The following is a 144,179-nucleotide window of genomic DNA, read 5'->3' on the forward strand; positions in this document are numbered from 1 at the left end:
CTAGTCAAGCATCCCAAATCTCTAAGTTCTGATACCCTTGATAAGTGTAAGCATGGGCCTAGGAGATAAACCATTTACATGTTACCTGTGTCCATTAGATGGTTCCAAACCAGGGATGAATTTCTAGTTTCCCATTCAATTGTCCAACTTGTACTTGAATAGGGTTAGGGAATAACTCTGCTTCACAAGGATGGGGAGCCTGGTCCATAGACATGGTAGTCTCTGGGATACATACCTATTTCTCCATGAGGTCCTATTTATATCACAGGCAAGGTTTAAGTCTTTAGAATGGGTAATTCTGGTGCTGTTAGTTTTGTGCATATGCAGAAGATCCATCAGAGTGGAGTTTGACAATGCCCTGTATGCCAGGCATAGATTTTCCCTCAAAAGCCTGTAGAAGACAGAATATAGGGACAGGGCCTTGAGGCAGTCTGTACAGGACATTTTACTTATGCCCTGTATCCTTTTAGTGAGGAACCTCTGCGGATGTTCCAGTTGTTGGATATGCCTGGTTAGGTGCATACCAAAGGGGGTATTGTACTCAATGACAGTTCTGATGAATGCTGAATACAGCGGAACAATGACTTCCTTGGACCTAGATGCCATACCTTTGATTATACATTGCACAACATAGAATGATATCCTCACCACTGTAGACACATGATGGTCAAAAGGCTAGATTACTATCTATGTGTGTTCCTAAGACCCTGACTACTGGGTCAACTCTATGGGGTGTGTTGTGAATATGATAGTTACCAGGGATGGATGACTTCCCAAAGGATACTATTATACATTTCTTACCATTTAGTTTTAGTCCATGGCTCTGACTCCAGCTGTTTGCGTCAACCCCCCTGGAGAAAATTTGTGTCAAAGTGAGATTCAATGACTGCAGTCTGCAAATTTAGTCAGCAAGAAACCACTGACATTAAACTTGACTTCTGAGAAGTAAATGCCAAAAAGAAACAGTCCAAGGACTGATCCTTGAGGGACTCCACTTGTGACTGGCCTCTTTGTAGAGATGGACTCCCCAGTTCTAACCTCCTGGGTCCTATCTGTGAGCCAGTTGGCTATCCATTGGGTGACATATGGGTTTTTATCTAACCTCTTGAGTTTGTCAACAATGGCCTAGTGAGGTATTGTGTCAAATGCCTTGGCTACATCAAGGTAGGCAGTGTGAACGATTTTGCCCTTACCCATTGCTTTGGTGACCTTCTCAAAGGAGTCCATCAGGTTGAGTAGGCATGATCTGCCCTTGTCACAACCAAACTGGGTTGGGTCCAGTGTCTGGAGGTTTACTATATCTCTATTGATAATCTCCATGATAATTCTTTCCATGGTTTTACATATAAGACTAGTGAGACTTATGGGTCAGTAGTTTCCAAGGTCTGTAAATGGCCCACCTTTGTGCAGAGGGATGATTTTTGCCTTTCTCCATTTATGAGGCATGAAATCTGTTTGGAGGCTAACAGTTAAATAGTAATTTCAAAGGCCCTGACAGGTCATGTTTCATGCCATTTAGAAGGCATCATGACATATTGTTTGTACTCACCTAGAAGATAGCCATAAAATTAACCCTAAAAATGTTGGTCCTCCATATCCTCTCTCATCAGCCCAGGTACAAAAAAGAATCCCATCCCATACCAAGACATTCCCCCTCTTCAAAACGCTACCTGTTTCAATACATACTTCATAAGATGCATAGCCAACTTAACCTCAAACTCACCTGACACCCCCCTTCCACACAGCCAACTTTCCCTGCCTTAGATCCTACCACATTTCCTTCACAAAACTCACCTATCTGCAACCTCTACAATATACATGCTGACAGGTCCAACCACTTTACAAATAAAAACAGTTTCTATATATCTCCTCAGCTTACAACCTACCCTGGAATATTTAAATCTAGCTGTAGATGCAATAGCATATCCAATTAACATCCTTAATAGATCAATAACAGAATTCTGTCTCCCTAACTTGTGGAAAAAGGCACACATTGCACCTATACATAAATGAGGTAATTCCACTGACATTACAAATTTCCATCCGATAGCCATCCTGTTTCCCCTCTCTAAAATCTTTGAAAAAATATTTTCATCAACAATGCCTCCACTATCTATTACAAGCTAATTATCAATACGCAGCATGGATTTTGGCCAACCCACCTCTACTACATTACTATCATTTAGAGACACTGTCAATAAAGCTTGCAACTCTGATAAACTTGTATCTGCAGTATTTCTAAATCTGTCAAAAGCCTTTAATATGGTCTCAGTAAACTCCTCAAGCAATTTTCCACCCTGGGTCTAGCATCTCCATCTATTCAATGGTTCTCTAGCTACCTTGCAAACAGGTAACAAGCTGTAAAATGGCAATGATCCATCTCCACATACCTTCCAACTTCCACAAAAGTCTGACAAGGATCCATCCTTAGCCCTCTACTTTTTAATATTTTTATCAATAAGATACATTCAGCTTCTTGTGAAGGCACCTTTATTCAATATGCAGATGACTCTACCATCATCTGCTCCTCAAACACCTTAACTCACCTCCAAGAAGTCACTCAAAGAGCTGTCATCTCTATTGAAACCTGGCTTACATTGGCACAACTCCCTACTCAGCCCCCCCCCAAAAAAAAAATAAACAAACTCCTCCTCTTTACCCCAAAATCTCACACACTTAACAAAGCATCTTTCAAAATCTTTCTGGCAAATGGCACTGGCACTGAGTTAGTCTACCACACCAAACCATTAGGAGTCATAATAGATGATGAGCTTAAATTTGATCTCCACATCCAAAGCAATATCAAGAAAACCAGTCAAAAACTAGGCATGCAACACAGAAGCAATCATTTTCTGAGCACTCACACAAAAATACTCTAGCCAAAACATACCTTCTGCCCTCACTACTCTATGGAGCACCAGTTCTAACCAATTTACAATTATCTGTTAAAATAAAAAAAAAACTTGAAAGCTGCTACAACAAAATTGCCAAGTTTGCTACTAATTCATCCTCCTTTAAGAAACACTGCAAAGCTTTGCATACCCTTAGCTGGCTGAAACTCCTCGCCTACATTCAGCTTATAACAATACATAAAATCACACACAAACCATTAGTCTGCTCGGCTCTTACCCCTTTAATCAATATGTATTTTCCAAAAAGAACTCTTAGCTCAGAAGACAAACAACCTCTCACCATAAATCCCCTGGACAAAGCCTATACTCAGTAACAAAAATGGAACTCCCTACCTCTAACCTCCAGAATTATTTTTAACCTACTTGTCTTTAAATGCTCGCTAAAAGAACACCTTATAAAATATTGGACCTGTCCTGTGCCAATCCTGGCTGAACTTACTCAACTATACTTCACTTACCCCCCTCAACCTAGATCAGACTCACAATCCTCTCCAGCCTCCTACTACACTCCTTTTGTTTTTCCCACTGCCTTACCTTATTTAATTCATCTCTGCACACCTTTCCTCTACGTCTTTCCTCCCTACTCACCTAAGCTACCTGAAGACACCCTACCCTGCACTCTTTTTATAATCTGCTGCTCTTGATCCTTCTAACTTCTATAACCATAAAATGAACATATATCTCATACTAAGACATCACTTAGTTTCAACTCACTGTCTCTAATCATGTAATCTCTGATATCTCTTTAAATATCTTATTAAGGGTCCCTACAGTTGACCAGGTTTTCAGAAACTCGAACTCCATAGAGTCAAGACCATATGATCAAGTTTTTGAAAACTCAAAGCTTTTGAATGGAGATCATGGTACAGTGAGAATCAGGAAATTTACCCTTTTCCTCACTGTAATGCAATCTCCAAGTTGGTATATATAATTTGCAGGGGGTGAGGGGTGCAGGGGGGTTTTCACCCCTACAGAAACGTAATAAAGGTAGATTTTCCGTGTTTTTTTTAAATGTTCGAGTTATCAGAAACTTGATCATATGGTCTCTGATATTTCTTTCGAGTTTCTGAAAAGTCGATCATCTGACATAGACCTGTTATTAGAATTGTCTCAGATTTCATTTACCGTATACTAGTCTATGTAACAAATAACATGACCACTGAATTTTTTCTGACATATTCTCCAGCTCATGTTATTGGTTTTCATTGCAGTCTACTATGAAACATAGGTTATATATTTTTCTCATTGCAACTTTTTTTTCATTCGTATGTTTTGTAGTGTAACATGATACTTAGTGAATTAAAATTTTGTATTTGCCATTTTATAATGTAACATGATATTTTGTGACTGAAAATATCTGCACTTGATTTTTGAAATATTGTTAATGTGAAACTTTTCTCCCCGGGCCTCCAATGAAAATTGGCACTTTCTGGCCCAGCCGGACTTCCCTGGTACACAAATGTCAAATAAAATAAAATAATAAAATAAATGTAGCGAGTGAAAGGCAAAAAAATGACAGTGTGTTAAAATATATATTAAAATAATATATTAAAGATAGTCATATACTGTATTTTTAAATAAAGATTTTGTTGTGTTTATTTATTTATTTATATTTGTTGACTAGGAAATTCCAACTGGACACAGGTCCTTTTTCAGCTGAGGCCCGAGGAGAAAAGTCCCACAATATAGATGAATTTAAGTATATGATTACAAGAAGTAGATGTAGTTGCAAGTATAAAAGTAACAGTAACACAATCCTAGTTCATGATGAATAACATAATACATACAGTACTCAAATAACTGTGCCATCTAAGATGGCATGTGTTCTAATAATTAAATAGCAGATATTCACATTGTTACAGTAAATAATTACAGCAGTGATATAAATGGTAAGCTTTCAAGCATCAGAGTTGGCTGTAATCAAAGTAGTTAGTGGGGTGGAAGAGAGGTTGTGGGTGGGTGGAGTGGGTGATGCTAATGAGGAGTCTTACAAGGGCATAACCAGCATTTTTTAGGTGAGATTTAAGTACAGCTTTGAAGTGAGTTTTGTGTTATCCAAAGACAAGGAATCATTGTCAAATCTTTAATTGATTTACAAATGCGAAATTGTGGTACAAAAGGTACTGTCTATAAAACAATGCGCTCTTCATGTACATCGTTTTATATGTGCAACGCCATATGTACAGAGAGAAAAAGCATTCATGACCATTGTTATGAAATCCATAGAGGTAATTCTGCCAATGTGTTTTATAGGCATTCCACTAAATGTGCTTGGAAAGAATCAAACAGAATCCCGCTGGTGAATCATGGGAAACAACTACTGAGTACAAATTGTGGCAGCTTAAATTGAATGCCACAGTTTTCCCTGCTTTAAATGATTACATATCTGTTAAGCCAGTGTTAAAACACAGTACAGTGAACTACAGATTATACTATAGTTTTCTTTGTTTAGCAATTGAGACTATTTATTTTTGAAAATACAGTATATGCTTCAAATATATCTTTAATATACCCTTTTAATACACTGTCATTTTTTTCATTCTTTTCTAAGCTATGAGCTTACTAATTGTTTGATTTTTAAAGTATGTTTATTTAATAAAAACAGATTGCATTTGTGTGATTACATGGCATTTGTTAGATTACTATTTATTTACTTGTGAGCATTCAAACTCCAGTTCTGATGAAGCCCTTTTTACGGTACTAGGATGAAAGAATTTTGTTCAACATGGAGGTTTAGTGGCTCACATTCATGTTTCTGGGTTTGGTTTTGAGTTTTAATTAAAGAACACTTTTTGGATATCAGAGCCTCAGTGTGGTATTTTTGGGACCTTGTGGTCAGCTAGCTAGTACACTTCACCTTTGGCTATCTAGTCCATTACAGTACACCTACAGTTTTTATTGGTTTGTTAATGTTTCTTCATATGTTCATTGTCATCACTTGGACTTTTGTTTCATTCTGATGCTGGAGCATTGTGGCTTACAACAGAATTGTTCTATTGTTCTGAAAAAGGTGTGTGTGTGTGTGTGTGTGTGTCTGTGTGTGTGTGTGTGTGTGTGTGTGTGTGTGTGTGTGTGTGTGTGTGTGTGTGTGTGTGTGTGTGCTGTAAAGCACGCCATCTGCTCTTAATTTCACTTGACGGGTCTTGTTCAAAGATTCAGTATATGAGAGAAATGACTTTCTGTTTTGGTTTACTAGTAAGCTTCTTTTTTGTTGGCTCACCATTTGTCCCGGAAATACATTTACTATAGGTCATAGATTCAGACTTGGAAGAGTTAATACAGATCTAGGCCAAACGTGTATTTATACAGAATAGTTAGCATGAACAGCCCTAAGTAGGAAGAACACAACATTAAACACTACGAATACAGCAATGATTAAAACGCCATATGCATGTAGGTTAGTCACAGTTCATTGATACAATATCTCTGAGGCATGGATATAGCTTTATGAAAAAAGTGACAGTCTATGAACTTGGAAGAAGTATTCCAATTTTAGGAGAGTTGTACCATTCACCACCCAAATAAAAAATATTTATAATGTTCAGCAAATCCTTTAACTTGAAAATGTGATCTAATTGAGGAACAGACAAAGTCATATTACATAGATTAATTAAATATCAAAATAGTTGTGGAATTATCTGTTAGTAAGAAAGGTACACTGATCCACTCCAAACCTCTTTGAATTATGATCCAGACAAGTAGTTTCAGTGACTAAGAGAACTCTATGACGCTAGAAAAGTCATTTAATCACTGCTGTAATTTTTCATCTGAGGGATAGTACCTCATGAATACTAGAAACACGATGTTGCTTTTGAGGTGCAACATTAGGAGGGACTTGTGTGGGAACAGAACTCACAGCTTTCTAATGTTTGATATCATTGAAAACAATATTGTATTTTTTTCTGTTTCTTTTGAATGATAACATACTGTCTTATTGTATTTTAAAATTTCATGCAAAACTTTCTAAAAAAAAAGCAGACCACAATGCCTCTTGAATCACTATAAATGCTACTAGCAACCAGTTAACTGCTTACTTTTAGGAAATTTATATTGTCATACAGTTGCAGGGTTTGTAGAAATTTATCTACATTTGTTGACATAGTAAATCAGCTCTTTTATACTTGTAAACTGCAATTGACCTGGTAACCATATACATCTTTCAGATCAAGGCCATATGTTTCTGAATTACTTTGACCAACCTCCTAGACAAGAAATAATGTACTTAAAATGCGGGGGAAATGAGAAATTATACAATGACCCCCCCATTAATATTCCAAAACGTGCACGCTGATTGGTCAGCGTGCCCGTTGTAAATCAGACTTATACTAATGGAAAAAGGTTCGGTCGCCCAGACTTTTTCCATTAGTATAAGTCTTTACTTTTTTTTGTGTTAGGCAGCAAAGGAGAAGGGAAGAGCTCCGTTGCTGTAATCTCACTATAGATATCACTATAGATATCTTAAAAAAAGCAACAGAGATCTTCCTTTCTCCATTGCTTTTTTTAAAGATATCTCGCTATGTTAAACTCGTGTAACATAGCGGGACAACTTTAAAAAAGCAACGGAGATCTTCCTCTACACACAGCTCTGATGTATTGCGTAAGCATACACATGTGCAGTATATCAGAACTGCTCCAGGATACCGGACAGCTGCAGAAGGGCAGCACGAAGGCATTATACAATGCCATTATTTAAGAAAAGTAAGTATTTTTTTCTTAAATAATGTCATTGCATAATAGCAATAACCCACTTCTGGGTGTGGGTAATGCTGGATTTACCCACGGTTGTCTTTGTTTGGCCACTCGGGCTTCGCCCTCATGACCAAACCACACCAACTGTGGCTAAATCCAGCATTACCCACACCCAGGCGTGGGTTATTGCTTAAATAATTTGTTGTGTGGAAAGGTAAAATAAAATGTTAAGTTACAGCTGCAAAAATCATTGTTTCACTTTTCAAACAGAATATTCAGGAGCTATTTGGCTTAGATAAAATGTTTATGTAACGGCCATGTATTTACCAGAATGCTCCTACAAGGATGATGCTTCCAAATAAGTAAGATCATTTAACTATAAACTGAACAAAAAATGTAATGTGAAACTATCTGCCAAAAGGTAATATTATGAAAAAATAAGCCTTTCTTCTGGCCTTCATGTCCTTGTACTATGTGATATTTGGCTGCATTTATATTCACAAAAGCATTATAAATGTCTGCCTTCAGAACTATTCAGCCCCCTCGCTCCCCTCCAACTTTACCTTCTGCATAAACCCTACCAGTGTCTACTGATTGTCCACTACCTGCCTTCCTTTGTTCCTGAGAAGAGCTCCCCTTAGCAAGGCTTGATCCATCCTAGTAGTCAGAATATTCATCCATAATGTGGTTTTCCCATAATATCCCTAGAGCCACCCATCTATGTCCTACTTTTTGCAAATACAGAAGTACTACCACTGAATGCTCCAAAGCCCCTCCCTGTTCTACCCCAACTCTGCCTATCTTCTTTTTATTTCCGTAGCTGTGTTCGCATTCCTTCTGTCTTTAAAGTTCCATGGCAGAGAATTCTTATTTTGCTCTGCCAACAGCTCCCAAATTCCTTCTCATGGATTTTTTTCTGGATACATCGTGTTACTGACTTCCTTTCCAAGCTGCTTAAACGCACCACACACACACACATGCACACGCACACTCACATGCACACTCATGCACACACACACCCTTATGCACCTTCAATAAATCCATCTACCTACAACCCCTTTTTCCTGTTTCTACACTTGGGGTTGGGGTGTCACTTTAACAGTGACATTCATCTAGAGCCAAGGTTCACACCACTGGATGGCTAGCCCTACTGTGGCTGTTCTCCCATAGCACACATTTGCATGCACACTAACACCTATGGCCAATTTAGAGGGTCCACTCCACCAGACATGCAGAGTCCACACAGTAGGCACCCCAACTGAGAACTGAATCAGAGAACATCTTGCTGTGAGGTGACAATGATATCTGCTGTGCCACTGTTTGACACAATAAAACTGAAATCTCTTTTGAAATCTTTTAGTATGCCCTCTTTTGTCTTCCTCCTGTGATCTTCTACTCATTGGCCAATTTTCATATCTTAGCCATAGCCCCATCCTACCCACCTCCTGGCAGAAGTTCATCCTCTGTAGGTTGTACTTTAAAACAAAATCCACTATTTTACATGGTTTTCTTGTGCTTCTGAACTCCTTTATTTGTGCCTCATCCACTTCTGTTTGTTACTAATATTTTCCCTAGTTTTACTTTAACACATAATATCACATATTATTAATATATTAATATCATAATAACATAAGATAACAACCCCTCTCTTTGTCCCTCCCTGTCTTCTGCTTTTAAGATGCACCTACCTGATAGAGTCTTAAGGTCAAACAATCAAAACCTATTAGAAGTACATAAACCAACTCGTCCCCCAGGCAAAAACTTACTATCCTTTAACCTAGCTCGTCTTTGGAACTCACTCCCACCATCCATTCGCACCATCTCCAATCATTACATGTTCAAAAAATCTCTTCACATACATCTAAAGTCCCAATGGGAATGCTCTTGCTCCCACCCCTCATAAAAATATGGTAATCTTCATCTTCCATTCATTCTCAATGTCATTTGACTATACCTTATATAGCTAATGCTCCCTACATAATAACTACTCTGTATGACAAAGCAATATTACTTCTTCAAAGCCCAAACACCTCACATTTTTTTTCACAAGATTGTATTGTTTGAATGTATCTCAAATTCGAAATCAATGTTTATATTATTTTTTACATTTGTATAATTATCATTAGCAATCTATTGTATGTACCTAGTCTGTTTGTTTTTGGAGCTTTTCTATTGTATGTACCTAGTCTGTTTGTTTGTTTTTGGAGCTTTTCTCCCCAGGACTCCATTGAAAACGGGTTCTTTTAGGCCCAATGGACTATCCTGGTAAACCAACTTGCAAATAAATAAATAAATAAATAAATCACTGCGGTATGGTCTGACCAGATTCTTTACTTGATCTCCACTTCCTGCTCCAGATTATGCGTTGTCCATCTTCTTAAGAAACTGTAAAGTCTGCCTGTCTGAACTAAACTGCTTCTAGTGAACATGAATTATTATTTCTTCTTTTTCTTTCTCACCACCTTCAGGTGTTGATGTACCCTACCTCATTGATCTCTGTCTATAGCAAATGTTTTATCTTAGTATGATATCCCTTCTTTCCAAACAACGCATCCTTCTATGACCTGAGCATGTGCCTCATTATCCCAATCTTGCAATACCTCATAAAGGTAAATAAGTTGTTTCCATAACACTGTTACAGAGTATAGCTGTTACCTAGTTTCCATGCACCCCCGGCTCCCCCTCCCCATTTCTACACGGCTCCACAGTCCTTCTTTCATGCATGTTCTTCCTAACCTCCTCTGTGACCTGTTCCAATGCTTATTTAAATATGAATGCCACCAGTGTTCTACTCAATCAGCTTATGATCCATTTCCAGCTCCAAGTTCCTTGCATTTTAGGCAGTGAGCTGTGTCTCCTATAGCAATATAATGTCACCTTTTTGGTAATTTCTGAATTGTGTTCTTAAGCTTAACTGCATATATGCATCCTCTTATATTGCATATAACCTCTCTGATATCTTCCCTTCCCACTATTTTACAACTCCCTCCTCTACTACAGTGTCCCCTTTCCTTCTTAGCAGCAGAGGAAGAACTCCACCCTGTTCCACCTTAACCCTATTCTAACCACTGCTTACCTCTCCTTAACACTCTGAATTTTACTGTCTGTATTGCCCTCTCTTTGATGCCTTCCTTGTGATGGCAAAAAAAAAAATCCTCTTTCTTCATGTACCATGTACTCATTCTGCTGAACCCTCCCCACCTGTCAGATTTGTCTTATTCCTCAGAAAATCCTCTTATGCCTGTTTGATGAAGAGTAGCCAGAATTCCTCAATAAAGTCTGCCAGAAAGACAAGTGGATCCCAAACCCACCTTATTTAATCCTTAGTTTATCTTAGCCACTGCTACAGCCATCTATTATAGTGCTCTTCTACCAGTAGTGCACTTGCCTACACATTTTTTGTAAATATAATCTCCCCCATTAAATAATAAAAAGAAATGTATGTTACACATCGTGGCTACAGACACCATATGCATAACCAATAGCATTTAAAAAAGGAATCCAACATATCTGTCATCTGGTAGACATCCTTATTCTTATATGCATCATCAGAACATCTGCTTGGTCTGCTGTGTTGATGCCCAAATCTAGTTTATTGTATTTTCATTCTATAAACCCACAATGGTAGCTTTTTGCTGTGTGCCTCCATATTAGATACTCCCAGCAGTTAATTGTGGAGTAGTTAACTTTACACTATTTGAAATTTACATCTTTATCCAAGTATCATGACCCACCAGTCATCCCATCAATACACCAGTGCCAGCAGCAAATATGTCAAACTAAAAGTCGGCAAAGCAGAAAACATTATCTCCTGCTGGATAAGATTAACATTTAGACATTGCCAATTTCTGTTTTTCATCTGTCTCTGAAAATCATGCTCCTTTGTCAACTCTTTCTAAGATATTCCTATGTTGAAAGTTTTCTTCTTCCTGCTTTGTTTTCCATTCCTTTTCATGCCTTCTGGTCTCCATCAATCATCACATTCGCCTCACTGGAACTATGTAAGGAAGAAATGAGGTCCCACCATTTCCAACCACTAACTTAAAGACTTAAATTCTCACTTCTTACTTCTAAATCATGCAACAGTTGGACCAAAACTAGGAGATGAGAACCTGCAAAAATAAATTTCCAAGTCATCTCTTGCCATTGCTTTTACATATCAAGAAAAACAGAAAAGGACAATGGAGTTACTAAGTGTGTATGAAGCACAGTAAAACAATGTAAAGACACAAATTATTCAAGCAATGGCCAAAATCAGGCTGAATCGACAAATAGTTTTTGTCAAATTAGTACTGAGCAACCTCTATTTTTTCAGATACAGTACATAACTCTCTGACAACTTTATTAGATTTAGTGTATTGTCATTGGGGGGGGGGGGGGGCAGGAGAGTGTTACTAAAACACCTGCATTTATTTTTCAGCACAGAATACCTTATTTTATTTTATCTGTCTTCTCTACAAGGGATGAATGCTGCTATCATGCCCGCATTTGGTTTTCGTTATTATAAATATATATATATTTTTTTTTTTCTTAGTGTATCTCCCAGTCTAAAAGGGATAGCGTTGCTATCATACCTGTAGATGTTTTTCAGTAAAGAATTCTCTGACGCTCCCTAAGGCCCTTAAAACCTTTGCTCTTACTTAGTTGCAGTTTTTCCACCCTCCCCCTTTTTTTTTCTTCAACACTTTGTAGTTCAGCTGTAAAGACAGAAGACAAAAGTTTGGAGTTTGCTGGGGGACTGAGTACCTGGCTTTGTTACACACCAAGAATTACTACCAAAAATTATTTTGTGTGTCTTCAGTACAACTGGAAGAAATTGAGTGTGTCCTTGTACAAGTGTTGCCATGATAGCTATACTTTCTTTTCAAAACAAAACTTCCTGTCTACTTTATTTAATGTGCTCTACAAGGGAGGGAAGTCTTCTTACCAAACTTTTATATATATATATATATATATATATAGATATATACCCTCTTCAAAGTGCAAAGACTCCTATTTAGTGCTTTCTTCAAGGAGGGAGTGCGCACTTGTTTTTACTATTGACTTCCCTGATACAATTATGGCTTCACTGAAGGGAGAAGCATTGCTGTCATACCTGCATTTTTGGTATAGAATTTCCTATGCTTTTGTGTGTGTGTGTATACCTTCACTTTACAGGGGAATGATTTGCTAAATACCTGCACCTTTTTAATGCATAATTCCTTGGCACTCCTTAAGGGCTTTCAAATCCTTAATGAGCTGCATTTATTTTTGTTTACACTCCAATCTATGGTTTCGCTTTAGAAAGAGAAAACTGAGCTTGGTGTCCCGAGTGTTTCACTGCCTAGCTTCTTACTTAACAAGTGCTGTGTGGAAAGTTGTATTCAGTGTGCCCTCACTACAAGGTGAGGAAATGAGACCACAAGGAGGGGCAGGTTGCTAGTGTACCTGCATTCAGTTTCTAGTACAGAACTCCCTAATTATTATTTATTTTTTAATTTGATGTGTCTTCATTGCATGGAGGAAAGCGTTGCTAAAATATGTATAGGTGTTTATTCAGTACAGAATTCTTTGTATTGAATGATTGTGTACTTTCAGTACAAGCAGGGAAGTCTTGCATTTATAACTGCATTTTCACTCCCTATTTTTAATTAGTATCCCTTCAGGACAAGGGAGTGCTGCTGTTGCACCTTTACTCTTCTAGACCCGCCCCGCAAAACAATCTTATTACGTATTCCTTCATTACAAGGAGTGAAATGTTCCTTTTCCAGTGCAGAACTTCCTGATACTTTTTAAAAGTGTTAAATGTTGGGTCCTAAGCATGCTGTATTTTTGTACTTCATCTGTGTTTTAGCTGCAAAGAGAAAACTGAGGTTGCAGTTGTCTGCTAAGAGACTGATTACTTTGCTTATGGTACACCAAGTTCTGCTAAAAGTTATTTCTATTTAGTATTTATTCATTATAAAATGGTGGAAGAATGTTACTGTTAAATTTTCAGTATGTTAGTGTCGAACTATATTTTATTTAGTGTACCTTCGGAAAAAATTGAGGCTATATTATCATACCTTTTGGGTTAAGTAGAAAAACTGAAGCTGCCACACCAAGTCAACTAAGAACTACATAATCCATGGTGCAATGCACACCCAACAAGAAGTGACCATTTGATTCTATCCGAAAGAAATGGGGACCAATAGGCAAAAGAACTGCAGTGCAGGCATATAAACTAGAAAAATGGATTGAGTTCCAAAAAGTCATGTTTGTATGATTGCAGACACAAAAGATTGAGCAACCTAATATTGAACACTGTTCGTAAAGCTATACAGTAGGCACAACTGATATGTATTACAAAACTTCTGTTGACATCTGTTACTATTGTACCGCAGGCCAAAAAAACTGCTGAGTAGCAATAACCAGTAGGCAAAAAGAACTGTAATGCAGGCGATAGGCACCATTAAAGTGCATACAAAATACATATTGCATAATGACTTCCATTGGCATTGCTTACTGTTGTACAACAGATAGAAAGACTGAAGAATGACCAATAGGCAAACAACTTAATGAGAAAGGCCCAAATTACAGTGTTAAGTTAAATACCCAACAAAGGAGGTGAACCTCAGCTTTTTTATATAAAATTCTCTCCCTTTCACCCCCCACAAACATCTGAAGCGGCCCAAAAAGTCTTAAAATATTGATATTACAAGCTGTCTGGAACAGGCCACTAAAGTCTGAAAGAACAAATGGTTAAGTAGAAAGTCACAATGAGGCAAGAAAAAAGTCATGGAGCAAAACACAAGACATTCTCAAAAATTATTCTCCCTTTAATCACAAACCAGCCAAAATTCTGGAATGCAGTCACAATGGCAGGCACTGCATAACATGAACAACTTTTTCATACACCTACCCACTACCTCAGTCTTTTGGCACACAGTTCTGAACAAACCAAACTCATTGGTAGAATGAGACAGTAAAATCATGGACTTGCTAGAAAACCTCATTTGTGAGGGACATAACAGAAGAGCCAAACAATCATCGGGAGACACACATTCCTGCAATCCCCCATAGCAAAAGATCTCTGGACAAAAGCATAAAGCCAGGGAATGTACTATGTATTACGTGCAGGATATGAAATATGAGGTCCATTTTTCTAGTAGCTTAAGCCCTCAACATTGTGTCATTGTGAGTGAGGAACAGACTGAAAATATCAGGCAAACATTTTACAACATTCTCCCCATCCTCTCATCACAATAATTCTAGTAGACCAAGCCAAAAATAATGGCTGAACAAATGCATAACATCAAAGACAGTTTAAAACACTGATATGATAAACTTAGAAAAAATACTAGAATAACAGGGTTTGCATTAGCATGCATTAAAACACTACATTCTTCAGAATTCTCACAGCCCCCCACCCCATGTCTACACAAAGTAATAGCAGGCGAAGGAAACAAAACTATAAAAAAATTAGACAAGGACATACCATTAGGGATTTAAAACAATGTACTTGTGAACTAAAAGATGCTAGAACAGTTTTTGTAGGAACCTGCATTGCATGAACCTCATTTTTGATGAGAAGCAGACTAAAATTACCAGGCAACCATTTAAACATTGTTCAACATTCTAGAATTCTAGCAGCCCTAGCCCTCTCCTAACCTTTCAACTTAATTCCAGACAAAGCCAAAAATAACAACAGAATAAAGGTGGGAAATTAGAGAGAGTTTTAAATATTGTTATAATAAATCTGCATGAAGCAAAACCACCAAAACACAAAGACATTACATTAAGGATTTAAAATACTGGGCTTATGAACTAATAACAATGCTAAAATAAGATTTTGCAGTAGTATGTGTTGTATAATCCCATATTTTTGTGGAACAGCAGACCAAAAGTAATAAACATCTGGAACATTGTGCAACATTCTCACAGGTCCTACCAACCTCCTTACTTCTCAGCATAATTCCAGACACAGCCAAAATAACTTGCAGAACATCAGGTATAGTTGAAAACATTGCTGTGATAAACTTAGATTGCAAAAGATTGTTTGCCTTATCATGCATTAGGACATCAAAATATTATACAGAATTCTCACAGCGCCACCCCCCATGTCTCAGCACAGTAATTCTGGATGAGGTAAAAACAAAATAAGACAAAGGCATAACATTAACAATGTACTTATACATGTTTTCTTAAATGTGGGGTCATGCAAATAAAATATACCAGGCAAACTTAAACACTGCAACATTCTCACAGCCTATGACCACGTTCACAACATCTCATCACAATTTTTTGCTTTGACTTTAGTTATTATAGCACAGTTGTAGAATCTGGGATAGTTATAAACATTACTGGTATACACAATACTAGCATAACAGGGTTTGCATTAGTAGACATTAAAACATCTATGCATTCTGCAGCATTCTCACAGCCACTAACCTTCCTCGCAACATTGGGTATTTTAAACAATGTACTTTTGAATTAATAAAGATGGTAGAACAGATTTTGCAGTAGCATGCATTGCATGAACCAATATTTTTGATGAGGAACAGACCGAAAATACCAGACAAACATCTAATTGTATAACATTCTCAAAACCCCTAGCCATCTACTAACCTCTCAGCTTAACAATTCCAGACAAAGATAAAAATAACTGCAGAACAATGGAGTAACATCAGAGATGGTTTAAAACATTGCTGTGATAAACTTAGATAGCAGAACAGTGTTTGCATTAGCATGCATTAAGACATCTGTACATTCTACAGAGAGCTCACAGCCCCTAATCTCCAATGTTTCAGGACAATAATTCTGGATGAAGTGAAAAAATAAAAACAAGACAAAGGTAGAACATTAACAAAGCGTGATCTCATTTTTTGTTAAACAAAAAATACCAGGCAAACATTTGAACACTGTGCAACATTCTCACAGCCCCTAACCATTCTCCCAACCTCTCAACACAATAACTATTGGTAAGATCAGACCATAAATTGATTTCACTGGATATCCACATCCCGACCCCACCCCCAACCCAGAAAACCATAGTGAAAAACTTCTCAAAAGCGAACTTCTCACTTCTCAAAACTGAAGTGGAATCCTTCAAGGCCCCAGGGCCAGTGGAAACTACGGCCCAAACTGCAGAATACTATATAAACACATTCTACGGACATCTCCAGGAATGTATGGATCATGCTATCCCAAACAAAACCAAGACCCAATCATCCAAAGGCAGGCATCCAGTCTGGTGGACCCCAGCCATAAATAAACTGTACAACAGAAGGAGGAAGCTACTACATCATAGAGCAAAATCCCTAATAGGGAAGGCAGCTCTGATCAGTACTAGCAAAAAATTACGATCCCTCATAAAATTCTCCAAGGCCAGCTTTGAGAGAAAAATTGCACAGGACACTAAAGACAATCATAAGGCTTTTTTCAGTTATGTTAGGAACCTGGAATGCAACTCCCAGACTTGTTCTGAGTTGATTCTAAACGACAAAAAATATACTGAACCCACAGACATCGCCAGTATCCTGGCAGATAGGTTCAGTGCAAACTTCTCCACCCCTTCCCCCCCAAAAGAGCAAGTATCTATCCTAGCAGAGGGCTGCCTCCCAAACATCTCTGATGCTCAGGTGAAGGCTGCCCTCTCCAAAGCAAAAAACACTGCTTCCATGGGACCAGATGGCGTCCCGGGTTGCATCCTACATGAACTCCAAGAAGAACTAATCCCTCAAATAAAACAGCTGTACAATCTCAGCCTCACTACAGGATATGTGCCCACAGAATGGCGTACAGCAACAGTGGTCCCACTCCACAAAGGTGGAGCCTCTACGGACCCTGGAAACTATCGCCCCATAAGCCTGACTAGCCTAGTCTGCAAGGCTATGGAGAGGATCATCATGGAGCTCATAAACAAAGACATTGGGGACCTACAGACACTAGAGCCTACCCAATTTGGCTTTGTCAAGGGCAGATCCTGCCTTTTGAACCTGGTTGACGTCTTTGAAACAGTCACCAAAGCCAAAGATGAAGGGAAGGTAGTCCACACAGCCTATCTGGACCTAGCAAAGGCATTTGACACAATACCCCACTCGGGCATCATAGATAAGCTATCCAGCTTAAATATAAACCCCTGTGTCACAAGATGGGTCGCAAACTGGCTCAAAGACAGAACCCACAGAGTGAGAGTTGCTGGAGCCATGTCAGACTCGAAACCGGTTACACATGGCGTCCCACAAGGTTCTGTCCTGGGACCGCTCTTGTTCAGTATATACTTTTCCGAGGTACAGGCCAAAATGGGAGGACTATGGCTAACCAAGTTCGCAGATGACTGCAAACTTGGCACCATAATCGACTCTCCAGCTGACACAAACATCCTTCAAAAAGGTCTCACAGAGACGGATAACTGGTGCCAGAGCCATGGTCTAAAGCTAAATGCCAAAAAGTGTATAGTCATACCCTTTGGCAAAAACAATGTGCCCACAAATTACCACATAGGCGGTAACCCATTAAGTACAGAGAAAGTAATTAGGGATCTGGGGACCCAAGTTGATAGCAATCTCTCCTTTGACAACCACATTGCCAAAGTAGTTAGAAAGACCTACTACATAGCCCACCTCATCATGAAAGGATTGACATCTAGATCAAGAGAGGTAATCGTGCCCCTTTATTCATCCCTCATCAGGCCCATCATAGAATACAATGCCCCTTTTGGTATGTACCTTACCCGACACCTGCAGCAATTAGAAAGACCCCAAAAGTACCTCACCAAGAGGATCAAGGGACTCAAGCAGATGCCATATGCTGCTCGGCTAAAAAAACTCCAGCTCTACTCAGTTGCATACCGCCTACTTTGAGGCGATCTATGCCTGACATATAAAGCTATGTCCAATCCAGAATTAATAGACATGCTCCACCTCAGTAAATCTAAATCCCTTAGAGCCACACGCTCGAGGGACTTGAACCTCAGCACAGAAATAAATAGAACTTGCTGGAGGGACAGATTCATAACCCAGAGGCTCCCTTCACTCTGGAATAGAATTCCAATTCATGTTAGACAGAGCACCTCACTGAATCTCTTCAAGAAGAATCTTGATGAGTTGATGGGGGATCGTATGGTTGTCCCAGGGATTACTTCAGTGTCACTATTAGACAGAGGCACAGTAAACTAAACCTTAAAAAGGGCACAGTATACTCAAATCAAGGGGTGGCGTAAGCCTAACAAAATCGGGCTAGGCTTGTAATTGCCCCAGGGCAGATAGCCTAGTATGAACCTATGAACAACAAACAAAGCAAAAATTATCATTGAGCAAAGTCATAGCATCAGGAATAGTTCTAAACTTGTTGGTATACACAATACTAGCATAACAGGGTTTGCATCAGTATACATTCTGCAACATTCTCACAGCCACTAACCCTCCTCCCAACCTCTCAGCACAGTAATTCTGAACAAAGCATAAAGTTATAGAACAAAATTGCAGCTTTAGGTATAGTTGTAATCATCGCCGGTATACACAATGCAATACTAGCATACCAGGGTTTGTATTGGTATACATAAAAACAACATCTGTGCATTCTGTAGCATTCTCACAACCACTATCCCCCCACTACTAATCTTAAAGCACAATTGTAGATGAAGCAAACAATAAATTAATAAAAGACAGCATCCAATCTGGACATTAATTACAGACAAGCCTCCCTTTCTCAATATCTTAGCAGAAGAATTCTACACAAAAATAAAATAAAGCTGTTACAACCACAACCCCCCCCCCCCAAGTCCTCATAGAACAAGAACTCTGTAAAAAAAAAAAAAAAAGGTAATATAATCAACTCTATAGGTTACCTCATCCCCCCAAAAAATAAAGTTAACCCAAGAACTTACTTTTTATGCAGTTGATAAAGGTCTGATAGTAATCTGCTCCCTCTTCATAACTGTAGACTGTGATCTGCTGCTTTCTTCCCTCCACACAGACCAGACTGTTTAAGTCCTTAAATTGCCCTTAAAAGGGCAGCTTTTTCAGATCTTTTAGAAATTGCCTTTACAAGAGCAGTTGAAAACACCTTGGCTTGTGCCATGATTGCTTGTGGAAAGCTTGAATCCACTGTCAGTCCTCTGTCCTTAAGCTAGTAATCCAAAGTGCCCCCAATCTGCCACCAATACAATACAAAACAAAACTCCTCTTTTGAAAAAACAAGAAGACACAAGAAGTAATGTTTGCTACACATGTGCCTTTTTAAAGGCAGTTGACACAGAAAATGCTTTGCAAGGACCAATCAGGTTCTTGCTTCATCACTTCCCTGTAACAAAAAAAAGACAACTTACTTCCTTGTCTGCTGCAGTCAGTCAGATCCCTTGCTTCAGTGAAGTGGACCTGTTTAAGACAGCTTACAGACAAATTAAAAAAGAAAAAAGAAAAAAGTTTGCGATCGCTCTATGACATTGCACAGCCATAGGTTCATAGGTTTGTACTAGGCTATCGACCCTTGGGCCTGTGCAAGCCTAACCATAACAATTCCCTGGATATTTCTTCCCACAATATTCACTTCTCCAGGCCCCTGTCTAGCAGGGCGACTGACATGATCCCCAGGGTAAATTTCCTATCTCCCTTCCAATCATCAAGGTTCCTTTTGAAGAGGGCCAATGAGGCGCTCTGCTTGATATGTATGGGCAGTCTATTCCAGAGTATGGGGAGTCTCTGGGTCAGGAAACTATCCCTCCAGCATGTTTTGTTCATTGTGATGACAAGGTTTAGATCCCAGGAGCGTGTGACTCTGAGGGATTGGGATTTCTTTAAGTGGAGCATGTCCAACAGCTCAGGGTTTGACATGGCCTTGTATGTTAAGCAGAGATCACCTCTGAGTAGACGATATGCCACAGAGTATAGCTGAAGTTTTTTTAGACGGTCAGTATATGGCATCTGCTTTAGGTCTGGGATTCTTTTAGTGAGGTATTTCTGTGGCCTTTCCAGCTGTTGCAGATGTCTTGTGAGGTACATACCAAACGGGGCATTATACTCTATAATGGGTCTAATGAGGGATGAGTACAGTGGGACAATGACCTTTTTTCTGGATGAAAAGCCCTTAGTGATGAGATGTGCCACATAGAAGGATTTCCTGACTGTTGTGACAATGTGGTTATCGAAAGTGAGACCACTGTCCACCTGTGTCCCTACGTGTCTCGTCACACTTTCGATGTTTAGTGTCCTGCCACCTATGTGGTAATTCATGGGTACATGTTTTTTTCCAAAGGGGATAACTTTACATTTCTTGACATTAAGCTTGAGCCCTTGGCTCTGGCACCAGACATCTGTTTCTGTAAGGCCCTTTTGTAGAATATCCACATAATTTGGGGATTCAATAATGGCTCCCAGTTTGCAGTCATCTGCAAACTTTGTTAGCCAGAGTCCCTTAGTGTTGGCCTGTACTTCAGAGAAGTAGATGCCAAACAAGAGTGGTCCCAGGACTGAACCCTGAGGTACTCCACTTGTCACTTGTCTGGAGCTGGATTTGGAGTTGGCTACTTTTACCGTTTGGGTTCTGTCAGTCATCATGCAGACGTCCACAAGGTTCCAAGGAACGAAAGGAGGATGCTGCATGGGGGCCCTCATTTGTGGGGAGATAATCAGGGGCTCCCCATGGCCGTGGGTTCCAGAGGTGCCTCACACCAGCTATGAGCTTCAGCCCAGCTCTTTTAAGGTGCCATTAAATCCTTTCAGTAAGGGAGTACTCCATGTTTTTTCATAGGGGTCTTTTTTAAAGTTGTAGGCCCCTTGCAACTTGGTTATTTTCTAGATTGACTCATAAAAAGTTTTTCTCCCACTGGAGGTTCTTGAGTTTCTTGAGGGTATTTTCCAATATTCAGTAGGAGTTGATGTATTGTGGTCTGTGTCTTTGCTGTTTGCCACATGTATCACATGTTTTTAGACACTAAAATAAGGGCAAAGTTTTTATGAACATTTGAATGCTTTGCAACTACTGTCAAAGTGAAATATTTAAACAACATATTTATTATAATAGATAACATTGAAAAGAGAGATGCTATAAGAGCCTACCCATAGACATCTAAGCACACACCTTCCTTATTGATAAAGACAGCCTTAGACCACTAGTACACTCCTACCTAAACAGTAGAGGAGGTAACGTCACTCAGTCCTCTGAATTAATGATAAATAGCTGTTATCTGAAAAAAAGTACACTCAAGTCTTCTGAGTCTCTGTGGTCATCTGCCAAATAAAGGAATTTTGATCTTAAAAGAACTAACATTCTTCTTTTCCAGAGCTGAAGACAGAGCAGATAACCACCTTTATTTGCAGGACAGTGGAAAGCAATCATTAACAACAGCAAATGATAATGCAGAAACCACAAGGAACCACTCAAAGGCAGAAAAGCACTACCACCATCACCCCCAAGAAACATGAATCCTAAACGACCCTCGTGGTACAGCATCTATCAGGGAAGTTAACCACGATGTTAACTAGCCTTTTCCTCAACTCCCATCTTTAGGAAACTGAGAAACAATACTTGTCTGACCTGGACTAGGTAGCACTCTTGTCTTTTAAAATTAGATTAGAATCCTGAGATAGGATTTATTCTTTTTGCTCAGCGTAGATCTCAAACTATTTTTGTTTATGTGTTAGCAGGAATTTCATTTTTAAGCCCTTTCTTAAGGAGTCTTATACTGACTGAAGCCCTGTTCATGCATGCTGGTACATTTTTGTAAATATACATTTGGTTAAACTTACTTTAGATATGGATCTGACAAGCAGAAGTTGCATCTGTGTTCCCTAACATGTCTGTTTGCTCCTTAACTATCATTTGATCTTTAGAGATGGGTGATGTCTTTCCATCAGTAACTTGAAAGTGTATTTAGTAAGATGTGTGCCCTTGCTGGAACTTGTAGTATTTCCCCTTTCCTTAAAATGATGCAGTGGTGTTCTCTATTAGCTAAATGTATGAATCCAAGTATCCTGTTTTGTGTTTGTAATAAGGCAGTACTTTGAGATGACAGTAATGGAATTATTGGTAGCCCACATTCAGTCTTGAAACTGTTACATTGCAGTTGAGTGTCTTGCTTCAGTAAGTTAAACATTTGGTATGATATTCATAAGTACATAAGTATTTTGTCTGCTTGAGCTTCAATATGAGTAGGGGGAGAAAAGCCTGGTCTAGAGTGATTCCAAGTCATCTTTGAAGGTGTATGGGTGGGGGTAGAGTGCTAACAAGATGCACAGTGAATGTTTCCAACTACACTGAGCTTTTTGTTGGTGTTGAACAGCATAACAGCAGTCTAGTTTGTGTTTACAGTTTTTTGTTAGTTGCATACCAGGTTATCTTATTCCCTCCGATACAGCTCTGCAAGTTTTCAGTGTAACATCCAACGGGCAGGGCCTAAGCTTTTTGATAGAATCAAAGTGAGTCCTGATATTTCAACCAACTGTTCATATCTCTGGGACTATAGGGGCTACTAAAAAAACATAAATGGCACTCTAGCACAAACTGTTTTATGGTGGAGGTGGTATTCTTTAGGTTCTGGGTCTTAAACTGATTTTATAAGTCACAGTAAACATAGTAACTAAATTTGTAATATTTTATGAACAACTTACAATATTTAAGCAACCACTCAAATAACACATATGTGTGTATATATATATATATATATATATATATATATATATATATATATATATATATACACACACACACACACACACACACACACACACACACACACACACACACACACACTCACTCTTTGTTTACAGTATTTTGTTCGTCCAGCTGAGAGCTTTCATATTAGGCTAAGCAGTTCTGTCTGCTCTTTTTGGTTGTTGAGATGTTTAGAAAAAACATAATTTATGACTATACAAATATTATATGAACAACAATTAATATCTCTTTACCTGCTCTAAACAAAAGTCAACTGTCAATATAGTTGAGTTTGCCATTATGAAGCTCAGATGAAATATTTCAATAAGCATGGTTTTGGAATTATTAATGCAAATATGAACAATGTAGATCAGTGTGTATATTGTACCTAGTCAGCCACTGTAGTAAGAGAGCACATGCATATAAGTTACTGAGCACATGCAGGATCAGTGCCATTTTGTGTAGTCAGACAGTGGGAATGCAAGCTTGAATGGAGATACACAAGTGTGTGTTAGAAGTAATGAGTCAGTCAGTAAGAATATGAAGTTCAAAGTATATGTACAAATTACAGCTCTTAATGTGTTTGTGTAATAAACGACTTAAACACATTCTGTACCTTAGTTTCTCATTTGAATACATGAGACATGTGACATGGTGTCAGAATTGGATCCAAAGTTGAAGCAGCATGCAGTTAGAAGTGGAGCAATATCCAGAAGTGAACTCGCAAACAGGTCAACGGTTATTTGAAGGTACTTAAACTCATTTAAATGATTTTCAGTCGCCAAACATGTGTCATAGAATTCAGTTTAAAATTATTTTCTAGATGTTCAAAATGTCCAAAATAGTGACATAATGATTATGATTAAAGTGTTTGAAATGTCCAAAGTTTTTAAAATGTTTGAAAAGGCTATAATGTCCAAATTTTTTTGAAATGTATGACTTTTTTGCAGTAACTGAGACTTTTTAAAATGTCCGAAGTGTCCAGAGTATTTGAGATATCTGCACTGTTAAAATATTTTTTGAGATATTGTGCATTTGAGCAAAATTACAAGTACCAGGTCTATACTTGTGTTTAAAAGCAATTTGTTATGGCAGAGGTATTTCACAAACCTGAACCACTGGTGTTTGATAATAATAATGCTGAGAATTAGTGAGTGTTTAAGCAAGAATATATTTTCATACAGATAACATTTTCTGATAAAGGTACACATACAAAAGCATTTATACTTTTCAATTTAGCTGGCTAAGAGACCATTGAGCGAGAACTTTCATTTCTGTATGCACCAGCTGTGTACGCAGGGAAGGGGGAGAACTACCATTTTGCAATAGTGGCTGAAATGCGGGAAGACCCTGAGTGCTTAAAACATACATTTAGAGAAATGTGTAACCCTAGAATGAATATTGCAATGGAAAGACAATTAAATTATACATGAGAAATCAAAAGCCTGGTGAAACTGTTGCAGATATATTACTGACTTAAGAAATAAAACAAAAAACATGTAGATTTGGTGATCTAAGAGATGAATTGATAAAAGACCATCTTGTATGTGGTGTTAATAATGATGCATTGAGAGGTTTTGCTTCAGTATAGTGAATTAACATTAAGCAAAGCCATTGTGATTTGCCAAATATATGAGATGACAGAAAAAGCATACGAGTATGCACACGAATGATATCTGCTAGTACAAATGTTGATAGTGTACAGCAGAAAGTTAAGATGAAAAAGAAATATAAACTGAAGGGTGCCATAACCAACCTCATTGCTAACTGTCACAATTGTTGAGATAGTCATGAACCTAATTGGGAAAAGTGTTTAGCTTTTGGTCAGCAATATCACAAATGTAAAATGTGGAATCATTTAAAAAGGCTAATATCTAAAGAAGCAAGTAAATCCGATAGAGACTGTAGCAAACTTTCTGTGTTAATGGTGTCTATGCGATCGATGAAACAGTTAATACAGTAGACTATCAGTTGTCAGAAAAGAGAACCATTTTGTACTGTACAAATTAATAGGAAACCTGTAGAGCTTAAAGTGGACACTAGATCTAAGTGCAACATTATGTCAGCACAAATGTTTGCTAGAGTAAAAGCTGGTGAGAAACTTGATTCAGCAAAGTGTGCAAAACTAATTGCTTATGGTGGTGAAGAGATTCGCATTGATGGTGCAGTAGTCCTATAATGCCATTCTGCTGGAAACCACTATGACTTGCAGTTTTGCATAGTCAAAAGATGTGCAGTCACTGTTAGGCTTCAAAGACAGCCTGAGATTGGGACTGATTTCATTTAATAGAGGTTCACCATGTAAGTCTGAACCACGATAGTTTTACACCGAATATTTTTAGTGAATATGCTGATATTTTCGAAGATGAACTTGGAAAACTTCCAGTCACATATTCCATGAAGTAAGTTCAGTTGTCAGACTAGCACAGAAGACTCCAGTAACAATGCAGAGTAAAGTAAAAACAAAATTAGACAAAATGGTGCATTTAGGTGTCCTTACTCCAGTAGAAGAACCGACTGAATAGTTATCATCCATGGTCATAGCTCATAAGAAAAGCTCAGATGATATTGAAATATGTACTGATCCAAGCGACTTAGACAAAGCACTTAAGCATCCTCATCATCTGATGCATGCAGTAGAAAAGGTAGCTGCTCTCATGCCAAATTCCACTGTTTTTTTAGGCTTACATGCAAAAAGCTCCTTTTGGCAAAATTAGCTGGATCGTAAATCTTCATTGTTAACTGCATTCAGTACACCACTTGGCAGATACAGATTTTTGAGAATGCCATTTGGAATCAATTATGCCAGTGGGGTATTTCAACATGCCATGGAACAGTTTATTTCTTGTTATCCATGTGCTATTATAGTAGATGACATTATTGTTAGAGGCAATGGTGAAGACAAACATGATAGAAATCTTAGGAAAGTTCTAGACTGCACATGAAGTAAATCTTAAACTGAATCCTCAGTAATGTAAATTCAAACTGGAAGAAGTTACTTATGTGGGACATTTGTTTATCAGTGCTGGCTAACGACCAGCTCCGTCTAAGCCAACAGCAATTTTTGAGATGCCAGTTCCACAGAATGTTACATCTTTACAATGTTTTCTAGGTATGGTGAACTATTTAGGAAAGTTAATGTGAGACTTGAGTAAACTTTCTGTACCATTACGTAACTTGACATGCAAAAAATTTAAACTGGTCCTGGTTGGAACAACACCAAAGAGCATTTGATATTCTGAAGCAGAAAATTCAGTCCACCCACATTGAGATATAATGATGATCACAAACCTGTAGCTCTTTCTTGTGATGCTTCAATGTAGGGCCTTGGTGCAGCATGTCTTCAAGAAGACATACCAATAACCTCTGCATCAAGAACTTCAATCCAAACAGAGATGCATTATGCACAAGCAGAGAGAGAACATTTTGGCAGTAGTGTTCACATGCTCGAAGTCCAATGATTATATGTATGGCAATCCTATCCAAACAAAGACTGATCAGCAACCACTAGTGACAATTTTGAAAAAGCCAGTGCATACAGCTTCAGCGCAATTGCAACACATGATGTTAAAATTGCAAAATTACAATTTCAATATTGTTTACAAAAAGGGCAAACACTTGTACTTTACTAATGCTTTGTCATGCGCAACCAGACAAACAACAGAACAGCATGAAAATAAAACAGCTGACTTGGAAGTCATGGAAGTCAGACATTTTTCATCATTGAGGCTTGATGAACTAAGAATTCACACAGCTTCAGATGCAGTTCTCCCGAAACTGAAAAATGTTATCAGTCAATCATGGCCAACATGACAACCAAACCAATATACTACTTGACATTCAACAATATTTTCCTTACAGAGACGAGCTCATGAATGAAGATGGAATCATCATGAAAAATCCGAAAGTGGTAATTCCTAAAGCATTACAACAGGAATATATCAAAATTTTGCATCATAGTCACCCAGATACTGATTCAACCAAAAGAAGGGCAAGAGGCATTGTATTTTGGCCTCCTATGTCTAAAGTTATAGAAAAGGAAACTGCATGTTCAATTTGTAACAGCACCAAACCGCATCAACAAAAAGAACAACTTGAGCTACAGCAGATTCCTGAATTACCATTGTCGATGATTGCTACAGATATTTTTGAATGGAATGGTCAGAATGATTTGGTTCTAGTGGACTCTGACTCATATTGGTTTGAAAATTACCTGCTTTCTAACTTGATTTCATTACATACCTCTCATCCTCTTAGAGCAAGAAATCTGGACAAAGGCCCAAAAATACGGACAATTTTAAATTTGGTTTTATAAACTTAGAAAGTTGATAGAATAACAGGTTTTGCATTAGCATGAATTTCATGAAGAATATGAAGCCTGAAACTCAAATTTCTGTCATTTTCTAACTTCAATCTGTAATGATTTACCACTAATTTGCCAGAAAATCAAATGTATATGAAAAATGGACCAAAAATATTAGCCCAAAATCTAGACATTCAGTGAAAATCTGTACAGTTGAGAGGTATGATGTCCAACACAGTCATTACAAAATTGAAGAGACATTTTTCTGTCCATGGCAGTCTGCACAGTCATGTCTGACAATGGTGCACAGTTTACAAGTCAGCAGTTCAAGAAATTTGCTGAGTCTTGGGACATTGTTCATATTACCAGTAGTCCTGCATATCCACAGTCTTCAGAGGGACTTTGGTTGCAGATTTTTTAGGATAGAACTCACTAGCAACTGCTTTGATAGACGGCTAATATCATTTTGGATGACCAAAGTGGATTATTAAAAAAGCAAAATTTCTCTGGTTTCCTCTGATATAAGTGTTTAGACTTACTGCTATAGTAATTTATTTCTATGTTTCACTAGTGGAACTTGTGTCCTTTGCAAATAAGCCTTTCACTCAGTGATATTAGCCCACATAACAAATTGAACTAAACATATGTAAGATTAAATATAGAGAACTACTTAATGAAGCAAATGTAATAGATAACATTTCACAATATATATTGCCCAACCTATGTTTCCTATTGCTGTACATCACTAGTAAAACACTTCTCCCTGTACTATATAGTCCTTGTCTGTTCCATCTTTAATTTATCTTGCAGTTGACTCTTATCTAATGGATTTAATTACTTAACATATCATTTGCCTTTGTTTAACAAGAAAGTTGTATTTGGGCTGCAAAGTACTCTTTTCAGTTGAGAAGAAAAGCTTGAATAAACAAACATATACATTTGATCAGTTTTTAAAATTAATTCAAGACAAGAAACAACCTAATACAGATCAAAACAAACGGGATAAACAGACTAGTAAAAAATGTGAGAAACAAAGTACCCAACAACTGAGGCGAAACTCGAAACCAAGACTAGAGCTGTTTAATGAATAAAGTGCTTTCCGTTGTTGTATTTATGGCAACTTCTTCAGATTAATACAAACAAATTACCTTACAAGTTTATATAGCAGATACAAAAATCACATGGTTGGCAGTCAGCTGGTATAACATACATTGCTATAAAGCAACACGTTCAAAAACAACCCACCAACCTATTCATCTTACTCCCTAATTGGATTCACATCTCAAAAAGAGACTACTTTTAACCAACAGAAAAACTTTCCTTCATGTTACATTATGTTCATATCAAAAAGTCAAAATTTTAACCTTGAATGAAAACGTTTGACTTGTCGGTTACTTCACTAAAAGTCCCATCATACATAGGCAAAACCAGCTTAGATGCTACTTCTTTTCAAGTTTATATATATATATATATATATATATATATATATATATATATATATATATATATATAAAGAACAAGTAAACTCTCACCAACGGTTATAAACAATTATGTGACAGTGGCTATACTACAATACTACAATGCTGTCCATAATGGTATAACTACCTTATCATATTAAATTGGACAACCAAATCAAGCCACAGAGATTAAATGTAAACAATGAGAAAATATGTAGCTGCTGACCATGTGAATTTTGTATCTGCTATATAAACTTGTAAGGTAATTTGTTTGTATTAATCTGAAGAAGTTGCCGTAAATACGACAACGAAAAGCGCTTCATTCATTAAACAGCTCTTGGTTTTGAGTCTCGCCTCAGTTGTTGGATACTTTGTTTCTCACATTTTTTACTAATACAGGCTAATGTATTTACAATGAGTATTACAATGAGTAATGGATAATTGATATATGACAAATAAGAAAATTCTAGTTGAAATTAAGTTATAATAGCTAGCAGCATATGAAATGTCATGTACTTGTACCCTGGTCTTTTTTTTCTTTCTTTTAAAAGCCTGACAAGATGCAAACATAAAATTTCATTAATTCATTCTTTCTGTGATTACATGATTACACACACAATCCAACTCAGGGTAATAGGGGAGCCAGAGGTTGTAATAGCATTTTGTGAAATGGAAGGCAGAGAAATTAATCCTCGGCAGGTTGCCAGCCCAATGCATTATTCTTACAGACTCACAGACACACACACATACATACACACACACACACACACACACACACACACACACACACACACACACACACACACACACAGGAACTTTGGAGGATAGCCATTTTTCTACAGCATGTTGTTGAGATTTTGGAAGAGCCTAGATCACCTAGTGAAGATCCAGGTAGACAGAGAGGACATGTGAAGTCTGAAGAGAAAGCACACTAACAGGAACCAATTGCTAATGGTAACAGTTCTACCCATTTTACCACTGTGTTAATTCCAAGCAACTTCAAACATGTAATATACATTACTAAATCATTCTGGAAACTGAAAGTTGAATTAGTTGCAAGCAGTGCACTGCACTCTGAGATTCATGTGCTGCAAAGATATCTGTTAAACCATTATAAAATGTTTCATAGTTTTTAAGATGAGTGTAGCAAAACTAAAAATATTTATCATAATAACTGATGTCATAGGACATGGATAAGTTCAGTGAATTTAGCGTTGTTGTAGTAATATGCCCTTGTTTGAGCTGGAGTCATGGCTGGAATTATCCCTGACATGGTCTGATCATGTCATCACCCAAGTGACCAAACATTAAGACCCAAAGGAGCACATCTCACAGTAACCAACAGCTTAATAAGGCACACTGCTATTATACTTTAATTTATATTTATTTTGTAGATTATATATATTAAATTATTCATTTGATGGTATTCTTTTATTTTGATATGGTGTTCTGTGGAAAATAGCAAAGTGTACATACTGACTAATATTTTCAGGTGAAAACTTTGTACACTAGATATGGGTCCACTATGCAATTGTTTCTTGTTTTATATACTGTATTGTGATTATTAAAGCCCCAGAGACCCACAAACAGAACTCAATGAAGTCCACCTCCCACTAAACATGACCAACTATCAGTTTATATAGCTTGGTACAAGACACCCTTTATGTCACCTATAAATCATTTAATGTTTGTAAATATACTTAAAGTGCCTATAAAAAGAACTTTTGGGAAACATTGCCTATATCTCAATAAACTGGTAATACCTATACCTCAAATGTGGGATATGCCAAAAGTTTTTTAGATTTAATAAAAAAAAAACCTACCTAGACCAGATTGTTAAACCCACTAAAGGGCATAATATTTTTGACCTGGTCCTTTCAAATATAGCTTTTTTGTGTAGTATTACCCTGATATCTCTCCCCTGTTAAGTTTGATCATAAACAAGCTACCTTCATCTTCCAAATCTCCAAACTCACTTAAATCTGGATCTCAGAATTCAAGGATTTCAAATATACTAATCTCATCAAATTCAGTAACAACGTTTCAAAATTCACTTATAACAGCAGCACCACAAATGATGTTTTTTCCAGGTAGTTCCACAAAGGAATTCTATGTCCACTTAGATAACTGTATAGAACTGGGAGTACCAACCATATCTAAACAGAATGGGAAGTCTTGAAAACAAACCACCCTGGTGGTCCACCAACATAAATAAACTCTACAATAAAAGGCAAAAAAAAACTACTCAAAGAATGCAACCACTCAAAAGGCCCACATAGCAAAGATAATGTCAGACAATTGATTAAAAGCTTGAAAAATACTATCAGATCAACAAAACCAGCCAATGAACTCAGGTTAATATTTGAAGCTAAGGACAATTCCTTCTTTAGCTACATTAGGAAACTAAGAAATAACACTCAGTCATAACCTCTCAGCTTGGTCTGTTCCTCATAAAATTTGTGACTTTTTTGATTTTTTGAGGTAAATCTGTGAGGATTGAATTCACTAAATAATGACAGGTATTTGAGTTTCAGACTTTATATTCAGAAGATGCACAATCACACAAGACCTTTTATTCTAGCAACTTTCTAAGTTTATAAAAACAATATTTAAAATGTGTCTCTATTTTTGGGACTTTTTCCAGATATTTTGTGCTAAGAGGTAGAAAGCTATGCACTCAATGGTGCTCACAGCTTATTCATGATGGCACAACCTACTTTGATTCAGAAGACATTATACTGAATTTGTTTGCCAGCACACTAACAATTTTCCCCCAGAAACAACTGTCTAATGCCCATTTATCCCTGAATCTCTCAGACCTCCCATTATTATTTAAGGAAATGTATATTGAAAGTTCTCTCCAAAACTAAAACTACTTCATTAATGGTACCTGATTATTTAACTTGCTATTTAATAAACCATACTAAAGAAGCCTGGGTAGATCCACTCCTTAAAATATTTAACCCAAATTTAGCCACTGGCTATGACCCTGAGGTTTGGCACTCAGCAGTAGTGATGTCACTCCACAAGAGTGGACTCACCACTGGCCTTGAGAAATATAGGCCCATCAACCTGACAAAGGCTTGTTTGCAAACCCATGGAACAAATTACTGAGCTAAGAAACTATGATATTACAAAGCTTATTGGGCCAGACCCACTGCAATTTGGCTTTATCGAGGGTTAATCCTGTCTAATGAATCTAGTTGACTTCAAAAGGATAACACAGGCTGTTGACAATGGTCATGTTGTCCATACAGAATACTTTGACCTGGAAAAGGTGTTTGACAAGATCCCCTATATGCTATCATAGTTAGTAAGCTTAATTCACTGTAAATAGATCCCTATGTACTACGATAATGAACAAAATGGGTAAAAAACAGAATCCATACAGTGTGTGTAGTAGGTGCCTTTTCCGAGAGTAAGAAAGTGACCAGTGGTGTCCTATAGAACTCAGTGCTGGTACCTCTTTGGTCAGAATTTATTTTTCTTATCTTCATATCATGAAGCAAAAGTAAATGTCAAGCCCCCCCCCCCAGCACCAAAGCACTTCAGTAAGAACTTACACTTGTAAATACCCGCCTGAAATTAAATGCTAAAAAGTGCAATATTGTCTTAATTAGTAAATGGCAACCTCCTTCCAGCATACAACGTAAGCACTCCACTCGAAAATGAAAATGTTCTCTAAGACCTTGGAACTTCCATTGATAAATCCATCCTTCAGATGAGACATTGTACTGAGATTCCATCTTTTTCCAACTACCCTTTGATATGGATTAAAGATAAAGTATAATGGACCACAATGCGCAGCACAGGGATAATCAACTGTACTAAATTAATTTAATTTACATTAAAAAACATCTCATCATTCTCCTCTCATTTCTGTGCCTCTTTGCCAGTATTTACCAATGCAGCATGCCAGAGTGACAAAATGATGCATTTCTGGGTCCCGCTGCCCTTCCTTCTTTTGCAGATGCTGACAGCTTCCTCTTGCATTTTTATGCAGTCTCTTCTTTTTGTGGGGTAAGATTATTTTCTTTTATATTAATTGTTCTATTAATTTCTGTGTCCCACTATCCTCTACATTCTCCAAAATTAATTTCTTAGTAAAGTATTTCTTCCACATAACTAGCCAAGCCTAAAGTAGAGACTGGATTTTTCCTTGGCCAGGCTATCCAGTTGTCCTTTTTTAATCTCCTAAATAGATGAGAAGTCTTACATTCCTTGGATGTTCACACACAACTGAAATACTATTTATATCAGAAAACATTAGAGCTTCAGATCTGCTTTTTATGTGTTGTAGCCAAGAAACAGAAAAACTATTGTCTAAAGTTTACTGATGGCTAAATACAGTCTCTTACTTTTGCTCCTCTCAGTATGAAGAAAGTTTTCACCCCGAGCCTGATCATACGGTATTTGTCTTTCTCCCCCGTTATTTTATGCTTCGCCCAGAATTCCCATACTACAAAGTTGAGGGATATATCTGGGACACTTATAAAATATTATTACTATTAGCTGCGGCCATTAACAGAATAACAGAATGCAGATTTATATATATTTTAATTGGTAAAATATATGTCAGTATTTATTAGCTTCATTCCTCATTGCTTTGCCAAAGAACTACAACTGCTATGAGGAAAAGACCAAAAAAGAGGCAACAATCCGCACATTCTGTCAAAATCTACTCTGAGACATATGGTCACCAGATTTAGGTGTGATTAACACTGAGACAGCAAGAATTTGAAACATGGTCCTGGGGGACCAATGGGACAGATATCAGGATAAGATTTCAAGCATTGCTCTTAGAAACCTAGGAAGTTGCTAGAATAGCAGCATTTGTATTAGCATATTTTTATCTGAAGATTATCAAGTTGGAAATGTGCATCATTATTTTGTGACTTCCTTCCTTAGTGATTTGCTAAACAATAACTGTTGAACACAGATCATGTGCAGTGTGCCTAAAAGCTTTGTCCATGTATTCAGACCCCTACAGGCTAATAACAGGTGAACTTTGCCTGGCCTGCATAGCATCCTCCATTCCACCTGTCATGGAACCGCTGCACATCATGAACCCCATATAGGGACCTGAACCTTGCTTGAAGCATTAGGACATGATGGAGTGTCAGGTATGTGTCTCGGAGCCAGGTATAGTTCTAAATAATGTATTACTACTTAATGAAGTACATCCTCGTCAAGCACTCATGTGGCAGGTATTTAAGCAAATACTTATTACAATCTCTGCATGCCAACCACTTCCATATTCCTTGCTTCCAATTACTCTCATATGCCACTGGTGCTTTATTCCCACAGCAATGCTTCATAACTGTTGGCTAATATTCATTCTGATTACTGTGATTCCAAATGCTCCTTATGAATTTTTCTAATATAAATTAATTTATGCACTGTTAACCTCTTACACTGCCATCTTTTTTTTTTTTTATATATAGCATCCTGACACACTGTCTTCAAGATGACCACCGACGGAGCAAGACATGAGATTCTGGTATTGTAATTCAGAGTTCATCATCTGGCATCACCATACAGCTTTGAGACACGTGAGGCTTCCTCAAGCAAGCCTACATCACACAAACAGCGAGTGTTGATGCAATCCATGTCAGAATAGTATCTGTCACCACCACTGGAAGTTGAACACTGGCATTTTATGTCTTGTTTTACTAATATTGTATTTTTTTTTATTGCACCTGTGTGAGGTAAGGTATTGCTGGTAAGGGCAGTAGTAGTAAATCTGCACTGGAAGTTACAGATACCCAATGGGTTATACTTCTATCGGGCTTTGTACTTTGATATGTTCATAACAGATTCTCTGTATGGCACTTCCATTATGGAATTTCTAGCACCTGATGTTACAGTCTCTGATAGAGATGAACAGCCTTTATGGTCAGGAAATATAGTATTTGTGTTGGACATAGGCAGTGGGCAGACAAGTTCCCCTGTCTAGACCATGGATCAAGCCTCTGTACATGTGGATACCTAAGAAGCATACACCACACAAGGAGAACAAGTTAGTGCAGACACTCATAGTCAAGACATTGTGCCAGCCCCTATGGACCAGGCATGAAATGTCTGTTACGAGTCCCATAAAGTGTGGGGGGGACTACATGGGTGTTAATACTAGTACACGTTGAAGACACATGTACTACCTCCTCCCTGAACTAGCTATAATGATAGGTGTGAGCCAACATATGAGCAGGACCATCACAAAACCACAGGCTAGTACCAGCATAGCCTGTGTAGAGTTACAGGGTATGCAGATGAATTCTAACAGTGCATATCCTGTATGTGTAACATTTCTGACAGAATCAGTTGCATACTGGTGCAAGGCAACTCCACAAAGGCTCACATGGCACTTGGCAGACATGGTCTATGTAACTCATCCACCTTTGCATCCACAGAAGGCAGCCATTATGGACTTGGATGGGCAAGATCATGGTCATGCAGCTTCTCCCCTTCAGCCACATTAGGTGTGGAGATACCTATAGGCAGAAGTGGGCATCTCCAAGGTCATGACATTCACAGCAGTGGCACATCTAATAATAGATGATGGTCACAATCACTTGCCACTCCTACATCTATCCAGGGCCGTGGTCTTACCCATGGAACTTCTGGTGGAGATGGCTATTAATGGGCTGAACTATATACAGGATGTCCTTTCATTTACTGTTAGATCAATCCACAGTGTTGCTACTGCTGCTGAGACTGTCACACCATACACAGAGACAGTGAAGTGCACAGACATATATGCACTACTACAACCCCCATTGTCTCCTACTAACACAGACAATGAGGGAGAGTGGCCTAGCACAAAACATTGTTCAGTAATCCTCTCTAACCCTGCATCTTACACACACTGCAGAAATAAGCATTCAGTTTCTAGTGCACTCATATATTCCCATGCAGGAGGCATTTTTACATTTATGCTCCTTCACCCCTTGCAAATGATAACTGTGCCCTGAACTTTGTAATTTGTAGTTTGTCTCATGCACAGTCTTATGTTGGGTTTGCATGCATCACTTTTCATGAAGCATATATGCTTTACTTTGGGCTACAACTATGTGATAGCCTCTGCCATCGTATATTGTACCCACATTCATCTAGCATGCCCATGTCCTGCTTCTGGGCCCTGCACTGACTCCTTATATGGCTCAGCCTCCAATGCCTGATGTGCTTGGAGATGTTCCTCCTGAAACTGGCATCTCTGCTTCAGCTGTCTTCTAATTATTATACTGCATAAAGTTACACATTCTGAAAACATCTTAACACATACATTAGTCTTACTGCAGGGCATAGCCACATATGCACACACACGCTCCATGATGACCCTGCTTTGTGAAAGGATGTATGCAAAATCTGACACACTCTGTGGATTTCTGATGGGTGTCAATACCAGGTCCCTAGAGTATATTTCTCATCTTCAAGAAAATGTCCCTGAGGGAAGTCTCCTTTCACAAACTGATGGTAAGGTTCACAGGTCTGCCATATGTGAGACTCATGGTAACTGCCTGGGTGGCCTGCAGATGCATTGTAGATTTTACTCTCTGTGTTTCCCCCCAAAAAAAGGAATTAATGGAGTGATAACCCCTTATGCTTCATATTTCTTCCCAGGACTCCAGGTAGCACCTTTATTTCAATGTCAGTGCAGCTTATGTCCCCCCAGTAATTCACAAAAATGGATTATATCATAAAACCCCCGCATGGTGTAGGCTCTGTGGTATTTGGAATCCACATAAGCTGTCTCACATGCAACAGTGCAGGGTACTGTTGAGGCAGATGCCAGAAATACCCCCCATCATGTCCCTTGTTTGCTAAGAGTTCCTTGTAGCTAGTATATGGAAAGCCAAATTTGCCTTTTTTCTATTGGAGTAGAGAATCCACAACTCTCACAGGCTGCAAACGCTATTTCAACAGTTCCTCGGCAAATGAGGCTAACATGTCTACTAACTCATGTATGGTGTTCTATCCACACAACACCAGTCAACAATATTTGTATCATGATTTAATGACATCTGTGGGACTGGGAGTAATGCATGTAGAAATACTTTTTAGGAGGTAGAGGAGTGAGACAGCAGGGACTTCAGAACCTGATCAATTTAAGTTGTTCAAGTATTCATAGCACATATTGTGAGCAGCTTTACTGCTCAGCCTCCAGTGCTTGCACTTAATGTGTCTTTGAATCACACACACCTTGTGCATGGTTGCTCATCATTCTCAATTGCCTACATGCACCAAATGTATGAACCAAAACTCTGTGTAGTGCAATGCAGCAAATGTCTCTGAATTCCACGGAATGTGCACAACCACTTCACCCGTTCAGCAGCGTGCTAAGTTTGCATCATTGATTGACATTGTAAACTGTATATCATAACACTAAATTGCCTTTCCTTGCTGGACCATCTGTGCTGTACCAGTGGTATAGAAAAAAAGACGACTTGTGCAATATTTGTACTTCATATCACCCAATATGTCATTTGCTTTTCATGAAACTAGCAAGTGTACTCAAATCAGATGAAGCTTTACATCTACTAGGCATGATAAAAGGAGAAAGACGAGCAATTGGATAATACTAAAATGTAAGGTTTTGCTAGGGTTACTTGTTTGCATTCTGTTACCATAACCTTCCTTGGTTTGGGCAAGACTTGCATTGTTTATAAACCACTGTAGTTTTACCTGCATGTATCTTTATGACATCAGTCAGTTTTTTTTTTTCCGGTGTCAGTGGAAAGATTTTTTTCTGCTTCAGTGGTGTCCCATTACTCACTTTATTCTATATGTATAGGGGTTACAGACAGTTTTTAAAGTGCATTGGAAAAAATAGTGAGAGTACGACTATGAAATGATTTGTTTGAAAAGAAGTAAGCAACAAAGCAGCTAGGAATTTCTTCAGGCAATACCTTCAGTTCTAAAGAAAATATATTTTTTATCACAATGCTGAGAAAGGCAGTTTTCCATCTCGTTCGCATCTTTTAACATACTATGCTGTCTTCCTTTCAGGTGCATGTGTGGCAACTGTAAAATGACATTAGCACGTGAAGAGAACAGGTACTGGTGGTACTACACCATGGTTTGTAATCATTTCTCCCACCTTGACTCTGTCCTCTGTTACCCAACGTCCAGACATCCAGACTTCTATAGTATCTGCACTGAGGGAAATCTTATGTCATGTCTGTATGAGTTTATGGCATGATATGGTCCATTCGGCAACTAGGAACCCATTAATCTGTCTGTGAGATGGTCTGTTTGGTGACTAGGAGCCCATTAATCCATAAAGTACACATTGTTAAATCGTTTCAAATTAATTTTACCTGTATTGTGCACAAAATACAGGCTCACATTTCTATAAGATAACTTCACATTCCCTTCTGTGAATGCACCAAGAAATGAAGGCAAAATATTGCAGATCTCACAATGCTGCTGCATTGTCCACACTTCATCAGTGTTTCAATAATCACGTTATCCTTTAACCATCTTGCTGTGTAGGTATTTCAGGTACATGGGTTATCACAGGTTCATGTACTAGGTACATGGGTTATCACAAGTTCATGTACTGGACATGGCATTGCCTGGAAATAAACAAGCTATTTGCGCTATCCTCCTGTATTGTCATCAAAATTAGAGAATACTTCCCATCAGAATCCTATGTTGGTTTTCGTGATGTTTGAGGTTGGTATATTCCATTCCATACCCTTGCACTGAAGTCTATGTCCATTTAGCTCCATTTTCTATGTAGAAGCACGTGCTCTCATGTTGTTCTATATTTGTAATAGTCGGAATAAGATGTTAGCATTGTTTCTGTTGGTTCTTGTTGTAATGCTCAGTTATCTAAATGTAATTCTATTTTTGTCTTTTTCCTCAGATTTGTAGTAAGGCATCCATCATGTCAGCAAATATCATGTGGAGTACCAATTTCCAGCCATCAAACTTTGCAACTGAAATAATGTTATGCATATATGCTCTAATCAGACTTGTTTCCCATTAAATGGTACTCCTTGCACAGCAATAAACAAGTATCCTGCACAATGTTGTTTGATGTCTTTAATAGCCACTCCTGTTATGTGTTCTTAGGTTTTTTGGCTCATGTGCATGAACTGTCATTAAGTTGCACTTTGGAAAATTTCTGATGATACCTTTTCATTTCATGCAGTCTTTTAGTGAAATACAATTCAAAAGGGGGGCTGGCATAATGGTTAAGGTGTTCACTTTATAGACACAAAGTGCAGGGTTCAAGTCTCACATGGGTAATTGGCTAGGCTTAAAAAATGGCCCACAGGGGCAGTTAGCCTAGTACTAATCTATGAATCTATATGCCAGGACAGAGTCATGAAATATGTCATTGTGAAGTTATTGCAAACTAAGAAAGGATTAAAAAACAAAAACAAATTAATCAGAAAAACTCAGAGTATTTTGCTTTGAGACATCTTTGAAGAATGAAAAACATTTATGTCTCTGGTAGGTGGGTTGAGCCTTGGCCACATTACATGAATGATCCATCATGGCAAAGGTCTGCTGCCATTCATCAGCAAAGTATCAGTGGTCCATACGTTTCCATCATGTGACCAATGAAGACAAGCGTGTGCTACATAGTGTCTAAGTAATGCCAGGGAGAGTAAAACCATAGGGCAAAGCCATGGGTAACGAAGTGGGAATCATTTAAGTCACACACGTTAGTGATGCTTTATTCGTCAAAATAAACATACACAGTCAATTGGCATTTCACATGACTTGGTTTTGACCCGTCATTGCCCCATCTGCCTATGCATGGCCATATGGTGAAATTATGGGGCAGTACCATTATGTCTGGTACTACCCATAAGAAAATGACACAGATCTTGAACTTCCTTTTCCCTCATAGGAAATGCCAGGTGCTGAACACCGAGCTGTTTATACAAACCAATAGACTTTGAAAGTCAACACTGAGCTGTTTATACAAACCAATAGACTTTGAAAGCCTGGCCAAACTGCTCTATCTTGCTGTGATAGTGGATTATAATTGAAGTGCATTTAAGAATGCATGAATGAGTGTGCCATAATGTAAGCTGGCAACAGTCCAAAACAGAAAAAAAAAATTACACACAATGTGGTAATGCGCACGCAGTAGAGTCACATGATGTCAGAAAACCTGAATATATAAAGTGAGTATGAACAATATAAGCAGCAGGCAAGTTGTCCCATCAGGAAGATGAGCAGTCCACAACAATGCAGTCAGGGGGCAACATTATGACAAATTTGTGCTTCTCTCTTTATGCCAAGGGGGTAGTACAGTGGCTTCTTGGGTGTCTTGTGTGCATAGTACATCCACATCTGTCTTTGAAAGTGCCATGCTAAACATGAATTTGACGAAAATGCATTGTGATCATTGAACATCCTAGAGGTAGAGGAAGGGAGATGAATATTTTAAAGTAATAATGCATTACTATTGAAGGTAAAGGGTCATGATGCTCCAAGCTGGACACTGTTATGGCCATGAGAGAAACGTGTGCGTTAGTTCTTTTGCAGGTATTTTTGTATTATTATTTCATCTCCCTCTGTGACATTCTTCAACTATAGCAAGATATAACCATGTTTCTAAGTCCCAGTTATGTAACATGGTAGTTGCACTGTCCTAATTTAACACATGCACACACTACATGCTTTGTTGTTGCCTCCAACAACACAAAACCCCATCTCGCTGCCATGACTGTATTCTGTTGGGCTGTGCATAACGCATTTAGCCTCAGGGGTAATGGACCAGTGGGAAAGCTAATCATCATTTACATTATACATTATATGTTGCCATATGTCATTTGGGTGAATAAATGTTATTTATGAATTTATGGTACAAACTAAAATGTCCCGCTGCCCCACTATATCAGACTGTATTTCTACATGAGCCGGTCATAGTTTTCATGATGTTACTCAAACACTCAGGTTGAACAAGGCCTGATGTTAACAATATCACTATTATTTCTCCCTGTTGGTGAGAATGCTCAAATAAAGCAGTCAGACAATCTCATAGAATATGGCAGACATATAAAAACTATTAATGCGATATCAGACTCATGAATACAGAGGCCATTTGTGTCAATAGAGGACTCATTTCAAAGATAAACTTAGGAAATGTGCAGTTATCTACTTATGATGACAAATATTTTTTTAAAGAAATGATTCACACACAAATGACTAAGTGTACCACAACTATCAATAGTTGCTACAAGGGGCATACATCAACCTTTGGTACATGCTATACATCGAACCAGTACTATACCAAGGGGTGATAAGCCCTCGTATTTCCAGACTGATATGTGGCAATCAGTGGTTAGGCTGCATATGTGCACCTCTTCATTGTTGACAAATCTCATTGCCTTTTTGAGGCCTTCCAACTCTGGCATTGCAGTTTGCCACCTCATTGATCTGTAGGGGGAATTGTTAATAAAGCTCTTAACATGAAGTTAGATTAAAGCACTCCTAACAAAGCTGGTTACAAATTAATGTTAACAGTACTGTGCATTTAAGCACATTGTAACTAAGAGTGAGACATATGACATAACATAACCCAAAAATATGACTTGCAATTGAAAAATACCTGGAACATCGTCAGACAACAGCACATCAACAGCATGGGAACAGCAAAGTAAGTAGCCATCACATGGTAACTTCATATTTTATCCAGTTGTGAAATACCTTTTATATCTAGCTATATGTAGTGATATACAACATCATAATGTAGTTTGGATGTGCCTTTGTATCTCTAAAACAATTTTCCTCTTTGAATTCCTGTGCAATGTGATGTTAGGTGCACTGAACCTGAAACTGCTATGGATGACAATTCATATGGATTAAAGTTGCCAAACAAGTGTTCCAAAAAAAGAAAAGACTGTCTTGCCACCTTAGACTAACGATATCAACAACCACAATAGCACTCCACTTATAAAAGTACGTGTATTAACTGAATATTGGCAGTCCTGCGGAGTTTTCTAAGTCCATGATGGAATATGAGCTTTGTACTATGCCCAGGAGATCAGTACCTAGCATCAGCAGCAAGTTGGGCTGTAGTGTGCTGCAAATGGATAACCGCCTTTTGTTGCTCTGCATGCCACATGTCTTACTAATGAGGGTATTGAGGAGCAGTTTTGAATAAGATTATATGTGCTGCAAAACACAGCCTACACAGTCATGGTTCTGAACATGTTGAGCACCTGCACAATGCTACCACTGGTGAAGTAAATGCTGCACGCTATCAAATGTTACCTACAGCTATGGAACCGGCTATTGGCTGTGTGTGGATAAAGCACTGGTATCCATTTGCACAAATCCATCAATTGAAAAAAAGCATGTAACATGCAGCAAACAGTCAAAACCTAAAAATTGCAAGCTCAAGTACTGGAAGAACTCAAAAATTAACACTACCAGTCTGAGTGGAATCCAAACTTTATTTTTATTTATATTTGTTGACCGGGAGTGTCTGACTGGACGTAGGTCCATTTTCAGGGGAGGCCCGGGGAGAAAAGCTCCACAGTTAAAATAAACAGACAGTAGTTTCATTGTATTACATAGCGATTAACAATTTACATAGCAATTACTTACAACATATTTACAGATACGTAACCTTGTAATTATTTGCACAAATCTGCATGCATGTTTGCAAGAAGGAAGGCAGGTAAGGCATGTGGACAGCACTGCAACAAGAGCACTTTCAAAAAAATAAAATCTGATTCTCTAGTGATAGGTCCCTCCTCATTTCTTAGAACCTGAAAAGCAGCACATGAAATGAGTAAGACATTGTCTTCTCTTAACTCTACTCTTTCTGCACACTTAAAATTTGCTAGGAAACAAATTGTTATAATGTTTGAAAGAGTGGTAAATGTCACAGCATCTGCAGCAGTGATAGACTGCATTATACTAAACTGCTTGTGTTTGTGTCTTTCGGCTTTTCCTGGGAAGGGGTCGCCACAGCGGAACTCCGGTCCGCTAATGATTGGTAGTTGATTTTTTACATGTCGAGTTACCAGCCCCGATACACATCCTTCAACGAAGGTACGCCCATTCATGCATATCTCCACGCAGAAGACGCTCTAGCTGAGAGTCGAACCGGACAGCATCTTACTGTGAGACGACAACGCTACCGCAGCGCCACCACCGCGGGTATACTAAACTACTTACATAAAATACGCTGACAGGTGGAGATTAAGCAATGGTCAGCTATGGCAAATGATGTACAAAAAACACTGCCTATTGCTCTGCCTTGATGTTTCCAGTTGTGTTGGTACTTCTGAGTCTGCAGATATTCGTGTATGACTATCTGTTGTCCAGTCAGGATCATCATCATGCTGATGTTTGGACATGAGTTGTGATTTTCTGTATCCAGTGGTATGCTTACATCCATGTCATTAACTTGGTATCCTTCATTTACATATGCTTGTGTATCTGCAGAGGCAGAATGACCTTACATAGCTTCACGCACTTGTATGGCAGCATAAATAACCATTAATTACATTTACGTACAGGTGGCATACTAATAGATTTTAGTCAGACACATTCCATAGATAAATTGGCTCTATATATCATTAATTTTACTGATTTTGTCATAACTGTTTGCAATTCTTATTGAAAAAAAAATCACATTTCACTGAAACTCAAATGACTGAATACAAATCACTGAAAGCACAATTAACTGAAACACATTTCACTGAAAGTTATATATGGCCTTTTCCCCACTGTAGTGCAACCCTGAAGTTAGTATATATAGTAAGGGGGGGCACTGCCCCCACATATTTTAAGTATATATTATGTTTGGAAAATAGTAATAGATTGGAATTGCAAGTATCCATGTATGTTTGTTTGTCTTTCGGCTTTTCCCAGTAAGGGGTCGCCACAGCAGAACTCTGGTCCAATAATGATTGGCAGTAGATTTTTACAAAACGCTGAGGTGCCAGCTCGACGCCCAACCTTCAATGAAGGCACGCCCATTTATGCACGCATGTCTTTCGAATGCTACCCAACCGCAGGGAGGACATGCAGACTCCGCACAGATGGCACTCCCAAGCCAAGCCAAAAATCGAACTGGAGAACCTCTTGCTGTGAGGTAACAACGCTACTGCTGTACCACTGCGGCATATCAAGTATCCATGTATATAGTTCAAAATATTTAAAAGCCCCACAGACCCCCCCCCTTACTATATATACTAACTCCAGGGACACAGCACAAACCAAGCGTTTAGTACGAAGCAGGCAGCAGGAGAAGCAACACTAATATTAAGTTTCCATCAAAATGACCCTGGTACAAGACTATCTCAGCAAGCTGACACTCCAGACTTATGAAGACAAAATTGGAGGTTTGTGCTGTGTAAAAGCTACTTTCTCGTTCGACTGGTCTGTTCCATGGTCTAAGGATCCAGTTAGTTTTCTACTTACACAAACATATATCATGTGTGTATATGCATACTTCACATATATTACTATATGAACATCTACATTCCAGCATACATTTAGATATATGGATGTGTTTTTACATCATGCAGCTGAATGCCATATGTAATGTCCCCTGTGCTGGGTCAGTAATCAAGGAGCCTGAATATTTATCACTGACACTGGACAGTGACATTAACTTGGAATACAAATGGGTGCACTCAGTATTTCCAGATGCTGACCTCTCTGCATCAAGCACAATTTCCCTTAAGAGCACCCAAGGAACACACTCAGTCCGGGGACTTGTTCCTCTCTCTATTTGTCCAGACTCCCTGTAAGACTCCCCAGTGGCACAGCTTAGAGTTGAGTCTGTAGCTGGAGTTCCAAGTCAAGTCCTCCCACACTCTCTCATGAAACTAGTGCTTTGTGTTCCTGCTCCAAGTAGGTCTCACACACACTCTTTTTGAGATTTGATTTGTGTGCACACACACACACACACACACACACACACACACACACACACACACACACACACACCTGGGAAAGGCTGTCACAGATTCACCTACCACGTCCCCTTCTGCCCAGACTATAAGGTAGTTATCACTGCCACCAGAACCCCTGACAGCTTCTTTAAGGCTCTTACAAGGGTACCCATTTATACTGAAATTGATATTAAAAACAAACATAATGGATGTGATCTTCCATAAAATCGAACAGCACTACCCATTCCCTAGTGTAATGTCCTCTCTGACATGGTCTGATCACAAATTGGTCTCTCTTGAAGTTAAAATGCAGCGCAGAACCACAGCTAACACCGGAATGTTCAGAAAATTCTCTGAGGCTAACTTCCTACTATTAACTGATAACATGTCAAAAATTCTAGCCTTGCCCTAAACCCTGAGAATACTGCTGCAGATGTGGAATTGTTCACATAAACTATATGCAAGCATGTTGATAGTTGCATAGAGGCAGCTACAATGACATGGAATAAATACAGAACTAACTCTAAAAACCAGCCACCCAGGTGGAATCACAACATGAATAGGCTGTATAACTGTAGGAAGACAATCACTGAAAAATCTTTAGGTGCAGCACACAACAGGAGAATAGCCTTTTCATCAAACTGAACAAATAAAAAAGGACAAATAAAGCCTACCAAAGCTGAATTTTGGGTAAATTTGACCTTCCAGTATAAGGACAAACAGAAGGCATTCTTTAACTAGGTCCAGAACCTCAAAGGCAAGACATAATTGTGAGCACAGTCATTACTAATGGAGCCATCTATACTGAACCAGAAGATATAGTAAACTTACTAGCAAACAAATTCAGTTCTAACACTCACCATCTCAACCCCACAAATATCATCAAACACAACTATCCGTACTATCACTAGGAAACAGGTCCTCAATGCTCTCTCTAAGGCCAAGAACACTGCATCAATAGGTCACAGAATATCACAGGCTGCCTTCCAAATAGCATGAAACATGAGCTACCCTGAAAACTACAGACCCACTTGTCTCATATGCAAAGCCATGGAAGAAATTGTCATTGAAATAATCAGTAATGACCTAGGAAACCTTCAGTCACTGGACACAACACAATTTGGTTTTGTCAGGGGCAGGTCATGCCTATACAAACTAATGGATTACTTTGAGAAGGTCGGCAAAGCAATGCATGAGCGCAGAAAGTTGAAATGCACAAAATATACATTTCTTTTCAGACAAAAAAGGGTTCACATGCATCTTTATGCATGATAACCCTTTTTTATGTGAAAACAAAAGTTTACTTTTTCAGAATTAAAAATACCTACATTTAAAGTTTGCTTCCAAACACTTAAAACAAACATACAAAGACTTATTTACGGCATTAATATTTATGGTTAGGCTTGAGTGCTTACACCCCAATTGGTTCCTGTTCTCGTTATGCCTGATTAACATGGGTAAGTACTTACCTATTAGTTACGTAATTGGCAAACTGTTATATTAACTGTTCTGAAAAGAAACAATTTTTTTTTTGCTAAACTGTTAATTTCACAGTTTGGAAATTGCATAATTAATACATAATTACTTACCAACACTAATACAGTATACTATGACCAGGACCGAGGGTTAAATGTTTTAAATGCAACCAGATTGCCCATGTAGCATATAGATGTCCATGAAGGCAAGGTAGGGAACAAAAGGTGGGAGAGCCAGTAAGTGGGAATGACAGAATATCAGTTGTAAGTTGTCTAGAGACAACAAGGGTACCAAACTACCACAAAAGGTTATATCCTATCTTAGTAGATGGGAAACAGGCCACTGCTAAGAGAGACACAGCCTCTAACTAACCATTGTGAAGCTTGCAATAGTTAAAGAGCTGTACTACTTGCTTGGACAGTCTACTCCATTCAGAGCTTTAGGAGGGACCCCATTCCAAATACCCGTGGGGTAGGGTTCAGCTTGACTGGGAAGGTGGAAAAGGAAGTAAGAAAGTAGGTGTGTTTGAGGGTAACCCTGCAGATGGCCTGATAGGGAATGATTTTGATAATGCAGTACTTTGTGTGCATGTAGTTACATGCAGTCAGGCTTGGAGACAAGCATGTAGGTCTGGTAGTCTGGTGGGGAACCCAGACAGACTCCACACTTGAAGCCAAAAGTGGTGAGGTGGCTACTTCAAGGAGGGAGCTATCCTGTAGCAGTGAGACTGAAGGTGAGCCACAGCTGATTGCGGGTATTGATGTTACCTTGGACAGAGTGACTGCAAGGGCAGAAGTGAGAAGTAGTATGCAGGCTAACAGTGAGGCACCACTGTCAGAAGATACCAGACTTCCTATGGAAGGGGAGCTGGGAAGGGTTACAAAGAGATAGCTGAGGCTCAACTCTCACAACCTACATTACAAGGTCTAAGGGAGCTTGCTAGTGAGGCACCTGATTCTCAAGGAAAGGGGGAAACTGTATACTGGGATAAAGGGTTTCTGTATAGAGAGTGGACCCCTGAGGGAGGGCTAGAAGGTGAGAGAATACAGCAGGTGGTAGAACCCAGAGCCTAACATCTGGCAAAACCTATGATATTCCCTTTGCAGGTTATATGGGCATAAAGCATACAAACAGGCATATTATGCAAAACACTAATTGATCTGGGATTTCCAGGGATGTAACAGGGTACTGCAGGACCTGTGAGCAGTGCCAAAAAGTAGGCAAGACAGGAGACAAAGGCAAGGCACATTTGATGTGATGGATGAGCCATTTCAGAGGGTAGCTATATATATTATGGGGCCTGTGAGTACCCCAAGTTCCACAGGAAAGAAATATATCCTAGTGGTAGTAGATTATGCTACCTGATAACCTGAGAAGGTGACTCTGTCCTCCATTGAGGCAGAAAAGGTGACAAATGCTTTGTTAGAGATTTTCAGCAGGGTAGGTTTCCCAAATGAAATACTGACTGATAGAGATGCCAGTTTCATGTCTCACCTGCTGGATTGTCTATGGAGCACTGTGTGGTGAAGCACCTAAAGACTGCCCCCTACCACCCGCAGACTAATGGTCTGGTGTAGGGGTTAAACTATACACTAAAGACCATACTACAGGGATTTGCAGACCAGTTTTAGAGGCAGTGGAACAAATATTTGCCCCATCTGTTTGTTTACACAGAGGTCCCGCAGGAATCCACAGGTTTTTCAGCCTTTGAGTTGCTGTATGGACATAGAGTAAGGGGATCTCTAGACTTGATTTGTGATGAGTGGGAGGGTGAGTGTGAAACACACAAGGAGTCTGTTGTGGCATATGTCCTAAACCTCAGGATGAGGCTCGGGGAACTCATGGGCTTGGCCGGCCCAGGAGAACCTGGCAGAAGCCCAACAGCAGAAAAAGGTCTGGTATGATAGAATGCTCGAGGTAGAGAGTATGCCATCATGCAGCAGGTTATGGTTCTCATTCCTGTTAGACACAACAAGCTACAGGTAACTTGGGAAGGACCCTTGAAAGTGGTAAGGAAAGTCCAGTGATGTTAACTACGTGATAGAACTACTAGGCAGGAGGCAGAAACTGTACCACATGAACATGATGAAACCTTACTATGATAGGGAGGTCCTGGTGCTAAGTATTTGCACTAGAGGTCAGGAGGAGTCTGAGGGGCATTTATAGCTACAGGAAGACAGCCAGCAAAATCCCAAGTAACTAAGGTGGAGCCTAGGGTTGCAAGCATATGATAGGACAGTGCAGCACTGTAGTGGTGTCAGCAATGCCAAGGCAGCTAGACTCTCAAGACAAGGAATGGGGTAATGAATTCACAGATAGGCTTATTCTTCTCAAGCAACACTTCTCAAGGGTCACTTGAAAAACTTGCTTAAGTCTTTGAGGAGGAAGAAGTGTGAAAAAGAGAAATACTGCCAGCATAGCTATCTGGAATTTTGTAAATGTCATTTGTTAATATCAACATGATTCATATAAGAGGCTTGTGTTACAAATGTATTAGAACTGCATGTCTTGTGTGTATCAAACTGCTGGCATAGAAGTATATGTTGAAAAGGTTTTTGCAAAGTGCTTGAAATGTATCCACAGTGTACCCTACTAGAAAAGAACAGAAATGTGCATGCACTATTGTAACTGTTTAAATGTATATTTTAACAGTGGGCAAACTGGAATACAGGAGGTTAACTTCAGAAAAATAGCTAAAATTAAATTACTTTATGGCTAGGCAATAAAAGATGATATCTTTCAGTTTCAATGCAGCAAGGAGAGAGACAATGTCTAAAACTAGGGAGCTTTTTGTATTGTCTTTAAATATGGAGGAATGTAAATTGTTTTATGACTTCAAACATCTGCCAAAAGACCTATGTATTTTCACAGGTAGATGCTAAATACTGCTAGCTTTCAGCAGTGGGGGTTTCACCTGGAATAATCAGATGACAAAAAGGATGTAATTCTGCAAGCTACCCCAGCAATAATATTTGAGATATTAATTTAAGAAGTATCTTAGAGAGACACACAGCATTCTGTATTCTGTTTTTTGACCTGACAGCAACCACTAGAGAAGATCCATTCACCATATCTGCCTTGGTCTGTAAGTTTCTATGGAACAGTAACTCTCTCAGATATAGTAAAAAAATATTGCAAAGCTTAGTTTAAATATTTTTCTTCATTTATTTGAGACTGGCCTGAAATGTTTTAAATATTTCCTGTGATTTTGAATTCTGATGTCAATGTAAACTATATATATATATATATATATATATATATATATATATATATATATATATCGCATTGTCTTGTTCTTTTATTTATTTATCATTTGTTGACCAGGAAAGTCCGACTAGGACAGAGACTATTTTCAGCGGAGGCTCGGGGAGAAACGCTCCAGATTATTATTACATATGAAAAACAAAAACAAACCCAACTGAAGCAACCAAACAAAACTTTAAAATTCCACAAAGCAGGCAGAAGACAGCTCAATATACAGCTAAATCCAAAACCTTGATGAACCAACAAGTAATTGTACCAAAATACTTTATTACAGAGAAAGAAAGTTAGCACTTTCATGGTAATACCATACCGTTTCTTCAGACAAACATGAATGGTGACAGAATAACTTGTATACAAATTACATCATCTCAAACAGCTTGACAGCCAATAAAACAAACATTCATACAGCACATTCTCAGCTTAAAGGCATATGAAGTAAATAATATTTACTAGCATAAAATCTAATAAAAAATAATAATAAAAACATTAACACAACTAGATAAAACATAAAAGATATTCATAAATATATAAATAAAATCACTATACACCCTACAGCCATTTATTCCTTAATACAGGCTTAATGGGGACATGATCATTCAACCCATAGCTAGGTATGCCCCCAACCTCAAGATCCACTCTAGCTCGACCACCTCAGTACGAGTCACTATATCACCACCTCCTAGACCTGTACTTGCATATTTATTTGGTGACACTGTGGGCCACTCCTAATAGCTTTGCTCTTAGTCAAACTACCATTTGTATTAATAGTAACATTGCACAGTAAGATTGGACACCCTTTGTTAAGGGCCTTAAAGTAGATGATAAGGAGCTGGCTGGTGGCAGTGATAACTACCGTATACTCTGGGCAAAAAGGGAGCATAGCTAGTAAACCTGTGCCAGCCTTTCCCAAGTGTGTGTGTATGCATATAAATTAAACCTCAGAGTGTGCGTGTCAGCTACTTGGGCAGGGACATGAAGCACTGGTTGAACAGACAGGGTGCTGGAAGTCTTGGCTTGGCCACTCAGCTGAGATCTCAACTCTATAGCTGTGCCAGTACGGAGTCTTACTTGGGATCTGGCGAAAGAGGGAGAAATCAGTCATGGACTGATTGTGGTCTCTGTGTGTTCTTAAGGGAAATTGCACTTAATGTAGAGAGCTGCATTTGGTAACACTGTGTGTACTTGTCATCCTCTCAGTGTACATCCCCCATTGGTGCAAGTGGTGAGGATTGAGGCTCCTTGATTACTGGTTCAGTGGTGGGGTGTCACACTTACTACTGATTATAATTGCAGTAGAAACTCTCATGCATATAGCTAGGCACCCTAGTGATTGGGGTATCCCTTTAAAAATACACACAAACTGCATTTGGAACACATTTGGAACACATCATGTTTGTTTAATTTTTAAAATGGTGGCATCTCTGTATTTGATACAGGCCATATCACCATCAGACTGATTCACAGAGATCCACAAATGGAGGTTACTGAACCCCAAATTCACTTAACAGTACCAGCAATCATCTTATAGTGTGATACTGGAGCCCCATTTCTGTCCCCTAATAATCACATAAGATTCCTGAATATACTCGACCTCTTCATAATCTTTACCTCCATTATTTTGGGACACTAACTACTCCTAAATAAATATTGAGTCGCTATGCCCCCAGTGTAGGACATGCCTAGTTCTTAGATTTAATAAACAAAAACTTCCTGGAGCAGACAAAAACCAAACCCACTAGAGGGCATAATATCTTTGCAGTGCATGGAGTGCTGTGGTTATGCTCCAATATCAGGAACAAGGCAAACTAGTTAAAAATGTCTGTAGTGCAAGACCTGATCTTAACAATTAAGCACCTCCAAAGTGCTGTTAAGATTATGTCTCACAATAGATGCTGTTAACTGTCAGTGATGGCCAGCAAACAGAAGAATTCAGAACAGATTACTTTCTGTCTGCTGCAAAAACAACAACAAAGCAGCAAACAACAGCAAAACAATTATGTTACACACCCTCCTGAACCTAATCAGGAACAACTACAACCTGGACTTGCTGGTAATAGTAATAGCAGAATAACAGAAAACCAGTCCACTGTGTGGGATAAATGGGAAGCTGAAAGGAACCACAGGTTGTTTAATCCATTTTCAACTATTGGCAGAAGGTATGACAATGCTGTGAATCTAGAATTTAAAAATATGTGTGATAAACTTGAGCAACTAATGAGAAAATAAACTGCTGTTTTTTTTAATATTCAGAGCCTGACCAAGTACTTAGATCTTGATATAACTCCTCGAGGTCTTAAAGACCCTGCTACACCATTTGATTTAAAAAAATGAAGATGACAAGTTGTTTTATAAGTGGTGGGTTGCAGCAGCACATAAATGCACAACAGAGCGGATGTCTATCCTTGTAGAGAGAGATAGGGTGAAACAAACAGAGCAAACTGAAATCAGCAGTATGTGCAGTAAATTAATCTGTACTTCTGGCTCTGAATCTGTAGACAAGCTGCTTATAGCCATTAACTTGTAATTAAAATCATTTTAGTTGGCCTATGCCTAAGGCTGGCTATGCATTTGAGGAAGAAATCTTGCAGAGAAAAAAAGTTTGTCAGAGATACCCGGAACTATGACAATGGTACTGCCTTTGGGAAAAGAACCAATTGGAAAGCAAATAGAGGTCATGTGAGGTTTCAAGGAAGTGAACAAGGTGAGGAACAGCGTTCCTTCTCTTCTGTTGGCACTACTTGCAATATATCAACAGGGGAAAATGAACAACATTTAGGGGATGAATATCTAGAACTGCCAAGGGCACAAAAACCTTCAGAATTCCGTCAGACCTTTCGGAATGGGCAGAATAGCCGAATTGAAGAACCACCAAACAGAAAAAAGCAGAGAGAGAACCAATTTCAAAACCAATGGCATTCTAATCCCCCCCCCCAAATAATTACTACAAATGAATCAAGTGGTGAGAATGCTGGCTATGTTGTCAACCTGCCCGGGTATGTATTTTCAAGCAGTGAACTTTGTGTTGAACTGTGGTCTGAAGTATGTTCCCACTGTAGTTTTCGATATTCTGTATATGCTGATTGTCCTCAAATCATCTCAACAGACTACACAAGAGTTGAAGAGAAGAGTGTTACTATTTATGGTGGTCATAAAAAAAAAATAAAAAAAACAAACTTAATACTTAATATCGGATGACTTTATCAGCTTTATTGTAAATGTCAGTTGCCATACTAAGTAAATCTGATTTGCCTTTGAATGTTAGAATAGTGAGATACCTAAAGTGAAAGTTTTTCTTTCTGTAAATACAACTATGTAACTTGTTTTCTCATAATCCCATTTTAGGTTAACATCAAAAAGTTATGTTAATACCATGGCCACCTATAACAAACTTCAAAATATGCAGAACAAAAAAGTTGTCATTTAAAAAAGAATCAACAGACAACTCTTTGCAAAATCAAAATAAAAAACAAATCATCAATAAATCTAAGCTTTTGGCGGTTGACCACTACTTTTACACACTTAAAATCTATTAATAAAAAAATTTTCTAAAAAATAATTCTAAAAAAAAAAGAGAATTTGAAAAAAAGAAATAAAATTTTGAAAAAAAGAATAAAATTAGTTCTTGTTTAACCTTATATGATCATTGATCATATATAGAGATACAGGCAGGGACATCACGCACCCGTTCACAAATAACTGCTATAACAAACTACGTAAACCGTTTTGAAACAAATTGAATTGACTTTAGTTAAAAATCCAAAGAAAAATAAAAAAAAGTTTCATAATGCTAATCCAGCGTCAATGACCAAATGACCAAAGACAGCCCTTCATTCTGTGACTATAATGAAACTAAAGGGTGGGTTCACAAAGGGATTTGTGGGTTTGGATCCCAAAAAAACCCCCCCAATGCGGTCAATGCAATAATGGTAAAAAAAATCAAAAAGCTCAGCTCATCGTATCCCTCATCAATGCTTCAATATAATATGAATGTGTTGACTTTCTCAGTGAAGAGTTTGCAGGTGCCTTTGCCTTGACTTGGATTTATGTTCCCACTGTTGTTCCCAAGCTATATGAAGGGAAAAAGACATTTTTGGACTGGTTAGGAAATTACAATTGAAATGCGTGTTCAATACTTTAAATAGTACCAAACAAAATGAATGTGTTAATGCCAGTGATTCTAGTATGGAAAAGAATTACTTTTCCTGTGCTTCTGATGTTGAATATATTACATACAGCTTATTTGATACTAGCTGTGTTAAAACACACAGCAGGTATGTTCCAGTTTTTTTTTTTTTTTTTTTATGCTGACCAGTTATTTTCATAAAACAGTAGATTTCTTCACTGAAACTGAATTAAATATGTTTTTAAATGAAAAACAGAATATTGTTTAATTTAACTAGAGAAGAGTAGTCAGCATTATTAAATATGACTAAAAATGAACAGCTGTTTTTTTAAATCTGCTGACAAGGGGAACAAACTAGTTGTGATACATATATCTCAGCATTTGAAGATGTGCCATGAACATTTGGATGACAATTTAGTTTATTCAAAGGTAGACACAAGTCATTATTTGGGAGTCTTAGTTGAATTAAAATCTTTACTTAATAAAGGTGTCAGGTTAAGTTATTTAATTGCTGATGATGTACAGAAGAATATAACTATGAATAGTCATACTATTGCCACATTCTACTGTTTACTTAAAATTCACAAAAATATACAGGACCCTCTGAGGCACCCTACTGTGTCAGGTAGAAATAATTTCACTTATAATCTGGGACAATTGCTGCATTTCCTGTTACTACCCAAGGTAGTTTTATTACCTGCTTATGTTAAAGATATTTTTGATTTTTTTAAGCAAGTTAAAGATAGTACAATGGACTAATAAGATGTATTGGGTGACTCTAGATGTGAAAAGTTTATATACTAACATTAAACATTGCCATGGCCTTGAGACAATCAGATTTTTCATGGGGGAGTCACCCACTACAGAATATATTGTAGATTTAGTACATTTTTGTTTGAAGAATAATTATTTTGTGTTTGATAGCCAAGTTTATCATGAGAAATGTGGAACAGCTATGGGGGGGTGGCTTTTGCCCCCTCATATACTAATTTAACCATGGGCTTATTTGAAGTTGAATATGTTTATAGGAAAATATTTTTTTGTCAATATGTTAAATGTTATTTTAGATTTATTGATGATTTCGTTTTTTTATGTGAAGGAGGGGAACAGGAAGTGCAGAATTTTTTGGATGAATTACAAGTAAACAGATTTAATTTTACATTTGATGGCATCCAAATATGGAAGAAGGTGTCCTTTTTGGATGCAGATTTGTTACTTAAGGAAGATGGTATACTAACTACAAAAGTACATAGGAAATTTCAGGGGGCATATATTATTTGAAAGCAAAAAGTTGTCATCCTGGGCATATGATTGATGCCTTATCTTATGGTGAATGCATATGTCTTTACAGACTATGCAGTGATGAACAAGATTTTTTTAAGGGCGATAGGTTATACTTTTGAGATATTCAAAAAGTGTGGGTATGGTGAAGATATAATTGCTAAGGCATGATCTAGATTCAATAAAGAGTATATAGGAAACAACAATAGAAAATGGAAGGGAGTTTCCAAATTAAATAACAATATTGAATCTGGCTGTGAAATATATTTTGTAACCACATATAGTGGATTCAGTAATACATTTGATGAGATAGTACAAACACAGTGGCAACTGTTATCAAATTTAAAGGTTGGAAGTTCATGGATGCCTAATAAACGTGTTGCTTCATGTAGAGTGGGTAGGAATATTAAGAGCTTTTGGGTGAAATCTAGGTTCTGCAGACCCAAGGAGGTCTTATATGAGTCATTAAGAATACAAGGGACAGTAGGATGTGGCAAATGTAAGGCAGGAAAATTTATTGTGCCTCATTTTGGACTCTTAAAAGGTCAAAGATTTGAAGTTTGTGGGAACTATAGGTGTGACACTGAGGGCATTATTTATGCCCTCAGATTTCCTTGTGGTAAGTTTTATGTGGATGAGTCCAAAACAGCTTTTAAAATAAGGCTATTAGAACATGTTCATGATATATCAAATAAAAAGGAACAGAGTTCAGTGGCACAACATTTTTTGGAAGCACATGGTAGTTCTGTTCATGGTTTACAAGCCACAATTTTAGAAAAAGTAGAGTGTGTTTTTTTTTTTTGGGGGGGGGGTGTTGTTAGCAAGAATAAACAACTTTCTAAAAAAGCAATGTATATATTAAAAGTTTGATACTTTGTTTCCAAAGGGTATGAATGTTGATTTTAATTGGCATGTATTACTTTAAATGCTTTTTAAGTGTTTCATGGTATTAAATGATGACTTTACTGTTTAATTGCTTATTTAGCAGTGTATATAAAACAAGTGTGTGATGTGAAGAAATTCTGTACTCCAAGAAGGCAGTGTATGCCGAGACGTCAGAGAGGAATACATTTTATTCATTGCGTTCCTGGTCTTTGTTCTTCGTTGTATTTGCTACTTTGTCTGCTGCCTATGGCAGCAATTTGTTTCTGACCTTCTCAAAATCCCACCCTTACTGAACATGTGTTGCTCTCTGTTCGACAGCACTTAGAAATCCAGCAAAACACTGTCTTTGTTTTCTAAAACAAGTAGCATATGAAGCTGATCTGATCCTAACTTATTATCATGTGCTCTTGACATGAATGCCAACATTCACCTCTCAAGGTGAATTTGTTGGCATCCATGTTTTGAATGCATAAAGTGCCTATGACTGGAGAGACCATCGTAATCCTTTATAATATGGTCCTTACAAATGTAGCTTCATAGGTTTAAAATGTCAAAGGTCAAAACTAACTAGTGATCCAGAGGACTGTTAGTAACCTAGCCACAATATGTCAAGTTGTAGGTACCCGTTGACGTGACTAATTGATACTCGGGTTTGATCCCTTTCATTATATTCTTCCCTTGGTTCCTCATATCCTAGTTAAGTTTGAGTCATAAATTAGTGATGTTTACCTTCAAAATCTGTAAAACACCTGAAACCAATATCTCAGTTTTCATGAAGATTAAACATAACTTCATCAAATTCTATAAGACAGTTTCAAAATTCACTTATTGTAGCATCACCCCAGATATTTTCACATAAGGTAGCTTCACAAATGAGTTATATGCCCCTTTTAGATCTAGTTTGGACTGCCAGTTTTATACATTTATTCAATGTATAGAACTGGCAATCCAAATCGGATCTAAATATTATAGGATATTCAAAGGAAACCTCCCTGGTTATCCTTCAACATAAATAAACTACAGTAAAAGAAGAAAAAATTAGTGTACAGCAGCTAAAAATGCACACATCAAAGAATCAGAAATACTAATAAAAAAAGAAAAGGCATTTTTGGATCCACTGAAGCAGTCCATGAACCCTGGTTAGCATATGAAAAAAGGACAACTACAGGTACTTTAGCTACATTAGGAAACTAACAAATAACACCAAATATTGCTCTGAACTTATTAAAATGTAACCACCTATTCTGACCCAGTAGACATTGCCAAAATATTGCCAATAAATTCAGTATGAATTTTACCCTGGAGATTGCCATCCATAGTCCACATACAGTATCTTTGAATAAGTCAAACTCGTGTCTTCACTAAAGAACATCAAGGGTGCTTTTCAAAACCAAAATTGCTTCTTCCATGGAACCTAATAACATATATGGGTACTTAATAAATAACATTAAACATGCCCTGACAGAGCCAGACATCAAATTGTTTAGTCTGAGTTTAGCCATAGGCTTTGTCCCTGCAGTTTGGCAAAACAGCAGTGATGCCATTCTATAAGGATTGCCCTACCACAGAGCCTGGAAAGGTTAGGCTCATCAGCCTGGCTAATTTTATCTACAAAGTTGTGCAACATATTATAACTGACCTGATAAACTATTACATCAAAAATCTCATTAGACTAAACCTGTAGTAGTGTTGGCTTTTTCAAAGGTAGATCCTGTCTAAATCTGATTGACTTTGAAAGGGTAACACAGGTAATAGATAGCAGTCATGTTGTCCACACAGTGTACCTTGACCCTGCCAAGGCTTTTGACACCATCCCCCAAGCTAGCATAGTTAGAATGCATAACCATTTTAAAAATAGATCCCTGTGTAGTAAGATAGCAAATTGGCAAAAAGACAGGGCCTGCCCAGTGTGGGTGGCAGATGCCACATCATAGTGTGAAGGTGACCTGTGGTGTCACACAGGACAGTGCTTAGACCTCCTTGTGTTTGGCATTTACTTTTCTGATCTCCAGGCCAAGAACCAATACCTCTAGCTATGTTTTCAAGTAACTGCAAAGTGGGAGTCATTGTTAATTCCTTCTCTGATACCCAAACCCCTCAGATAGAACTTACACTCATAAGTACCTGGTGTACTAAAATACGTTCAAATTAAATGCAAATCGTGCAATATTATCACATTTTGTGGACAACCCCTCACCTGGCATACTCTCTAGACAATACTCCACTTCAAAATGAGAATGTTAGTGACCTTGGAACATGTATTGTTCATTCTCTCCCCCCCTCAATAATTATGTAACAACATCTACCCCCTAAACATTCGCCCTGCATTACCCTACCTCCTGAACATTCACCTTGTATTATCCTACCCCCTGAACATTCACCTTGTATTATCCTACCCCCTGAATATTCACCCTGCATTACCCTACCCCCTGAATATTCACTCTGCATTATCCTACCCCCTGAACATTCATCCTGCATTACCCTACCCCCTGAACATTCACCCTGCCTTACCCTACCCCCTGAACATTCACCCTGCATTACCCTACCCCTGAACATTCACCCTGCATTACCCTACCCCTGACATTCACCCTGCATTACCCTACCCCTGGACATCCATCCTGCATTACCCTACCCCCTGAACATTCACCCTGCATTACCCTACCCCCTGAACATTCACCCTGCATTACCCTACCCCCTGAACATTCACCCTGCATTACCCTACCCCTGACATTCACCCTGCATTACCCTACCCCTGAACATTCACCCTGCATTACCCTACCCCATGAACATTCACCCTGCATTACCCTACTCCATGAACATTCGCCCTGCATTACCCAACCCCCCTGAACATTCACCCTGCATTACCCTACCCCCTGAACATTCACCCTGCATTATCCTACGCCCTGAACATTCACCCTGCATTATCCTACCCCTGAACATTTGCCCTGCCTTATCTTACCCCTGAACATTCATCCTGCATTACCCTACCCCCTGAACATTCATCCTGCATTACCCTACCCCCTGAACATTCACCCTGCATTGCCCTACCCCCTGAACATTCACCCTGCATTGCCCTACCCCCTGAACATTCACCCTGCATTACCCTACCCCCCTGAACATTCGCCCTGCATTACCCTACCCCCTGAACATTCACCCTGCATTACCCTACCCCCTGAACATTCACCCTGCATATTAACCAGTGTGATACTTTAGCCTCCTAAAAGACATGACCTGGATAATTGGGTGACCTGCTCTCAAATTTACCTTGACTAACCTGTCCCTTCCTCAAAAGAGGGGCGATGGTCTAAGGGCAAGTACTGGGAAGACAAAAAATATCTGCAAGACACAATTGTCTTGAATTTTTCATGATTCTGTAATTTAATGTGACATGATTTGCAGATGACTATGCCTGTGATTGTAAGATCCTGGATGTTTTTTTATTTTTGATAAAGTCATTGAGGTATTTTAAGTATTTGGAACTCTAATGGGATTAAAAATGAATGTGGAGAAAAGAAGTATTCAGCTTTGATGCAGCATGGGATACTGGCTTGAGATGTATATGGGAAAACAAGTTTATTTATGGATTTGCATAGGCCCACCCTATTACTTCACTATAGACAATAACACAAATAATACTGCTAATGAATTTAGACAGAAAATTAGAAAACTTAAAACAGATTTACCTGCCATTTTGCTAGGGTAACTACTACAAAAATGTTCCTGGCAAAAAGGCATTGCAAAAATACAAAAGCTAATATAGGAATTTGGAACTCTAAAACGTTCCATATGGCTAGAAGAAAGCTGTACCTGACCACTGTGCAAGGTGACGTGGGTGTACTTAATTTATTTCAAAATACTGCAACATATGCAGCAGCTACAGTACAATATTTTTTCAGGATAGATTCCAAACACAACCAATTCGATGGATCACAGAAATGCTTCACACGAACAGTCAGCAGATGAACGAAATCTGTTAGAAAGGTAGTAAGTATTTCTCTTAGGGTTGGGGTCAGGGATTAGAGTAGAAAGCTGTTACATAAGGCAGTAGCCTTAGACTCAAGAAAGGGCTGGGAATATGTGATAGCATATGAAAAAAAACATAGAAAATAGAACAAAAGATAATTAGCTGGGAGAACTGATACTTGAAGATATTCTGCCTTCAAATTATCTCATTAAAGCTAAAAAGCATTGCTTCATCAAATTGAATGAATGTATTCATAGAAGAGAAGGAAAGTCATTAACGTGATAGTAGTATGTACAACTTAGGAATGTCAGTAAAGAAATTCCTTCTAAAGATCAAAGGATCATGCATCCTTTAAAGGACTCATACTTGTTAGAAACGTTATCTCTAAGCTGTATACAATAACGTCTTGTCAGGAACATTCGTTAAAAAATACCAACATGGATGAAAATGTATGAGCTGAATATGCTTGGATTATTGAAATATAATGTATATACTACTCATTTAATATTTTTTGTGAACATAGTTATTATCTTATGGACTGTGCTTGATTCATAACAATGTAATGTTTCAGTTGTGTTAGCTTGTAATCTGTGAAAAGTTTATTTTCTTTTTCCTCTCAGAGGCTGTACCTACAATTTATCAGTTTTGATCAGTGCACTTACCCTTTAAACAAATTAAAATAAGAGACACTAATTAGATATCAATTGTTCAAAAACACACCTGGTGTGGTCTCAACTCAGTGCAACAGAATGCACAGATTCCATCTCTCAAGCAGTTAGCATAAGCAGGGTCTTGTGTGTGTATATAGTGGAGTTCTCCTAAAAGTCATAAAATATTGGTCAGGTCTGTTTCTGCAACAATATTGACAGTAGGCCGTCTTACTCCCCAAACAGATAATTTGCACTTATTTGATTTATTTTATTTATTTAGTTATTGACATTTGTTAACGGGTTAGTCCAACTGAGCCAGGGGCCCATTTTCACTGGAGATCTGAGGAGAAAAGCTCCAGAAAAATATCAGTTATTACACTAGTTGCAAAATAAGATCAACAGATAGCAGAGCAGAAATCCGCCAATAAGTAACAGCATAATATAGCATAGGTCTACTAACAAATAACAGGGCTATAAATATCATACATGACTTTCATTCTAAGAGTGTACCCATTTAAACAAGGAGACATACATACATAAAGAACAGTCTGAAATTATATAAAGAGCCAATTGCAATACAATTTTTTTTATAATTTTATATATATATATATATATATATATATATATATATATATATATATATAAATAATGTGTGTGTGTGTGGAAGTTTTTGAACTTCAGCATTTACAGAAAAATGTATAACCAGTGTTGCGTTAGCTACTTATAAAAGTAGTAAGTTACTATTACTAGTTACTTTTCAGTGAAAGTAATATATTACTATTATATATTACTTATTACTTTCTAAAAAAGTAATATATTACTTTTACTAGTTACTAACTAAAGTAATGCATTACTTTTACATAAGCATAGTTTATCAATTATAATATTGAGATTTACTCACACAAGTAAGTACATGCATATAAGTGTATTTTTAAAGTACATACATATAAGTGTATTATTAAAGTTGTATACACAATGTTACAATGATGATGAAGAGCATTTAACAGTTGAACAACTCCAGCAGACAAGTCTTTATAGCTGGGTGGCATGATGCTGCAGCAGTTAGTGTTGTCGCCTCACAGCAAGAGGTTCTCTGGTTTGATTCGTGGCTGTGGTGCCTTCTGTGCAGAGTCTGCATGTTCTCCCTTTGTTCACATGGGTTTCTTCTGGGTGCTCCAGTTTCCTACCACCTTCCCAAGGAATGCTGCAGGTGGATTGGACATTCTAAATTGGCCACAGGGTATGAATGTGTATGCGCCTTCTGAAGAACGTTGGGTGCCAGGCTGGCAACTTGACATTGTAAAACTCTACTGCCACTTGTTCTGTGGACCAGTGATCCACAGTGGTGACACCTAATGGGGGCAACCAGAAGAAGACTAGTCTTTACAGCTAGAGAGTCACAAATAATAATTAAACCAAACCATAAGCAGCCAGCAGCACAAGACCTATAAAAACCTATCACATTTTGTCTAATTTCGCAACTAAAATTTGAAACCCAAAAAGAATTTTAAATAGAACATAACAAAAAATTGTCAAGACAAAAGTTGGTTGATCACAGGGAGTCCTACTTGGTGCAGGGGGTTGGGGCATCAGGTGTTAAACCAACGAGTGGTGAGTTTGATTCCAGTTGACTGCCTTATGGAGAACCAATGCCATTTATTATACTGCAAGGTAAGGATATGATCTCTAATGGGCTATAATTGTCCCAATGTTAGTGGGGGTTTTAGTGGGTGGCAGTCCCACAGTCCCAGGGCAGGGCCGGAGTCTGGTTGTCATTAGCTTTCACCTCCTTACACTGCTAAAAAATGAAGTAAATTTTACTCCAGACTAATTCTGATGATCTGTTATGAATGCTATGTGCTATGAGTTGTGCCAACATTATGTTGTAATGTTTTATCCAAATTGCCCCTTCAAAGTCTCTATTACCTCCTAACATCTGATTACTATCCATACTGTCAAGGACACCTGGAAATTTTTCATCGCTCTTTAGGGGGCGATATCGCCCATGTTGAGAACCTCTGGTTAAAGCAAAAGTAACTCAAAAGTAACACACATTTAAGTTACTAATTACTAAAAAGAGTAATATACTGTTGTTACTTTATTAATATTTTGCCAAAGTAACTTGTTATATTACTAGTTACTAGAAACTGTAATATATTACAGTAATGTATTACATATTATAATATATATGCAGAAGGTGACCGTAACCAAGAACTAATTATTCCACAGTAACCACAGTTTATTGAGCGCTTTCGTCAGCCTTAAGCCATTGTAATATATTGCTCCCATCACTGGGTGTAACGTCTTTAAAGAAATTTTAGATTGCTTGAAGCATATGTCACTCACCATCTTAATCCTTGTATTTAAATTTTAGAACACTTCTGGTGGATATTTTCCAGAGAACTGCAACAGAGTGTAGGCATGCTGAGCATAATTCAGTAGACAAGTGCACTGAATTCAAAGGTAAATTACTTTTAGAACATATGTTTACATTGTTGGGACAGTAATAGATGAACATGTACATAATGGAGTGGGTTATAATCCTCCTCTGTAAAATGTTTCTGCAATGCTGATGTTTCAGACCTTATGAGACAGAAGATTGTCTGTTCCCTTTTTAATTCTAGTATAATTTTTTCACTGTTATGTTTTGCCTCTGTTTTTTATGTACTTACCTAGATTCTAATCATAGTTAACTTGTATTGATGTATCATTGCTTTGCTAGTTTACAAATGTTTAATTTGTGTTGTTTTTTTTCCCCTGGGGATTTATGTATCCTGTTTCATTGGCTTGCTGTTCTTCCTATATTTTTGAAAAAGATGTACAGTTCAAAAAAAAAATGAAAAAGCTCTTCCCAATGTTAAACTGTAGCAGAGCTTGTCAGTACAAGCATTATTTGCACATGCAACGCGGTTGGCCTAGAATGAACTGTAGCTTAAGCAATGCTCTCCTACGCACATCAACCTGAAACCTGAATGAAAAACAGAAGCAAACAAAGACAGGTTTTCTTTCTGACGCCCTTCCTCCTCCTATTTCCTCACTTTGAAATGAAAACGAGGCAGACCACTACAGCTTTAAGGCTCCATGTTTAACTTTCTTCAACATTTTTTTGCAAGTAGAAAGTTTTATTTTGTTTTACCCTTATCTTTCTCATTTGTAAGGTTTTTTTTTTCCAAGTAACACCATGGATAGGAATGCAGGTAACGCTTTTTATTTCCCAGATAATGTGCCTCTGTATGGCAGGGACACATATGAGCGCTTACAAGAAGAAAATGTTCCTGCCTCTGTAACAACAGTAATTAACATGAGGCCATCTATTCCACCACCAAGAGACCATCTCATCTGGTCCATCTTCAGTTTTCTGTACATGAACTTTTGCTGCCTGGGTTGCATGGCTCTAACGTTCTCTGTCAAAGTAGGTACACCTTACTTATGTTCTTGTCTTTATGGATGATGTTTGAACAAAATTTGCTATTTGCAGCAAATAAATGGCTGTTAGCTGATTTATTTTTGCATGGAATATAATTTCTGTTTCTCAAATATCAGCGATAAACTAAATTTGTGTGCCATCGAATTTAGAGGTCACAGAGTTATTTCATTATTTGATAAAATGCAGTTTAAAAGTTGAAAATATCAAGTTGGAGCTTAGTTTTTTTTCTTTGAGAGTAAAGGTTATTTATAGGTACGCTTATAATAGCAAATTTTTATCCCTATAGACTATATATGTATGTGATAGTATTTGTGAAAGTGTGCGTGTGTTTGAGCGTGCGCTTCAGGACGAATTCTACAGTGTTAGCCCACATGAATACTTGAAATGCCTTTTATAAATACATGCGTTTCTTTAATCTGCATGTGGTATGTGTGCATGTGTGTGCAGCATGTATGATGTTCAGTTTATAGTGCAGTTTTTGTTTGTATGCAGTAATGCAAAGTGTCATGGATAAATGCAGATATGTATGGATTCTAGAATTACAGAAAAGATAGCAATCTTATTTCATTCATAAATACGACATGTATTTAGATGAAGCCAGTGAATGTGGCTCACTAACTTAACATTTCCAATGAATGGTAACTTAAAAAAAAACATTTTGCAAGATTCACAAATATCTGTATTTACGCAATACACATTTGCAGCCAAAGGTCAGATCATGAAGTTCATTTGTTTTGCTTCAGATTTATGTTGCGTGGACATTAATATAAGTATTTAATTTCAGCATGCTCTGTCTATTTCTAGCCAAGCAAGTAAAACAATATCACAAGAGGTCAGATCTGTTAAAGTTTTACAGACAGTTGAACACAAGGAATTCTGGATAAACTACAATGCTAGTTTAAATGATACTAAAGTGCTACCTGGGGTGGCACAGTTCTGCAGCAGATAGGATTGTCACCTCACAGCAAGAGGTTCCCTAGTTCAATTCATGGCTGGGGGTGCCTTCTATATGGAACCTGCATGTCCTCTCTGTGTTTGCATGGGTTTCTTCAAGGTGCTCTGGTTTCCTCTCAATTCCAAACACATGTAGTAGGTGGATCAGGTACTCTAACTTGGCCACAGCTGTGTGTGTGTGTGTGTGTGTGTGTATGTGTGTGTGTGTGTGTGTGTGTGTGTGTGTGTGTGAGATGGAAGAACAATCATGGCAGGGCTAGCCACCCATCAGTGTGAACCCTGGCTCTAAATGGTCACTTTTGAAGTGACACCCTGACAGCATGTGCAAAAATGGGGAAAAGATGTTGTGGTTGGATGGATGGATTTGCTACTTCTAGTACATGTGGTAATTCTATAATTAAACTTTCAGACATATTAGTTTTAATGTATTCTAAGATGCATTACTAGTGAATGTCATAACTGAGAATAAAACTTCCTACTTCATTTGTAAGTGTATATATTTGCTAGTCTGTAAGCTCACTGCACATGCTTAACAGCAAAAGGAGGCCTTAACCTTCTTGAATCTGCCCCTTTAATGTATTTAGCATTCTACCTCCTCCCCATCATTCACTTCCCCCTCACACACCCTCACTTATACCATGTGCTCTTGAATGTTACTATGTTTCCTCACTTATACCATGTGCTCTTGAATGTTACTATGTTTCCTCACTTATACCATGTGCTCTTGAATGTTACTATGTTTCCTCACTTATACCATGTGCTCTTGAATGTTACTATGTTTCCTCACTTATACCATGTGCTCTTGAATGTTACTATGTTTCTTCTCTCTCTACCATTCATTCCCTGGTAAAATCAGATGGCAGGTCAACTACATACACCAGAAGCCTGAAAAGTGTTTTTCCATAACTAGGTATTCAGAGATTATGCAAATGATAATCCACTAAACCTAAGCGGTGACCTGGCTAAATTCAAAAGTCCCTTCCATCTTAATGGGCTCCATTGCTTATGCAGAATCTTACACTGCCAAATTGTATGCACATGTGGAAAACTGCATATATGCATCTGCCCCCTTCAGCAATGAATGCAATGCCAAACTAAAAAAGACCCCCCTGTTCAACTTATATTTAAAGGTTTTACATCCAGATCCAGGGAATTATTCCATTCAACTTGGGACTCAGTCCACTCATTGAGTATATTGCTTCTTTGGTATTTATGTGTCCATACACTTGTCACAACTGCAGTGGACACAATGCTTTCTCACTAAAAAAAAATAATAATAATCAAGGGCCTAAGTTCTAAAATCTACACTGACCATCTCAAAGTCTTATTGCTTTTCTTAGTGTCATACAGGCTGCGGTGAGGTGATCTCTACCTCACATTTAGATCTTCAACAGACTCAGTTCTGTCAGGCTACTTACACATGTAAACACCTGCTCAAGGGATCGCAGTCTGTTTTACAAAACAGATTGTGTTGTAGGGATAACAGTGTACCGCAGAGAATAGCATTTCTATTGCAGGACCTTCGACCTCACGTAAAGCAAAGTGCTTCTCTTACTTTATTCATGTGTAATTTGAAAGGATGGATGGGAAACACAAATTCATTTCTGGTTTAGTACCCGTCCCTCATGGAAAGATGAAATGTGTAAATGTTCCATCACATCCTAATGTGGCCTGTCTCTGGGTTATTCATATGCAAAATATAAATGTTAGAAACTACCATAGGAATGTAAGGCTAGGCTTTTTAAGATCCTCGCAGATCAATAGCCTAGTAACTGTCTGTAAACCTATGTGCAACAAAATTATCCCACATGTCTCTTGTTTTTTGAAATGTAAACAAACTAGCCCCTCTTGTCTCAGGTCACATCCCTTCCCCTTTATCTTACAGAGGCTTCTGTTGAGTTTCTTGTGTCCTCAAAAACATGGTGAATTCGCTCAATGTGGAGTTTGACTGCAGTCTTATAGTACAGAAGGATTACTACTTTGATTCTGGAATCTATTCCTTCTGATGATACACCCTAGCATTCTTTTGGCCAACATTATTTCTGTCATAATCGGCATCCAATGGCCCATTCCAGATATGATCAACCCCCCCCCCCCCAGACATTATCATGCTTTGCAGCTCTCAGCTGTGCTCCCCACCTGATGGTTCTACCAATGCAGCTGTAGCTCAGGTGTATTATTGTGCAGTCATTATACCTCAATCGATACCTTTCAGATCACTTGGTTGGCCTTTCCAAATCATTCAGTATACTCTCACTCCATCATCTAGTCTTGTACCAAATGTTGTGACATCAGTCCTTCTTATTGTTGTTTTTGGACATATCTGAAACAAATACACTAAAGAACACAAAGCCCAAAACAGACCGCTGTGGTACTCTGAAATGAATTTTCAATAATGAAATATGTGGTAGTTAAGAACTAACCTTGTGATTTGTACTGCTGACTGCTAGTTTAATATATGAGAAGTGATGGACTTTACGATATACAGCAAATGTGTATTACTATCTCAAGTAATAGCCAACACTGCCATGCCTATAAAAGCTTTACACTAGCTAGATGCAGAGTAAAGCTATAATCATTGTTTCACCAGGATCTCACCACCCTAGACCCCATCCTATAGCTTTCGAGAGCTATATTACCAACAGTCACTAAAAACTCATTCAAGATTATTTTGTATACACACACACCAACCCAGTGTTTTATTAGAAGGACAAATGATATCTTTCCATTAATGCTGCCACAACCCAGACTAGTATAGCACACCAAGACCACAATTACTGTTTAGTCCTTAAATAAGCCTAGTGTTTAATACTAGTGTAGCAGCAATACCTTAAACAGTAACTTTTCAAAAGACAGAAGTCAACAGTTGAGATTACACTAGCTGAAGAGATGCATCATTATGCTAAATCATAAATGACAAGTCTCAAACTTTTGAAATGGAATATAAAAATTCTATATTTGAAATAAATTACACAATGCACATTGTAAAATCAAATAGCTGTACATGTGCACGAAGAAAATGCTGAATGAATGAATGTGTTTAAAGGAGGTTCAGACAGTATTCTTTTTTTTCAATCTGAATGTAAGGCTTGATTTTTCTACATACATGCCCTTTTATATGAGAAGTCCAAATTAATGCATTCTGTTGTTCGGAAGGAACATTTCAAGGATCCAGCAGTCTTTAATAATTACAAATAGGTGTACATATTTGCAAAACAAGTTTCACTCTTAACAACTTTGCTGTGTTTTACTGAAAGCAATAACCATAGTTTTATTTACATAATTTTAAGAAAAACTTGTCTCAGCTTAATACAATCTGTATGTTGTACTGAAAGAAAAATGCAAACTCGCTAATCACACTGTGCTTCTTGCAACAAACCTTTGGATCTTACAAAGAACCATGCGGTAGTCAGGTTCTTTCACCTTGATCTTACATAAAACTTTTACAGTGCTGAAGTCCAGGTGTACACATTTAACCAGAATTCCAATGAAGAGTTGTTTAACTTCATTAAAAAAAAAAAAATTATCATGTTTGATCTTCTGGCCAGGAATCCATATAGCCTTTTGATCTGTAAATGTCTCCCTCTAGGAAACCAATCAGCCTTTCCTTCAGGATTTTCTCCATCACCTCGTATTCCTTCCAATGTTGTTAGGTTAACTGGCCTTTAATTCTTGGGACCTTTCTGCTCCCATGTCTTGATGCATCACTAGCAACCTGTTTTCCATGTATAGTTAAGGATTCTGGACAGCACATGAGACCATAGCAACTAGAACATGATGTTGGATTATCCAGACTAAACTAAAGTTGTTTTTAATACAGTAGTTTTGATCATTTCATTGAGAAAGTTCATCATCATTCACCAACAGCAAACTGTGTTGTATTATTTTACCTTTTGTATATCGGTGTTTATACTGATCATATGCTATTATACAGAATAGTGCAACACAGTCCCATAGTTAGATATTTCAGGGTGCATTAATCTTGTGACTGTTATTCTAACCCAAGGAGCACAGAACCCCATACATTTTCTTTGAATTTATTTACTAGAGTAGGACACTGATCCATCATGACTACAATCAGACCATGTCCATGAGTACACACTGGGTATATATACTTAATGAAATCTGAATAATACAATATGTGTAGGTCAAAATACCAAATTATGTCCTTCAATTCTGTTTGGCAGAGGCAGACATTTATTTACACGACAATGTTAATCTCGTGGAAATATGGTCATTGCTCACTGATCATTGCAATGGGATTGCAATGAGACTTGCCACAATATTTCTCCTTCTCCACTTAAGCTGTAATAAATGTAACTGAAGTAGCCTATAGAATGTGGAAGCACATGGTTACTACATTTAAATTCCATTAAAAAGAGTTACATAAATATACGGCGACCATCCAAACTCACACAAAAAGCATTCATATTCTAAATTATAAAGCCCCAGCTATATTAAACATATGAATACTTACATAATACACATCATGCATGTCAGGATGTTGAGTTAAATGTATCATGGCTGCTGTATATAATGAGACTGATTGTTTTAGGCAAAATATTGAACTGTACTAAAACAGGAGCAGGAACAAAAGAGTGAGTAATGGCTGAAGTGGGATAGAAAGAAAGTGTTTGGGTAATAAAATAAGAAATGATACAAGGATGGGGGAAGAAATAAGGAATGAGAAGGTAAGTAGAGAGATGATGATAGCTTGGTGCAGAAAGTTTGGTGAACTTGGGTTGCTCTCAAGGTTATCCTTCGAGGAGGGTGAAGCTTAGATACAGGTGGGTGTGTGATTCTCTCCTCAGGTGAGGGAAGCAAGATAAGAATGATATGATCTGAAATAGTAAGGGGGTAAAGGGGGAGGGAGAGAGAAATAGGAAGCTTGAAGGTATGATTACAATGGGTGGCAGAAGGAATTAAAGGCAATGTAAAATGAATATATTTTTGTGGTCAGAAAAAATCATAGCGATATCCTGAAGTCACTTCTCAATGAATTCTAGTATCAGTATGGTAGTATACTAGGCAGATCTTGACAGGTTTACCAGATCACGTTTTACAATGACATTTCGAAGAAAATGGACAGGGGTGATGCTTTTGATCAGAACCATAGGTCATCTGGTGATTTGGGTGTTCCCTAAACTGGAGGTACCCCTCAAATGAATGTTTTGAAGCGAAAAAAAAAAAAAAAAAAAGCTAAAGAAAAACCTCTCTCCTTTGTAGTTGATACTGTAGCAAGCTGCATAATAGATAAGTAGCAAAAATAAGAAAAAAAAACTCATTCTCTTTTGTGGTCCAATCTCTAACAAGCTATTTGTTACAAATGTAACAAGCCGCTTGCTGTAGTTAATTGACACACATTATGTGCTACTTTCTTTTCTGCAGTGACTATAAATGCAATATTGTCATTTATCTATGAAGCCAAAATTTCCTTGAGGCTTCATAAGTCAGTGCTGATAGTACACTCAAGTGCTATCAGAACCTGCCAATTGTGTCCCCTAAGTGCTTGTACTTGGGATATCCACCTCCAGTGCCCCATCCTAGACATACTTGGCATTGTGTGTTTTTTATCTACCCTTCAACAAAGCCTTACACTGAGCTCCCCCACTGTGGGCACCAAGAAAAAAATGGGGGATAATAACAGGTGGCAGATGGGTGGAGCAATGATTATTAGATGCCTGGAGAAATGATCAGAAGGCAGCAAATAGGATTCTGATATATGACTAAATACAACCTGAATTAGTTTTAATGTTAACAGATTGGTTAAAAATATGGCTAGGTAGATTGAGAATTACTGTGACATTGTTTTTGTTATTTCTCTAGGGTGTTCCAAACACTGGTGCTGATTATAGTAAGTGACAGTGGTTCAGGGAACTTCCTGTGGAAGGGACCTCAAACAAACAAGTATGTAGCGAACTGTCCAAAATGGACATTTGCCCGAATCTATACTCAGCTGAATGTCCTAGCTCAAGGAACACATGCTGTTAGATGGGGAGAAGCTCTAAGAGAAGTAATACTGTATGTAGCAAGTGATGTCCTACAAGGGCCTGTATTTGGTCCAACCTTATTCAACATGTTAACCTTTCACCTTTCACATGTCAGAGCCAGAGCAGTCTCTTTCCTGATATTTTCTGAAGTTGGGTCTGTGGCATAAAGGCTTAAAACTGTTGATATGACCCAGGTGTGTGTAACGTTTTTAGTTTAATAGTGCTCTATTTCACCTATCTTTATATATTTTTGTATGTATATCCATACTTGTTATGTAACTAGGAATGTTTTTTTTTCCTTACTCATAAGCTAAGATGTAATGTACTATTATAATTTGCCAAAACTTGGTAATGTACCTGTGTTTTTTAATTCTATTCTGAAGTGCGGAGCTTTTCTCCCCGGGCCTCCACTGAAAATGGACATATATCTAGCTGGAGGAGCAGAAACAAAGCACCCTGAACCACTGCTAGGTAGGCAAACAAATTTATTAAGCCGAACAGTTCACTCGAAAAAATAACGCTGAATCAAATCACCATACGTTTTCGTCCACAACTTCATCAGATTACACTAATACATTCAGTTAACTGCTTTTATATACTCATCCAAATTTTAAAAAACAGCCAGTAAAAACAATCATTGTACATAGAAATGCATTGAGTTACTGCCCTCTACTGACAAGGAGGATTATTACACATTAAAGTCACAATTTTGCTGATCTCATTTTTAATACAGGGCAAGTGAGATCATGTCATTTAAACCAGGAATTTACTGGCCTCCAACACCACTTGCCAGTATAATTCCTGTATTCAACCAAAGTCTCCCACATACCGCCCCTGGGGTCCTTTGGCACAACCTCTAATATAAAAACTGAAATTCAGCTTCAGGACAAGTTTTTGTGTGTTTGTACAGAGAATTTGTTTCACATTTTATACGAATATCATAGGTGTGCTCATAAATTCTCTGCTTAACCTTTCTTTCACTCTTGCCAATGTAAAAGCATTACATTTTTACATAACCCAACATAAATAATCCCTTTTGTGTTACACCGCAAAAGTTTTAAAGTTAAAATTTTGTTATTTCTGGCAGGTAAAGTAATGGTATCCCCAGTAATCAAATAAGAACAATAATTACAAGCACCACATTTAAATACACCAGCTTTTTGTTTGTACCTGCTAACCTTGAATTCCCTTTACTACCTCTTTCAAAAATATCCTTCAGGGTGTTCCCTTTCCTATAAATATGTTTTATTTCACCCTGGAAAATGTGATTTAAGTCAGAAACTTTAGAAAAGTTAATCCACTCTTTGTCAAAAATTCTTTTGATCACACCCGCTTGTCCATCATATGTGGTAATGATACCTGATACAATTCATTATTTAACCCATCTACTTTCTTGTTTGTGACTTGTTGAGTTGCAACATCTTCAATTTTACCCAATACAGGGGCAAACCTTCCTTCCTCCCATCACTGACTTCTTTGGAAACTCTATCAATGAGCTCTTCCGGTAGCCTCTATTCAGGAACATGTTTCTCAGGTTTTTACATTCTACCATAACATGCATCATCAGAAGTCATTCTACACAAGCACAAATTGCCCTTTTATAACTCTCCTTTTCTGGTGTGGGGGTGCGAACTTGAGTAGTGCAGATAAGAATTAGAAAAGGTCTCTTTCTATAAATTCTAGACTCAAAGCCATACTCAGTTTTAGATATGTTAACATCAAGGTATTTCAATTCATCAGTAGTGAATTTGTGAGTGAATTTTAAAAATTCTGTGGTACCATTTAGGTATTCCACAAAGCTACCAAATTCATCTTGAGTGCCTGCCCATAAGAAACACAAGTCGTCCAGAAATCTACCATACAACTTCCATAAACTACTATATTCTGAATTCAGTACAAACTTATTCTCCCAGAAGGACATTATAGTGTTAGCATAAGTGGGAGCACAGTGTGCCCCCATCGCCACACCTTTAGTTTGTCGAAAATACCGCCCTGAAAGAATATAAAATTATTCTTTAGGACAATCTCCATTAATAACAATACAGTTCTGAACTCATTGTGCCCTAGTAGTTTGGATTCAAGTAGCATTTCTTGAACCATTCAAGGCCTACATCATGGGGTATACTTGTAAATAAGTCAATCACATCCAAGGTACCAAAACCTTTTGTTTCATTTGCAAGTGATTCATTTAGTTTTCCTAAGAAATGCCACGAATCTTTTAAAATAACATTGTTGTCACAAACAAGCTTTTTTATCTTCTGGTCAATGTACTTGGCCAAAGGTGCAGTGACTGAACCTTTGCCTGACACTATCACTCTCAAAGGTGGGTCACTTTCATCTTTATGCACCTTTGGTATCCCAAATATGGAGGGTATTCTCGGTTTGTCTACATGCAAATATTTAAAAGTACTCATGTCAATAACTCCATCCATTAATAAGTCATTTAAAATAACATAAATCAGATTGTAGGCAATATTAATTTCATTCAAGGATATTCTATTGTGTATTATTATCATTTAATATGTCAAACATTTTGCTCTCATAATTAATGGCATCCATAAGCAACCCCCTTTATCGGGCTTCATGATTCTTATATTCTTGTTCTCACTTAATGATTTCAAAGTTTTCAACTCTGGGTCTGTTAAATTAGACTGCATTTTGTGACAACTCAGAATTTTCCTAAGCTCGTGTTCCAAGCTCAATTCAAAGTTTCTTAGCTGAGGGTGTGTTGGGGGATTAAAGGTGCTCTTATGTCGCAATTCTACATTGTTCATGTTGACACCATTTCCTTTAAAATATAATTCTAAGTTTTTCTTCCTGATAAATAATTTAATATCAATTAAAGTTTAAAATATTTGTTTTCTCTCTAGGTATAAAACCAAAACCTTTTGTCAATAGTTCAAAATGACTACTGTTAATTGCTACATCTGTGTAATTAAAAATTAAAATCTTTATAACTGTATTTAAAACCACAGTTTGTAATTATTCCCAGACTGGTCGTCTCCTTTCCTGAGCTCCCCAGTTTCTGGTTTGTAGTTTTTGAATTGTAAGTAACAGGTTCCCTGTGCATAAGTCTCTCAGACTGCCTTAAAGGTGGAAATGCAGCATCATAATCATTCTCTAAAGGCAATTCATTGTCAAAAATGTCATTGTTAGGTTCTCTGAAGTGATTAATGTCATAATTTCTAACATTTCTCACCCAATTCTTAGGCTTCGGGTATTGTTTCTTTGTTTTGTATTCATTTAAATCTCTCTCATTCTTGTTTAATTTTCTGTTTTTAACCTCCAAACATTTACTTTCTAAATTATTTAATAGTTTATGATATTTGCTTCTCTCTTTCGTCCACTAGTCCACTGTAAATAGTAAATCGTGAGTAATGTCCTTGTTTATACATTCTACAGTTTCTTGCAACTTCTTTATTTCTACCTCATTGTTTTTAATGATAACCCTCATTATATCAAAACCACAATTATCAAAAGCCTCTATTAGTTCAAAATAAAACTCTGTACCTTCCACAACCTTGTTAGGGTATTTGCATACCCTAAGCCCTTTGGGCACAATTTTCTGTTCTAAACCATACTTTAAATAAGTGTTATCCATTTCTAACATTTTGCATTTGTATAAAAAATAGTCCAGGTCATCAAGCTTTTGAGAAAAAGTTCCTTGTAGTTTATCATTGGTGTTGTTTTTGCTAGCAAAATCATAAACAACATTGAATAAGTAACCTGTGTTTTTTAATTCTATTCTGAAGTGCGGAGCTTTTCTCCCCGGGCCTCCACTGAAAATGGACATATATCTAGCTGGACCAGCCCGGTCAAAAATGTAAAATAAATAAATAAATAAATAAAATAAAGAGGTGACCACAGTTTGACTACTGGCTTTTAGGCTAATGACACAAACAAACAACAAGCGGGAGGGTGACCTAATGGTTACAGTGTTTGCCTTACAAACACAAGGTGCAGGATTTGAGTCTCACAGGGGATCATTGACTAGGCTTAAAATGGCTCACAAGGGCAGTTAACTTAGTACTAACCTATGAAACTATGAAACAAGGGCAGGGTAGGACTGAGTGTAAATGCTGACTTTGTGCATTATCAAAAAAGGAAGTGGTCTGTTCACTGTAGTACACTGTATAGCAAAGACCAGGCATGTAACATTTGGCATATGGCATATGGGCATGCAACACTGATCAGGAATGAGTACTTGGCTCTATCAAGACAGTGACAGTAACCTCTGATGTTACCTGCATGAAACTGAACATGCAGTGAGATGGTACTGCAAGATCCTGTGGGTGATGCAGGTGTGCCCATATCGGGCACTAGTGGAGGGGATAAGGCTTAATAAAAGTTTTATCTTAGCTGTGACTCTTGAATGGTATACATTAAATAGCATGCTGCCATTAGACAGTTCTTTAGCCTAGAAACCAATTACACATAGAGTGGACCATCTGCAACAACTGGATGACCTCAATGTGGGAGGAGTTGATCCTGATCCATAGGCAATCAGGACAAAGACATGCCTGCCTCTGAAGTTAAATATTCAATAAATGTGCAACAGAACACAACATACTTTCATGCCTACCTGAATGAGGGCTCCCTTCATTTATCCTTAAACACATTCAGCAGTGGACCCCACAGTGGCTAATGAATATAAGTGCTCAAGTCCAATAGAAGTGGGGCTCATGGTTGGCAGGCATGAAGACAAAAAGCACATAAAAATGTAGGTGATAAAAGTCCAAAAATTATAGCCATGATTGCTAAGTGGGTTTTCAGTTCATTACAATGATTTTACTTTATGGCATTACCTATCTATCTATATATATGTGTGTGTGTGTGTGTGTGTGTGTGTGTGTGTGTGTGTATATATATATATATGTATATATATATATATATATATATATATATATATATATATATATATATATATATATATATATCTATATATATATGCACATACATCAAAGTTTAACAATAAGGTAAAAAGCAAAATGTACAGCTAGATACAATGTGCAAATATATATATATATATTAATTTATATAGAAATATCCATTTATACAGAGTAGTTAGGAAGTCACTAGAAAGTTAGAGGAGATTCAGTGAGATGATGAAGTGGTGAAGAAGAGAATCATTGGACTTACCTAATAATTTCTATAGTAATTTGTGTATGGAGTAGAGGAGGGAGAGAGAGAGAGTAGGTAGGTTATGTAGGGTGGGAGCAGGAGCATATGTATATATATATATATATATATATATATATATATATATATATATATATATATATATATATATGGGATTCAGACACATGCTCGACTAGCATATGTCCAAATCACAAAACATCGAACACACATATGTGAAAGCGCTTAACATGGACAAGTGCTTCTGTGTATGTGTGCCTGTTTCATAGATCGGACTACAGTGCCGGTAAGGGAAAATTCCCTTCCCCCACAGTAGTGTGATCTCGGTGTAATAATAATAAAGTAGGAGGGTGTGGAGGGTGCAGGGGGCAAAGCCCCCCAGCAGAAATGTAGATTTTTTTGTTTGAACTACACGTACACGGAAGCGCTTTTCAATGTTAAGCGCTTTTGTGTGTGTTCAGTGTTTTGTGATTTGGACATATGCTAGTCGAGGATGTGTCCCAGACCTATATATATATATATATATATATATATATATATATATATATATATATATATATATATATATATATATATATATATACACACACACATACATTGCACGTGTGTGCATAAAATGGAAACAATTTCTAAGTACATAATACTGAATAAAACAATTTTACACAAACTTGTTGTGTCTTTCGGCTTTTCCCAGTTAGGGGTCGCCACAGCGCAACTCCGGTCCGCTAATGATTGGCAGCTGATTTTTACATACTAAGTTGCCAGCCCTGACGCACAACCTTCAACGAAGGTACGCCCATTCACGCATGTCTCCATGCAGAAGACGCTCTAGCTGAGAGTCGAACTGCACAGCGTCTTACTGTGAGGCGACTACAAGATTTGCTTTAACAGACTGTTGCTGACCACTTTTCAGGGGGCTGTACATCAACATGTGGTTTGTAGGAATCAGAGTTTCTGAGTTGAGATTCTATTTTCTTAAATAAAGAAGTGTTGCAGTGACAGGTGAGTGAAGTAGCCCTTCCTAAATAAGGTCACAGCACTGCAGAATAACCTGCAGTTATTTTGGAGCTTGTTACATTAAGTAAGGAGACTGTAAATATAGGACAAAGGTACATTTTTAAGTGTATTCCTTTTAGAATATTTTGAATATATTAGCCGAAGACTATTATGGAGCATTTCAAATTTGTCTGAAAAAATCTATCTGTATTTATCAGTGTGGAGTTATGATTGTGGCACTAGAAGTATTTCTAGAGTGGGAGTAAGTGTTCTCACTGCTAATTGTTACTGTAAGTGTAGGGATTGTGTGTGCACACACATTTATATTACTGTAAGTGTAGGGATTGTGTGGATACGAGTGCGCACACACACACATTTATTGATATATATATATATATATATATATATATATACATAGTTGCTACTATGTCATCTGATGAAAGTATGTAATTAATTTAATGTTTTCTTTTCTATTCTTAGCTTTCTTTTTATTACCCAGTTATATCTGGACCTTTCCAACCACAACTTTCACTACAAGAACTAGGTACATTAAATATGAACAATTTAGAGAAGGTATTCAATCAGAAAGTTTTGGGAGGTGGAAGGAAACCAAAGTACCCAAAGAAAGTCCATCCAAACATGAGAGTGATCATTCAGACTTTGCACTGACAATAACCAGAGGTCAATATTGAACTCTGATCCCTAGATCTGTGAGGCAGTGATATTAACTGCTGAGCTGCCATGCTGTCCATTTCTTCACATCTGGCATTAAATTGGAAGACTTTGATACAAATTTACAGCATAAAAGAAAGAAAAAGTTGGTTTGTGTTTCTTTTCATGACCCAAGTCATGTCTGGACAAATATACCAACACTAAAATCTTATAAAGAATTCTGAATAAATAAAGGCAGCCAATGAAAGCTGAACAGAGCAAGAGTAATGTGTTAATAATGTAAGGTGACAGTGATTTAACCTGGCACTTGAGTTCTGGACCAACTCTACACAGTTCAATTCACTGCTGGCAAAGTCCCAGGTAAAGGGCACTGTAATAATCTATCCTAAAAGAGACTAAGGCATGAATTTCTACTGGGAGAGAGCAGCTTAAGACAAAAAAGCTTAATCTGAGGGATGCTTCTTAAATGGAAACATAACAATTTTATGATAACTGATACTTGGGCCCAAATTATCAATCTAGTATCTAAAATTCTGCCTATGTTATGCACTTTTATAACAAAGTCTACCTTGTTTCTACCATATATTATGAAATTAGAATGTAATAGGGAATTGTAATCCTTCGGTGCAGTGTGAATTTTAATAGCTTTGGTTTTTGAGGTGTTCACTTTCAGCAGATTGGATAGAAGGCATGAATGAACAGCTTCAAGATGGTTAGGTAGGAACCCACCCTGGACATTTCATCTGTCATAGATGTAACTGTATGTACAGAGGGGTGCAGAAAACAGAGGAATGTGATGACATACTTATGACCACAGACTAAATGCTGTGGCTATTTATGAAGGTCTTGTAGAAACAGGCATTCCCTGCTGGTGAAATTAAAGAGAAGAACATTATATAGGTACAAAAGCAATAAATGGAGTCTGATGGGTTTAGGCTGAATAAAATGGACAGAGCTGGTGGCAGGAGGCATGACTCTTCTTAAGGAAACTCATTTTAGCATAGACTGGATAATAGGAAATGTGTTTTTACATGGCAGTTATGAGTATTCAGAAAGAGTTGTCTGAATAAGTAATGGGTACCAAGACATTTGGATTATTTTAAAAACTTTGGAATATCTCGAGTGGTGGTAGGGGCAGAAGGATACACACCTCCGTTACAACAATCAGAACAGGCTTGGCTGGCAGTTCTGCTAACATTTCTTTTCTGTTCAATTATGTTGTGTTACACCTTCAACTATATAATGTTAACAGGTAGTGTAAGACATCAAACATTTAATTTAATACTGTTTTCCAAATAAAATGTGTCTCTAAATTTGTTCAAACATAAAAAGAGAGGTATAAAAATATTTAAGATGTATTTTGCATAAAATATGAATGCCTCTTTCAAAAAATGGTACATCATATGCAACATAAGCAAATTTCTATGTTTAATTGAAGCAAATTTCTTTAGTAAAGCAAATGCTATAAAAATATTGTATACTCACTCACTCACTCACTCCAGTGTTAAAAGATTGCAAATAAAAAATGCTGAAAGCATTCATGTCTGAGCTTATTGAAAAAATGATATGTGCAGTTTAATGAGAAGGAAGACTGAGCAATCTGTTTTGTAAAAACCTGGCATGAATTTCATTGACTTTAAGAAATGTTTGTATGAATAATCATATGATTTAGATGTGGTTATTATGCTTCTAGCAACAAGTCAAGCCTGTTTGTAGAAGGGATGAATGCTCCTGTAAAAATACCTTTCTGAACAAAACAAGAAAGGCTGAGTACGGCTAGACTACTTGCATAAAATCTTAAAATGTAACAAATGAGCTACATAGCAAGGCAACATCTCAGCTTCAAATTCATACTTTAATTTAATCAAAAATGAATATATAGTGTATTCAGTATGAGAAGTAACATAAATGTTCCTAAAGATTGTACTACACCGTTTTGTATGCAGGTACTCTTGGTTTAGCTTCTGGCTTTATTTTTTTTTTGCAGTAGATATTTGTATTATTTTATTAATTTAAATGTACAGCAGAACTGTGAATGCTTAGCTGTGTAAATTAATGAAAATATTTAAATAGTAGTTACATTTTAGATAGTGTTCTGACCTTATCCAAACAACTGGGAGCCTGTGAGGATTCCAACAAGGTTATCCCATATAATTTATGGTTATCTTTTTTACGATAGGACTTCAGTCAAAATGACCCGACTTTGACCAGTAAAAATTATTGCATATAAGCTACTATATATAAATCTGTCTAAAATAAAAAAAAATATTTTTATAGGGGACAAAATATTTAGCTCATGAGCTTGACATAAGAACCATTTTTGGCACAGAGCTGGATTCCTTTGCTGTATGTCGGCCTTACCATTGCCTCCCAGAGATTTTTCCATTCCAGTTTTTTGAGAGCTAGGAAAGACGATGGAGAAAAATGCTTGCACATATATGGTACAAGCACAGTTGTAGCCGTACAGTGCTTGAGATAGATGTCATGCACCCTACTGTTGGGACAGCACTCCATCCAGCCATGCAAAACTGCCACTCCTTCACTGGTACAAAACAAGTACACTCCCTTATTTATCCATGTATAACAGTTAACACAGTATACTGATAATGAAGAAAATGCTTACAGAACATTTTAGGCTCCCCCTGCTTTCTACCAACATGTCAGGGTTGCTCTACTTCAGGCCAGGAGCATGTCAGTCTGTTGACAGCAGTTCTTGCAAATGCCAATAGACAAAACTAAATGTGCCAAAATAACTTTCAGCAACAGTGAAATTTTCTCTATTATCTGTTTGGGACCTCAGAGTAGATGTAAGTTTAGGGGTGTGAGTTTGTATCCATGCACATGAGGTGCAGGGGGGGGCTTGCTCCCTTGCAGAAAAAAGCTTACCACCAATGTTTGCTGTAAAAATGTTCTTTATTTTTTATATAGTTTTGTGGAAAGTGTTTTCTACAAATCAACATGATTCATTCAGCACTGTACCTCTGCCAGCACTTCTCAGTGGAACTGTTGATGTTAGTGGCATCACTCTCCATCCCAACAAGCTATTGCAAGGCATTACTCTTCCACAGTGAATCATCACAATTACCTATTATGTTCTCCTGAAGTTCCTGTGCAGAAATAAAATGGGAAAATCTTGCTCTTCTGGCACACCATGATTGGGGATCTGCAGTCCATGGAAACTAATTTGAGTCCCCTCAAGGAACAAAATGATACCCCATACATCTGGATGTGTGTTTATGATGCATATGTTATGCTCTATTGTGGAACTAATGAGCGGTCATAGTTCTGCACAGCAGTACAAACCTATAGCTCTAGTGCTGCACTGTGACCCTAGGATGCTAGGACATTGTTATGGCTATCCGCATTGATGGGACGAGTGTACAAATGTCTTATTCATGAGCATATTGGTCACAAGCTTTGTGGTCAACATGATGTGCATGGCTTGCATTAACATGTGCATTGGTCACTGGAAACAATTCATAGATTGTGCTGTTAGTCTTGTGGTTATTCTAACAAAGTCAGATATTGTCTTATTAGTCTGATATAAAGCATTTGCTACATTTTGCATCATGATGCTTTCAACCATACAACTGTAAAACAGAAAAATTTCAGTAAATATTCTGTTGACTTGGAGTTTATGGAAATAGTCCTATCTGGTAAGGTGCCTTATCAAGAGCAACAAGGATTGTGGTGAATGTGAATGTCAGTGGGCGTAGATGCTGTGCTGTGTTAAGTAGAAACCCATGACATTACCACGTCACTACACTGACTACTTGTGTCTGTGGTGGTACAAATTATGAATATCATAAACCTTGGGAAAGATATGCTGCAAGGGGTGTAGTGTTTCAGGGTTATATGTTGTAGCATGGCTTTAATATGCAAAGGGGGAGGGAGGAAGATATGAGTCACACTAACTGCAGCTAAAAGTCAGATGCATAAAGGGGGCAGTTGGGGGTCATAAACATGTGCATCCGACAGAATACCTTACACATCCACTGACTTCAAACAGTTTGGACATGGATATAGAGGTATAAGACAACCTACCTAAAGAAGGCTGCGCAGCTTGACCGCTTGTTTGTGAGTATTGTCCATGCACTGCCAAGCTGCTGACTAATCTAAGTTTACCCAAGTCATAGACAGGACTTTATTTCTCTCTCTCTCTCTCTCTGCCACTGAACAGGTCAGATGTGTCTTTGGCAGTGTTGAAAAGTACTGCATCTGTCTCTCTCTCAACTGTGGTACCATTGCTGCATATTTCTCCTCTTACTCTTCTACCTGCCCTTCTGCTGCTATGACTGGTTTGGAAGCCTCTGCCAAGATGTTCAGTTCCTGTTCCATCTTGTTATAGATGTCTGAAATGTATTATACTGCTGCCTCCGAAGTGTCTAGACATCAGAAGTATCACTTCCATTGTCCATATGCATACTCAGTTATATTCCCCATTTCTGTAGGGTTTAGTTATGGGCCATTAGTTATTGGCACAGTCAATAGGGTTTCATCTGAGGGAGGGAAGTCATCAAGCAAGTTTCTATGGTATATTCAGCATTGCTTGCAGCACACTGCACACAACAAACGGCATATTGTATGTGTTCTGCTCCGCTGCTTGCATGGCATCTGTGTATTCAAACCTGTCAGAATGGCATGTATGTTCAGCTACCAACTAGATGAAGCTGTGAAATGTTCCCTTGCAGAAACCTTTTGCATAGGGCTCACTTGTCAGTCATGTGAACTGTGTGGATGGTGCATGGACACTTAATAAATGATGCCCTGTATTTCAAGACATGGAAATTCTTCCTTTTGCTGAATTGCAGCCCCTCTGGACCAGGATGTGCCTTAATGGCTGCATGTGTGAAGTCTATTGCTCTCAGGAGTTTGGAGAAAGGGCTATGTTATAAAATGCTGATATAGCAGGGGTTCTCTCTTCTGTTAGTTATACTCCTACACATGCTGAAGTATAATGTCAGAGATAATTTAAGATTTTGAGGCTGATACCTGTAATATTCCTAACATGTCTCTCATAGGTCACTCATGGATACCTGTTGCTAAGATAATTATGGCTACATATACCTAAACATCCACAGGAATGAGGATAGAACTCATCCCTTTCAGTTCTACTAGTGGGTAGCACATTTTGATTACACCCCTTATGGTCTCCCTGTCCAGTTAGAAATGGGGTACAGTCTGCTGTTCTGTTTGACGATGGTATATTCAGGCATTGTTTGTACTGCCTCCCTAGAGCTGATGACTGCAAAGTGTAACATTCTGGCTAATGGCTCTGATAGTGGCTACCAACACATGCTGCTGCTGATGTTGCCCCAAAAATCTAGATGTTCAAAATGAGTACTTGCTGTAGCATCCCCCCCCCCCACACACGTCTTACACATTTCTGAACAAGTCTGCCATTTTGGATGTCATCATTTGCACAGTTCTTGTTGGCATTTTTCTCTGGAGTTCCTCATTTATAAGTCCTAGAATGCATGGCATGGGGTCTATATCAGAAGACCGAATGGAAATAACAGCGAAAGGCAAAACATTGAAAAGACCGGTCCTTGAACGTGCTGTTGTGGGGGGCTGTGCCCCCCCCCGCTAAATATATATACCAACTCCGAGATCACACTACAGTGAGGAAAGGGAAATATTCCAATCTTCACTGTACCGTGATCTCACAAACAGGATTTCGAGGTCCGGTTTTTTGGATGTTTTGTCGTTCACTGTTATTTCCATTCAGCCTTCTGATAAAGACCCCATGTCATACTGTGTTTATGTGACTCATTCAGAAATTCATTGCATCTTAGAATTATCTGCACTCTCTGCATGGTTGCTATCCATGCTAGTCTGTGCTGTTCAATGCCTTAGTCATAATATTCAGACTTAAAATGTCATGAGAATGTATTAGAAATTGCTCCCAAATTACTGACACCATACTAAACCACAGGTGAACTCTATCCATTTAGATTTTTTCAGACAAATTCCACTTGCTTTGCACAAGAGTGGCATGGCAAACACTGAACCACCAATGTAGTTGATTAAGATGTCTAATTTCAAGCTTCAATGTTTGCAATTTAATCCTAATCTTCAGCTTCTTTGTGGATCCTGCATGTCCTTCTGTGAATGTTTGGGGTTTTTTTGGTTTCCTTCTACACTTAAGCATTGTTAAATGGTTTCTCTGACTTATACATACATATATTGTACATACAATTTGTCTTTGAGATCCATGGCTGAAAAATGTCTATGCGTTACTTAAGAAATAAATTAAACTAAAATAATTATATTCTTAAGGTAAGAAATGGTTCATTGTTATGTAAAGTCGTACCAAGCCAAGCAGAGGCAGTGCTTTGTTCCTTGGTCTTTGCTAAACAGAATCTGTTTCACAGGACAAAGGCATTTAAGAAAAACTTCTCCCAGCACTGGTATTCCTTTCAACTGCCTCTTGAACCATCTGTCAGGATTTGTCAATGGAATCTGGGATGGTGTTGTGATAGCCAGAAAGAGAAACAGGCTAACAGTTGCACAAATGTGTATATGAAGAGAAGAAAAATGTCACGTTTTCTTATCTGTGGCACACCAAATAAAATGTTCTCTCTTACTAAGTGATTAGAGCATTTTATATGTTAGCGGTAGGAAGATCGTAAAGGTTCATGTCTGAGCACCTTTCAATGTTAGTAAAGAAGTACATTTTCCATAACAAACCATAAGATAAACATACAAACATGGTAGCATTAAATCTTCAAAGCAGCCCTGAGTAATTGTAGACCTGCAAGCATAGAAGAGGACAACGACAGATGGTGCATGTTTCCCCTGCACACACACACACACACACACGCACACACACACACACACACACACACACACACACACACACACACACACACACACACACACACACACACACCTTTTATGACTACAGGTTCTGCCAGTACTGAAATGGTCTCTTTGTGGCAGATAAACCTGATGTTTTAACAAGGGATTTGCTTTCACAACATATTTATAACTAAAATACAGTATAATACAAAACTATACAGTGTGAGTGCACCATCTCTTACTGAAATGCTTCTTTGCACTTTTCATCTGTGATGATTATTTTATATTTGGGAATTAACAACAGTATGTGTTTATATTCCTGTGTTAACAAGTAAAACATCAGAAGACATCTGACTCAAATGATAATGATTTGTAAGGTGGAAAAATCCTGTACTATAACTATTTTTCCTGTGTGTTTAAAACATGATAACGCAAATGAGAAAGAATGGATAATTTAGAGGGTTTTTATCATTAGAAATGACATTACCTTTTACCATAGCATATCCATTGCATGAATTTGCAACAAAGATACAACACCAACACAGTGGGTAAAGGTATAGTTTCTTCAAAGAAAGAAGTACAACTTTGAGAAAGATAGTATAGATTGGGAAATTCATATCAACATACTGAATTTGCTTAGACAGTGCACCATTAAACAGTCCTTATAAATCCCAACCACAGGCCATAGATGCAACAATTAAGTATTTTATCACTTTCTGTAACCTCATAGTCCATGCTGTATTGTGATTGTTTACCTACACTAATGTCATGTCATGTCCGTACTCAAACTGTGAGTTTAAAACTACAGACCAGTCTAATTTGTTGTTTGCAAATATAGTGTGTGTATCAATTGTTGCTGCCACTTGGCACAGATCAAGACTGAGATGGTATCAGGACTAGTATATCTGCTTAGTAAATAGCTAGATGTCAGAGCATACCTCTCAACTGTCCCTAATTATTGTGGATGCCATTGATTTTTTCCTCCAGACTTTGTTCTGTCTCACAAAAGTTGAATAATTTTGAAAAAACATTGACTATCTCAACCACTAATAATCAAAATATTTCAGTTATATCTTTAAAATATATCATAAAATGCATATTAATGCAAATATTTTTGTTCCAGAAATGTCTACTGTAGTAATATCTAAAATGTTTCCCTGATGTACCTTACCCCTTTTTATCTTCAGTGTTATCTCTCCATTATTAGTTGCTCCATTCTTTTGCACAGCTTATTTTCAAGTTCTTTGGAATTTTTCTGTCATACACTACCCTTAGCACTGAGTGCAGTTAGCTGCAGCCTTTCTGATTCTAGTTTTGACCTCATCATTCAGACATTCCTCCTCAACCACATCTCCCAGAGTCATAGCCCATGTGAGCATGAATGACCTGAAATGTACCTCCTTGGATTATTTAAAGAGAGAAATGACTGAACTCTCAGAATACGTGTCACAGGCAGGTTTGAGCCTAGCATTGAACAGCATTCTACCATCTCCAAGGCTGATGCCACAATACCAGCAAAAAAATGATTGACTTTATAATTGGTCTAGCTGCTGGTGTCATTCCAAACGGGTCCAATACATGTCTGCCTGAGAGGATATGGTTGACAGGCCACATTGCTTTGCCAGGGATGGTCTTCACCTGTCACCCCTAGGCTATTAGACATTAGCCAAATAAATTAGCCACCCCTATAGTGCCTTTTTTTAGGTATTGACAGACAACCCTTCCAACATAACAAAAGCTACAAAGTATAAGCTAAAGATGTTACTGCTGAAATGCTAGTCTCAGCAAGAAATTGCACTGCTAGAAGCTCTCCTCACACTGGACAATGCTGACATCTAGGCAATTATGAAATCATGGTTCAAAACTGCAGAAAGCTCTACAGCAGTGCATGGCTGTAATGCCTTTCATATGTTCAGCCACCCACTGAACATGAAAGAGCAAAAGGCAAAGGTTTACCTATTTGCATAAAGGATAAGCACACCTCAAAGCTGGTCAAACAACATGACATGCTTAAGTCACTCCATGTGCATCTAACCACGGGAAAAATCCATTACTATATTCTTGCTAGCTACAGGTCCCCCACCATGAACCAAGAAACTCAGTAATCTTACCTGAAGTTATGAGAATTACTCACTATCCAGCCCAATACCATACATATGGCTGATTTTAACTACCCATCCATTAACTGAGAGGCAAAGATGACCACTAACATGCAGGCCAAAAGATTTCTTCATTTTGTAAATTCAAATGCCCTGGAGCAGCTAGTCTGCACTTCCACTAGGGGAACAAATATCTACATCTGGTACTCTCAAATATGGGAGATATCCTCACCAGTAAGATCAGATCACAAAGTAGTCTTCCTTTAAATAAAGGTAAAACTAGTCACCTCAACTAAATTCAAAAAGTTTAAGAACTTCTCTAAGGTAAATTACCCCTATTAAGGGATGGTATAGCTAGTTTCCAAGTTCCTCCAAATTAAAAAAACACAAAATCATACAGAGGCATACACAAAAGCCCTGTATGACCATATAAACAAACAGCATAGAAATTGGCAGTTCCAGACCTAAATAAATCCAGGTCAAACCACAAAAATAAGCCACCCTGGTGGACTCCTGGTATTAATAGATTGTACAGTAAAAGAAAGAAAATCCTGTTGAGAAGCAAGAGGGAATGTGCACAACAGAGCAAAAAAGTCCATCATTTGTCTAAACAAGCAACTTGTTTAACTAGTCAAGTCTCTGAAAGCAGACTTGAGGTAAGAAAATAGCCTCTGAAGCTAAAGATATAACCGTAATGCATATCTTAGTTATGTCCACAATCTTAAGGGCAACACTCAACAGTGTGTAGAATTAGTTGTAGATGGCATCACCTATACTCAGCCAGAAGGTATAGCAAATCTGCTAGCCTACAAATTCAGCTCAATTTGCACCTAGCCATCACCCCCCCTGTTCTTCCTACCCTAAGAAATACTCTCCATCACTGCACTACCAATTATCACCGAAAAAAAGGTTGTCACTGCATTCACTAAAGCTAAAAACACAGCTTCAATGGTGCCTGACAATATACCAGGCTGCCTCTTAAACAGCTTATATCAGGACTTATCAGGCCCATTAGGATCTCATTTTTACCACAGCCTCCACTGGCTTTGTCCTGATAGAGTGGAGGACATCAACAGTCATCCCTTTGTGGAAAGGGGGACTATGTACTGACCCAGAAAATTACAGACCAATAAGTTTGACTATTCTTATATGTAAGACCATAGAAAGAATAATCATGGCCCTGTTAAATAATGACATAAGAAACCTCCAACCACTGGACTCCACCCAAGTTGCCTTTGTCAAAAGCAGGTCATGCCTACTGAATCTGGTGGATTTCTTTTAGAAAGTCACTAAGACCATGGATGTGGGTAAAACAGTACATACCTACCTCAACCTGGTCAATGCATTTGACACAACTCCTCACTCAGGTAATATAAATAAACTCACCAAATTGGGCATAAATCCCTATGACAGCAGATGGATAGCCAATTGGCTCATGGACAACACAGATGTGGTTAAAGTAGGTGAATCCAGATCCATCCAGAGGCCATTTACTAGTGATGTGCCACAAGGCTCAGCACTGGAACCACTTCTGTTCAGAATATACTTCTTTGTTGTCAAGGCTAATGTGGAAGGCCTTTGGATGACAAAGTCTGCCGATGAATGCAAGCTGGGATTAATCATCAAATCTCGCAGTGATGCAGATATCCTTCAGGAGGGGCTAGATCAGACAAATGATTGCTGCCAGAACCATGGCCTAAATCTAAATGTGAAAAAATGTATTATCATACCCTCTGGGAAGTCAAATACCACTGCAAATTACATAATCAATAGCAAACCCCTAAGAGTAAACTCAGAGAGGAGAGATCTAGGTACACAGATAGATAGCCTGAACTTTGTCCCTCGTGTCCACAATGATATGAAAGTCCTATGTAGAACAACTTATAAGTAAAGGTATTGCACCCATATCCAGTGAAATTATAATCCCACTCTACTCAACCCACATTAGACCAATAATCGAGTATAATGCGCCATGTGGGATGTACTTGACTAGCCACTTAAACCAGCTAGAGTGACATCAGAGGTTCCTCACAAAAAGCACATTTTAAAGCACTTTTATTGAATCATTACTTCTAACATAAGCAAACTTGCATTTATATAAAGTAATCAAAACATATTCACAAGTTCATATTTACAAGCATTATACATCACATATAATCTTGTACATAATATAATTAATACATTACATAAATTGTTTAATTTCTGCCTTCTCTTAAACCTTATTCTTTTTCCAAAATATTTTTCTGCATGTATTATTCCCACAATTTCCATTTTTTTCTATATAACTTACTCTTACACTTTTCTGTTGGTATTACTTCCTGCTCTTTTATCCTTGTTACAATTTTCACTACTTCAAATATGGTTGGTTTAAGTTTTGATGTCCATTTTCTAGTAATTGCTTTTTTGGCAGCCAACAGAATTAAACTTATCAAGGCCTTAGTAAGTCTGGGAAATTCAGATCCTTTTTCCCTGCTGAGAAAAAATGATTTCCTTGGTTACACTCATTTTCTTGTTCATTTCTTAATTCCTGACAGATTATTCTATAGAGGAATTCTAAAGTCTGCCAACCTTTTACACTTGGAAAACAAATACTGCCAGGTACCTCCTTCCCCATTGCACCTCCAACATTTACCTGAGGAAAAATTCTTTGGAGTCTACTTGGGGTATGAAAGTATTTATGCAATCACTTCCAAGTAAAAATCCTAACTCTTCTAGACTTTGTTACATATTGCAAAACAATAGATTGTTTCTTTGTGAATTGTTTATCAAATCTCTCTTCTGAATCATGTCTGAGTTCCTCTGATTCCTATAGTAACTGTGCAATATTTTATATGCTGTACCAATTATCCCTTTTTTAACAGCAGCTTCTGTTCTATGTTCAGCTGAAAATTCAACCACTGCTGGTCTTTCCATTAATATTCCCTTATCCCTTTCTCTGTGGCTATACTATGATATCAATCCCTGATAGTGAAGGTAATCTCTAGCCTGCAGTCCAAATGTCTTGTTGCCACATTTCCCAATACCTTGGATCCTTTGACATCTTTCTCCAGTAAATTCCAGCCCCCTCTTGCTTATTCTTTGTACCCCTAATTGCAGTCATCCCTAATGGCAGTATCTCCTTTCTCCATTTCTATGTTGGCTTAGTTCATAGTATGTTTTCTGCTACTTTATGAATATAGTATTCTGTAAGACTGTTGTGCTCCTTAAGGATCTGCATCCAAAATTCCACTCTTTCCTTATTTCTTAAATCCACCCCTCACTTCATCATCATCTCTTTCCTCTTTGAATTATAACATTCTGCTTGTGTTATGTATAAGAGTCTTAACTGTGTAGCTTTAAAATATCCCTTCAAAGCACGTAATCCTATACCTATTTGTTCTATTGAAAAGATCCACTTGAATTTTGTCCTCTTCTTCTCCCAGATAAAATCATTCAACTCTTCATTAATGACTGTCCACAACTTTTCCTTTCACTGATTAAAAAATATGCCTGACCTATGTATAAAACTAAAGGTACTAAAAACATTTTACTGCTTGTATCTTGCTACCCTTATCTATAGGCAAAAACTTGCAGTTTATTTTTTATTTTTATTTTTACAATTTTAAAATGTTAATCAATTGCAATAAAAAAACATAACATATATATTCACTCAAAATATTTACAATAGTCCATATTCAATCATTTTAACTCATTCCCTCCAGTACAGCTCTTCTGAGTCTGTAACTTTAACTCCCAGTGGGTGTGGCTTGAGCCTTTAAAATGAATGTCTAACCTTACAGTTCTAATAAATACTCATTAGCAGAGGTCAAATGTCCATACAATTGTGTTGGGCATCATGTACGCTTCAAGATAAAATATTAGGACACCTTGTATGTAGTAAGGATTTGGAATTATTAATGCAAATGTGGACAAGCAATATTTGATGCCTAGAAGAGCAGTAGGAGGTAACTGCAGAAATGTCTGGAAGTGCACTTGGATATAATTATTTAACATATGTAAAGAAATTATTTTTTTTTAAATCAACATTTAATTAGTATTTTCTAATAAATGTACTTTCAACAAACTGTTTCATATAGAATTATTATTTCTCATCTTAATAACACATAATTCACTATAACAAATGGTCTTTGCAATATTTATAAATTCAACCATTGAGGGACTACTGGAAATTTCAATTTTTAGTGGCCACTTTTATAGCTATTGTTTAAATATTCCAAAAAAGATATTGTGATTTAGAAATGTATTTATTATTTATTTATTTATTTGCAGTTGTTTAACCAGGATAGTCCATTGGGCCCAAGGAACCCATTTTCAATGGAGTCCTGGGGAGAAAAGCTCCACATACAGATTATACAAAGATTAAGTTCCACACATAGATTACTTGATGATTACAGAGTAAACATTATACAATTTCAGGTTATAATCATGTCAAATATATTTGAATCAAAAGTAATACATGCAATAGTATTTAATGTAAAATTTTTTTTTTTTTTTTTTTTTTTTTTATAGGTAGTTAGATGCAGTAGGCTGATAGGTAGTTAGATGCAGTAGGCTGATAGGAAGTTATATGCAGTAGGCTAGGAGATTGTTGGGTATAAGTAGGGAAATTATATACTACAAGCAAGCTTGAAATGTATATCTGGGATTTGTAAGAAGGGGAAGAGAAGAAGAGTAACCTGAGGAATTGCAGCATTACAAATTACAAAATATTTAGTTAACTTAAAATTGTCAGACCATAATGCTTGTATATATATATATATATATATATATATATATATATATATATATATATATGGATCACCTTTAGATGCATTTCACCGACACAGAATCCGTCGAAAACACCGACAACGCAGATGACCGACAAGGTGAGAACCAGGGATTTCATGTTAGGAGAGGAGCAGACAGGTGTGGTGCTGATAGTGACGGACTGTGGGTTTAGGGGTGGGTTAAGTGAGTTAGGGTTAGGTAAGTGTGCAGTTGTGTCGGACCTTAGGGTTAGGGTTTGGGTTACGGTTAGTGCATGTATGGTTGTGTGTATTGTCGGTATTTTGTGTTGTCGGTCTGTTGGTGTCGGTGATTTGTGTTTCGGCGTTGTGGCATTTCGGTTAACTGAAGGTGATCCATATATATGTATATATATATATATATATATATATATATATATATATATATATATATATCAGCATTATTCCAGACAGGTTTTAATACTTCACTAGCAAAATTCATACTTTGCCAATCTGCTTTTAAACTGGGATTGCATCTCCAGCATCTAATATGACTTCAATGTTATGTGGAGTAATAAAAGCCTTATGAAAAAAAAATCCATGAAAATATCTTACTGGTTAAAAATGTTGATGTACTTCCAGGTGATTTAAATATCCACTTTTATCAAACTCTGAAATAATAATATTTAGTTGATGAACAAGGCCCCAGTATTCATCTTTGATATTTGACATATGGTTTTATTAATCTGTATACAATTGATATGTATCCCTTGTTATTATTTAAATTATTTCTACATTTCATTAAATATTTGATAAGGCTTGGAAAGTATTTTTATTAGAGTTGTTATATATCCTAATTTAGATATTAAATAGTGTCTGATAGTTTGTATTATAAGCCAATTATTTGAGTCAAAATCATATTTTCTTATTAAAGTATGATTTTTTGTTTCATTTAATGATTGATTCCAAAATATTAGTTCTTTATTTCTTAAGATCAACATTGTATTCATAGTTGAATAATCTATATAATCATCTGTAAAAGCTGTAGGAAATAATGTAAATATCCAATATTTTAAATCAGAACTTTTATAGATAAAAATTTTAAAAGTGATCTAAATATTGATGTAATTAGAATTTGTTATTTTAAAACTATGTTTAAATAAAGCATAGTTTATTAAACAAAGTTATTTGGCAAGATTTGATTATGTATCTTTATTTTTGTCCATTTCAAACTATATATACTCATGTATAGTTTTCCATTTTGCTGAATAATGCATATTTAACTACACATTTACTGTTTTAAAAACTGAGGATAATATATACGATTCTACGTCTGGAAAACCAATTCCTCCATCCTCCCAATTTCTTATATGAAAATCAAAAGTTGTCCTAGATTTATTAGGGTACCAAAAAAAATCTAAGAATATTATTAATTCTGTTAACATGTATGTTTTTTTGGAGGAGTGATCGATCAACATACAGTATTTTGGTAAGATTGTCATTTAATTTAAAATTAATATTTGCTCCATAGAAAAATATAAATTATTCCATTTATTTATTCACATTGTAATTTTTTTATAATATATTCAAAATATAATGAAACTATAATTGGTTGTTAGAATGATACACACATGTTTTATCATTATTCTAATCAAAATCAACATTATTCTTTAATTTATCATTTTTTGTTAAGTAATAAAGCTTTTTTTATTATTATTAAAATTTAGGCCAGATACTTTTTCAGAGTCCTGTAATAAGTGCAGTAATGTTTCTAATGATAATTCTATATTTCATATTGTTAATAAAATGTCTACAAAAAGTATTTTAAAGTAATATAAGTTCATCAACTCAAAACCTATAACATTTTGATTCATTCTAATAAAATTAGCTAACAGTTTTATTATTAAGGCAAAAAGTAAAGGTGAAAGAGGGCATCCCTCTTTTGTACCATTATTCATTTTAAATTATTTTGAAAGATATGAATCTATTTCGATAAGCATAATGATTTTTATATAAACTGAGAATTAAATTTATGAAGTTGCTTGCAAAATTATATTCTTTGTCTCAACTAAATAGATCCAGTTTATTGAGTCAAACACTTTTAAATTGTAATTGATGACTCTATCTTTTTTCTTAGCATAATCTCTTAATGACATGATTATTTTTAATATTATCTTGTGCTTGTCTACATAAAATGAATCATATTTGATCTTTATCTACTAAAATAGTTACATTTTGATTTATTCTATTTTCTAGAATTGGCATAATTTTGTAGTTTGTATTTAAGAGATATAGTTCTACATAAAGAACACAATCTTAGATCTTTATCTTGTTTTAGGGTAGGTGATAGTAAGGTGTATTTACAAGAGGGTGGAATATTGTCATTCGTTGTAACTTCTGTATAAACCTTTAATAAAATAGTTAATGGTTCATTTGGGAACAATTTATAAACTTCAGGAAATAATTCCATCATTGCCTTGTGCTTTATTATTTTTTTATTATTTTATTTTTTATTTGTTCTTTAATATCTGTCAAAGTTATAGGATTTTCTATCTTTATTTGCTCTAAATGTAGTATTTTGTGAATATTCTTAATTAGAAATTCCTTAATATTTTCTGGTTCTCTTGTATGGTCTAATATATTTAAGTTTTCAAAGTAAGTTTTAAAACATTCTAATATATCTTCTACGTCTGTAGCATTTTTTCTTCCCATTTAAAATATTAATATAATTAGCTTTATTAATTTTCTTGTTTCTGATAGCTAATTTATGTAGTCTTACTGGATTCAAATACTGTCTGTAATTTATATTTCTCTAGATTAATTGACACTTTATGATTTACAGTTTTTGCATATTTTAAGTTTACATCAGTATGTACATATCCTAAATCTTCCCATTTTGTATATGTATCTTAAGTTTATAAATTTAAATTTGTAATTCTAAAAGTTCTTTCTCCTAGTCCCTTCTTTTATTTATATATCAACTATATATTTTACCATTAATATGTTTTAAAGTGTCCTATAAAATATCAGAAACCTCTTTAATATTATTAAAAAATAAGAATTGTATTTCTTTTAAAAAACATTATTTGATTTTTTTTTTCATTTTTTATGTCTGCTGCAATTCTATTATGTGAAATTAATCTACTTGTTTTAAGGTTTATAATAAGTGTCATAGCATTATGGTTCAGCAGAGGACATGTTATAACTTTTTCAATTTCAATTACCAGTTCATTAGAAACATTTTATCTATTTTAGTTTGTGTACCAAATCTGTATGAATAAAGAGTATGTCAATGAAGTCATAGTTATAAAATCAACATCTTTTAAATGTAAGGTATTATTGAAATTTTTAAGGTCTTAGCCAGAGCTGAACATCTATGCTTTCTCTGGGAAGTAGAATCTTCATTTTTTTCAATGAACAATTAAAGTCTCCAGTTAAAATCAAATTTTCTCAAAAAGAAGGAAAAAAAGACCCAATACAGGGTCACACTACGAACAATAGCCTGAAATCCTCGACCACTGTGTAAGTGAGAAAGGCACCAGCACAGGAACGTTGAAGTTGTAAAATTTATTCCAAACAAACACATAGACTGAGCGCTTTCACCAGCAACCTGGTTTCTTCAGAGTCATAAATCACAAGTATAAGAACAGCCTATAAATACCCACTACCCTACCAAACTAACAAAGCATAATTAATTAATTAACTAAATAAACAAAATTAATTAACTCAATTAAATAATTGGACTCAATAACATTGTAATACCAAAAAATGTTAAGTATTAAACTGTTTACAACCAATGTGCAACAACATTCTTATCTATAATTATTAACAATACCTAACTTATATGTTATATCTTATAGCTAAAATTGCATCTTGTCAATAAACCACACAAATTGTTAAAAAAAAAATGTACAACATACAAACTGTTAAATAACAATATAAAGTGATGCCCTTACAATATACAATAAAATCTTGTCTGCTAGTAATACAATAAGCATATAGTTAGTAACATTGTTAGAAGAAACAATTTTCACATCCTATCTAAGTCATTCACCTAAAAAATAGGTATCATATAAATAACTGACATCTTCAATTCATATGTAACTATATAGTAATGCAGTTAAATCATACTAGCTCTATATTTCAATTGAGGTTTTAATGAAATGTACTCATTGAGGCCTGGATACCTCGTGGCATTTAACCTAGTCTGCCACTCCATTTCAAGCATTGCAACCCTATTTTTACTATCACATTTCATGTTTGGTTTAACCCTATCAACAATGAAAAATAAAAATTTATTAAAGTTGACACATGCCTTGGTATGCAAATAAAGTGCATTATACTCATCCTTCCTCTTAATAGAGCTATTATGTTCCCTAATTCTTTCTTTTAAACATTGTGTAGTCATGCCAACATAGAAAGCTTCACATGACATACATGAAGCAATATATACACAATTCTTGGTGTTACAACTACACATCCCAGGACATGCAATTGTACGCTTATAGCCTGTCACACAAATATAAGCCCCTTCAGCAATGAACCTACATCCCTTACAGGCACCATATTTACTCATCCGAGACCTTGTATATCCTACACTTTCCTTTTCTAAAATGTATTTTAGATTTCTACCTCTACCAAACACAATAACTGGGACCTTACCCAAAATCATTTTGGTGTCCCTACTCAGAAAATATTCCCATATATTTCTTAGACTTGTACTAAGCTCAAGTGCATTTTCATTATATTTGAGTATAAACTTCGGTCCATCCTTTTGAGTATTTATATCATTGCCCAAATTAACCAAAGTTGCCTTATGTCCTCTATCTTTCAAAATAGGGATGTATTTGCTCTTTCTCTTTTTGTAAATTTCTTTCTTGATACTAAGTAGCAATGTTAATGGGTATCCCCTATCCAGGAACATCCCTATTAAAATGAACATTTCTTTTTTAAACAATTCATCATTACTGATGAGCCTGGACATACGGACCATCTGGTCCTTAACCACTCCTTTTCTCTGATGGAATGGGTGACAACTTGTGTAGTGTAACAAAGAATTGGAATAGCTTGGTTTTCTAAATATAGTACTAACTAATCCCTCTTCCGATTTGGATATAGTGATGTCCAAATAATTTACAGTTGTCAAACTCCAAGTGTAAGTGAACCTGAGGAACTTAGTGGTACTGTTGATGTAAGATATAAAATCTACCACACTCTCCTCATCTCCTTTCCATAGAATAAGCAGGTCATCTAAGAATCTACTATACAACAAAATGTTATCTTTAAATCTTGATTCAAAAATATGAAACCTTTCCCATGCCAACAGCACTAGGTTATCGCCACACCAGTAAGCTGTTGATATAATTCTCCCTCAAATTGTATAAAATTGTTATTCAAGATGAGTTCCATAAGATCGTGGCAGATCTCAATCCTTTCACTATCAAAACTGGGGCTAGCTAATAAGCTACTGTAAAAAAAATCCAATCCCTCTCTATGAGGAATCACAGAGAACAGATTAATCACATCAATAGTTAAGAAACCAAACATACTAGTGTTCATACTTTGAATTCCCCTGAGCCTCTCCAAACAGTGCCAAGAGTCTTTAAGGATATGAACTACATGTTTTAGAGCTTTTTTACAAAAATGGTCTACAAATGCTGCTGATGGCTCAGTTTTTGACCCCTTAGCCGATACTATGGGTCTAAATTTTAGATGTTCTGTTCCCTTGTGCACCTTGGGTATTCCAAAAAGCCTAGGCATTTTGGGAAACTTGACTGTAAGATATTCATATTCACCCTCATTAATCATCCCCTGGTACAATGCATCCAATAAGTATAAGTCAATCTTAGCATATGCTCTGTTAACCTCATTAATCAATACTCTACTGTATGTAGCATCATCACCTAAAAGCTCCATCATGTGACTACTATAGTCTATCTTATTCATGATAACATGCCCCCTCCCTTATCAGGCCTCATGCAACTATACTGGTTTGTTGTTACAACTTCATGCAAAACCGTTTTCTCCTCTACAGTTAAGTTGTCCTCCAAGTGTGACTTTTGTGAACAAATTCTTCTAAAGTCATATTCAACTAACTGTTCAAAAGTATTAATCTCTGCATTGGGGGGGGGGGTATAAACGTGCTCTTTCTCTTTCTTTTAACATTTTTTGGTATTACAATGTTATTGAGTCTAATTATTTAATTGAGTTAATTAATTTTGTTTATTTAGTTAATTAATTATGCTTTGTTAGTTTGGTAGGGTAGTGGGTATTTATAGGCTGTTCTTATACTTGTGATTTATAACTCTGAAGAAACCAGGTTGCTGGTGAAAGCGCTCAGTCTATGTGTTTGTTTGGAATAAATTTTACAACTTCAACGTTCCTGTGCTGGTGCCTTTCTCACTTACACAATGGTCGAGGATTTCAGGCTAAAATCAAATTTTCTCTCATATATGATGTAATTGTAACCAAATATTTTCTTGAGTAATTATCTCCAATTCCCGGTATCCAATATGCATTTGCTAAAGCATATATTTGTTTTCTGCAATTCAGTAACCACAATGTTCAGCATCCTATTTTTATCTTAATGTGTCTTTAACAATAGGAATTATTGTATTATGTTTCCGTAGAATAACAGTATCTTTCTTTCTTTTTCTTTTTTTTTTTATTTATTTTTTGTTTGTTTTAAAATATGAACTTAAAATTATTGTATAGCCCTTGGATTTCAATCTAACAATATCATCTTGTATTAAATGAGTTTCTTGTATAAAGATTGTGAGCTTTTTGTATATTTAGATATTTAAACTCCCTATTTTAGACCTACTATTTAAACGATTTATATTCAGTGAAATGCATTTAGAGTCATATTACAATTAAAACTACAAAAACAGTAAAAATTATGAACATTCTGTAATGAATGTGGTGAATAGCCATGTTCTCGAATTTTTTCCTCAGGAAAAAATTCAGTTGGCCGTTATCGAAAATTGCCCTTTGTGTTTCATGTGTATGGCCCTGTGAAGTTTTCCTGAGGAAACATTCACGGACGTGGCCATTTGTGCTTTAAAGCATTTGCTCTTTAGGTGTCGATAATTATATGTTCGAAGAAAAATCTCCTTGAGCATATAATATAGACCGATGTACTTGTGTAGCATCACATCATTTGGAACACCAAATAAAAACGTTAAGGAATGGTGTAGGTGTAAAGCTGCACCTTCCACATATTTTATCACATTTTATCTGTTTCACATGTGTATATTGTAATATACATTTCAACTTACTCTATAATCACCTTATCTGTTTACAGATTCTAGTACAATCACAGCCTCATGCCCCAATCACTCTTCCACGTAATAAAACCACAAAAGGACCTGAATCAAACTAATCTATTCTTATCTATAAAGTCAGACATAAATCCACATCTCATCTGCAGGAGGTGACAACAAAGCTATTTAAGCTTAAATTCAAGTATTGACCCTTGTGAGCCAGTTTACCTACTGATATTAAATAAAACTGCATATTATTTAAAAAAGTAATTTTATGCATTATCTTGACCTCCTTTTAATTTTCTGCCATGCCAACAAGTTGAAGCATTTGTTAATTAGTCTGCACTAGCAAAACCCCAACCATTTTTGAAATGAGTAATGGTCAAGAGTTAAACATAATTAGTTCTACATACTAGTTCAGGCATATTTTTTTAATTTAAATTCTGACCTATAATTGTGCTTTTTGGAGTGTTCACACAAGACCCTCAGTTATTAAACTTAAATGTTTCAGTATGCTGGGGATCTGCACAGATGAGATTACCAGACTTTTCTTGGGGTGTAAGTGAGGGGTACCATAGTAGAGATACAACTGATCAATACCACCTAGTGAAGCCCGATAATTCATAGGCATGGCCTTATCTCCAAGAGGCCAGTTCACCACCATCTAAGCTATTATATGGATATATATACTACCCCTGTGTCTGTGTATCTGCTTGTTTCACATGTCTCCTGATTTTATTATTAAATAATTAAAGCATTTGATGGTATTATTGAACTAATATATACATAAGATTTTAGTGTCATTCAAAAGGCACACAATATTTGTCAGCCCGGGAGGATATGTTTGAGAAACTAAACTGCTGGCTAAGGATAGACTGAAGATGTTAATGCTGAATGTCAGGAGTCTAAATGAGAAACTCCACTCCCTGTTGTTGTTTAAGTCATTAAAGCATTTGATGGTATTATTGAATTAGTAAACACATAGGATTGAATAAAATATTAAAACTGATGTGACCAGGAGGGGAAAATAAACACTAAACTATATACAATATTGGTATATAATTTTCCTTCAATACTTCCTTAATATTTTTTTAAACCTAGTCATGTTATTATTTTGTAGAGAAAGTGTGTGTGTGTGTGTGTGTGTGTGAGAGCTTAATTATATATTTTACCCTCCTGTTTAAGCATAACATATTTGTACAGCATAACATTATACAAATAAATCCAATAATCTGGATCAGATCATCAACACCTAAAGAGCAAATGCTCTAAAGTGCGAACAGCCACGTCCTCAAATTTATTCCTCTGGGAAAAGATTTGGTTGGCTGTTATTGGGAATTGCGATCTCGAAGTTGGTATATTTAGTTAGGGGGGGGGGGGCACAGCCAACAGATTATGACAAAATAAAGGGCATTTTAAAATACATGGCAAATCAGCACTTCAAGAAACATCATTGCAGTTATCCTGAATGCTGATCAATATACTACTCTTTCTCTGCCACTTCAAACTCTTTGGTGTTATTTGTTGTTACCCTCCCCCAAGTAGAGAACTTTTTCCAGATTCCAAGTTCAGAAACTATTGTTATTTTACATGACAGTTTTGCATAATGCTAAATATGTAGTTAGACGGATTAATGCATTTTTCTTAGTACATTTTTTTTAATCCGGCTACTTAAAGTGTGTTTTTTTTTTCTCCTGTTTACTGAAAATGTCATATTTAATTACATAGGTGTAGTCATAAAATAGCCAGGGAAGCAAAATCAACTTTACTGTAGATATGATAAAGTCAATCTGGCAGTACATCAGCATCAGTACAGGCACAAATTACAAATAACTTTTACTTGGTATTCATAGGTTTAATTCTCTCTGTCTTGCTTTGTGCTTGCAAACTGTGGCACTTTTAGCAGTTTAGATCTATTTTCCTAGGTGACCCTAGAAACTGCAAACTTGTACTTTGTGGGTCATACACAGAAACAAAGAAGACTTGGTTCAGTACACTGTCTTTTTTCAAAAGATATTGTAAAGTCTTTGGTGCTGTTTGCTGTTATCCAGAACACACACCTACAAGTACTTGCAAATTCTAATTATATCAAGCACAAGAGGGAATCAGTTAGTTAATACATAATGAGAACTTGCAGATTTTCAGTTTTTGTATTATCATTTGTGAAGTCTCTCCCCACATATCCTTAGCTTCCATAATAACATCCATTGTATCCCATAGACCAAATGTGTCTCCTGTAACATTGCTATTTGCACTTTGCATTTTTTCATATAATTAAATATTTTTTTCTGCTCTGTCAATACCTGTGAGACCATTCACATTCCATAATAATATGGAAAGTGTTGACATTATGATATGAAATCACTATTCTCGTCTGTTATATATGACAGCTTTTATAAATGTCTGTTTCCAGCTTTTGTGATACAGGCACCCACTAATGTTTGGCAGGTTGATCCTTTATACATGTTTTTCTTAATATCGGAGCCTAATTGCTTTTAATTAAAACCCTCAAAAAACCCTGGAACACCCCCAAAAATCTGTTTGCACACCTTTAAATAATAATGTCTTTAGTCCTATGTTGTTGGCAAAGATGAATAAGAAACACATATGTGTGTTGTTTGGGGAATTAAGATATAATATTGTCATGTCCTGTGTACTACTGGCTAGGCTCATAAAGGCTCTTGTGCCATTAGCCTAGTAATCACCTATGAACCTATAAAGTTTAACCCTCCTAATAGGAGCATTTGTCTCTGACAGACAGCTACAAACACAGTCTTATAATTAAAGGACAAAACATGATTCTATTAGTAAATGCTCAACTTCTCTGTCCTTTTTCTCCCTATTTATTGTCCATGATATGAATAAACAACAATATAGCATTTAAAATATTTTAAATTGAATGTTTTCCACCACTAAACAGAACCTTACTGTACTGTGATGGTTTTACTTTCAAAAAACTTTTATCTTGCCATGGAAAAGCTTGCTGTAGTCTCCAATTCATTGATGTTATCAAGGTCACTGAATACAGGCAGTTTTCTGGCCAATTCCCTCCTCAAACTGACATCACTACAAATGTCCTAAAAACCCACCCATGCTTTGTCACAGCTCCCAGGTCCTTCCCCTACCCACAGAGAAAGTAAAGGCTAGAACAAGGAAACAGTACATGAGTCAAGACTCCTGCTGTGAGCTGTCAATCACAGCAGGTAATAGCTTAAATTTCTGTTAGCACTTTGACAGCTATGGAATTTAGGTGTGAAGGGGGACAGGAGATGAGTCATAGTAGTAGTACAATTCAGTCTTCAAAAAAGACTGCAGTTTAGCCATTCTAAAAAGAATCAGCAGTAAAATCACTTTAAAAGTCTGTTCTGTGGCATGTGCACTGTTTATGTTTTAAGTAGTCATTGAATGGCATGAAATGTTACTTAAAAATAACTGAAAGATGGCAGTGTATGCATGCAAAATCAATGCAGTGAGAGGAGCTTTAAGAAGAAAGAGGCTTGCAGGATGACATTTTTACATACAAACACTGCATTGTGGGATACCTAGAGGCAGACTAAACACTCAGAATTACTTCAAGATGTCAGACTCCATGTGGTCAGAGAAATTTATGTATAAAAATGCTTAAAAACATGTAAATGGTCGCAGAGTGGTGTTAAAATATAGGAAACACCAAACCATGATGAAATAAACATGTTTTTGAGTCTGCGGGTGCAGTTCTCCTTTAACGTAAAGTTGAGGTTACCCATGCTAAGCACATCACTTACTGTGTTTCTACTTACTATAATTGGTGTATGTTATTTTTTATAATTATTCCACTCCCATATGTGAAAAACAACTTGCATGATTTCAGAAAACATTAACGTTTAGCCTTGAAGAAATTAATGCTTTGGCTTTCCTTTATTGCCCTGTAATTAGCTTGTCTCCATGAAAACATAGGAGAAACATTAACGTTTAGCCTTGAAAAAAATTAATGCTTTGGCTTTCCTTTATTGCCCTGTAATTAGCTTGTCTCCATGGAAACATAGGAGAAATGAAAATGTAGCTCTCGGCTGCCAACTTCTAAAGATGAGTTGAAATATTTTTTGCTAAAAGAAAACTTTTCATTATATTCAGTGTTCTCTTATTTACTTGTTTCCACTTAAAACATGCTATTAGATTAAGCCAAAATGTCTTAATCCAGACATTCACCTATGCTAAAGTAAGAGAAAATGTATCAGCTCTACATATATTATGATCCCTGTACTTATACGCCCCACCCCCACGTCAACAACTCAAGATTACAGTCTATTAACCTAAATATTATTTTGCCTAGGCTTGTTTCTCTTTTGCATTGTAATGCCTATATTTGTTAATACAAAAAAGAAAACAATCTGTTTACCTTACAATCTTTATCACATTCAACAACTAAAATATTTTACTATAAAGCATGCCATTCATATCATGAAATGTTCATAGAAATACTGCTAAGAACAGATATTGTTTACCTGCAGTTGCATTTTGCCTTCTTCTTCCCTTTCCTTAGTGTACTAAACTTTTCAACACCTTATGTTTGCAGAATAAAGGCTGTTAGGTGGTCTAGACCGTTGCAAAGACTTGCCCATTTTTGATTGCATGATCCTATAAAAAAGACATCTTCTGATTATCTTTTTAGGATGACAAATGAAATGCATATGAAATTCCAACATTTTCCTAAAAAAAAAAAAAAAAAAAAAAAAAAAAAAACTGCTGACTGTAGCTGCTAGATAAGTATAAAAAAGGAATTCTATGTATACAGTGTTCCTTTCTCAAAATGTTAAGGTATTAGGATCAATTTGTCTTGCAAACCAGATGGTCTTCCTTGATGGAATCAAGTTAGCAAGGGAGAAAGTTGGTGGCAAATTTGTTCTATTCTTTGTTCCCAATGACAAAATATACTTCCTATTCATATCATTTTTAAATGACTTGTACGTGAGCTTAATATTCATAAAGCAAACAATACAGTGACAATATGAATAGCCCTTATATGATATTAGAATCAATAATGTATATTTCTCAGGATTTGCCCTAGAAAATACAAGATTGTGAGTTGTTTGATCTTTTGTTACAGTTTCTATATGCTTAATTCAGAGAAGTACAGCTGCATTTAAGTAAAGATGTTTTCATACAGCCAGTTCTTTTCTGAATTATAAAGTATTTTTTCTGTGACTATCCCTGTTTTGTCCCACATACTGGAAACATTTACTACTTTAGATGAAAGGTATTGATCTTATAAATTTAAACTATGGCTTGACATGGAGAGTACATGTTAAGTGATTATATATGAGGCAGGCTTGCATCTATGCAGCTGTGTAATTGAGTTTACTATCATTTCACTGAATCACACTTGGTTGAGTCATCATATCATTGACTCACTTCCGCGAAAAGTTGACATGCTGAATTCCGGTATATACCAAAATAAATACTAAATTCAAAACTCCCTAAAACTCTGAACCTAAAAACAAAGATTAATATGGTCAAGAAGGGGGTGAGACTTGTCATTTGGAAATATTGGTGTCTGGCATTTTCATTGTTCAGTTTTTGGACTTCACGCAAGTTGGATTTGATCGTGTTTAATTCAGTAAAATGATAATAAACCTTGAAACTGTACATACTTTGCCTTGGGGGTCGATTTGTAAAAGTGATCATCCAATTATCAATATATAAAAGGCAATAATAGTGTCTGTTCATAAAAAAGGCATTCTGCATATTTATTGTTTTCATCTGACAGACACTTAAATTAGTCAATTGCTACAATATTTCTAGCTCGTTTAAATTACAGGTTTTCAATATTTTATACTAGTTTATTCTTATAAAGTATTGTGTTTAAATATATTTTGAAAATAAAACTGTTTTGACAACTACTGCACTCTTGCAAAGCTGAAGTATGGCACCGCCCATGATGAAATCATGCTAGGAACTATTTCTCTGTGATTTTGAGCAAGCAGGGTATCCTGCCTTTGGTACTGTGCACCCAGTTGTTTAAAAAATATAATTAAGTACAAATATTGCAAATGTAGATTTAAAATATTTTGATTTTTCTTTTCAGGCTAGAGATCGTAAGGTTATTGGAGACATGGAAGGAGCCCGCCACTATGCTTCTACTGCCAAGTGCCTAAACATCACAACTCTTACCTTGACCCTACTGACCGTGATTATTTTTGTCATCCTTGTATTTGTTGGAGTCATTTTTTTCCCACATCTATAGCTCTTCTGGCAGAAGATCCAAGTTTAACCATTACTTCTGCCTATGATGTGACATATTCAGAACAATGAAGAATATGGCAACCATAAGCAAAAGGCCTTCAGTATGTGTCCTGATGACAGCTTTGGTCATTTCTATGTATAGTTCAATTTTCTCATAAGCAAAAAAAAAAAAAGACTCTCTCATGCTTTTAGTTAATTATAAAGAACATCCAGAGCTAATCTTTGGTGGAAAATTACAGGAATGTCCAACAAAACCTGAAAAATGGCAGTGTATATGTTTGCAAATCATATGTGGATGGTATTGTCTTTACTGCAGATACATAATAAAGCTGTATTTCATTCTAAATTTGATTAGTGTGCCATTCCATTAATATGGTATATACATTTTTCAGTTTCGAAATTAATACCTCAAATGGGGAAAACAGGAACGATAGAAGTTAATCAGTGGTTTTCAGTAGAAGAATGACATACTAGACTTTGGATCTCAGAACTTTTATTATACAATGTTGCTGTTCTACCGAAATGCAGGTACTGGTGCTGATGATAAGATAAAGAAGTAGAAAATAGAACAGTTACTAGACAGCCTGTTTTGTGGGACCATATTACAAGTACAAACAAAGGAGGACAGCAACACTGTGCTGGGTTACCTTAATGAAAACCGGTTTTATTTGGTTAAATTTATATTTTGTGCTAAGTTTTTGAGCCATAACACTTGTTCCAACTTGTTTGATATTATGGAATGTTTCAATTAAAATCATAGCACTAAAATTCAGAATTAATGCAGCAGTCTGTGTCTCATTAATACAGATTTAAGGACACTGTTTAATTTATGTCCTAGTGCTCTATTTGTGTTAAATTATAGAATCCATCAATACTTATATATTCTGCATATGCAAAAAGATTGTTAGCTCTGATTACTGTATAAATAATGTCTAAAATGTCATACTTAGACTTAAATTATAACACCTTTCAGGAAAATGAATACATGCAATGCATCAGTGTCAGTTTTCCTTCTACTTTTTTACAAATGTACAAACACATGCTCTTTCTGTCTTCTGTTGTATTTGTCAACACAGATCATGATGTAAACTGCATTGGGAAATACAATTTATACTAATCATGTTCGTCAACTTAAAGTAGATTTAAAACATTGCAACTGAAACAGGACACAAACACTTCAGCATGCTGACTAATATGTCAACAGAGGAATTAATAACACTAAAATATTTAATGAATTGTATACGTATGGTGTTAAACATAAGAATTATTAACTGTAGTCATAAAATTGATATAGAAAATAATAACCAAAGAGATTTAAAAAATTGGAGACCAATTGCACTGCACAATACAGAGTATAAAATCTTTTGCAAAACATTACAGCTAAGATTAAAGTCTAAACTGGTTTCATTATTAGATCTAGGAATATACGGAATATCGGGAACATCTATGATTGATTTATTAATTACAATTAAAATTGTAATATCTAATTTTATGACTATTTCAATCTTCAGTATTATCATGTGACATAGCAAAGGCATTTAATAATGTATCTCTTGACAGTCTGTATCACATTCTAAAGCCATATGGTTTAAGGTCAATGTTTTATAAATTGTATCAAATCTTTTTACACTAAATCCACAGTTAACCCTATTGTCAACAGATAGGTGGGTAAAACTATTGTTCTTAAAATGGTAGTAGGTGGGGCTGCCCCATGAACAGTAATGTATTAGCACTGGTTATAGGAGCTGTATTTTATGGAGTTAGATATTAGATGAATCTTTTTACATATTCCTTTTTATGCAATGATATCCTGATTCCTTGTATGTATGCATATGCAGATGATATAACACTTGTGTCAAAAATGTCTAATGAATTGGAAAAAAATGTTGCATTGGTTTAAAAAATCTTTTCATATTTTGGTCTGTCTTTAAATGTAAGCAACTTCTGGATATGTTTCACAGTAAATGTTGGGTAACAAAGATATTAATTTTTCTAGCCAAAGAATAAGAATTTTGGGTGTTCATTTTGGGACACAAGAATTTGTGTGGAAAGAGTGTCATGCTTTATTGGATAAGGTCTGCAAAAACAATTTCTGCCAAACTTTCACACATTCCTATAATAAAGTATATCTTATTAATGGAATGTTTTTGAGCAATTATAAGCTATTTGTTTTCAGTTTATTTTTCTCCATTAAATGGGAAGCAAGATTATTATCAGCTGTTTTTCGATTTTTTTTGGCAGACCATGTTAAATTCTATAATAAGAGGTGTTTTATTTTCACAGACACACTACTCCCTATGAAAGTAGAAGGAGAAGTTACTTCAGTAGCAGACTCTGAGCTTTTCTTTTGTTCCTTTATTGAAGAAGTATCTGAAGAATCTCTCGACTGCATAACTTAATTGCTCCTTGTATATTTACTACAAGAAGTTTGTGATTTTCCTATCTAATGATTTGGAAACATGATATAACAGCACTGGGAGCTTAGCCATGTACATGTAGGGATACAGTATATTTTATCAATAATCAAGAACTGGGTGTGGGTAATGTAGAATTTAAACCAAGGCACAACAGGAAATATTCGCAAGAAGTAAAATTTATTAAAATAAAATTGAATTTAATAATTTAAAATTATTTTATTTAAAAAGCTAATTTACCTAAGTTATTAATTGACTTGAAACTTTATACGAGGAAATTGAACCAGTCATTATTATTCAATGAAGTATATACCTTATGTGTATGATGAGCTAAGGATCCCTAGTACTTACAATCCTGATCTCCACCCTACCTTAAAGAAATTTGAGGAATTTTGTGAACTTGATTTAAGAGTTGCTCTATCTTATCTAATGTTTACCTATCCATTAAATTTAACAAAGAAGAGTGTCAGTTAATGGAATATATTAAACGAACTGGGTCATTAAGACTGATACAACCAGATAAAGGTGGAGGATTGATTATTATGGACCAAGTTGATTATAATCAGTAAATGTTACAATTGTTATATGATGACTTGTATACTGAGACGTCAATTAACAAAGTAAATCTATCTTATTGTAAAATTGATGATTTCCTGAATGATATGTTGACTCAAGGTCAATTGGCTGTTTAGGAATTGAATTTTGTAACTAACAGTGCATCAAAGCTACCTACTATTTTTGGTGTGCCTAAGTTACACAAGGATATCCAAACCCCCCCCCCCTTTCAACCAATAGTTGATGGTACTTATTCTAAAACATATTTTATTGCAACATTTGTTGATAAATAGTTAAAGGGGTATTTGGAAAATGTTGAACATATATGTCGTGATTCTTGAATTCTTTCACAAATGTAACCAGTTAGGTGCCTTTGATGATGTGATTCTATTAACGGTTGATGTAAATGATCTATTTACATGCATACCACATGAAATTGGTCTACAATGGTTCACAGAATATTTCACTGACCATGTTCATGCAAAACAAGATCATATTAACACTTTATCACACATGGTGGAGATGGTTTTGTGTAATAATTTTATTTACTATGAAGGTCAGTATTTTAAACAAATAACAGGGGTTGCTATGGGCTCCTCCTGTGGCCCATTGTACGCCAATGTAGTAATGTTGGTGTGGGAACTTTGTCATCTATTCCCCAGTGAATTTTTTAAGCATGTAAAATTATATGCTCATTTCTTAGATGATTTGTTTTTTGCATGGTCTGGCTCTGTTGATAATATTCCTGCATTCTTAGAATTTATGAATACTAGTACAAGGTTTTTACAATTTATTTGGCACATTGGAACTACTTCTATAGCTTATTTGGATGTAATGTTAACAAAATGTGCAACAGGATTAAAAGATGATTTTCCATAAAAAAAACTTACTCTAATAAATATTTGAATGTTCTAGCAATCATCCATATCATGTTAAAAAAGGTGTTATCAAAGGCCAAATGGTAAGAGTTGCCAAAATGGTTACTTACCTAGTGGAATTCTTGGAGGAGTGCCATTTTATTGGTAATATGTTCATTAATAGGGGGTATCTGAAACATCTAGTAGAAGAGATTACGTTTGAGGTATTTAGGAAGTGTCTCTCTGGACAGTATTGCCCAATATTGTCATTAAATAGTAATGATGGGGTGATTAATAATGAGCGATTTCAGACAGGACTAGGGGATAATGTAGATTTGGTAGAAGGAGGGCAGCCCTTTGTAGATAGTTTATTGGATGGACATGGAGAAAAAAATAGTGCAAAAATGCATTCATTTTTACATATAGTATGAATAGTAAATGTATTATAGATATTGTGCATAAAAAATAGTTTATGATAAGACAAGATAATTTACTGATAAAAAAGTTGGGTGATATCCCTAAGTTTGTTTTTAGACAGTGTGACAATTTAAAGGATTGATATGATGGTTTGTCATAGCACAATGCACAGGGAGTTCATGGGATGCATAAATGTGGCATGTGCACATGATGTTCATCCATTGTAGACTGTCAGCATTTAATTTTAGGCACCAAAAATATACATGTTTTAGGACAGTATTCCTGTCAGACAAAAGGGGTGATATGCGCTGCAAAGTGTTGCCAGTGCATACCTTATTATATAGGAAAAACAGAGCAAAAGCTCAAACAGCATATTTATGAGCACAACAATGATATTCGGATAGGAAAAGAAACTAGTGCACTGGCTAAACATATAAAAGCATATCCTACCCATATATTTAAATTCTTGGTAGTGGAACATGTATGTGCAACTCCTAGGGGTGGATCATGGAATCTTGTATTAGAACAATGAGAACTATGGTGAATTTTATTTTTGTTTGCATCTACATTCCCTGCTTTAAATGATATAGTATCTATTTCCAATGTATTGAAATTAAGAAGTTTTGATAGTTTTTATAGTGTCATGTTATTTAATTATTTTATTTAAAAAAAAATCTTATTTTAATGGTTTGTCTCTTTAAATTAATTGTATGCTTGCAGGGTATTTAAGGGGATGTCATATGACTGAATTGTTCTGAGTAAGGCTAGCATTGTTTTGCTGAAAGCGCTTAATAAATTTTACTTCTTGTGAATATTTCCTCTTGTGCCTTCGTTTTGGACTTAGTTGCTGCTTAATATTTAATGCAGGATTTAACCATGGTTGGCATGGTTTAATCATGAGGGTAAAGCCCAAGTGATTAAACAGAGGAAACCATGGGAAAATTTGGCTTTGCCTATGCCCAGTCATGGATTATTGCTATTATACAATGACATTATTTAGGGGAAAATGTCTTGCTACTTATAAATAATGTTATTGTATAATAGGACTTCATTCTGCTGGTTTCTGGTAGTCTGGGACATCCTTGATACTATATCTCTCATTCCCTATGGATACATATTGGTATCTTTGCCATTTTTTTCTTAATATTTGCCTGAAGTGGGATGTTTTGTTCGGAGTCTTGTTCAAATCTCTTTTGCCACAATGTTCACAAAATGCAATGATGCTTTTCTCATATTGTAGTTTACTAAACATTGTGGTTTTCTGGCACATCACTGAGGAAAGAATTCAGTAATTAGAGATGTATTTGGGGAGGTAAAAGGTAGGCAGTGGAGCTGCTTACAGAAACTCTCCCAAAATCATGAGTTTTTTTTTTTCTTTTCCTTAAGTGTGTTGCATTATTCTGCTCTATGGAGGGAAGGGAAGTGTTTATTTATTTATTTATTTAGTTTATGCATTGGAGTTTCCTGTAGAAATGTTATCTGCAAAGAAATCATGATTTTTTTTTAATATTGTGTATTATTCTGCTCAATGCAGCAGTTTATTAGAGAAAGGAAAGTGTTTTTTTTTGTTTATTTTATTTATTTATTTTTTTTTGTTAACGTCTTGAATTCTCAGCTACTAAAGCTGAGAAAGTTAGCTTGACAGAATCCCTTCCTGTTTGGAATGCTGCATTTTTCAACAAGCACACTGATTGCTTTCTCTGAACTGTGTGCATGTTGTTGAATCTTCGTGTCCATTTATTGTACAATATGGGAGTTAATATTCTGAGTCCAGGATGAGAAATCATAATGGGTTCAAGCACCTATGCAGCAATGGCTTTTGTGAATTCCCTGTGGGAAAAGAAAAGAACACACTGTCATGCCTGCAGCTTTACTAACCAAGTGCGTGGAGGCAGAATAAGTAATAAGTATGTACTGTACACTGGCATAACACTTGTGTAACTACAACATGCAGGAAATCTTGCATGCTCTGTAGTTCATAGGTTCATAGATAGGTACTAGGCTATTGGCCCTAGAGCCTATATAAGCCTAGCCAAATGGTAACCTGGCTTTTGCCACCCAAGAAAATTATTTTCCTGTGCTCCTGTCAAGCAGAGCCACAGAAGTGATCCCCGGGGTGAATTAACTATCTCCCAACCAATCATCAAGATTTTTCTTGAAGAGTGCTAATGAGGAGCTTTATTTGATATAGATACATAGTTTTTTCCAGAGTATGGGAACTCTCTGGGACAGGAATCTATCCCCTCAGCATGTTCTGTTTATTGTGGTGACAAGGTTTAGGTCCCTAGAGCGTGTAGCTCTGAGGGATTGGGATTTATTTACGTGGAGCATGTCCAACAGCTCTGGGTTTGACATAGCTTTGTATGTTAGGCAGAGATTGCCTCTGAGTAGGCGAGATGCGACAGAGTAAAGCTGGAGTTTTTTGAGACAGTCTACGTAGGGCATCTGTTTGAGGCTAGTAATCCTCTTTGTGAGGTACTTCTGTGGCCTTTCCTGTTGTTGTAGATGTCTTGTGAGGTACATACCAAAAGGGGCATTGTACTCTATAATGGGTCTAATGAGTGAATAGAGGGGAACAATGACCTCTTTTTTCCTGGATGAGAAACCTTTTGTGATAAGGTGTGCCACGTAGAAGGATTTCCTGACTACTGTGGCAATGTGATTATCAAATGAGAGATTACTGTCCACCTGTGTCCCAAGGTCTCTTATCACACTTTCAGTGTTAAGTAGACTACTGCCTATGTGGTAGTTCATGGGTACAGAGATTTTATCAAAAGGGATGACAATGCACTTTTTGGCATTGAGCTTGAGACCATGGCTTTGACACTAGGCATCTGTCTCAGTGAGGCTCTTTTGTAGGATGTCCACATCTTTAGGAGTTTTGATTATGGCTCCTAGTTTGCAGTCATCTGCAAACTTTGTTAGCCAAAGACCTTCTGTGTTAGACTGTATTTCAGAGAAGTAGATACCAAACAGGAGAGGACCTAGGACTGAACCGTGTGGTGCTCTACTTATCACTAGTCTGAAGTTGGATATAGAGTCTGCTACTTTCACAGTGTAGGTTCTGTCAGTGAGCCAGTTGGCAACCCATCTTGTGACATAGGGGTTTATACCTAGTTTAGTGAGTTTATCTATAATTCCAGAGTGGGGGATGGTGTTGAAAGCCTTGGCAAGATCTAGATAGGCTGTGTGAACCACCTTACCCTCATCTATGGCTTTGGTGACCGCTTCAAAGAGGTCTATCAGGTTTAGGAGACATTATCTGCCTTTTACAAACCCGAACTGGGTAGGGGCCAGAGTTGGAGATTACCAGTGTCATTGTTTATAAGTTCCATGATGATACACTCCATAGCCTTGCAGACCAGGCTCATCAGGCTAATGGGGCGGTAGTTCCCGAGGTCCGTGGTGGCTCTCCCTTTGTGGAGTGGAATAACCATTGCTGTGAGCCATGCAGTGGGCACAAAGCCTGAGGTGAGGCTATGATTGAACATGGTACTTGGGTGGGGTGCCAGTTTGTTCTGTAGTTCATGTAGAACACAGCCCGGGATGTTGTTAGGTCCCATGGATGCTGTGTTCTTGGCTTTGGAGAGTGTGTTTTTTACCTGTGCAGCCATGATTACAAGTACTTTGCATTCTTCTGGTATAGAGATGGGCCCTTTAGGGGATGAGAGAGGGGCAAAGTTAGCACTGAACCTATCTGCCAGGATGTTGGCAATATCAGTTGGTTCTGTATATTTAGTGCCATTATGCTGTTATGCCTCATGAGCTGTGGTTGAGTGGCACACTGAGTTTGTGGGCTATGTGTCATTTGGGTTGTGTTGGGGGTGGAGGTTGCTTGCGTTTCTACTTTGGAGGTCCCTATTGCTTGGGTAGATTTATTTTTAGAGCCTCCGTGAATGTAGGTGTGTGTTTTGGCTTTCTGCGTGTGTGTTTTGGTTATGTAGGTTTTGAGGGACTATGTGATGAGGGTGGTGTGGTGCAAGTGTTTACCTTCTCCTATTGACTGTCTAGTCCAGTCTTGGGTGATGAGATTTTTGCTTCCAGTTTGGCTATATAAGTGCATCTCTCACAGGTTGTAGTGTTGGGTGGTAAGAGGAGAGGGTTGTCTGTGTACATGAGGCAATTGTTGCATTGTCCCAAGATGCCCAGATTAATCAGGTAGACAGGAGAAAACACCGAGAGTTGACCCTTAGACATGCCTGGATAGGTGCTTATTTATTAAGTACTAAAACCTGTTTTCCTCTAGACAAGTGAGGAAAGTTGAGTGCTGTAGTAATTTGTAGCTTATTTAGTGCTTACAATGAGTTCTGAACAAGTGCTGAGCTCAAAGAAACAGATCTGAGTGCTGAAACTAGAAAACTGGCTAGTTCTATGAAACAAAATCAGGCTAGAATGCTTCCCTCCAACACAGAAAGATTTGGGGGCTCAGAAGCTTACAAACAGTCCTGGATACAGCAAATCAGTATCTGGACTAGACAACTTAAAGGAAAGGCAGGAAACAAACTTAGAAAATGTATTTTTATTTTATTTTTTTTGTAAAGTGGAAAGGGGAAAGGAGGAGCAGAAGCTAACTGGGTTGGCCTTCTCAAATGTTCTCCCTGTATTAGGTAGAATGAGGTGATGACACTAGACTGGGAGGAGTGTCCCAGATCAAATTTACAGTAGGACAGGCAACTGCAAAGCCAGCAAGTATAAAAACAGGATACCAATAGGGAGGGAAGGTGGGAAACAAAAATCAGAACAAACAAATCCAACCAGATGCTTAACAATTGTAGAAAATTCTAGTTAATACCTCACACACAGTGAATAGGGTTGCCACCTTTCATCATGGCTAAAACCGAAGTAAAGCCACATGCCTCACGTCATCAGTAACCCCACCATTCCACTCCTCCACTCCCCCACACACACTCCACCCATTGTGTGATGTCATTGTGACATCACTCGGCAAGGAACACCCTCTTTTTCCATTCCTGCTGCCTCCTTTAAGCTGATTTACTATGCTTTTCTGTAAAAAAAAGCATAGTAAATCAACCGATTTACAAACTCCGATAGTCTGTTTCCTTTTTGAAACAGAATACCAGAGTTTGTACAGTGTTTGATCAGTTTGATTCGATAGAAAAACAGAAAGGGGTGGCAACCTAACTGTGAGTAAAATAAAAAAAAAATAAATAACTATAACCTAAGCAGCAAAAACAAAAATACTTAATGTTATATATCACAGATTATCCAGAGCCCTTCTCCTCTCCCAACTTCTTCCGATTAGCTCAGTATGAAATGGCAGAAACACTCACAAGCCATTTTGTTTTGAAGTTGTGGGCATGGCACTGCATTGTTCTCTTTGCCCATGGAGAATTCATAACAGCAGTATTTCTCTGCAGCTGAATGTCACTTCAGTCATGTTTCTTTGAGGTGGTAAGGTCTAGAAGCCACTCTTTTAGAGATGTAAATATTGGCTGTGAAATTGTCTAAGAATATATTATTATTAGCAGCTTTTGTACTACACCACAGTTGACCCATGTTTAATTAGTGGCAGGGGCACTGCAGGACCGCTCTAGAACTTATCCATCCCGCTCTCTCGCGATCTCCGATTAACATACAAGGTACAGTCATACCTGGCCACCAGAGCTGTTGGAGATGCTGACATCAATGAAAGAAATCCCAATCCCTCGAAGCTACCTTGTCATCACAATAAACAAACACAATACAACAAACACATGTAGGAGAGAGAGAACAGGACTTAACTCCCAGACTCTGAATAGATTACATATCAAGTCAAGTAGAGTGCCTCTTTGGATCTTGAGACATCTTTTGGGAGAGGAGAGAGAGAGGTGAAGGGAGGGGGGAAATTCACCATCACCCTCACAGTCCAGGGGTCCAAAACAGGGGTCGGGAAAAAGAAATATAAAGGGAAATATTAGGGTAGATAGTTTTAGTATATAGGGGCTGATAGCCTAGTACCAACCTATGAACCTATGTCATTTGAACTATTAAATATTTTGTGTACTATTCCCACCCTGACTAGTTGTGATATTAATCATTATTAATGTTTTTGCCTGTAGTATGTGTGAACATTACACAAAGACAAACAGCAAGAAATACAGCAACTTGAGGGGACTTATCCCAACATCATCATTGTCAAAAAAGTTAAAAAAAAAAAAAAAAAAAAAATAGTAGCATATGGAAACCATTAATGGTTCATAGGTTGGTACTAGGTTACTGGCCCTAGGGCCTAAACAAGCCTAGCCATAAGAATTCCTTGGCTATTTCATCCCACAATATTTACTTCTCTGGACCCCTGTCTAGCAGGGCGACTGACATGATCCCCAGGGTGAATTTCCTATTTCCCATCCAATCATTAAGGTTCCTTTTGAAGAGGGCCAAAGAGGTGCTCTGCTTGACATGTATAGGCAGTCTGTTCCAGAGTCTGGGGAGTCTCTGGGTCAGGAACTTATTCCTTCAGCATGTTTTGTTTATTGTGATGACAAGGTTTAGATCCCTGGAGTGTGTGGCTCTGAGGGATTAGGATTTCTTCAAGTGTAGCATGTCCAACAGGTCTGGGTTTGACATGGCCTTGTATGTTAAGCAGAGATCGCCTCTGAGCAGACAATATGTGACAGAGTATAGCTGGAGGTTTTTTTAGATGGTCAGCATAGGGGATCTGCTTTAGGCCTGTGATTCTATTATGAGGTATTTCTTTGGACTTTCCAGTTGTTGCGGATGTCTTGAGAGGTACATACCAAATGGAGTGTTGTACTCTATAATGGGTCTAATGAGGGATGAGTACAGTGGGACAATGACCTCCTTTTTTCTGGATAAAAAGCCCTTAGTGATGAGGTGTACCACATAGAAGGATTTCCTGACTGTTATGGTGATGTGGTTATCGAAGGTGAGACCACTGTCCACCTGTTTCCCTAAGTCTCTTATCATACTTTTGGTGTTTAGTGCACTGCCACCTATGTGGCAATTCACAGGTACATCTTTTTTTCCAAAGGGGATAACTATGCATTTCTTGGCATAGAACTTGAGCCCATGGCTCTGGCACCAAGCATCTGTTTCTGTAAGGCCCCTTTGAAGAATATCCACATCATTTGGGGGATTCAGTAATGGCTCCCAGTTTGCAGTCATTTGCAAACTTTGTTAGCCAGAGTCCCTTAATGTTGGCCTGTACTTCAGACTAGTAGATGCCAAACAAGAGTGGTCCCAGGACTGAACCCTGAGGTACTCCACTTGTCACTTGTCTGGAGCTGGATTTGGTGTCGGCTACTTTTACAGTGTGGGTTCTGTCAGTAAGCCAGTTGGCAACCCGTTGAGTGACAGAGGGATTAATGACCAGCTTAGTAAGTTTATCCATGATTCCAGAGTGGGGGACGGTGTGTGTGTGTGTGTGTGTGTGTGTGTGTGTGTGTGTGTGTGTGTGTGAGTGAAATAAATGCTGACAAGCCAGTAATAGTTTTTTTTTTTTTTTTGAGGATGGCAGTAGTATCTACAAACTAAAACAAAAGTGTAGCCAAAAGGATTATATTATTTTGACTTTCCCCTATTGCTGAGTTAGAATTTTCATGTAATAAGTATTTAAATTTAATATTTCCATACAGTGTTGACTATAGAACTATTTTTCTTCACTCAAATATCTTTCATTTGTGCCACTAAGGGATTAATTACTGGCATTATTGCAGAATTATGGGAGTGGATATTCTTTAAGAATATTCATAAGTTTTCCAGTTTCACAGAAGACGAGATCTACCCTGCAATCCCTTAAGAAAAGGAGTTACAATGAACAAACACATCTCATTTCATTGATATACTTGAATAATCACAAAATATCTAAAGGCATGAAAAATCACATTCTCAACCCAGAAACAATATCAATATCACCAAATACACCTAAATATAGAGGATTATGATTGAGTCTGTGATCTTAACTTGCTTGTTATGTGTTTGAAACATCGATGCCAATAAATTTCCCTTGAGAGTGAAGCTCAGGAGGTGACTCTTGGCATCCATGTTGAGAATGCATAATAAGTTATGATCAGAGACCTGATCATAAATCTACTCCATATGCTACTAATTAGCATTTTTTACTTCATTTTTCTCTTAAGTGTATTGCCAGCTTTGAAAGCTGGTAAACCAGTGAGGAAGTGGTTTAAGGCATTATGTATTCCCTGTTTAAGGGAAGCAGTTTGCTAAGAAATATATTTTTGGTGGCTATATATAGTAGATGGCAAGTAGAAATGGAATAGAAGCCATTTCATGTTCTCTCCTGTCTGACATCTACTTTTCTGAAGTAAAAGCCAGTACCAAAGGGCTCTGGTTGACTAAGTTTGTCGATGACTGCAAGCTAGGAGCAATCATTGAATCCCCAAATAGCTTGTATATCCTGCAGGAAGGTTTGTACCAAATAAAATAAAAATGCATTATTCTATCCTTTAGCAAGTCATCTACCCCAAGGAAGTACTATATTGACAATATGCCCATAAGGCTTGACCCAGATATTTGGGATTTGGGAACTTATTTGGACAGTGACCTAATTTCTGACCAAAATGTGTCAATTGTTGTAAGAAAGTCCTTCTATATTTCAGAGCTTATAAACAAAGGAACTGTGTCAAAATCGAGGGATATCATTGTCCCACGTTTACTCAGCCCCCATTAGGCCAGTCATTGAATATAATGCCCCTTTGGCATGTATCTGTCCAGACACATGTAATCACTGGAATGTCTAGAGAGATACTTACTCAAAGGATACAAGGCCTGAACATGTCCTACACTGACTGTAGATTTTAAACTGTTAGCACTTTAAAAAGTTATTTTTGTTTAATTTAACTGTTAGGCTAACACACTCAAGTGTGCTAGCCATTTTATAGCATTTATTGTTTGCTACTGTATCTTTTTCTTCTGTCTCTGTAAAAAAAAGAAAAAAAAACAAAAAAAATCCTTGTTTTCCTGCTTTTCTGAACTAGAATAGTCCAGTCTTCAGATTTTGTCTTACTTCCTGTGCTATCCATATCCTTATTTGGATAAGAGGAAGCTTCTTTGTTCACCAGTGGGAGTGGGGAGCACTGAGCAACCTATTTGTCCCTAGAGGAGTGGTTCCAGCCCAGCAACTTGTAGTTTATTGGCCATTTTCAGTCAATTCCTGGCTCTTTTCAAACCCTTGCTACAAAGCCCGTTTTTGCACACTTTTTCACTTGTAAAAGACTCAGCACAGCTCCTCGTGGTGTCCTGCAGAGTTCTATATTTTTTTTCTTGGCTTTTTTTTAATACTACATCTCGAGTGCATTTTAGCCTAAAAACAGCTGTAAAAAAAAAAAAAAAAAAAAAAAAATCCTTGTTTTCCGCTTTTCTGAACTAGAATAGTCTGGCCATTTTGGGTCAACCCCCTGCTATAAAGCCCGTTTTTGCGTGATTTAGCGTGCTTTAGCGCGAAGTTGCTCATAGAGCAGCATCGGGCAGCGCCGGTTAATCAAGTTTAAACTATTTCTGGCTCCGTAAAGTATGCTCTTCAATTTTTCCCTTAGAACTTCTCTACTTGCAATATAAACAGCCTATACTCTATCTGAAAAGCTCAGCACTTGCTCCTAAAGCATTTTTTATACAGGTAAAGCACTCTTAAACAAAAGAAAGTACTTCATTCACCTAAATTCCCTTGAGTACCCATTTCCCTATAGGTCATTTCTGACTCAGTTACACAGCAATCTTTTTCACTATTTCTAGCATGTCGAAGGGTCAGTTGCTGGCGTCCTCTCCTGTTCAGCTGGTGAATCTGGGAATCTTGAGGCAATGTTACAATTGCCTCATGTACACAGACAACCCTCTCCTCCTCCCAACGAATACAAATATATGCAAGAGATGCAACTATATAGCCAAACTGGAGGCTGAGTTCTCTCAATTTAGTACTGGCAAGACCAGTCAGGAGGAGAAGGTAAGCACACACACCACAAACCCAGTCTCACATAGAACTATCACAACAGCAAACCAAACACATAAACACACAAAAACATACTCGGAGGCACTGATTAAAAATCTACCAAAACAACAGAGGCCTCCAAAGCAGACACCCAAGCAACCGCCACTTCAAGACATAGCACATGCAACACATAGTTCACAAAGTCAGTGTGCTAAACAGTCACAGCCCTTAAGGCCAAACAACATGCCAGACACACTTGTAATAGGTGACTCCATAGTCAGACACACTGACGTCCCCACCAGACTGAACAAGGAAAAGGTCACAGTAAGCTGCCTGTCAGGAGTTAGAATCCGCCACATAACACTCATTGTACATGCTGGTGTGAACGACCCTTGAGATACCTCCCTGGACTACATGAAAAGAGACATAGAGGGCTCTCTGATTATGTAGCCCAGGCCGGTATGACCCTGACCCTGAGCAGCATCTTACCCTTACCAAGAATGATGCTTGGGATGACATGCTTGACACGCCGCGCTCATTCCGGGATGCTTGCACCTGTCACCCTGGGCTTCTGGATACTGGCCAAGGCTCGCCCACCCACCCCATTTTTTTTTTTTAGGCAAGGCTCAAACCCACCTCCCCTAGAAACACACAAGTGGAAAAACTAGGGTAATGCTGCTCAATGCTCAAGATGCATGCCCCGAGGGCCCTCCTCAGTATGGAGAACATCGATGTTCAGCAGTGACTGAATTCCGCCCCAAAACTTGGACCAACCACAAAGGAGGGGGAGTATTAGTGGCATGCATGAAGCATCGGAGACCATCCAGGAGCAACTAACCATAGGCAAATTGCCTTACAGTTTGTAGCATGCTACAGACCACCCTCTCAAACGACCTGATCATCACAAACATGGGGACAAAATGCTCACAATCGAAGTATATCCGATCAGACCATAAATTAATCTCACTGGAAATTCACATCGACCACAGTGAAGAACTTCTCAAAAGCCAACTTCACACTTCTTAAGACTGAAGTGCCAGTGGAAACCACAACCCACACTGCTGAATCCTTTACAAATGCCTTCTACGGGCACCTTCAAAATGCATGGATCATGCAATCCCAAATAAAACCAAGACCCATTCCCCAAAGGCAGGTGCCCGGTCTGGTGGACCCCAGCCATAAACAAACTTTACAACAGGAGGAGGAAGCTACTACATGACAGAGCAAAATCCCTAAAAGGGAAGGCATCTCTGATCAGTACTAGTAAAAACTACGATCACTCATAAAATCATCCAAGGCCAACTTTGAGAGAAAAATCTAAAAGACACATATGTTAGAAACCTGGGTGGAAACTCCCAGATATGCTCAGAGTTAGTCCAAAATGACACAAAATACACTGAACCCACTGACATTGCCAACATTCTGGCAGACAGGTCATCCCAGCAGAGTGTAGCCCAGCCTCCCTAACATCTCAGATGCCCAGGTGAGAGTCACCTAAAGCTAAAAACTCTCTAAAGCTAAAAACACAGCATCAATGGGACTAAGGCTGCTGTTTAATCTTAGCCTTACTACAGGATACACTCCAAAAGAGTGGCGACGGCAACAATGGTCTCACTTCCACAAACGCGCGGCTTCTACGGACCCTGAAATTACACATCTGCAGCAGTTGGAAAGACCCCAAAAGTTCCTCACCAAGAGGATAAAGGGTCTTAAACATATGTCATATGCAGACCAACTGAAAAAACTCTAGCTCTATTCAGTTCAACACAGAAATAAATAGGGCGTGCTGGAGGGACAGATTCATAACCCAGAGGCTCCCTACACTCTGGAACAGAATCCCTATCCATGTTAGGCAGAGCCCTCACTAACGATGGGAGAGGAGGTTTACCCTGGGGTCATCTCTGTGTCACTACTAGACAGAGGCACAGTAAACTAAACCCTAAATGGGTGTAGTATTCTCATCCTAAGGATGGATTTTCTGCATATCAGCAAGTCAAATAGCATATAAAATACTCAGTCTAGGGATCAAAACCCATTCTGCAACATCAACAGAATAATTTGATACAACAAAGTTCATCCCTGCCCATTTTTAAGTGCAACGTAGATCTATGGATTGTCAACAAAATGTTACACACACACACACACACACACACACACACACACACACACACACACACACACACACACACTCTGACCTCACAAATTTGGAGAAAGGGGCAAAGATATAAACAAAATATAGAAACTACTAACATTTCCTCCTCTCTTAATCCCATGACCAAACATAATTCTTAACTGATAATATAGCTTAAAAAAAACTTCTGCAAACATTGTAAAAAAACACCATATATAATTAATAATACTGTTTATGATTTGAAAATATGGGATCACACTTCTACTATTTTTTTATTATTATTATTGTTATTTTTTGTTTTGTCCAAAGATATAACATCAGTTCTTTTTGGCTGCCATGGGAATGAAGTAATCATTTGTTAGATTTCACTCGTTATATTAGCAGGATTACAATTCAAGTATGTTCATGGAATATTGCAGCATTTTTGACAGGAAAGCGTCTCTCTCCTGATCATGTATTGTAGGAATTATAACAGTATCCAAAAATCAAAACCATGGATGGTTTAACACCTTGCAGCCACATTGACATACAAACAAATAAAGTCAGTGCAAGCACCATTGTATAATGGTGATATAATCAATGACAACTAATGTATATGTTCATAAGAGTCTGTGTCCCCTAATTGACCATAGTTAGATGGGCATTGTTAGCAGGGCGATTCTGTGATCAGTACTGACTATCCCTGTCCATGTGGGACTTGAGAGCCACCCCTATGGTGAATTTATTGTCATCCATCCAATTGTCAAGGTTGTGCTTAAATAAGATCATTGAGGAGTTCTGCTGGGAGAATACATCTGTCTCTCCAACATTGGTTTGTTAATGTCACAGGCTAGGTTAAGATCCCTGGAGCAAGTGGCTCTTGTCCCATTTGATTTGTGGATTTGCAGAATTTTACAGTGACAGGGCTTTTAATCTTTTCATGTAAGTCACATCTTGGTTAGAAATGTCTGTGGTCTCTCCAGTTGATGCAGGTGTCTGTGGACACATGTTGATCAAAGTTATTTTGGCACCAATCATTTGTCAGATCCTTCTGTTATATGTTTACATCATTGGAGGACTCGATGATTGCACCGAGTTTGCAGTCATCTGCAATGTGATAAGCCACAGCCCATCTACTTCCCTCATCCAGGGCTTTGGTGACATTCTCAAAGAAGTCCACCAGATTTAATAAGCAAGATCTACCCTTGACAAAACCAAACTGGGTCAGGTCAAGAGGGTGAAGGTCATCTGTGTCCTTGCTGATAAGGTGCATGATGATTCTTTCCATGACCGGCCTTTAAGACTGCTTGTATGACCTTGTTCTTTAGAGATACTCTGTAGAGGACTGCTGTCAGGAATGCTGTGGGGTGTGGCTGATGGGATGGGGGTGAAGTAATTGCCATATATGTCAGCTAGCAGGTTGGCAATTTCCTCAGGTTTAGCGTGAGTGGTGCCGCCCACTCTAAGTTCGGCACACATCTAATTTACTTTGTTCTTAGATATCAGTTTCTTTCTTTTGTTATATAGCGTACTTATATTTACAGTCCATCAGGGTGGTTTGTTTTTTGGGAGTATCTGGTTTTAGTCCGGTCAGGTACAGCTGAATCAAGATATTTGTTTAAATGGTTATAAACTTAAAACGAGAACATTTCAGTCCTTTGTGGTGGTACAAATCAATGGAAGGATAGATGAAATCTCCCATGACCAAGGTGTTTGGCTGAGTGACTCTAGCAAGTCCAGGTAGACCTTTTAGTACTTTCATGCTCATTTTGAGGTCTGAATGTGTGAAAGGTATTGTAGCTTTGTAAGGCCGGGGTGCTCTCTGTGGCCTTGAACCAAGTCTTAGTGACTGCACAATTGCCTAAAAAAATTAGAGGAGAGGAGAGGCTTGTCTCTTTTAGTGCAAAAAAGCTTTGAGGAGACGGTGAAAGCCATAGTGACACCAGAAGTTAAGCCAATTATTGAAATAATCATTTTCTTTAAAAGCTAGGGACATACCTGCCTGGGACACATGATCTGAGAGTTCAGTCATGCCTCTCTTCATATAGTCCAGAGAGTCATTCAATTTCATTCATACTATGAGTGACAGAAGTCACTAGCAGAAATTGTTAGTATTTGTGTGTGTGTGTGTGTGTGTGTGTGTGTGTGTGTGTGTGTGTGTGTGTGTGTGTGTGTGTGTGTGTGTGTGTGTGTGACTTGTTGTCCAACCTGGGGAGGGGGACACGTGTGTCTCATTATTGAGTCACCTATACTAGGACATTAGCGGCTTAATTGTTGAGACACTGATATGTGTGTTAGCTTTGGATGGCTTGGATTTAAGCAGAAACACTTTGGACCTCTGGCAAAGGATGTGAAACACAGAGTGGCTCTAGTTAATTGAGCTTAAACCAGAACAAGGACAAATGTGAGGGAGAAATGTACAATGTAGAGGAAAGTACCACTGATGGCTGAGGCTATAACAATATCAGTTATGAAGCTTCTGAAATATACACAAGAGAGAGAGAGGTGTGTTAAAGTAACACAATGTACTAACGTGCAGTATTCCTGATAACATGAGAGTGTCAGCAGTGGATCCATAATATAACATGAACATCATTAAAAAGGAATATATGCTACTGTGAGAGGAGTCCCTCCAACAGTTCAGTCAACATAATATATATATATATATATATATATATATATATATATATATATATATATATATATGTGTCTTCGCTTTTTTTCGGTTATCGCACAGCCGAACTCCCCCGTCCAGCTTAATGATTGGCAGTAGATTTTTATGGTGCCAAGTTGCCAGCCAATGCCCTAAACCTCAGCGGCTGGGCATGCCCATTCACGCATGTCTTTGGAGGAGGCTGCTGCAGCAGGGAGGGCGACTCCACACAGAAGAAGGCACAGCTGAGAAGAAAACAGGAGTACATCTTGCTGTGAAGCAACAACGCTACCGCTGTACCACCGCCGATATATATATATATATATATATATATATATATATATATATATATATATATATATAGAAGAAACTGTAGCACATGTCCAGACAGATGAAAACAGATACAAAAGAGGAGCCTGTGCAGTTGTCTGAGTAGAAAGAAATTTATGACGTGTGCAGACTGTAAACAGAAAAAGTTATGAAACAACATACTGCCCTCAAGGAATTTGAAACCATAAGTACACTGGGCTATCAAAGGACTTCAGATAATGGCAGCAGCTGTACTTCATTTCAAATTTGTATGGGCAATGAGGCTTAGCTATTGCTCTCGCCCACCACCATGCATTGTATGACTATGGAATTTTGAGGAGAGAGGAAACAAAGGTAGAAGCTTATTAACAGAATGAACAGATTGGAGGTCAGATATAAGCCCATATCTCCCAATTCTTATCTAAAATAATGGCAGAATGTATTGTTAGAAACTGCCAACTTCCACTGTACATTACAAAAACACATTTCAGGGGAACCGAACATGTGATAGCAGGACAGCTAAAATGTATCTACCTGGGTTCATACCCCTGCCTCTTAAGGATTGTGTTGTGTTTTCTTTTTTTTCGGTTAGAAGGGTCACCAGCGGAACTCCGGTCCACTAATGATTGGCAGTAGATTTTAATGCAGAACGATGTGTGTGCTCGCTCATCCAACCTTTACGAAGGCAAGCCCATTTATGCATGTCTTTCAAATGTCCATCCAACAACCGGGAGGGGGACGGCAGACTCCACACAAAAGGCACTCCCTGCACTCCAGCCAAGAATCAAACGGGAGAACCTCTTGCTGTGAGGCAACAATGCTACCGCTGCACCACCGCAGGGAACCCCTGCCTCTTAAGGTTATATTCTTTAAAACAGTGCACTAGCAAGACATGCCATGGAAGATTGCATAGAAAAGGTGATTGGAAATACACCTACCTGGGTTCAAGCTTCTGCTTTTTTCAAGGCTTTTTTTTAAGGATTTTCTATAGACCAGACAATGTACCGACTAAAAGGGAAGGGGTTAAAACCAATTAACCATTTCATGGGTTTGAATCCCTGCCTGCCTACCTCTCTAGTCTGCTGTATTACCTATTCAAGCTACAGTAGAAGTTAGAGTGAAAGGGCAGATAACACATTTCAAGGAAAAGTGATAACACAGTGGAAGAACAAACTTATAATAAAGTCGTAAGAAAATGCACACTCCTACATAAGCCTAAGCAAGGCACCGTGAGTTTACCACCCAGAAAAGTTATTTCCTGTGCCACTGTCCTTGAAGAGTGCTAATGAAGAACTTTGCTTGACATAGATGGCAGCTTTGTCCAGAGTATAGGAAAGTCTCTGGACAGGAATCTATCCCTCCAGCATGTCCTGTTTATTGTGGTGACAGTTTAGGTCCCCCTAGGTGTGTAGCTTAGAGGGATTGGGATTTCATTAGGTGTAGGATGTCCAACTGCTCTCTGGGTTTGACCATTTTATATAAAAGTATGCAGAGATCACCTCACGAGTATGCTATATGCAGTAGAGTGGTGGGAGTTTTTTTTTCCGGTCAGTGTAGGGTTTTTTTGTTTGAGGCCATCTTTTCTGTGAGAGGTACTTGTGCCTCCTTCAGCTGCTGCAGATGTCTTGCGAGGTACATTCCAAAAGTAGCTCAGTCCTCATTCTAATCTACTGACAGTGTACAAACAGAATATTACTTATGCATGCCACATTATGTTGCACAGGGGATCTATCAATAATATTCAGAAAAATGGTAAGACAGTTGCAGACTGAAAAGAAAAATGTAACATGATCCCTGTGCACTGGAATTGATGCCTTGCTACTAGCATTTTGAGCTATGGACACAGTTACAGGGAACAGAATCATCTTACCTTACTTTCATTTGTCACAATTAGTTACTGGTGTGCACCTATGACAAATGTTTTGTACATGCTTAAGAATATTCAGTTTTGCCATAGGAGGAGAAATATTTCTGTCTGGTCATTGATGATCAGCAACATTGCTCTATGCCAAGTGTCATGTAACATATGAGTATGTACATAGAAAATTCAGTCTATAACACCTTTTTGGGCATGTATGTGCTGTGTTTATATTTTTGCCAGATTCAGTTTTGGAAATAGGAAGACAGAACAGAGATGAAAATGAGAAACAAGCAGAGGGCAGAATGCAAGATGAGCAATTCAGAAATTGTAGGATAAGGTAGGATAGGAGCATACATCTTATCAACTTTTCGAAACAATCTTCTTATCTTGATTCTTTTTGAATTGTTTTGAGAATGAAAGTGTGAATAACTCACTCTCTAGGATGATCAATTGAAGCAAATTATCTGTGTATATTATGTACACAAATATGTGTGATGTTGATGTGTGTGGGATGTAAATCTGTTGAGGGATTAAGTGCCCCCTTTTTGTCCTTTTAGAGGAGAAAGTTGGAGAAGGAAGTCATTGTAAGAGGTAGGAAATAGTAGAAGGTTAGATAGCAAAGAAGAACACGACCAACAGAATGTGGTTTAACACAGTCTGGGAATGGGAAAACACTGGTAAAGATATCTGTAACAGGGTAGACAATGGTAAGGCATGGATTGTTTAACAGAGGTGGTTATAGACACAAAAACAAGGGGATTACTCGGTTTGGAGGTATGACGCATGTTCACAGATGTATTGTCTGCAAGCCTCAACACAGTGGAATATTATTCCTCACCCTAGGAGGTGTCACCCCTAGGTCCTGCCTCAGGAACTCCAGGCAGTGCTAGGCAAAGAAGAAACTCAACAAGTTGCTGGCACATGGTCTCAGTATGGCTGATGTGGGCATACACCCGATTGTCCAGTATTCCCTTCACAAGCTCTTCCAGCTCCTGACGTGACAAAATCACCACCTTCATTGGCACTACTTGACTGATGTTTGCGAGGAAGGTAGAGCAGGAGGTGTGGATGTAACTCTAACAGGATGTGACCCAGATGTGCTAGGTGAGTCTTGAGCTGGTGATGGTCATTGCACTGCCACTGCCGCCTGTGGCTATGCTAGACTAAGTCGGTCCATGTTTCTGTGCTGCTGTACATAATAGTAACAGAAATGAAAAAAAAAAGATAACATTAAATTGCTGAAAAATAGATAAGGACAAAGAGAGTGGAGAGAGACATACAAAAATAAAATTGCATTCTTAATTATTTTTTCATACTTATAAAATACAGTGAAGGAACATAATATTTGCATCATTGGGCATCAACATTTACTTTAACATTTTATCTCTTTAATTTGGAATTATATTAGTTTAAATATTTTGACAGTTAAAATTAGCCCCCTGTAACAGCAAGCAGTTTATTTTTGTGGTGGTGGGATTGAACCCTCTAGCTATTAAGAGGATGGCATGCCGAATCAGCCTATTCTAACTTCGTCCATTTATAATCATTCCTGTATTGAATGCTAGTAATGACAGATCTTGTCCTGCTGTGTAAATGTAATCTACCAGCATTTTAATAGCTCTGATTTGACTCTACCTTTTGAGCCCAGAGTTTTAGTTTATCATTTATTCTTATTGTTTCTGAATTTTAGACCCTCTTCTGTGGGTAAGAGGTTTTATAAAAAAGATCTGTGGCACTTCAACTGAAATAAGTCACTTGAGAACATGCACAGTCATTATTATCAGGATATCAAAGAACAAGCCTCTTAAAACCAGGCTCTGCCTTATTTTATATACCAAGCAACAGACAGATGTTAGCAAGCAGAATGGTCATATAGCCCCATAAAAATGGGCACAGCTTCTACTTCAACTTATCTCAGAAATTAGTTAAATACAACAGTAGGGTCTTGAAATGGTATGGGATTAAAAACAGTATATAAAATAATAAATAACAAAAAATCCAGAATACCAATTTGAAAAATATTGAAACCACAATGCTGAATTCTTAGAATGCTAAAACTTCATAATGCCAAATCTTAGAATACTGAAACAGATAATGTGGATACATAGAGTGCCAACAACAATGTAGGAAGTTGCATGTTAGTGTTTATAAGTACAGGTATGTGTCTCTAAATGTTAGTACTAGGTATTGAAACAAACATGGCAGATGTTTCAGATGATGCTCCCCGGCAGTTGTGGAAGCAAGGAGACAACAATAAGATCATGAAAAGGTATATGCCCTTTTCCCTACTGTAGTGGGATCCTGGAGTTGGTATATATAGTTGGGAGGGTGTGGTGGGTGTAGCCTCCCACCTAGGTGCATTTTAGATAGATAGTACGGTCTGCAGAGTAGAAGTAAGTAAATAGTTTTTGAGTGTGTGAATGGTATAAGAAGTGTTTTGGAACTGCAAATAGTATGGCATAAATTTTTGTTTAGATTAGGAATTAAGTTTTTATTTGATGAGTTTGTGGTTTATTTCTGTGGAGGTAGTTGTTTTTGGAAGTTTTTAAAGTTTTGTTTTTGTTGTAATAGTCATCTGATGATTGGAATTACATGTATGGTTTGTCTGTTTAAATTCTGTATTTTGAGATTTGGTATATTCAGGTTCAGCATTTTTAAGTTTCGATATCGTCAGCATTTGGCATTGTGGTCTTGATATTTTGACAGTTGGTATTCTGGGTTTTTGATGTTTAAAAGTAGATCCATATACACACATATATACATACATATATGCATACCGATTGACCTGGTGAAGCTTATGCAAAAGTATTTCAAAAGTGTTATTTGTGTTTTCTCCCTGCCTTATACATACCTCCCAACTGTACAGATTTTTGCCTCATAATTTTGGTCTATTTTTCATAAAATTGTGGCTTTCTGTCTAATGGAAAATCATTAATGACTAAAATTAGAAAATAACAACAAACATTTGAGTTTCAGACTTTATACCCTTCAGAAAATTCATGCTAATGCAAAACCTGTTATTCTATCAACCTTCTAAGTTTGTAAATGTAATATTTAAAATTGTCCCTATTTTCTGGCCTTCGTCCCACTTTTAAGTATGGCTTTATACAGATTTCTTTTTTTAAGAGGTTGAGAGGTATGTTTCATAATATACTGTGAAGTTTAGTAAATAAAATGTTCTACACCTCATTTTCTAAGTTGTAGTAAATATTTGTCTCCTTTACCTAAACAAGGACTTGATTAATTGTAAAATTAATGAAAAGATTCATGAGAGGCTGTTAGGAAGTCCTCCTTGGATTGTTTGGAATATTCATATAAGGGATTCAACCACAAGCCCTAGGAATGACCCACATTTCCCCTTCCTTTTTCCTTTTTTACCACCCAGCGCTCCTTGGACCCTATCTTTATGGTCTCAGAATGCCTTCAAGTAACAGAATTGTAACTGGCATTGTCAGTTCAATTAACTGGCTTATATAAATAAAAAAAAAATTCTTCAAGGCATATCTTATTCCTCATCCTGGGCAAGGATTAGAAGCATTCTCGTAGATGTAAGAGCTAAGATTATATCTTCCTGATTTAGCCTTGGTACTCATTTATTTTCTCTAACTGTGTGTATATTTGTGCCCAGAATTAAGGCCTTACTGAACAGCAGTTGATGTCTTAAACTTAAAGAATGCCCATCCTCTAAAATTCAAGCAGTTGCTTCTGAAATACCTCCTGTTATGTTATTTCTATAGTGTGATTTGGATTGCAGCATAGTATGTCTTTACTGTACAACTTACAAAACCTTAACTGAGCTTAATGTTTTTCTCCCTTTGACAACTTACAGCATCTGGCATAATAAAAGCACCTTTCCCCCACCTTACTGACTTTATTTTATTTCCTTCAGCTAAAAGTAGTATGCAACTAAACCTGCAACCTTGTCTCCAAACTAATGGGGCTTGGCTTTATTGGCCTGAATATAACCATAAAAACACAGAAAGTAAAAAGTCATGGACATTCAGAAGCCATGTAGCTGAACCACTTGATGTAAGTACTAGGCTAGCAGCACTTGCAGGCCATTTTAAGCCTAGCCAATTTCCTTTTTGGGTGCTTGAATTAACCTGTCCTGTTTAGTGTTAGATTGGCCTTACCCATCCCATGGCTGATTAATTATTTATTACCCTCAGTGAGAATAACTGGGAAAATCCATATAGTCTGGCCAACATCATTCCTATTTCCCTGCATTGAAACAGTAAGTTCTCATATAAGCCACTGTAGTTTTCCTACCTCTCCAAATGATCCTCATGGATGCAAATGATGCATAAAATAAATCCATGGCAATCTTCTAATTTTACCCCTACATGACCAAACAATATCCTCCTCTGCCCTTACACTATACTTAGCAAGACCTGGCAAACTGTAAAGCTCTCTTCACATCTCTGTAGCCAGCCACTGTCTAAGCAGCAATTGTGTATACAGCTATCCCGATTACAAACCTTTGGGAGGAAATATGAAGGAGGGTATCAGAAGAATTCTTTGAACTGGCATGTAAAGGCTGCAAGACTGTCAGATGTTTATTTTGTTAGTCAGGAACTTATCTTGCCTCAAAATTGTAATACAGGTGGCATTATTTTGATGCTTTTTGCTGACTAATTTACTTGAAATACATTTTGGGACATCCCTTGCAAAGGCAAGCATTCAGTTAAGTATATAAAAAGACAGTTTTTATAAAACATGCCAGTTCATTCAAACAATATTAATGAGACACAGAAAAACAAAAGTAGGCCTTGCCTAAGTCTATGTCGGTTACCCCTGCCTGTTCAAAAGCTTCTGCAACCAAACAGGTAGCAGTGGGTGATACCTAGCCCATCAAGGGAGTATAAATTTCCAGGCCTACAGCACGTTCTGAGATTAAGAAATCAACACTCATCACAGTGGAGTGGAATTAACAGAGTTAGAAGAGGAAAAAAAATAGATTTAACGACAGGCTGGTCACTTAATCATTACATTCCCTTAAGTATACTAACTGGATTCTGCTTTACTTGACATGAACATGGACTGAGAAAAAAGGATTTGGTTTTGCCAGCATAGAAATATGCATATACTGAGAATTACAATAATGAAAAAACAAGACTTTTGTGTCACTCTCTAGTTAGAGTTTACCTGACTCACAGGGCATCAAAAGATGGCACTACACATACGCTTTATGTACTGTAGTACTGAAATGTTTGAATTAAACTAAAGCACATCTCTGCAAGTCAAAGTGTTACACATAGTAACAATGACATTATATCAAGCATTGGCTAATCTGAAGAAAAGGTAGGCTACACTGTACTGACCCTGAGAATTTTATAAATCAAACTTAATGCATAACAGGAAGCAGCTGCTGAAGGATCAACTTTGTAATTTCCAGACAATGCTGAACACAACTAACTACCAGAACAAAATTGTCACAAACATACACAGAAATACTACATTAATATGTTATATCTAGTCTTTTAAAAATAATTGTACAAAATTACTTAAACCTAAAAAAGGCATTATGTGATAAAACACGTGAAAACACTTCAAAACAGTGTGAACATTTGTTATCGTTAATCTTGCTTCTGTTTAACATATCTAACATCACAATATAACTAGATGTACTGTAAGAGTATAGTATAGGCAGAAGTGAAAAATCATAAATACATATAGGCTCTTAATGAAAAGCATACAGTCTTTAATCAGTAGTTGGACTGATAAGGCTGATGTACAAAAATTTACTTTGGTTATGCAAGACTGGAAGTCTCTGGCAAGATTTTGTCAATGAAATCTATTTTGGGTGATTTGACGCCTCTCAATCTGTTGTTCTGCCCATTGAGAAAGATGAAGAATTTTGGCTTCTCCCAGAAGGATGCTGTGGGCAGTTGGACTGAAGCATAATAGTGAATACAATTTTGCAGTTTGTTTTGTGCTGCTGTTCTAGATAATTAACAAGTATCCATTCATCATCCTCTTTTTCTGTAATATTGGGTTCTTGTTCCATGGTAGCCACATTTTTAATCTCTCCCAAAAGAACATTAGTCAGCATCTGAAACATTGCAACTGTAGAACAGAGGTGTGGTTGGGAAGTGTTCTTGCAGTTTCTGAGCATCTCCTAACAGACTTCAAGAATGGAATAAAGATAATTCCAAACTGATAGGAGCACACGGTATGCTTTTAGTATGAAAGATCAGGATGGTCTGTTATATTTCAATAACTGTGGAGTAAGTCTTTTGTAAAACACAGAAAACTTATCCGTGACGGTGGTTAAACATTAAATGGGATAACAGTAATGTGATGCAGATTCAGTAAGTAAAAACAATCCAAATGTTACATTTAAGCCCAACAAACATGCAGTGGTGCACCAGACAAGTGCTAAAAACTTCTTAACCCCTTACACAACTAATATGACACAACATGATCACTATTCATTGGCAGAAACATGGCATTAATGTTGGTACAAAACCTTTCTGTCAGACATTTGTCGTGTTACAATGCGAATACTCCAACAATGGATACTAAGCATCTTAGTTGAAACATTAAGGTAAATATTGCCATAAAGCTTTATAAACTATACCATGACAAGTGCTAAGTTATAACCTAAGTCCTGCTATGCAACTGTGTGAGATTATTATTATATCAATGTCGTGCAATGTCGCTGTCAATAATGTCGCTGTCAATATTGTTGATTTACTGTGGTGCTCTATGTTGTCATGCAATTTTTTCAACTATATGGGGGCCTTTTCACTGACAGTGTTGGTCGTGACTCATCAACATTTACCACTTTTGGCCACTTAGTGGCGATACTTACACTGTCAAACTAGTTCCATCTATCCATCTGTTAGATTAATTGTAGTATAAATGGGTTCCATCCCATTGGTTAAGTGCATTTGGTTGACAGTTGTTTAATTAACCATTTATGATCGATTAAACAGCTGGTCATCAAGTGTCCAAGATCATACAATTCCCAGGATTGGGAATATGCCCTCCCAAGTTTGCACAGTGTTGGAGTTGCTAAATATTATTAGCAAAAGTTATGGGTGGTGCAGGGGGCTTGTCCCACCTGCAAAACAATGTTTTGTTTTGTTTTTTGTTTTTTTAAGCACTTGGGCTGTTTTTTCATGCAAACATAGCTACTTGTCAATGTACACAGTTTCACTGTAAAGAAGTCGATATTTAGGGTGCCGATAATTCATGTATTCAGTGTATACAAATACATTCCTATATACACGTATACATAAAATAATTTAAACAGCATAATATCGACAGGACAAATATTGAAGCAAAAATATCTAAACAATAAGTATCAAAATCTAAACACATCCAAAACCAATATTTTTACAGGGGGCAAGCTCACCTGCTAATTATGTGCCAACTTTAAGGTCGCACAACAGTGAGAAAAGGGCATAAATCCTTCCACAGTATAACTTTGATTTTGTTAACATTTTGTTTTTAAGATATATATATATATATATATATATATATATATATATATATATATATATATTTTTTTTTTTTTTGCTGTAAATATTTCTGCTGCAAATATGCTATTTAGATTATTTTGTGTAGATATATAAAATTGTCATTCAGATGATTAATAACTCATTTGGTTTACAAGTTTGTCTGGGTTTAAAATGTAGTGACTGCATAAATGTGTGAATGCTCATTTGTGCAAATCACAATGGCTGAGTTCAGGTTTTACATACTGTAGATAAGTAGTAGTATGCGGGAAAATGAACATTTGACTGAAAAGGTGGTGGTTGTGAAAATGTAAAAGCTTGCCTCATAGCAGTTTGTGTATATGTGCGAGAGTTCACAGGTTATGGTTTGAGTAAGGGTTCGGTAAGGGGATAGATTTAGTATTTGTGCCTGTTTGGTGGTGTTTGTCCTGTCTCCTATGTCTTATGTAATGGTATTGTTAGGGAATTGTCATTCTAAATGCAGATATCAAAATACAGGCACATCACATAAAAGGCAAACATTCCTTATACACCTGTTTCCTCACAGGTTCCATCGAAGCTTTCTCATAAGTCACATCTACCTGAAGGATTCTCTGTAGGTACACATACCCATAGTTTCTTTATTTGCATGCATGTGATACTGTTACTTTCCTTAATTAGGGCCATCTTTTGAAAAAAGTGTTTTATTTTACTGCAGCTTCTCGCATTGTGCTGAAGTGTATTTACCCTAAATGTTACTCAATTCCCTTTTCTCTCTGCATCATGTAAGTTTCTATATAGTTTGACTTTGAATGTATTCTGTTACTATGCCCTGTTTGCCTATGTTGATTCTGAAGTATCTTCCTGATACTGCCTTTTATGTATGTCTCTTGGACTGAGCCTGCAATTGGTTATTCTGTGATCCATACCTCTAGTCCTGTAAACAAAATGTCAAAAAAAAAAAATTTTTTTTTTACATTAGTACACACCATCCAATATTGCAAGGTGTGGGCAGTTCTATCTTGACTGACATCCCCAAGGAGCTCTCAGTTAAGAGTGGTGGTAAGGATGTTTTGTGGATGTCATTCTGATTCTTTACTTTAAATACCATTTTACTGTACAGAAAGTGAAATGTGTAAAAGTCTAATGTTGAGTATTTCATACTGTCAGTAACAGACTACTACCTACATCAAACAAAGGGGTTGATGTCTTTTGCATAACCTGCTGTGCACTGTTTTAAGTCCCTTGTGCTCCTCTGGTGGGGGAGTGGGGGCCAGAAGCCCCCAATGGATATTGCACTGTTCATCTTTTTATTCTGTAATGTAGTCATCTTTCTTAGAAGCATTTATTTATTTAAAAATAGGTGTAAAAATTATGATTATACTGTCTGGCACAGTCCATATCAAATAAATAAATTAAATACATACATACATACATAAATGAAGAAAAATAAGTGGACAGCAATCATCCTTAATGATGCTACTCAGGCTACATCACGCCATGGACTGTGCTTCCAAATATGTCTATGTGCTAATGTAAACAGTTGCCAAAGGTTAAACGAGTCTGTAAAGAAAAAATAATAATAAAAAAAAGACTGATAAAGATATCCTTTTGCTGTAGTGACATTAATTCCATCCCTTAAGTAGAAGGTGAGTAAAAAAGGGTCATGACAGAACACAGTGCTTAAAATCATTCCTCATTTAAGTTGCTGCATAGCTTATGTTATTCTAGAAGAATGTTTAAAATTTTAATTAAACTACATAATTACACAGCACTGCTGCATTCCTTTAAAGATAGAACATGTATTTTTTGGCTACAATAAAATATAACTAAAAATATGTACATGTACTACTCATAGATCAGCAGACCATAACACAGCAATATCCTAGTGGTACATATCCAACCTCCTAAGCAACATTTCCACTGCTAAATAAAACAATGGTAATGACATCTTTTTGGGAAGCCTCACCCCTTTAATGCCCATCAGGCTGTCCTGTAGGAGCTGAGCAAACTGCACATCTGTATTCAAGCACTCAGCTCTCTGAGGAGTAACTGTGATTTACAGTGGTCATGACATTTAGTTGTAGTTTCTTTTTACATCAGCCAAGATTTAAAAAAGGATGTTATTGAGGAGAACAGTGGGCCTACATGCCCTGGAGTCAGTATATACGTTTGAGAAAGTACATTTCTGCTGGGTTTCAGACTACAACAGTGATTGACATGAGATCATCTTGCCTTACCACCTAAACATCATGTCATCTGGTCCCACATTAACTTTATTTACATGAGCTTCTGAAGCCTGGTATCATTGGCTGTCATCTTCTCTGTATTAGTGAATTATCATCTTTTTCTCCTCATGTAATGTGTGGGGTTTTTTCATAATAAAAAAGGAGAAAATTAAGTTAATAACTGTTTTTGCAAATAAAGCATATGCAGCAGCTTCATATGTTTCCTAATCTGTAAAATGTCAGATGCAAACAGACTAATTTTTGTCAGATAAATATTATAAAGATAATTCACTGCTAAGGGAAGTAAGCAGGTTGTCATCAAGCAAAACTTTTATGAGAGTGGCTAATGTCTAATAATCACGGTATAATACATTTTCTTTGTAGGTCTGCATTATTCATTTTGGTAGCATCCACTATGAAACTTCAACTTTCAAACCACAGAGGAACCAAAACACTGAGCACAAATGTCCAAGACACTGAAATGGCACAATCTCTGACTGCAGCAATTCCTGCAGGGATGCAAGCCCTCTGCACTGTCATGTGGGAGTCAAGTGTCCTATATGCCCCAGGCTTCTATGCGGCACCTCTATGATCACATAAACATTTAGAAGGCAGAAATCCTAAAACAGAGAAATCACATCTGGTACACCAGCATTGATTTCCTATAGAAAACAGCAATCCATATTTTGCTCCTTAACATCTTGTGATTTTGGTAATATTTGGGGAATTTAACTTAATCACCTGTAGATGGATCTGTATCATATCACTGAGCAGCCGTATTGTCAAATGGAATTTAATCGACAATGCAGTCTATTGAAGCAGTCTGACTGAGATGGCATCACGATAGGGATCAGGAAATGTGCCCTTTTCCCCAATATAGTGCGATTTTGGAGTTAGTATATATAATTAGTGGGGGACGTAGAGGGGGTTTGAGAATCTGCATTGTCGATGAAATGCTGTTCAACAATGTGGTCATTCGATGATATGATGTAGACCGACTGTACATGTACCATTTAGACTATATATGTCAATAAAGATAAGTCTATTTGCTTGAGGGAATATTGATATTTTGTGATCTTTAAACTTTTCTTATTAGATAATTGTGTATATTACCCTTTACTTACTGACTGTAACATGTGAGATTTAAATTCACTGAGTTCCCCATAGGAACTAACTACCATTGTAGGTTTTATTTGTAACCTGGAATTTAATTGATTTCTGTGAGCTATTTTTCTTGTTGTATGACTATGGAATTAATATATACAAGTAAGGGGGGGTGTAGGAAAAAGCTGGCACATGAGGTGCAGGGACTTGCCCATTGTCCTGAAGCTTTGATTGGGGTGTGGCATTTGGATGAAGCTTCAGGGAATATAAACTTGACAACACATAGGAGAAGCAGTTGCACGTGTTGTTTTAAAACCGGTATTGTTGAATGGCATGAAGTAAAATAGATGATGGACTAATTCAGTGTATAAATGTTTCATTGCTTCAGTAATATGTGCTTGTTTGTACACAAATTACAGAAAGAAAGGGAGATAGAGGGGTGGCCATATGTAATCCCCACTGTACGACCGGGACAGAAGCATAAAGAAAGAAAAAAAACTGAAATCCATCTTGAGATGCGGGTTCACTTCTAGCTTCTTACTACTCTGTACCAGTCTGACCTTATTTAGTCGCTTAACCCTGCCACGCTCACACATGTACTTGTCTTAATATTAGCCCAGCATTAGTGACTTTTACTGCAAAAACAGACACCCAGATGTTCAATGGCAGAGGCTGTCTGAAACCTTAAGAATAAGTAATAACACTGGTACTCCAAGTGTATATGATAAATGCCTTTAACACTGAATAATATATTTTTCCTCCATTGACAGAGCTCCAATTGCATATGAGAAGCTGTCGCCATTTAATATTTTCACTGCAATTCTGGTACAGCAGAGAGCAAATGTTTGCTACCACAAAAAGGACAGAATACAAAATGTAAATACAAATAAAACGCTGACAATAAGAAGGCATGCATTATACACCAAGCACAATGACAGCCTCAGGGCATAACTGTCAGTTAAGTGCAGAAACTTACATTTCAGAAAGCAGATTAGTATATCAGGTGGAAACAAAACGCTGCACTTCAAGAATCAAATTCAAGATGCAAAAATAGTCCAACTTTACCTCTTGCACATACCTAACAGAATCATTATTATTCCCACTGTCAGCAAGTAGAGAATGGATCTGACATCACAGAGAGGCTTTCAGTCTTGAGCTGTCTCTCTGACTGCAAAAATATATCCACTAGAGTAATATTAACTGCAGGCCATGGAATATCACTTATAAGTTGTATAACAGGACAGTAAATTATGTTAAATTAAACAAATCTTGATAACATAGTGCACAGGTTTTGGTGTTTTGCTGAGTGGATGTATAAACTTTAACATACACAATCCTGCAATAATTCAGAATTTGGTTTAATTATTGGATCCCTTTTGCTAATGCTAGTGCATGTACCAGTCATGAAGAGAATGAAATCCTTCAACAGCACTGATAGATGAAACAAGTTTTTGTCTAGGAATCCAACTTCTGACCGTTCTGAGGACAGATTGGACTTTATTGTGTTGATGTCATTTACCTGCAGTTTTTCTTTTTGTTACCTTTATTTTCAGGACAATAGGTATATATGCCCAAAACGTCAGCATGAACCTTTGACAGAAGAAACTTACTAGGTTCTAGGACTATGAGAGTGACTGTCAGGAAATCACCTGTCCGTCCACCTAAGGACTACTTTAACTGGACCTCGCTTTAATTTCATTTATATGAATTTCTGTTCCCTGGGTTTAAAGGCTCTTATATTTTCTGTTTTCTGCCTGTGTAATAGTTTTTCCAAATGACAAAGGAGAAGATGAGCTGTTGAATAACTTTATTAGTGCAGGAATAAAACATATGCAGCAAGTACATTAGGTGGCCATTATAACTCCAGTTGAAACTAAATTATTTTTTTCAGATAAATACTGTCCAGAAAATTTCTAAGAAAATCATGCAAGTTACTAACAAGTTTTATGAAAGTAGTTAATGCCACAGGAAAACCAGGATTCATTTTCATTCTGGTCTCACAATGTTAATAACATAAAGGATTATGAGTTGGTCATCAATCAGAGCCTGCTTATTATGTGTTTGAGACACGGATGCCAAGAACTTCAACTCAACAGCAAAGCTTGAGAGGTGAATCTTGGCATCCATGTCTCAAACATGTAATTAAGGGTTATAATCGGACAGCCAATCATAATTCTTTGTAGTTGTGAAGATATGTGAAGGCTGCCAGCCTACCTAGATAGAATTTTGTAGACAATTCTATGTCATTGTAAATATGAATATAATCCACAGGCTTGTCCACTTAAAATGTAAAGAAAACTGTTAAATGTTGAACTTCAAAAATGTAACCACAGTGCACTCTGCTGGAAGAAAGATGATAAGTCAAGCATTGTATGATTGATCTCAAGGGTAGGAGACAATGCCTGGACTGAGGAATTCCTTCTGTTGTTTTGAGACCAGAGTTAATTGCTAGATTTTACATATATAATGTCTTTTATTGCTGTGGCCTCCTGCAAGTGCACATTATAAAAAGAAATGTAAATTCTGAGTTTCTGTTAGCCTGAGAACCAGAGAAGAATGATGTAATATAAAATGAGTTGGCAGTGATGTATTATTTTTAAGACTTTCTCAGACAGAGAGAATCAGAGAGCATTTTGGCATTTGTCTTTAGAACTGACCACTCACCAGCACTTGCTTTGCTCTGTCTGTAAGTAGGATCTTAGACTTTAGTGTCTCTCCTAGAAATAGATAGAAAATAGTAAGTTTAGTCTAGCTGTTTTCTATATTTATGTCAGACTATTCTACAGTATTATTTTAAGCATTTTCCTGTGATCTCTGAACTCTTGACTAGCACTGTATTGAATTGTGGAGATTTGTCTTGTGTTTTTATTATTTATTATTAAATATTTTTAAACCTTTCAACTGTGGCTGTTTTGTGTAGAGATAATTTAAGGTCTAGAGTACTTGCATGTATTTGGTGATACTGTACAAAGCCAATCCAGTAGTCTTGCAGCTCAGTCACACTTACTATTTGGATACAAGTAATATTACACAGTGGAATTAGTCACCCTTGGGAAGGGCCTTAGAGTAACTGATAAGTAGGGGTCCTGGTGGCAGTGATTTCTAACCCATAGTCTGGAGAGAAGGGGACATAGCTGGAGAACCTGTGCCAGCCTTCCCCAGGATTGTCTGTGTTTGTATATAACTCATATCTAAAAGTGTGCATGTGTGTGTCAGCTACTTGGGTAGGGATATGAAGCACTGGTTGGACAGAGAGAGTGATAGGAGGACTTGGCTTTGGACCCTGGCTAAGTACCCCACTCTATAGCTGTGCCAGTGGGCAGTCTTATTGAGGATCTGGAGAGAATGGGAGAAACCAGCCCCAGACTGACTGTGATCTCTGTGTGCTTTTAAGGGAAATTGTACTTTACTGTGTGTGCACCTACTATCCTTCCCAATGTGGATGCCCCTCACTGGTGCTAGTGGTGAGGATTGAGGCTACTTGATTACTGCGGCTAGTGCACGGGCATCACAGTATGTATGAAGTTTATCTTCTCCATATGCTACTGGTTACTGAAAAAAGTGTTGCATGTTATACTGGCTTTCAAAGCCATAAAGCACTTAGTGACAGCTGTCAGAAAGATAGTGTAAGTCAGTCTGTTATGTTTTCACTCTCCTTCCATGCCTTTCCACTCTCCAGATATTTGCAGAATATCCATATTTTTACATCATATTTGTGGTTGTTCCTCATAAAATCTGTGGTTTTATGACAAATCACTGAGAATTGAAGTCACAAAAGAATTGAGTTTCAAACTTTCTATCTTTCAGAAAATGCAGGCCAAGTCAAATTCTGTTATTCCAGCAACTTTCTAAGTTTGTAAAAGGAAGTCAGGGATCCATTACTAGTGCAGACAGCAGGAAAAAAACAAATCATTGCTCTCGTTTGCTGATATGTACTGGCAGATTCGACCTCCTAGCTCTAAAATTGACCTTAATTTAAGCAGCAGGTGCTTAACATTTGTAAGATTTGGTCTTAGCAGCACTAAACTGAGTTTTTTTTCCTGATATCAGAGTCTAATCACTGTGCTCTTTGCACTACAATATAATACCCATCATTAACCAGGAAAGCCCACTGGACACATGGTCCCTTTTCAGGGGTAACCTGGAAACAATGTCTGGTTAACTGACTTGCTAACAGTCGCACAGTAAGTGAATGAAAGCTCTAAAAGAATCCAACCCTGTAGAACAAGAACTGTAGCTCACAGCCTTAAAAGGGCACTATCTCAGATTTTACGGATGGTGCAGTGGTACAGCGGTTGTATTGTCACCTTACAGCAAGAGGTTCTCTGGTTCGATTCTCTGCTGGGGTGACTCTTGTGCGGAGTCTGCATGTCCTCCCTGCATTCTTGTAGGTTTCCTCCAGGTGCTCCGGTTTCCTCTCACATTACAAAGACATGCATCTGGAGCATTTCTCCCCGGGCCTCCTCTGAAAGCTGGCTTCATTCTAAGTCAGACTTTCCTGGTAAACAAATGTTAAATAAATGTTGCTAGAACAGTGTGCTTACATTTTAATAAGTGTAAGTCACACGTTTACCCAGAGGTAAGGTTTTCAAACTGCCTTGTTCGCATACTGCAGGTCAGATTACACAAACTCTCAGTGGGGTTGGGCTACTTCTAGGAAGTGCTAAGAGGTTACATTTGAAGTTTGTCCTTTTATATTTACCTCCCCCCACCTATGGGCAGTTAGATTTGTTGAATCACTGTATTTTACTTGGCTAGAGATGCTGTCTTGTCGCATTCAGAACTTTAGCCTCTTTAACAATGAATTGATATGTACTTTACTATGTACTTGTTTTTAATAATTGTATTTATTATTTATTTATTTGACATTTGTTGATCAGGATAGTCCAACTGGGACAGAGCCCTTTTTCAAGCTCCAATGTACAAAAATAGATGATTACAAAGTTCAGTAAATATGCAGTACAATGAGAATCGATTGTCAGATGCTTTTACAATAGTGGAGGGAAGCAAGAGTTAATCACAAATAAAGCTAGTCAGATTTTTATGAAAGTGAACATACACTCAAAGCAAGAGATAATGTTATAAGATTATCACATTCTAGATGGGTAGTAGTAGGTGATAGGACAAGCTACAAGGGTTTTGGGGAGGGTGGTAGGAGGAGTTAGTGTTGAGAGATGATGTGAGATGGTAGGATATATAGTTAGCATAATGTTGGGCCAAATATGGATAGTTGGGTAGCCTGTAGAGAAACAGGAAAGATTATTAGCTTACTGACAGGAGGTAGGTAGGAGAGAGGAGGCCTGAGGTATTAAGGCAGGAGGTGGATGGCTGGAGTAAGGTAAGAAGAAGAGAGATGAAAGGGGGAAGGGATGAAAAAGGGAGGGTGAGAGAGGTGTTTACTGAACCAGATTTATACAAGGTTCAAGGGGGAGGTTACAGGGGGCATATAGTGAGGTGGGTTAAGTAATGTTTGAGAGAGATCTTGAATGTGTGGGTCTGAAGTATGCTTCTTAAAGTCAAGGGAAGCTTGTTCCAGAGGATGGCTGGAGAGTAGCTGTATAAGTTCTGTTCAGCAGGTTTGTTTGGTTTGTAAATTTGCAGCAGTCATTAATCTGGGCTCCTAAGAGATCAGGTGGGGATGTAGAGTGAGATTAGTGAGGAAAGACCTGGACAGGAGGAGGGTTTATTGAGAATGGAATGGATAATAGGAGATGGGTAAGTCTGAGGTGGATAATGAGGGGATGGGTAAGTCTGAGGTGGTTCGGAAACTCTAGCCAGTAAAGCGACTTGAGGGCCGGACAGTGGTGAGATTTGAATGGCATGTTTGCAGCAAATCTGGCCACTCTGTTATAGGTAGATTCAAGTTTGGAGAGTAGAGTAGACCTGAGGTTAGTAAAGATTTGTGAGCTATAGAAGAGGTTGGGAAGGAGGCAGGCATTGGCTAGTGTTATTCTGGATTCAGGGGTGAGGAATTTTTTGTTTCTGTAAAGGAGACCAAGCTTTTGGTGGGTTTTCTTAATGCAGTGGTGAATGTGAAGATCAAATTTCAGCTGGTTGTCTATGATTACTCTGAGTAGCTTTGTATGGGTTTCTGGAGCTATTAAGGTGTTGTTGAGTGAGGAGATGGAGAAAGATGATTTAAGATGAGAGTGGTATTTTGTGAGAAAGAGTAAGAGTTTTGTTTTTTTTGGTGTTGAGTATGAGCTGATGTTTTGTTAGCCAGGTTTCAGTGAAGTTAAATGATGTTTGCGTGATGGCTAGTAGTTCAGTTGGGTTGTCAGGTATGGATATAATGGTAGAGTCATGAGCGATGACTGGGGACAGGATTTGTGGAGTTCATTGGTAAAGATGTTAAAATGAGGGGTCCAAGGATGGATCCCTGTGGGGCACCTGTTTTGATGGGGAGGAAGGGGGAGAGAGCATAGAGCCCCTTTGACAGATTGGAGATGATCTGAGAGGTAGCTGCTAAACCAGGATATAATTGCTGTGGAGAGGTTACGCTGAGAGAGTTTTGAGAGAAAGATTGGATGAGAGACAGTGTCAAAGGCTTTGGACAAATCTAAGAATAAAAGATAAACTGTGTCTAATAATTATTCAGGCCTAGCAACAGTATTTTTGTTTCACGTTGGTTGCTACAAATCTTTTTCCATCCACTACATATTATTTTTCTCATGGTTTGTTAGTGTTGCTTGTTATTTTGTGTATTCATCTAGGTGCACTTTTATAATCAAACAGATTTTCCCTCATTTTACAGCGCAGCATTGGTTTGGTAAGTTGTTCCTTGCAAAGAAACCTGTTCAGTATCTAATGTGCTAATATTTATAAAAAATAAAATATTTTGCCTTTTAACTCTAAAAAAAATGCCAGGCAGCTTTGAAACGCAATCTAAACATTATTCTAAAAGTTTTTTTTCATTACGTCTTGCTGTATGTTGTCCTTCAGAAATCACACCATAACTATTTGTATAATACTGATTCCATCCTACTGAAGTTGTTTTCTCACTTTTTCCTAACATTTATTGTGTTAAAATGTTTTGAGCTTTCACAGCTTTGCTGAATGCTTGACTGAAGTACAGTTTATACTCATTAGCGTTTGAATGTTGAGGCCTATGCAGTCTATGCATTCCCCATATAGTTTTCATTGCCATTCCTAGTATATTATGGCTGGTAACTAACAGGGTCCTTTTTTAATAAGGCACGAAAAATTAAGTCTCATGCCATTTGTGATCCTATATTTTGACAAGTTATAGTCGCTATTTCTCTAGGTATGTGTATATGTATGTATGTATGTAAAACCTAATTTTTGTTTATAATTTTTTTATTTTGAATAAAATAGCGTCTACATGTTTTACTGACTGACTTGAAATGCAAGGCATTCCTGAATATCTTTAACTACTTTATATATGCTAAAGAGATGATAATGCATGTCTTTTTATGACATGTTTTTATGCCTTTATAAGAGCATAGACTGTCTTTTTATGGATAGGATATGTTTAAGGATTTGGATAAAGTTTTATAATTGCATTTAAGGCAAACACACTTTTTTAAA

General features: G+C 37.2%; 1 protein-coding gene across 1 annotated transcript; it reads left to right on the top strand.

Moving 5' to 3' along the window:
- The first annotated feature begins 63,508 nt into the window (after positions 1 to 63,508).
- Positions 63,509 to 105,123, top strand: LOC122811099 (dispanin subfamily A member 2b-like). Its single transcript, XM_044082676.1, has 2 exons — positions 63,509 to 63,906; positions 104,620 to 105,123. Exons 1-2 carry the CDS (start codon positions 63,676 to 63,678, stop codon positions 104,776 to 104,778), a joined length of 390 nt encoding a protein of 129 aa, XP_043938611.1. The 5' UTR covers positions 63,509 to 63,675; the 3' UTR covers positions 104,779 to 105,123.
- Positions 105,124 to 144,179: the final 39,056 nt, after the last annotated feature.

Source organism: Protopterus annectens, chromosome 9.part0 (genome assembly GCF_019279795.1).
Source record: "Protopterus annectens isolate FY-2018-M chromosome 9.part0, PAN1.0, whole genome shotgun sequence".
Taxonomy (NCBI): Eukaryota; Metazoa; Chordata; order Ceratodontiformes; family Protopteridae; genus Protopterus; species Protopterus annectens.

Bases quoted from the DNA above. Each gene is read 5' to 3' on its own strand.
- LOC122811099 (XM_044082676.1), top strand. From the start codon at position 63,676: ATGGATAGGAATGCAGGTAACGCTTTTTATTTCCCAGATAATGTGCCT. The intron at 63,907-104,619 runs GTAGGTACACCT...TTTTCTTTTCAG, and splicing joins CTCTAACGTTCTCTGTCAAA to GCTAGAGATCGTAAGGTTAT.